The sequence below is a fragment of the Bos mutus genome, chromosome 22 (genome assembly GCF_027580195.1).
Source record: "Bos mutus isolate GX-2022 chromosome 22, NWIPB_WYAK_1.1, whole genome shotgun sequence".
Taxonomy (NCBI): domain Eukaryota; kingdom Metazoa; phylum Chordata; class Mammalia; order Artiodactyla; family Bovidae; genus Bos; species Bos mutus.
Genome location: NC_091638.1, coordinates 59,706,370 through 59,848,692, shown reverse-complemented (window position 1 = coordinate 59,848,692; position 142,323 = coordinate 59,706,370). Strand labels below are relative to the sequence as shown.

The 142,323-nt window shown below is 50.4% G+C and overlaps 1 protein-coding gene across 3 annotated transcripts; it reads left to right on the top strand.

The window, feature by feature from the left end:
• Nucleotides 1-80,783: 80,783 nt before the first annotated feature.
• On the top strand, nucleotides 80,784-132,494 carry KBTBD12 (kelch repeat and BTB domain containing 12). Of its 3 annotated transcripts, none has more exons than XM_070360222.1 (6): nucleotides 80,784-80,912; nucleotides 91,475-92,656; nucleotides 97,337-97,607; nucleotides 100,455-100,605; nucleotides 119,318-119,515; nucleotides 131,270-132,494. In XM_070360222.1, exons 2-6 carry the CDS (start codon nucleotides 91,587-91,589, stop codon nucleotides 131,449-131,451), a joined length of 1,872 nt encoding a protein of 623 aa, XP_070216323.1. In that variant the 5' UTR covers nucleotides 80,784-80,912; nucleotides 91,475-91,586; the 3' UTR covers nucleotides 131,452-132,494. The 3 variants fall into 3 exon arrangements, with proteins under 3 accessions (XP_070216323.1, XP_070216325.1, XP_070216324.1); XM_070360223.1 differs by lacking the exon at nucleotides 80,784-80,912 and adding an exon at nucleotides 80,992-81,467; XM_070360224.1 differs by lacking the exon at nucleotides 119,318-119,515.
• The last annotated feature ends 9,829 nt before the right edge of the window (nucleotides 132,495-142,323 follow it).

The window sequence follows — 142,323 nt, the reverse complement described above, 5'->3', positions numbered from 1 at the left end:
ATCATGGGATCCAGTTCCATCACTTCATGGTAAATAGATGGAGAAACAATGGAAATAGTGACAGATTTTATTTTCTTGGACTCCAAAATCACTGCAGATGGTGAGTGCAGCCATGAAATGAAAAGATGCTTGCTCCTTGGAAGAAAAGCTATGACCAACCTAGACAGCACATTAAAAACCAGAGACATTACTTTGTCAACAAAGGTCTGTCTAGTCAAAGCTATGTTTTTCCAGTAGTCATGTTATGGCTGTGAGATCTGGATCATAAAAAAAGCTGAGTGCCAAAGAATTGATGCTTTTGAACTGTGGTGTTAAAGAAAACTCTTGAGAGTCCCTTGGACTTCAAGGAGATCCAACCAGTCCATCCTAAAGAAAATCAGTCATGAATATTCATTGGAAGGACTGATGTTGAAGCTCCAATCCTTTGGCCACCTGATGCGAAGAACTGACTCACTGGAAAAGACCCTGATGCTGGGAAAGACTGAAGGCAGGAGGAGAAGGGGATGTCAGAGGATGAGCTGGTTGGATGGTATCACCGACTCAATGAACATGAACTTGGGCAAACTCCAGGAGATGATGAGGGACAGGGAGACCAGGCACGCTGCGGTCCACGGGTCCACGAAGAGCTGTACACAAGTTAGGAACTGAACAAGAGCAAATAATGTTACGACTTCACAAGGTAAGGATATTTAAAATAAATCTCTTCACAAATAAAAGCCAGGCAAGATCTTCAGGACACTGTGGCAGGAGAATTTATCGCTGGCTGAGTGTCACTCATACAGGACAGCTCAAGACTGTCACACGTTGAAGCCTAGAAAATGCTAAAGCTACATTTCTAAAGAGGGAAAAATCATTTTCGTACCAGGATTAGCGTTAGTGCAAAAGTAGTACCAGATGCACCTGCAGACTTGGTAGTGCGGCTGCGCCGCTCGGCACAGAGTGAAAGCAAAGCGGACCAGCCATTGGCACTGAGCCGCTCGCCTGAAAAAACCCTGAGCTCCACTGCGCTCCAGGGCAGGAAAGAGCTCCGAGCACGCCCCAGCACCTTCTGGAAGCTGCTAGTACTGCAGCCCGGAAAACCCAGCTCTGAGCTGAGAGGAGGCAGGGTGCTGATTTAACATTCTGCAGCCACCCCAGCCCCAGGGCGGGGAGCCCATTTGCAGAGTTGCTCAGCAAAGGAGGCCTGATGAATCGGTGATGTCGGCTTTCAGGCAGCGGCGTTCGGGCCCCGGTTTATGAATTATGTGCTGAAGCTCAATGAATTTCTGTAGGAGGGACGGGTGCGCTATTCACAAGCGATGTCTTAGTCAGAGAGGAAACAAGTCTTTTAAGATGAGGATTTATGGGCCTATATGTAATTACCTCATCTGAGTTCATTCATCCTTTCACCAAAGATCTTGAAGTGCCTCTTGCAAATTTGGTTTGGGGACATAAAAATGAATAAAATATGGCCCCTGACTTCAAGAAAACCACAATCTAGGTTCAAGAGATCCACGTGTGAGCAGATAATTAGGGTTCCACGAGGTGAGTGCAACAGAGCTTTGAACACGTTCTCATGGGCTTGAAGAAGAGAGATGACGGCCCCTGCCTGGAGGAAGACAGGGTCTGGGGTCTCGTGGAGGAGAAGGCATCTGAGCGGAGCTTCGTAGGGTGAGGAGGAGGGTGCCAGGCGGATGAGAGCTGAGGAAGCAGCACAATGCAAAGGCCAAAGCACGCCTGCGGGAGTCTGAGGGTCCTTAGGGCCTGCCGCGCTGACGGGGCAAGGAGAGCGGGGGCGGAGCTGGCTGCGGCCTGCGGGTCGGTGTGGATGTGCGTTCAGCTGTCGTCATAAAAACGTCCCTAAATAACAATGGCTTTAAAAAGAAAGCTTGTTTTTTTTAGAACTTTCTGGTGATCCAGTGGTTAAGAACCATGGGTTCCGTCCCTGGTCTGGGAAGAGTCCACGTGTGGAGAGACTTAGCCTGTGCCCCACAGCTCCTGAAGCCCTTGGGCCCTAGAGACCACGCTCCAGAAGAAGAGAAGCCGCCCCCTGAGAAGCCTTCGCACCCCAACTAGGGAGGGCCCCCTGCTTGCCACAGCTAGAGACGGCAATGCAGACCCAGTACCGCCGAAAATAAATAAAGACATACATTTTAAAACCAAATGAAGGTTTTGTTCAAGGGCAGTCTGAGGAACTGTCACACGGGGAGCTGACTGAACGTGCTGTGGTCCAGAAGAAGAACACTGGAGAGACACCAAGACCAGAAGAATCAAGGACGCGCTTGAGTTAGCGGAGCATCACTGGTACATCGGCTATTTCTAGTGTGAGATGTTAGTAAGAGGGCGAACAGTGTGGAGCGTATGGGAACTCTCTCAACTACCTTCCCAAACTTGCTGTAAGTAGAAACCTTTGCAAAATGAAAACTCAGTGGCCCCCGTCCACATGGTCCAGCAAGCCTCACCCCCACCCTGCACCACGTCTATCCACGGCTGAAGCGATAGCTCGCGCTCCATGCCGCCCTATCCACCCCCACCGCTCGGATGGCCACAGCACACCCTAAAGTCACCCGCATCGCTTTTATATGCTCCCCTTCTACATGCTGGCTGGAAGCGGGAGGGAGAAAGCAAACCACTTCCCTCTTTGGGCAGCTTGGAAACTGCACTTGGCCCTCACTTGGAGAACGCTGTGGAAGCCAGGGAAACGCAGTCCTTGCCCTGGGCGGCCGTGGGCCAGGCTAATTGTGGGACACCTGTTTCCAGGGGAACCAAGGGGGAGTGGAGCCTGCCGGGGCCCAGTCAACAGGTTCTGCTTTGCAAGCGGTACCAGTGATCTCTGCAGTAAGCTGCCCAGAGAAACGGATGCAACAGCCTTGCATTTTCTGCTTGATTTATTCTGACACGCTGGCTCAGTCGTGATCTTTCAAGTCATCAAAACTAGATCTGTCAGGATGTGAGCGGTAATTAACACCAGAAAGTAACGAATGAGTCCTGACCCACAGACACGTGCTGAGCAGGCACGAATTCAGACACTGCTTCCGAGCACACTTCTGAACCTCGGGTGTGGGTCCACTGCCTGGGTTTACAGGAACGAGTCAAGACCGTGAGTCCCCAGACTAAGGGCACAGGGCCGGGAAGTGAGGCGGAAGTCAGCTGTAACGTCTTGGGTCAGAATCCCAGCGTATCTCTCGAGGTGCTGCTTGAGACAAATCATTTACCTTTCTTGGCCTCGACGACCTCATCTGCAAAATGGGGTCAATGACGAGGTCAATGACGACTCTCTCTGACCAAACCAAACGAGGTGTTACATGACCCTCAGGGGCAGCTCAGCGAACAACCACTTCCATCTGACTCAGGCCATCAGCTGTGTGCAGAGTGCGGGGTGGACAGGAGACCCTGGGAGCTCCTGTGTCGTGGTCTTCTGGAATAAAAGGCTGGCTCGAGAGCTAGTGATTGGGAAATGAGAAAATGTAGAAACAAAGAAGAAAGCTGTGACAGACCTAGATGGGATTAGAAAGCAGAGACATCACCCCACCAACCAAGGTCGTCAAAGCTATGGTTTTCCCAGTGGTCGTGTATGGATGTGAGAGTTGGACCATAGAGAAAGCTGAGTGCTGAAGAATTGATGCTTTTGAACTATGGTGTTGGAGAAGACTCTTGAGAGTTCCTTGGAGAGCAAGCAGATCCAACCAGTCCATCCTAAAGGAAATCAGTCCTGAATATTCATTGGAAGGACTGATGCTGAAGCTGAGGCTCTAATACTTTGGTCACCTGATGCAGAGAGCCGACTCATTGGAAAGGACCCTGATGCTGGGAAAGATTGAGGGCTAAAGGAGAAGCGGGCAGCAGAGAATGAGATGGTTAGACAGCATCACTGACTCGATGGACATGAGTTTGAGCAAACTCTGGGAGACAGTGGCGGACAGAGGAGCCTGGCGTGCTGCGGTCCACAGGGCCGCTAAGAGTCAGACACAACTCAGCGACTTAACAACAACAATAAGCAAAGATCAGCTGTTGGGCTGAGAAACTCGTGACAATTTAGACTATAATTCTGCCACATAGCAGAATCATCAAACTCCTGGTTCCCTAAAGGACGCAGATAAAGCCCGGACGCATGTTCTTAAGCTGGGTTTCAGGAAGCAGACCCCCCTCCAGATGAAAGCCGCTGATGGCAAGCATGCGGACCCCAGACATTAAAACCAGAACGTTAAGGTGCTCAGAATGTCATCTTGATGACAACCAATCCAAGAACTGTCCACAAGCTGACCACACCCTGCTCCTTGAACCCCATAAGACTCCTCGCTACGCCCTCCAGGTGGGACCCACAGTCCGAGGGCTCGAGCCCACTGTGGCTCCTGCGCCTGGCAAAGCAATAAAGGCTCCTGCTTGCATTTCACCCAAATCTGTCTCTGCTTCTATTCGGCACCGGTGAACCGAGGCCGCGCTGCAGCACCGGAAACCGCACTCCAAGAAAGGATTTACAAACCTGGCTCCTTGTGAAAGTCAAGGACGCGTTTTTAGTGATGCGTTAGCCAGGTGATGAGTCCTAATAGCCACGACAGAGGGACAGAGTGACATCCTGTGGCATCATGTCCTTCTGCGTCACACCAGGGACAGCAGCATCAGCTCTACCACGTTCCAAAACGTGTGGTCTGAGGTTAGTCATAAAGAAATGCAGACAAAGCTAGATCAAGGAATATTTGAAAAAGCAATCGGCCTGCACGCAGAAGTATCAGTGTCACAGAGTGCATACTCGTGTGCTCACGCAGGACAGGGAATTATTCCTGCTTAAAGGAGGTGAAGAAGTGCAACGAAGGAACACAAACGTCTGAATGAATCTTAGTAAATAAATCACAAAACCCCGTAAAAGATACTGTGGGAGCGATTGGGGAACATTGAACATAAAGTACATAATAAGTAATAATGCGTCTCAATGTAAAATTCATTGACCAAGAGACTGTTGTGTTGGTTAAGTAGGGGAATGCGCTTTCTCTTAGAAAATAAATGTAGACTTATTTAAAGGTGCAGTATCATGGTGACTGAAATCTACTTTCAAATGACTTTTACAATGTGAGTGTGGGTCTGTAAGTATATGTGGAGAGACAGAAAATGTAAGGCAAACCCTGGCAGAATGTCAGCAGTCGGCGGGTTGGGACAGGCTGTGTAATTTTGCACTCTGCTATTCTTTTATCGTTGTGGGTGGCTTTGAAATTTTTCAAGTAGAAGTTGGAGAAGAAAAACAGGGTGCTGTGAAGGAATCAAATCTGAATCATATAAAAAAAAGGTGAAGAGAAATTCTGATTCTACTGACCTATACGAGGGACAGTATACCAGGGACAAGGTAAAAAATAATAAAATATTTACATTAAAAAAAAAGCAAGTTGTGTCAGTCCATTAAGGCCACCACAACAGAGTAACTACAGGCTAGGTGGCTTAGAAGCAACAGAAACTTATTTCTTGCGTCTCTGGAGGCTGCCGGAGAAGGCGATGGCACCCCACTCCAGTACTCTCGCCTGGAAAATCCCATGGATGGAGAAGCCTGGTGGGCTGCAGTCCATGGGGTCGCTAAGAGTCAGACACGACTGGGCGACTTCACTTTCCCTTTTCACTTTCCCTTTTCACTTTCATGCATTGGAGAAGGAAATGGCAACCCACTCCAGTGTGCTTGCCTGGAGAATCCCAGGGACGAGGGAGCCTGGTGGGCTGCCGTCTATGGGGTCGCACAGAATCGGACACGACTGCAGCGACGCAGCAGCAGCAGCAGCTGGAGGCTGTGAGGCTGAGGTCAGGAGGGGAGTGCCCCTTTCTGGGTTGCAGACACCAAGTCATGTGCTGCCAGAGGTGGAAAGAGGCAGACTCGCCTCTGGGTCCCCCGGGCACTAGCCCCACCCATGGCGCCCCACCCTCATCAGCTAATCACCTCCCAAAGGCCCCACCTCCTCGCCCGTCGCCCCGGCAGTTAGGTTCTAAGACACGGATCTGGGGAGACACAGCATTCGGCCCCTAACACCCGGGTCCCTGGCACAGGGCAGGCCCAGGGTGGTCAGTAGACAGTGGGTGAAGCCGGATGGACACGGGGCTTCTCCACACCCTCTGGGGCTTCATCGGGTTGCCACTGATAACAGCACATGAAATCATGTCACCAGCTGGGGCAGGAAAGGGGATGACTGTCTTCTGAAATATATTCATACAGACATGAATTCCACACAAGATCAAAGCCCGTCAAGCGGCAGCTGACACATTAAGCCTGAGAACAGAAGCTCATTAACAAGTCAGGGATTCTGGCTGCGGGGGGATGGGGTAGAACCGAGGAATGCAGAGGCGTCCGGGGACATTTGGAATCCCTCCCCCATTTTCCCAGGCGTTTGTAGAAATGGTTTGCTCTCAAGCAGCTGGAAGGTGGAGTGACTCAGTTTCCTTAGAGCAGGACTTGCCACGTCAGTGGTTCAGGAGCACCGCTGAAAGGGAACTGCCTAGCCGGGCAGCAGGGAACATGGCCTGGACGACCTGGAAGAGGGCTTGGTTAAGGATGTGCATCGGGACAAACGAATTTACAAGACAGAAGGAGACTCACAGACCTAGAGATGGAACTTATGGTCGGTGGGGCCTGGGCTCGGGGGACGGGAGAGGGCAGGGAGAGTTAGGGAGTCTGGGACGGACGTGTGCACTCTGCTGCACATAAAATGGTCAACCTACAGGGACCTATGCACAGCACACGGAACTCTGCTCAGCGTTACGTGGCAGCCTGGGTGGGAGGGGGGCTCTGGGGAGCATCAGTTCAGTTCAAGTCAGTCGCTCAGTCGTGTCCGACTCTTTGTGACCCCATGAATTACAGCATGCCAGGCCTCCCTGAATCTCCCAGAGTTCACGCAAACTCACGTCCATAGAGTCGATGATGCCATCCAGCCATCTCATCCTCTGTCGTCCCCCTCTCCTCATGCCCCCAATCCCTCCCAGCATCAGAGTCTTTTCCAATGAGTCAACTCTTCACATGAAATGACCAAAGTACTGGAGTTTCAACTTTAGCATCATTCCTTCCAAAGAAGTCCCAGGGCTGATCTAATTTAGGATGGACTGGTTGGATCTCCTTGCAGTCCAAGAGACTCTCAAGAGTCTTCTCCAACACCACAGTTCAAAAGCATCAATTCTTTGGTGCTCAGCCTTCTTCACAGTCCAACTCTCACATCCATATATGACCACAGGAAAAACCATAGCCTTGACTAGATGGACCTTTGTTGGCAAAGTGATGTCTCTGCTTTTCAATATGCTGTCTAGTTTGGTCGTAACTTTTATTCCAAGGAGTAAGCGTCTTTTAATTTCATGGCTGCAGTCACCATCTGCAGTGATTTTGGAGCCCAAAAAATAAAGTCTGACACTGTTTCCACTGTTTCCCCATCTATTTCCCATGGAGTGATGGGGCCAGATTCCATGATCTTAGTTTTCTGAATGTTGAGCTTTAAGCCAACCTTTTCACTCTCCTCTTTCACTTTCATCAAGAGGCTTTTGAGTTCCTCTTCACTTTCTGCCATACGGGTGGTGTCGTCTGCATATCTGAGGTTATTGATATTTTCCTGGCAATCTTGATTCCAGCTTGTGTTTCTTCCAGTCCAGCGTTTCTCATGATGTACTCTGCATATAAGTTAAATAAACAGGGTGACAATATACAGCCTTGATGTACTCCTTTTCCTATTTGGAACCAGTCTGTTGTTCCATGTCCAGTTCTAACTGTTGCTTCCTGACCTGCATATAGGTTTCTCAAGAGGCAGGTCAGTGGTCTGGTATTTCCATCTCTTTCAGGATTTTCCACAGTTTATTGTGATCCACACAGTCAAAGGCTTTGGCATAGTCAATAAAGCAGAAATAGATGTTTTTCTGGAACTCTCTTGCTTTTTCGATGATCCAGCAGATGTTGGCAATTTGATCTCTGGTTCCTCTGCCTTTTCTAAAACCAGCTTGAACATCTGGAAGTTCACAGTTCACATATTGCTGAAGCCTGGCCTGGAGAATTTTGAGCGTGACTTTGGCAGCGTCTGGGGAGCAGGGACACATGTCTGTGTGTGGCTGAGCCCCTCCGCTGCTCACCTGAAACTGCCACCACGCTGTGAGCTGGTTACATCCCAACACAAAATAAAAGTTTTTAAAAAAGAATGTGTATCAGGAGAAAAGAAATGAACGCCCGCAGCTGTCCCTGGCGTGCAGTAGGCATCCAATAAACTTCACGTTAAAAATAATTTAGAAACTTCCAGAGTGGAGCACACATCTGAAGGGCACCGTGGGGGCCTCAATTTGCCCAGGTACCATGGAGAATCCCCGGACGCCAGCTGGCTCCCGGCGCAGGAGGCCCATCAGGTGCACGCGTGGGGCTTGTGCTCGTCTTTGCTCTCTTTGGGCTCCTGTCTCCAGCCTGCGTCCGGCAGGGACACTGCATGTTCCCGTTTTCAAATAGCAGATTCAACATAAAAAAATAACGGCACACTGATTCACAGAGGAAGACAGGGAACTTGAATTACTTCAGATCTGTTCATTCTTTTTTTTTTTAATTTCTGTTGATTTATGTGAAGACTTGGGGTTTCTACTTCTGTTGAAAATTTAAAACTGTGAAATCAAATGTGAATGCAGGATAGATCCCCCTCTTGGAAATTAGCATAATTAAAATTGTAATCCATTGCCTGTTCCTTTCCAGACATGGGTGCACATCTGCGTGTTTTATTCACTCACATGATTATATGTACAAAGCTCAGTAGAAGAGGATCAGTCTGTCTCCTCCAGACGTTCTCCTTCTTCATCATTATTATTTCACGATTATCATTGTACAGACTTTTGTTGTGTAAGAGACAAGATGTTTAATCAAGTGTCCTCTTGTGGTGCCAAACATGTTAGGTGTCCCAGGTGGGCATGGCAGAGCGAGCCCACGCGTCTCTTTCGCCCCCAAAACCCTTTTAGATAAACACAAGGGTTGCTTTAAAGACATAATCTGCCCTCAGAGGTGGCGGGAGGGGAGGGGAGTGCACTGTGGGTTGGAAGCTGGAACGCCAACCAGACTCGCCCTGCAGAGCCCCAGGCATGCAGACTTGGGGTCCCTTGAGGTCCCCTTCCCACTCTGCATCACTGATGGCCACCTCTCCCCCAGCCTAGCAGAAGATGAGAGATTTATTCAGGGGGATATGAAAGTGAGTCTCTGGACTGGGGGACTTGAGGCACAATTGAGGTCAGTGTTGTGATACTGAAAAAGCAAGAAGATATGTGTATTCTGGATGGTGAAAACCCCAGACCTCTCCCCAACTCAGTCTCCAGAAGCCTTCCCCTTGAGGCAGGAGACTGGAGGATTTTTCCAGTGGAATTTAAGGAATCCCATCAGGACGTCCCAACTAAATGAGCTGGCCACACCACCCTGCAGCAAAGTTCAAACTCACCCCTTCGGTTTCCAGTCGACATTTAGCATCCCATTCTTGAATATTAAGAGACCAAGGGTCAGCAGACATCAGAGGAAAGGTTCTGACCAGAAAGATGGGGACCAAAATGAAGATGTACCAAGATGGAGACAGAACAGCAACTTGGAGAAAATGGGGATTTTGCAAGAGAAGAAAGCTTAAAAAAGATTATTCAGTTCAGTTCAGTCCAGTCATGTCCAACTCTTTGAGACCCCAAGGATTATTAATATCCTCAAAAAGATGATATTGTGATCATGAAACAGACAGGCTGCAATAAAAATTAGCATTCAGAGAACAAAAAAATAATTTTGGTGATTAAGATCATGACAGTGGAAATGGAAAGCTCATAGAAGGTTTAGAAGATGAAAGTAAGAACAGAAAGTTGACAATGAGATAAAGAGAGAAAATTAAGAAAATTTAAGGGCTGGTCCACAAAGTTCAGGATTCAAGTAAGAAGAGTTTCAGAGAAAAAAGAATCAAATAAAGGGTGGGTGGGGACAGACCCTCCCCAGAAGATGGGTTGCCCTGCTGCGAAGACCCACCAAGTGCTCACCGGGGCACACAATCACGGACCCTCAAGACACTGGAGACAGAAAAGACGCCACAGGCTTTCAGAGAAAGAGAATGACCGAGAAGAAAAGACCAGGAATCAGATGGCTAGGCTGGCCTTGTGATCGTTTCTCATCACCGCTGTAAACCATAACCACAAATCCAGCAGCTAACAACAGCACAGTCAGTATTCATGATCAGAAATACCACGTGGATCTTGCAGAGCTGGAGTCAAGGTGCAGGCTCAGCTGTCTCTTTTTTGGAGACTATGATGGGACAGTCTGCTTCCCTGCCTTTTCCAGCTTCTGGGGATCACCACGCTCTTTGACTTGTGGCTCCTGTAGCATCAAAGCCAGCATTTTCAAGTCTCTCTTTTCCCCTTCCCCTGCCAACCACCCACCAACTCTACTTAAATTCTCACAGCTCCTACAACTCTGACCCTGCTGCCTCCCTCTAAGGACCCCTGTGATTCCATTCAACCCACAGGAGAGCCCCCCTATTCCAACATCCTTAATACCCCACCTGCAGAGCCCCTTTGCCGTGTGCAGCACTGCGCACACAGGCTCCAGGGTTATGACTGCGTCTCTGGGGGCAGAGGCATCATTCAGTGCCCCAGCCAGTGCTGGACGTCCAAAGAGCAGCCTGGAACACAGCTGGCAGCCGGCACCCCACTCCGTTTGGCACAGAAATCACTTTCTGCCTGGAAGCTTTCTCTCCTCCACCAAACTATCAATCAAGTGGGAGGGTAAAATGAAGACATTTTCAAAAGTAAACTCTCAAAAGATTCACGTCCCACACATCCTCTCTCAAGAAACTCCTGGAGGATGTTCTCAAACAAATGACTCAACCAAGAATGAGAAGGCTGGGCTTACAGGAAAGCGTAGGTGTGGGGGCTGGAGGGGTGGAAAGAAACGGTACTGGCAACAGTGTTGAAGACCCACTGCAGGAGGACAGGGCTGCCATCCAGATGCGAGGGGCTCAGAAAGGCCCATCGATGCTCCCTGGGTAAGACGAGCCGACCAATGCATGTGACCTTACTGTGCGTGTGTACAGATAGTGGGTAAAGAGTGTGCAACTGAATTAACTGTAAGTTCATGGAAAGCCAGGCATATGAATATAAAAACAATGATTTACTCCAAGGAAAACAAAAGTTGTGCAGGAAAAGAAAACTGAATCATCGATTACTACTTTTGGCAGTTTCATAGATGCAAACAGTACTTCCTAGCCCCGAAAATGTGGATATTAATCATCTGTTTTGCCAAAACCAACCTAAAACAACCATGAGGGCGTGAGTGAGCAGGGCTGGGGTGGGAAGCAGAGCTAGCCTCAAGTTTGAGTGACGATCAGAGAGATGGAGAAAAACTGAAAAACCAGGAAGGAGTGCTGTGAGAATGCTATTTAGGGGCCCGAGCCACAAGCTGTAATAACCAACTAGAAGAGGCCATTGCTGCTGTTGTTTAGTCGCTCAGCCGTGTCTGACTCTTTGCAACCTCGTGGACTATAGCCCGCCTGGCTCCTCTGTCCATGAGATTTTGCAGGCAAGAATGCTAGATGAGTTGCCATTTCCTTCTCTAGAAGATCTTCCCGACCCAGGAATTGAACCCATGTCTCCTGCATTGGCAGGCGAATTCTTTACCACTGAGCCAGCAGGGAAGCCAGAAGTGAAGGTGAAGAGAAATTTGGGTGAGAAAGAGAAACGGGGACTGCCGGCTACTGGGCCAGCAAACCTTTCCTGCAAAGAGCCAGCCACACAGGTCTCCTCTGAGTTCATTTTCTGGCTGAATAACAGACAATCAGAAATGAGGTGACTCAACACCACTTCTTAGCCGTCAGCTCTGTGGGTCAGAACTTGGCACAGGTTGGCTGAACTCTCTGCTTGCTGCTCACGTGCAGAAATCAAGGTGCCAGGGGGCTCCTCTTGCCTGGAGACCCTGGGGAAGAAGCTGCCCCCCCAAGCTGGCAGCTTCTGGGTCCTGGCACTTGTAGGACCAAGGACCCCTTTCCTGCTCTGGGGCTCCTCTAAGCTCAAGGTCTCATGTGCTTCCAATCTCTCTGCCTCCCTCTTCTGCTCTTAAGGACCCACCCAGACGACCCCAGGAGAACATCCTTATTTTAAGGTCCACTGATTAGCAACCTTAATCCCATCTGCAAAGCCCCTTTGTCAAGCAAAGTACCACGGGAACAGGTCACAGTGACGTGGAAGGTCACACCGCCTCTGTCACCGGGACTGGGTTCTGTCCTCCAGCACAAGAGCTGTCAACAGAGCGAAACGAGCATACCCAACCACAGGACACCCAGGGAAAGAGCCAGAAGACCCCGAGTCCCCACAGTTACCGCTCTGGGGAGGGGGCTGAGGCTGGGCACAGAAGGAGTCCGCAGCTTGCTCTGCAGCCTCGCCTTCTGCGGTGACTTCAGTGCTCTGATTAAGCATCAAGATCATAAAGGTGCCTGTGTGCATTCTGCTATGTTTAAAACAGGTGGCCAACAGGGGCCTCCTGCAGAGCACAGGGAACGCTGCTCAGTGTTATGTGGGAGCTGATGGGAGGGGAGTCTGCGGGGGAATGGATACCAGTATATGTGTGGCTGAGTCCCTGCGCTGTTCAGCTATCACAGCATTGTTAATCGGCTGTACTCCAAAAAAAATAAAAAGGTTTTAAAATTGCATGTGTATGTAAATAAGCAAAGGTTAACACAGGCACAGAAAACACGGAGGGTGACCGAGTGCAGCTGAGGACAGGGGCTTAGGGAGCTTTTTCTCTCCAGGTCACACCTTCCTGTCCCCTCTGATTGCTTTGTTACAGTTAGCTGTGGTTATGAAAAACAGTGTTGCTCAGTCATGTCTGACTCTTTGCAACCACATGGACCATAGCTCTCCAGGCTCCTCTGTCCATGGAATTCTCCAGGCAAGAGTACTGGAGTGGGTTTCCATTTCCTTCCCCAGGGGATCCTTCCGACCCAGGTCGAGCCCGGGTCTCCTGCATGGCAGGCGGACTCTTTATTGTCTGAGCCACCAAGGAAGCCCTGAGTTATGGCTGTGGTCAACAGAAAAATGCATACACATTTAATGTTACTGACATTTATAAAGAGCTCAAGAGCTAGGCAGTAAATAGCTTCAATACGGATCTATAACAGAGAAACACTCATGTTGCAACTCTAAGTTAAAAGTGCAAGAGAAAACAGCATACCCAGAAAATGAATCCTGCTGCATAAACACTCATGGGAAACGACTGGAGGAAATCCACTAGGATGCTAGCAGCGGGGCTTCCAGGCAGGGAGATCGTGGACAATTATTTCCTCCTTTCTAGTTGTTTAATACTTCCCAATTTTCTGTTATAAGAGTGCATCATTTTTATAATTGAAAAAATAAGCACTCTTAAAAAAAAAACAACGAAGTGTAAGCGCCACATGCATGGCAGGGCTCATGTCAGTGGGTTGCCAAGTTTTCCTCCCAGCAAAGGCAGCTTGAGAAACAGTCAAAGGCAGAGCTACTCCCGGTGAACCTGAGTTCTCAGGAAAGCGAGCCCCGGTGGGAAGGTGAGAGGGGGCCGTGTTACGGTTTCGGTGCGGCCACTCCTGCCCAGACCAGGCCCTCGGGGTCCCGGAAAGGCCCAGCACCCTGGTGCACGGCTGGCACGTGCTGAGGAGCTGCTGTTTTCCATACAGACCAGATTTCTGATCTGCGTCCTCACGTCCTGTATAATAAAATGATGTTATAATATCCCATAGACAGCAAGGAGATCAAGCTTGTTGGTCCTAAAGGAAATCAGTCCTGAATGTCCATTGGAAGGACTGGTGCTGAAGCTGAAACTCCAGTACCTCGGCCACCTGATGTGAAGAAATGACTCACTGGAAAAGACCCTGGTGCTGGGCAAGATTGAAGGCGGGAGAAGGGGACGACAGAGGATGAGATGGTTGGATGGCATCACCAACTCAATGGACATGAGTTTCAGCGAGCTCCGGGAGACAGTGGAGGCTGGTGTGCTGCAGTCCATGGGGTCACAAGGAGTCGAACACGACAGAGCAACTGAACACCACCACCGCCGCCGCCTCATGCGCAATGTTCCAGCAGGTTGATGACGTTCTTTTTAGTGCATATTCACACAGCTCAGGGAACATGCAGGCCCCTGAAATGCGGCTCTCTCTGGGCAGGCCCTTCCCCAGACAACCTGCATCTGTGACCTGTCAGCCCCTGTCCGGCTGGCAGGGAGCCCCTGCTGCCCTTCCCCCGGATGCTGTGGGAGGCTCGAGCATGCCAGAGCAGGACACACGGGCTCCTGGAACTCGTGAGCGATGAGACACAGACATGGCCGAGAAGCGGGTACAGAGGGACAATGCGGAGTGCCCTGAAAGGTGCCTTGTCAGGGGAGATGGATGCAGCTTAAAGAGGGGATCACAGCTGAGCTGGGACTTAGGGCACATGGAGGACTTGTTCACAGGGAGATGAGAAGACAAAGCGAAAAGTCTCCAGCCCGTTCCCCAAAAGGCAGCAGGAACACAGCCGTAATAGGCTCCCTGTGAAGCTGGGACAGGATGAGTTGGAAGGGACAGGAAGGGAAGTTAGACACACAGAGGGTTTTGAGATTTGAGTTAGAAACAGTCATCTGCACCCCCAGCAAGAGGCGCTCTAAAGACCAAAGAAGTGCAAGCAAATCTTAGAGTGTTTTTAATAATCAGTACAGTGATTACTGACGCTGTAATTCTGAAACACACACACACAGTAAATAAGAAGTAGGCAACACGTATCACTAGGAACCGAGCTTTTTGCTGTTATTGCTGAAAAAATATAAAATCTAACAACTTAAGGAAAAACTCTGTAAGACTTCAACTGAATGAAAAATACCAGCTTGTGGTTTTTAAGTGCCTTTCCTGCTAAGAGGCTACCAAGGGTCCACGGAATACAGGTAATTCCAGATATGGGGCAGGAAACACAGAAGATAAGCCTGAAACACCTGTCTTTCCCAGGGTCACGTCAAAAGGACTCAAGAGGAAACTGAAAGGGGTCAAACGAGCCAAAAATTAGGCGATTTGATCATCAGAGAGAGTAACTTCGGGGAATTGGAGCTCATCACCCACAGGTTCAAAGTGAAACTAAAATTAAAAATCTTTGTCATCTCTGGAGGATGTTTAGAAACTAATTATTATTCTGAAAACTGGTAAATATGAAGGAAAAAATCAGACATCTAAGGCACTCTGCCCTAGAATAATCATAAATCAAAGAAAGAAAAATCTTCTTTTGGGAAAAAAAAAATCCAGCAAATAACAAGAAGGACAGAATCAGAGCTTTGCCGTTTTGCCTGCTTGTCACACGATGGATCTGGGCAGAGGTCATCGCTGCTCCTGAACCCAGAAGGCCACAGGCCAGCGGTGGACAGAATGGGCCAGGCTGACCATCCGAGTCCTCTTGGCCAAAACACCGGCTGACCAGACATGAAGGTGATGAAGGAACGTGGTGGACTCAGCAAAGCACACGGTGCGGGAAGCTGCAGGACAAGAGAGCTGACTTCTCACTGAGTAAACTCCAGGAAAAAGATGAAAAAGGCAGAGGGAGAGTCCATACACTAAGATTTAAGGGCCTGTCAACCAAGTGCAGAGTGGGGGTCTGGACCCTGAGGCACATGCACTAGCCGTGAAAAGCACGTACGAGTCAATGAGGGGGAAGGTGCTGATGCTGATGGATTCAATGACTGACGCTCGAGACTCACTTTAAAAAGATTACTGCACCACCTCACATGGTCAGAATGGCCACCACTAAAAAGTCTCCAAGTGTCAGACGCTGGAGAGGGTGTGCAGAAAGGGGGAACCCTCCTACACTGCTGGTGGGAATGTAAATTGGTGCAGCCACTATGGAGAACAGTGTGGTTCCCCAAAAACTAAAAATAGAGCTGCCATGTGACTGAGCAACCTCACGCCTGGGCATCTATCCCGAGAAAAACATGGTCCAACAAGATACAGACGCCAGTGTCCATTACAGCCCCAGTTACAATATCCAAGACGTGGAAGCAGCCTAAGCGGCCCTCAACAGAGCGACGGATAAAGATACGATGCCTCTACACAACGGAATACTACTCAGCCACGGAAAGGAGCTCAGTAATGCCACCGCAGCAACGTGGACGGACCTGGAGATGATTATACTAAGCAGGACAGAGAAAGGCAAACCCCACGCGATGTCGCTTGCATGTGGACCCTAAAACATGGCACAAACAAACCTAACAACAAAAGAGACACAGATCAGACTGCAGGTGCCCCGGGCGGAGGGGAGGCTGGGAACGTGGGATGAGCAGGTGCAAAGCACCACATCCAGGACGGGAGATGACAAGGACCTACTGCACAGCACAGGGAGCCACGTCCAATCCCTGGGATAAACCGCAACGGAAATGAATACTCTAAAGAAGGCATATACGTGTATAGCTGAGTCACCTCGCTGCACAGCAGAGATTGGAACAGCATTGTAATTCGACTATCCTTCAATTAAAGTAATAAAATTAAAGTTATTACTGCAAAATGGAGGAGGAACAGGTAAAACAAAATAGACCATTAATTAACAATTCATGAAGCCAGTCATTATTTATTCTCTGTTCTTTTATGTATGTTCAAAATCTCCCCAAATAGAAGTTTCTAAAACGTTTGAAGGTGTTCTAGTCTCTGCTCGCTGCATGTACTCAGGAAGAGCGATCCACACAGCCTATAAAAGACCACACGTTTCTGGAGATCTGCTTTGGGTGACTTAAGAAGCTACTCTAGAGCAAAGATGAAGTCAGCGGTGCATGTGAAAAGTTTGAAAAAAAACTGTTTTCATAAAATGAGAGAGTAGGAAAATAGAACCATTTTAAATTACTATATCGTACAATATGTAATTTTAAATGTGCAACTGAAGTCATAATAGTATAATTAGGTCACTGATTATTTATTCTATGATTCCTGCCTGAAAGTTTGCATATTCAAAGTAGCAAAAATGAAGCTTCTTATTTTTATCCTTTCATTAGGAAAAGAGAAGCTTGCCTAATATGTAGGTTGTCTACATCCCCTGGAGAAGGAAATGGCAACCCCCTCCAGTATTCTTGCCTGGGAAATCCCACAGACAGAGTAGCCTGGCAGACTATCGCTGGGTTTGCAAAGAGAAAACAACAAAATCTGTAAAGCGATTGTCCTTCAATAAAAAAATAAATTAAAAAGAAAAAAAAGAGTTGGACACGACTTAGCAACTAAAACAACAACAAGAAAAACAGTAAATAAAATCAATGCTAACTGGTGAATTAAAAGCAAAATGTCCCCCATAAAGTCCAACAACACGCTTCGTAGTTTGCTCCTTGTAAGGTGTAAGTGTCCAGATTTGCAACTTCAATAATATAAGAAGTGCTGGTACCAAAGATCTGCATTCAATAGTGTTCATTCAACACTCGGTCAGAGAGACGTGATCCACGCCAGGTGACCACGAGTGTCCGTGGAGGTGGGTGGGGCACCTGGACGTGCGCCCCCCAGAATCCTGCTGAGTGGCAAGTCTGCACCCCACCACCTCTGACTTCATCTCATGGAAGTTAAAAGCAGAGGGGAACCTTGGCAAGCGTCTATCTCCTCATGTGTCAGGAGGAAGTCTCAAGGTGGCACCCCAAGTTAGTGGCAGGGCCAGGATGATCTAGGGGTCCCTCGACTCAGATGGAGCTGATCTGAAGCTGGGGCGGACCCCCGGGTATGGGCACCCCGAGGTTGTTAGAAGGTCAGTCCTACCACGTCGGTTAGCAAACAGCTGTTTCCTTGAGCCGCCCAAGAGCGCGTGCCCATCCCAGCTGCCTCGTCTTCTCCCCCTAGAACCTTCCAGACATTGTCACGTCCCATACCCACAGGCCTGTCCACCAGAATGCCTGAGATGTTAAGGACCGACGGCACCGGTGCTGGTCAGGGCACGGGATGAACGGGGCTCTCCCTGAGTGTGGGTCAGAGTGTAAACGGTGCAACTGCTCAAATGGCTAAGAATCTGCCTGCAGTGTGGGAGGCCCAGGTTCCACCCCTGCGTCGGGACGATCCCCTGGGAGGAGGAATGGCAACCCACTCCAGTATTCTTGCCTGGAGAATCCCATGGACAGAGGAGCCCTGGCGGGCTATACAGTCCATGGGGTCTCAAAGAGTCGGACACGACTGAGCGACTAACGCTTTCACCTTTCACTTGGAAAAAGCATCTGACGGCTCTGAGACAGACTGGAATCTGGGACACTTCGCTGCAGTGCTTGCACCCGGACAAAGGTCTCTCCCAGCAGCAAAATATAAAGAAACCACAGGGGGCTGAAGACAACCGAGGGCACACTCGGCAGATTCTGGGGAAAAGACCCCGAGAAGTCCCACTGCCACTCCTGAAGAGCCAAAAGCAAAAGCAGTATGTTGGGGGCTGCCCTGAAGCTCAGTGGTGAAGAATCCGCCTGCTGCCGCAGGGGACTCGGGTTCGATCCCTGGTCCGGGAAGATCCCACGTGCCGCAGCGCAACTAAGCCCGTGCGCCAGCACTACTGAGGCCCGAGCGCCCGACCCCGAGCGCCACAGAAGAGACGCCACTGCGATGAGAAGCCAGCACACCGCGCCCAGAGAGCAGCCCCACTGGCCGCAACCGAGAAGAGCCCACACGGCAGTGAAGACCCAGCACAGCCAAAAGTAAATAATAAAATGAAGGAGTTAAAAACATAATTTAAAACACAGGATATCAGGAGCAAAAGCAGGGTACTGTGCACGGCCCCTGCCCACAAAACCACCAGAGAGGTGGGCAGACAACTGAAGCCGCCCCTCTGCCCACCCCTGGACACGCCCCTACCCTCAGTCCACGTGAGGGACAAGCTCTCCCGTCTCAGGAAGCTGGCGGGAAGGGGACCTGTTCCTTGCACTCCCGTCAGTGCCAGGGGCGCCCCAGGGAAGCCTTTCCCGGATTTCTTGTCTGGCCTCTGGTCAATTCCTACTGACTGGGGAAGGCCAGGAATCCTGGTCAGTATCAGATCCTTACAAACAAAATACACACTTCACCTACGACCTGGAAACACCACGCCGGAGTCTTTGCTCAAGAGAAATGAAAACATGTCCACACAACGGCTTGTGCAAGAACGTTCACAGCAGCTCCATGCTTACTTGCCCTAAACTGGAAACACCCACGTGTCTCTGAGCCAACGACTGGGTACACACACCTGGGCTGCCCCTTGTGCAAGGCGGTACCGCGTGGCGACAACCAGGAACGGACTGCCAACACACACAAAGGTTCGGGCGAGTCATGCGTGATGGTCAGAGAGCCAAGCCTTGAACAAAACAGCAGTGTGAGTCTGTCTACAAGCTGTTCTAGGACAGGCAAAACTAAACCACGGTGGGGAAATCAGAACATTGCCTGCCTCTGGACTGTGAGGAGAGGGCAAGGAAGCTCTGGGGTGACAGTACCTTTCTCTCTACAGAGGTATCAGTTCAGTGCAGCTCAGTCGCTCAGTCGCTCAGTCGTGTCCGACTCTTTGCGACCCCGTGGATTGCGGCACGCCAGGCCTCCCTGTCCATCACCAACTCCCGGAGTTCACTCAGACTCACGTCCATCGAGTCGGTGATGCCATCCAGCCATCTCATCCTCTGTCGTCCCCTTCTCCTCCCGCCTTCAATCTTTCCCAGCATCAGGGTCTTTTCCAATGAGTCAGTTCTTCCCATCAGGTGGCCCAAGTATTGGAGTTTCAGCTTCAGCATCAGTCCTTCCAATGAACATTCAGGACTGATTTTCTTTAGGATGGACTGGTTGGATCTCCTTGCAGTCCAAGGGACTCTCAAGAGTCTTCAACACCACAGTTCAAAAGCAGCAATTCTTTGGCCCTCAGCTTTCTTTATAGTCCAGCTCTCACATCCATACATGACTACTGGAACATCCATAGCTTTGACTAGACAGACCTTTGTTGGCAAAGTAACATCTCACTTTTTAATACGCTGTCTGGGTTGGTCAAAACCACAGAGATATATTTGGCATAAAACATCGTGTTAGTCTCTGGTGTACACCGCCATGACCGGATATTTGTATACACTGTGAAATGTCACCATAATAAGGCTAGTTAATGCGTGTCATTGTCCAGCTACAGAAGTTTCTTCTTGTGATGAGAGCTTTCAAGACCCACTCTCAGCAGCGTCCAGACACACAGTGAGGGACGTCCCTGGTGATCCAGTGCTTAAGCATCTGCCTTGCAATGCGGGGACATGGGTTCCATCCCTGGTCGGTGAACTAAGAACCCACGTGCCGTGGAGCAAGTAAGCCCTTGCATCCCAACTAGAGTCTGTGACCACAACGGTCCCACACGACGCAGCAAAGATCCTTAGTGCCGCGGCTACGAGCTGATACGGCCAAATGCCTAGATAAATATTTAAACGTGTATGCACACAGTACGGAATCATTAACCTCTGCCGCCATGCTCTAACTTCCATTCCCAGGACTTATTTGTTTTATAACTGAAAGGTTGTGCCTCTTGACTCTCCAGGTGAGGGAATCTTGGAAAGGGCCTGGGTTACATGGGTCTGCGTACTTGTCAGAAACGACACGTCATGAGCTTGAAATTGGGACATGTCATTGTAAGTAAATGTTGTTGATGTTTAGTTGCTAAGTTGTGTATGATTCTTTGCAACCCCACGGACTGTAACCCATCAGGTTCCTCTGTCCATGGGACTTTCCAGGCAAGAATACCAGAGCAGGTTGCCATTTCCTTCTCCAGGGGAACTTCCCCACCCAGGGATCAAACCTGCGTCTCCTGCAGTGCGGGTGGATTCTTGACCTCTGAGCCACCAGGAAAGCCCAAGTAAATGTTACCTCCACAGAAAAAAGTAAGTAAACATGGAACTCTACTTAACGACATTCATGCTGAAGTGTTTAGGGGTGAAGCCTGGATGTCTGTGACCCACTTTGAAAGACATCCTTATAAACTGGACTTGGTTACAGGAATGGAAAGATAGACAGATGGGTGAGAAGCAAGCATGCAGCAGTTACAGGATCCAGGTGACAGGTAAATAGGAGTTGGCTGCAACGTTCATCTCTTCAGTAAACCTCTTCATAATGACACACAGAGGAGAGACTTGCCGATAAAACCCTCAGAGGTGTGGGCAGGAGTTCCCGGGAGCTCAGCCCAGGCCTGCTGCCCCCGCTCCTGGCCGGGTGCTAATGGCTGGGCCCTCCCACCTCACCCAGTCAGACACGCGTCCCTCCTCCCGGGTCACGCTGCCCCCGTGCAGCCCGGGGCATCTCTCCCTGAAGCCACCCGCCCAGGCCAAGGTGCCTGGCAGCCCTTGGTGACACCTACATCTTATTAAGCCCTCTCTCCTGTGAAGACACCTCTCTCTGGGAACATCTGTTTATTCAAGTCACAGCAAAGTTGAAACGTACATTAACAGACATCGCTGATACTGGGTGCCAGACAGTGGGGCGCGGAGGACATAAGAAAGGGTCCTTAGGGATGCCTTAGGGGCCGGATGGGAGGTCCTGGAGGTGGGGGAGGGGTGGGGAGGGGTAGGGATGGAGAACAGAGGCTGGGTCCAGATCTCATCTCTTACAGCTGCTAAGAGGTTTGCTTTCTGTTCTCAAAGCCGCAGAGCTCTCTAAGCCTCCTGAAAAGCTGGTTGTAAGTCCTATCCCACTTCAAACATTTTACCAAAATGCCCAAAGGTTTTGAAACTTAAAAAATGATGCGTGAAACATCTAAAGCAGGCAAAGCGACAGAAAGTAGACGAGGAAGAGCCAAGAGCCGGGGCGGGCGCGGGGCGGTGGCCGGCGGGCGGGCGGGGAGCGATGGCCGGGGGGTGGGCAGGGGAGCGATGGCCGGCGGGCACGAGCCAGGAGCTGGGGCAGGCAGGGGAAGCGGTGGCCGGCGGGCACGAGGTTTCTTGCAAGGCGATACAAATGTTCTGAAATGCACAGGTGATGGCAGTGACCGTACAGGCGTGCGAACGCACTAGAGCCGCTGAACCGCACACTTCACACATGTGGACTGCAGGGCACGCGAATTGCGTCTCAATGAGGCTGTCGCTAAAAAACATCTTCAATATAAATTTTGGTCAATTTATGAAGTAAAAGATAGGGAAAGATAGATCCAACTGAATGCAGAGTTTCAGAGACTAGCAAGGAGAGATAAGAAAACCTTCTTAAATGAACAATGCAAAGAAATAGAGGAAAACAGCAGAACAGGAAACACTAGAGATCCTGTCAAGAAAATTGGAGTTATCAAGGGAACCTTTCATGCAAGGATGGCGCTGATAAAGGATAGGAACAGTATGGACCTCACAGAAGCAGAAGAGACTAAGAAGAGATAGCAAGAATACACGGAACAACTGTACAGAAAAGATCTTAATGACCCGAATAACCATGATGGTATGGTCACTCACCTAGAGCCAGACTTCCTGGAGTGTGACGTCAAGGGCGTTAGGAAGTATTACTATGAGCAAAGCTAGTGGAGGTGATGGAATTCTAGCTGAGCTATTTAAAATCCTAAAAGATGAGGCTGTGAAAGCGCTGCACTCAACGTGTCAGCAAATTTGGAAAACTCAGCAGTGGCCACAGGACTGGAAAAGGTCAGTTTTCATTCCAATCCCAAAGAAGGGCAGTGCCAAAGAATGCTCCAACTACGGCACGATTGTGTTCATTTCACATGTTACAAGGCAATGCTCAAAATCCTTCACACCAGGCGCAACAGTACATGAGCCAAGAGCGTCCAGACGTGCAAGCTGGGTTTAGAAGAGGCAGAGGAACCAGAGATCAAATTGCCAGCACCTACTGGATCATAGAGAAATCAAGGGAATTCCAGAGAAACATCCACTTCTGCTTCACTGACGACACTAATGCCTTTCACTGTGTGGATCACAGGCACAAACTGGGAGATTCTTAAAGAGGTGGGAATACCAGACCCCCTGACCTGCCTCCTGAGAAACGTGTATTCAGGTCAAGAAGCAACAGTTAGAACCAGACATGGAACAACTAACTGGTTCAACATTGGGAAAGGAGTATGTCAAGGCTGTATATTGTCACCCTGCTTGTTTAGCTTATATGCAGACTACATCATGAGAAATGCCAGGCTGGATGAATCACAGCCTGGAATCAAGATTGTCAGGAGAAAGAGCAACAACCTCAGATATGAAGATGATACCACTCTAATGGCAGAAAGTTAAGAGGAACTAAAGAGCCTCTTGATGAGTGTGAAAGAGGAGAGTAAAGAGCTGGCTTAAACCTCAACATTCACAAAACTAAGACCATGGCATCCAGTCCCATCACTTCATGGCAAATAGAAGGGGAAAAGGTGGAAATAGTGACAGATTTTATTTTCTTGGGCTCCAAAATGACTATGAACGGTGACTGCGGCAATGAAAATAAAAGACATTTGCTCCTTGGAAGGAAAGCTATGACCAACCGAGACAGCACATTAAAAAGCAGAGCCATCACTTTGCTGACAAAGGCCCTTATAGTCAAAGCCTTGGTGTTTCCAACAGTCATGTACAGTTGTGAGAGCTGGATCTCAAATACGACTGAGCACTGAAGAGCTGGAGAAGTCAGTGGCACCCACTCCAGTACTGTGAATGAGCCCATTATCTCCCTGGTAATGCTCTGTCACCTCCACGCCAAGCACTGCACCAGGTTTAGGGCAGCCGAGAGTGAAGAAGAGACCTGTGTGATACTGTATGATATCACTCAGGTGCCGTTTACAAGCAATATGAATGAACGCAGATGCGGAATAGAGACAAACTCAGGTTTAGGGGCTTCACTGGAGGCTCGCTGGTGAAGAACCTGGCAACGCAGATGTGGGCACGGTCCTGGGTCAGGAAGATCCTCTGGAGGAGGAAGTGGCAACCCACTCCAGTGTTCTTGCCTGGAGGATCCCATGGACAGGGGAGCCTGGCAGGCGTCAGTCCATGGGGTCACAAAGAGCTGGACTCGACTTAGCAGCTACAGAGAAGGTATTGATTGTTCTGTGTAAGTGTCCCCCAAAACACTATGTGTTCCTTTGAGCCAAAGATTTAATGGTTTCTTCATTACAGGGTTCCTTGACTCTTATATTCACGACCATTCTTTCTGTCCAGTGTCTTGGGTTCTGTTTTTGAGCTACTCCGGTTATCCTCGTGTTGGTTCATTCTGTCATCCGTTCAAATCCATCACCTCAACTGCTACCGCGTCTTCGTATTTTCCTTCTGAAATAACTGTGTTATCTCAAACTCCATGTTCTAGATCAGGAATTTGATGTCTTGCTCTTTTCAGATTACGTATTAGGTCTGTGATAGTGCTGGAGTCTCGTTTGTCATCTGTGTTGTTGCCTCAGCATCGAGCTAGGTTTTACTGCATTCGTATCCTCTCCAGTTGCTCCGTATCATGAAGCGTGCCTGGAAGTTTTCTTCTGTTCCTTAGACTACGTCTTCCTCCAGACTGGGTTCTTGGATGTTCTGTGCAGTATTCTATGCATTTTGCCTGTTATAAACTTGCACAGCTGCGAGCCACTTCCTTCATCTTGCACACTCTTATGACGGTGGCCATCTGCCCAGAGCTTCTATTTGCTCTGCTGTTGTGTGGATAAGTTCTCCTTGATATTCTTCCCAAGACTGAGTTTATGTTACGTTTTGTGTGACTTGAGGGCACGTGGCGCGGATGGGGTCGGTGTGGAGTCAGCTGGAGCTGTTAGCAGCCCTTGAGGGCACCGGCTCTCTCCTGAGCACTCATCTGGGGTCTTGATTCTGAAACAGCCTCCCTCCCTCCTGGGGGCTCTGAGCTGTTTCTCTGAAACAGCGGCCTCTCTGTAGCCTGGGGCTGACGCGTAACATTTCCATCGTCTCCTCCCCAGGGCTTCCTAGCTACCACTCCATCCATTTTTCTTCCAATTGGAGGATGTTTGTGAAATTTTCTATGCTTCTTTCTGTGGGAGGAGGTGAAGCGGAGGATATTCATCAGTTTCAAGTACCTCTGGGGGGATTTCAGTAAGACATTTTACTAAACCATTTGACACGTCAGAAGTTGGACCTCACAATCAAGCGTAGATTGATGAGAAGAAAGACTCTGCAGTGGGGAGCTGGGGACTGCAGCCAGCTAAGGACAAGATGACAAAATACTAACAGTGGAAAGGAGAGAGCCTGGCTATACGGCCAGATACTGGACACAAAATGTAAAAAAGTGACCAGTGAAAGATCCAGCGGAGTCTATTGACCATTTGATGTGCTATTGAACTACTTACTCTAAGGCTTCAAAATTCCGGTCTATGGGCTTGACATGCCGGAGAAGGCAATGGCACCCCACTCCAGTACTCTTGCCTGGAAAATCCCAGGGACGGGGGAGCCTGGTGGGCTGCAGTCCAAGAGGTCACTACAAGTTGGACATGACTGAGCAACTTCCCTTTCACTTTTCAGTTTCATGCATTGGAGAAAGCAATGGCACCCCGCTCCAGTGTTCTTGCCTGGAGAATCCCAGGGACAGGGGAGCCTGGTGGGCTGCTGTCTATGGGGTCGCACAGAGTTGGACACGAATGAAGCGACCTAGCAGCAGCAGCAGCAGCAGGCTTGACAGGCAACCTTGAATCAGGGGTACTTAGAAGAATCACAATATTCTGCTGATGTTATGAAAGTGAAAGTCGCTCAGTCGTGTCCGACCCTTTGCGACCCCATGGACTATACAGTCCATGGAATTCTCCAGGCCAGATACTGGAGTGGGGAGCCATTTCCTTCTCCAGGGGATCTTCCCAACCCAGGGATTGAACCCAGTCTCCCACATTGCCAGGGGATTCTTTGCCAGCTGAGCCACAAGGGAAGCCCAAGAATACTGGAGTGGGTAGCCTATCCCTTCTCCAGTGGATCTTCCTGACCCAGGAATTGAACTGGGTCTCCTGCATTGTAGGCACATTCATTACCAGCTGGGATATCAGGGAAGCTGTGGTGTTCTGGGTGGTGTCCAAGAAAAAGAAACCAGCAGTCAAAAAAAGGAAGCAAAGTCTAGAACACAGATCAGAAATTCGGTGGACGTCTCAAAGGCAGGCATGATCAAGAGTCAGTCCCCCTATTAAACCATGAAAATGTCGGCCGGGGAAAGCAGGTTTCCAGCTTCCTTACTAGCCACAGGAAGACGGGGTGACATTCACTGGCCATACAGTACCGACAGCTGTACTGGCTGTACAGACACAGCCAGCTGTCAACTGAACGGACACAGAGCCACCAACGTTCCGTAACAAAAGCTACAGGTTTTCCTTGAAACAGTTTGCACCACACCTGTGTTTTCTTTGTCTTGATGTGTGGAATTGTTATTATAGGGGCTTGCAAAATTATTCATGTAGAACGTACATCAGAGGACTTCTAAAGACCTTTCATATGCAAATATTCGATGAAACTATTATTCACTGGGGATTTTTGCATTTTTTAATTGAAGTAAAATTTACATACAGTGAACTGCACAGATCTTAGAACGCAATTCAATACACATCAAAAAATATCTCCACCCACGTAGCCAACATTCGAGCTTCAGAACCTCTCTAGAAGCCCCAGAAAGTTCCCTCGTGCCCTCTCTGCTCCTCTCTCCCATTCCGAGCAGCTACTGCTCGAGTTTTTCTGTAGGTCGTTTTGCCTGGTTTGGCGCTTCCCGTGACGGGACTCACACAGCGCAGGCCCTTTGGCTCCTCGGCTCGTCGCTCTCCGAGCTGCTGGATCGTCACTACTCTGTGCCTTTCCGTCACCGATCAGTGTTCTCCTGCACGGATGCGTTGCGGCTTGTCTGTCCTCTTATTGCTAGACAGCTACACTATTTCCGGGTTTGAACCATTTTTTTCTGTGTCTTCTTGTGAACAAACATTTTTGTTTCATTTGGGTAGAACTCAGAGGTGGAATTTCTGGCAGGTGTGTGTACTCAACTTCGTAGGAAAACACCAGTTTTCCAGTTTTCCGCCGTGGCTGTGCAGCTGTGCACTCCCGCCAGTGATCGGGGTGGTCTGGCTGCTCCTCGCCTCTGCCTACGCTTGGCGCTGTCCTAATCTTCCCTGTTCTGTTGGTAGGCAACAGGGTCTCGTTTGGTTTGCACAGCACTTCTCGGCTGACGAAGATGTGAGCATCTCCTCACATGCTTGTTGGCTGTTTGAATTCTTCTTTTTGAAGGATCGCCAGCAACATTTGGTGAAAAAGCAACTGACTATGTACGAGTCGACTTCTGGACCCCTGTTCTCTTCCAGTGACCCGCTGGTCTGGGCTTACGGCCGTGGAACGCTGTCTTTTGATCTCTTTAGCTCTATGGTAAGCTATGAAATCATCCTGCGTGAGTCCTCAGCTTTGCTGAGTTTTTTCAAGATTGTTTTGACTCCTCTATAATCTCTGCGCTTCATATAAGCTTAAGAATTTATCAATTTTTGCCAAGGGTCTGCTGTACTTTTGATTAGAATCACATTAAATCTGTAGATTAACTGGGAGGAGATTCTACATTTTAGTTAAATCAAGTCTTCCTGTTTCTAAGTTGCGTATATTTCTCCATTTAGATCTTTAATTTCTCCTTGCAATGTTTTATATGCAAAAACATTTCACATACATATAGAATGTGAATGCTTTTATGCAAATAGTCAAGGAAACTATATTTGTATGATTTTTAAAACTTCTGGCGTTCTCAATGAACTGGTAAAAGATTGATCACCGCGTGGGAAAAGCGTGCAGTAAACGCTGAATGGATAAGAGCAACTGCACACTCAGGAGCTCCCAGTTCTATGGAATCGGTGATTTGACTTTTAAGCGCAGTAGCAGTACTCTTGCCAGGAGAATCCCACGGACAGAGGAGCCTGGCGGGTTACAGTCCAGGGGGTCGCCAAGAGCTGGACACGACTGCACTCACATGCATCACACAGCAATTTTCAGTGGAAAATAAAACGATCCTGGAAACAAGATTTTAGTCTGACTGCCGTCCTGGGTAAAGCATGCTGTCCACCCCCCGCTCCAGGGCTTGTTCCGACGCTCACCGCCCGCTCTACTCAGGAGTCTGTCCTTTCTGTCCATCAGAGTGGTGCCCTGGCCCCTGACCGGCCACTACTTCCTGGAGCCGGGTGCTGCTCACCTCCTCGCTGGACCACTGTAATAATATCCTAACTGGTCTTTGCACACCCAGGTCTTCAGCTGCTAATTCAACACACATGCTGGACTCCAAAATTACTTTTAAAAGCATACACCTGCGTGTGTAATATATACTTGTTATTTCTGCTACACAAAATGTTTCTTACACACTGCTTTTCTTTCATATGGTATGGCAGAATATATTCGCCATATATCCATGGTAGTTCTGTTAAGTTAGAGGTTATTAATTTCCCAGTAAATAAAAGAATATGCTTTGAATAGTTTGCTTGAGACGTCTGAATCACCACTCATTTTTCTCAGCTATAAAATTATCAAATTTGAAAGAAAATATGGCAGGAAGACAGAATACACCTCCTGCCTCTGTGAAGAACATTAACTTCCCAACAGACCAAGCCTCTGGACTGCAGAAGAAGCCAACAGCAAATTGAGTCTCCTTGATGGATGATCTGAGTCGAATCTTCCTGCCTGTGACATAAATCCTGATTTAAAATGTGATTAGCAGCGATGTAAATAAAATCCACACTTCCTGGAAGCCATGTTGGCAAAGACGGATAGTTGGTCCTCATGTCAACAACCCCAGGAGAAGATTCCAATGTGATTTGCCAAGTGTAAATCAGCAAGAGGAAATCTCTCCTGGATAGAAGCACAGCTTTGTGCCTCCAAGGGGTTCATCCACTTTACTTCCAAGCCGTTCTACAAACCTGACATAATTATGTCAAGGGAAAAAAAAAAAAAATGCAAAACCAAAGGCATGGTGTGCTGCCGCGTCTCTGCTTGCCAAACTGGAAGGGAGAAAGCAAGCCGAGAAAGCAAGCCATTGTGCGGCTCCACCGTCCAGCGCATTCCAGCAGCTCCAACGGACAGAACAGCATCCGTCATGCTCTGCATTGCAATTGCTCCTCGCCACCCTCTCCCAGCTCATCATAACATCATTACGTTCCATTTTTTTCCCAGCCAGGGGCATCTATTTTCTCTCATCCAGGACAACAGCTGCCGGGCCTGGCCTCGATTCCTCCTCAAAACGGTGAAATGTGTTTGCTTTTTGTTTCGGGCTTGGCGATCCCCATTTTCACACTCCTGCTTGACAGGTTTTCTTGCTGCCAAAAAAACAAATGCATTCAGCCCCGAAACTTCCATGGGGCTGAGCAAAGGAGCTCCCAGGGTACTCAGTGCTCATCTGTGCTGTAACTTACCCCCGAGCCGAGTTGTTCTGGGCATGTGTTGAGGAGACGCACTGCTTTCTTTCTTTTTATAGCCTCATAATTGCCCAAGGAGGGCTGCCTTTGTGTCCAACCCATGGGAACATTTTTATTTCTCTTTCTATTTGTGTCTACTCATGTATACACGCGTCGACGTTTTCTGGGCCAAAATCTTGTCAATAAAAATGCTCTGCTTCATGGCAAACATTCTAACATCTCGTGTGAGTGGTAAGACTAGCTAACGGCTTTTCTGAGCATTACTCAGGGACAGACCAGTTTCTCAGGGATTTTGCTAAAAAAAAAAAAAAAAGGCTAATCTCATCTTCATGCCAGTCACAAGGTGGTGCCACTAGGGTGCTCCCTTTCCAGAGGACGGTGAGGAGGTCAGAGGGCTTGAGGAAGTTGCCGCCGCGGACATGGTGGAGCTGGAGTTAAGTTCAGGCTGCCGGAGCCCAGGTCTCTGCCTTGCCCTCCTGCCTCCCACGGGGGTCACCACCAGCTCCCAGCACCCAGGGGGTTCAGACCCTCCTTCAGATCCTCCTTCCAGCCCTGCCAGGAGGCAGCGTGGGCTCCTGGGTCACAAAGCCTGACACACAGTCGGGACTGGCTGCATCTGACACACAGGGGGCCTTGTTGAAATTTCTCTTCCTGACTATATAGATTTTTAAACTGCTATGGCCTTGATCAAAGACCATATGTGTATCTGAGCATCAGCAGTTCTTTATCCCCGAGGTTCAAGTGGAACAGGAAATGCAGAGGCTTGCAAGCCGCTAGTCAAAGGAGGCCACATAAGAAGCCTGGCCACACTGGAGAGACATTCGTGGAAAGATGACAGACGGAGGTGGAGATGCCCACGGGCCCGGCTGTTCAACCGTCCATGTGCCAGACACGTGACAAGTGAGACTTTCAGGTAGCCCAGCCAGTCACCTTCCACCTGCGACCTCACAAGAGACCCCAAGCAAGGACTGCCCAGCTGACTCAGTCAGAGCCCAGACTCATGGGCACAACGGACGGGGCTCCTTTCCAGACTGCTGCCTCGGGGTGGCCTGTCACCACATGAAACAGCGTCAGAGAGCAGCGGGGGCATCCTGGTGGCTCATGTCCGCACCACATGATTGCAGGCGGACCCACCATCGGGACGAGCTCGCTGCTTCTCCGGTGCATGCTGGCACCTGTTGGACTTGCATCCCTCGGGCCGGGTCTTACATGAGGACCGCCATGATTACTGAAGTTTTACATGCCACCCAGGGCCCGAGACAAGTCTGTCCCCAGACAAGAGCTACATGGACCCAACTGAGAGGTGGATAAAGCAGGATCACTGTCCTGGCCAGGCGACGGGCAGCACAACCCATGTGTGAGAGTGAGTCGTGGGCTGTGGGCAGTGGCTTCTGCAGGGACACGGGTCCGTCTGGTGGAGCCAGACCCTGGGGGCCTGGAGGGAAGCAGGAGCCACACAGGACCTGTGTCCCCATCAAGGTCACCAAGGTCTCGTGGGAGCTGAACCCGTCTCTTGCTTCTCATATGTCCATGGTTTTCTCTTCTGTTCTCCTTGATATTTCATGAGGTCTTTTTGAAAGCTCCAGCCTACTTTTGGATATGCTGAAAGAAAGGGGAGCTTTGAAAGGGGAGTGCTGGGTTTCTGCGGGGATAGGTATCTGCTCCCATGTACACTGGTCACAAGAGCCGAAGTGTAGAAACGAGTTTCCATCCACAGACCACTGGAAACGAGAATGTAGTCTGTACTGCAGACTGTGTGTGTATCCAACACAGCCTCAAACAGTAACAGAGCTCCGACCCCTTCGACGGCGTGGATGACACAGAGGACACTGTGCTTAAGCGGTAAGCCAGATGCCAGAGGACAAAGGCTGCAGGATTCCACTCGCAGGGACAACTCAGAACAGGTGACTTCACGGAGGTTAGAGGGTGCGGGAGGGGAGTCAGCGTCTGATGGAACGAGTTGCCGTCTGGGAAGACGAGAAGGTTCTGGAGATGATGGAGGGGATGGAAGAAGTGACTTCACAGACAGGAAGTAGACAAGAGGTTACAGGGTCGGGGAGGGGAGTCAGTGTCTGACGGAATGAGATGCCGTCCGGGAAGATGAGAAGGTTCTGGAGATGATGGAGGTGATGACTAGACAATGTTGTGAATGTATGTAATGCCACTGAACTGGAGACTTTAAAATGGTTAAAAGGGTAATTTCTGTTATGTGTATTTAGCACAGTAAAAAAAAGAGAAATACGAGGAAGAATTTTACGGGGGCCAGAAAGAGGGTCATGTGCCCCAGCCCCCATTCTCCACACAGTTCCCCAACCACTGCTAAAACCAGACGTCTTGGTCTCATAGGCAAAGAATCCCTTCATAATTATGATAAAAGAACAATGAGAAAAACAGCAGACACGTCAGGAGCACTCGCTAACGCCACTCACTGTTCCGCACACAGATATTAACACACTTGGTCACAACCCCGACCTTATGAAGAAGGGGCTAATTTTTACTTGTGTGTGTACATGACTCTATACTAGACACACACAGACACAACAGAGGCCGAACGCCTCGCCCAGAGTCACAGAGCCGGTAGGCTGGGGGGCTACTCAGCACCCGCAGCTGGTCCCAGCTGAGTGGGGGCCGCTGTGGCTGGGAGCCTCCCACAAATGGGGGCACAGTCCAAGCGGCTGCTGGCACAGGGAGCTGCTGCCCCACAGAAGCCAGGGCCCCGGGGGCGCAAGCCAGAGACCAGCACAGTCGGGCTCAGCAAAGGAACAGATGATGATGCAGCGATCATCTCAATCGGAAATGGACGGCAAAACCTCAAAACTTGTTCATTTTTATCTTTGCTACAATTCACAAGAAAAGACGTGCTGACCATTTTCCAGCAGCTTGAAGCAGAGAGTCTCTCTAGGTGCTGCTCCCTGCAGGCACCTGACTTCCGCCAGGACCCTCGACTGGGGAGGACGCGGTGGGCTCCAAGCACCCCTCCCCGCCCTGCCTCGCAGGCCTGGCCTCTCTCAGAAGCCTGCCTCCAGCTTCATCCGGGTCCCACAGGGGCTGCTGCCCCCAGGAGGTGGCCAGGCGCACCCTGTGCCCCCTGCCCGAGCCAGTCGGGGCCTGGCATTCCCGGGTTGCAGCAAGGGCACAGGAAGGGCCAGGCGACTGGTCTGTCTCCTCGCCACCCCTCCCCCACGGGGTGCAGGGACGGAGCCAGACCCACAGCACAGGGGGTGGTGGTTGCCGTGGACCAGTGGGAAGAATCCCAGATGAGACGTCCGCTCTTCCTCTGAATGTTGGCAGGAACCAGCACGTGCAGTGAGGCCCGACAGTGATGCCAGGGTGGAGCCACAGGGACCCCTCCAGCTGCTGTCTGCTGCTGCTCAGTCGCTTCAGTTGTGGCCAATTCTGCGCAACCCCATGGACAGCAGGCCACCAGGCTCCCCCGTTCCTGGGATTCTCCAGGCAAGAACACTGGAGTGGATTGCCATTTCCTTCTCCAATGCATGAAAGTGAAAAGTGAAAGTGAAGTCGCTCAGTCATGTCTGACTCTTGGCAACCCCATGGACTGCAGCCCACCAGGCTCCTCCACCCATGGGATTTTCCAGGCAAGAGTACTGGAGTGGGGTGCCATCACCTTCTCCAGATATGTCACCATAAGTACACACAAATTTAGGCTTTGACGTTTTACATGTGGTGTGTAAAGAAAATTCTCAGAAAGTTAATACAAACACTTGAGACTGGAGCAATTGATTACAAGCATCACGGTGTGGAACTAACAGAGCAGAAGATATTAAGAAGAGGTAGCAAGAATACACAGAAGAACTGTACATAAAAGATCTCAATGACCCAGATAACCTCGATGGTGTGATCACTCACCCAGAGCCAGACATCTTGGAGTGTGAAGTCAAGTGGGCCTCGGGAAGCATCACGACAAACAAAGCTAGTGGAGATGTTCCAGCTGATCTATTTCAAATCCTGGAAGATGATGCTGTGAAAGTGCTGCACTCAATATGCCAGCAAATTTGGAAAACTCAGCAGTGGCCACAGGACTGGAAAAGGTCAGTTTTCATTCCAATCCCAAAGAAAGGCAATGCCAAAGAACGCTCAAACTACCTCACAATTGTACTCATTTCTCATGCTAGCAAAATAATCCTCAAAATTCTCCAAGGCAGGCTTCAACAGTATATGAACTGTGAACTTCCAGATGTTCAAGCTGGATTTAGGAAAGGCAGAGGAACCAGAGGTCAAATTGCCAACATCCACTGGATCATAGAAAAAACAAGAGAGTTCCAGAAAAACATCTACTTCTGCTTCATTGACTACACTAACGCCTTGACTGTGTGGATCACAACAAACTGTGGAAAATTCTGAAAGAGATGGGACTACCAGACCACCTGCCCTGCCTCCTGAGAAGCCTGTATGCAGGTCAAGAGGCATCAGTTAGAACCGGACATGGAACAACAGACTGGCTCCAAATTGGGAAAGGAGTACGTCAAGGCTGTATATGTCACTACCTATTTAACTTATATGCAGAGTACATCATGTGAAATGGTTGGAGGAAGCACAAGCTCAAATCTAGATTGCCAGGAGAAATATCAATAACCTTAGATACTCAGATGACACCGCTCTTATGGCACAAAGTGAAGAGGAACTAAAGAGCCTCTTGATGAAAGCGAAAGAGGAGAGTGAAAAAGCTGGTTTAAAATCCAACATTCAAAAAGCAAGATCATAGCATCTGGTCCCATCACTTCATGGCAAATAGATGGGGGAACAGTGGAAACAGTGGCTGATTTTATTTTCTTGGGCTCCAAAATCACTGCAGATGGTGACTGCAGCCATGAAATTCAAAGACGCTTGCTCCTTGGAGAAAAGCTATGAGCAACCTAGACAGCATATTAAAAAGCAGAGACATTACTTTGCCAACAAAGGTCCGTCTAGTCAAGGCATGGTTTTTCCAGTGGTCATGTACGGATGTGAGAGTTGGACTATAAAGAAAGCTGAGCACCAAAGAATTGATGCTTTTGATTTGTGGTGTTGGAGAAGAGTCTTGAGAGTCCCTTGGACTGTAAGGAGATCCAACCAGTCCATCCTAAAGGAGATCAGCCCTGAATATTCACTGGAAGGACTAATGCTGAGGCTCCAATACTTTGGCCACCAGATGTAAAGAACTGACTTACTAGAAAAGACCCCAAAGCTAGGAAAGATTGAATGCAGGAAGAGAAGGGGACGACAGAAGATGAGATAGTTGGATGGCATCACCAACTCGATGGACATGAGTCTGAGCAAGCTCCACGAGTTGGTGATGGACAGGGAGGCCTGGTGTGCTGCAGTCCATGGGGTCACAGAGTCAGCCATGACAGCAGCTGAACTGAACTGATCCTTAATGAGCATGGACTTCCTTTAAAACTGATTCCTAGCCCTTTGGGAGTCAGAACCGCCACTCTCCTCCTGGGCCCACAAGACTCTCCCTTCTGCCTCCAGAGAAGGAGTCCTCTGCACAGATCTTTTGCAATCAGGCCCTATTACCCTAAATTGGAGAGAGAAGGAGGGACTCTGGGGAAAGGTCCCCGGGATTGTAAGAGCCTAGTTTCCCAAGAAGTTGGAGCCAGAACCATTTATCAGATGTGCTAAGTCTCAGGTCAATGGCTTTAAGTCCTGGATCGTAAATAAAACAGCTACTCTACCAGAGTCCAGAGCTTCTGAAGGAAAAACAGTTCTGAAGTGCCTTCTGAAGGAGGGCACCTGGAGCACTGGAAACTGAGCATTTTAGTGAAATAGAGACAAGATCCACTGTCTAGCATGACACATTAATTACAATTTATGATTGCACATGAACTCTAGCCCATCAGAGAAGGCAATGGCGCCCCACTCCAGCACTCTTGCCTGGAAAATCCCATGGGCGGAGGAGCCTGGTGGGCTGCAGTCCATGGGGTCTCTAAGAATCGCACATGACTGAGCACCTTAATTTTGACTTTTCACTTTCATGCATTGGAGAAGGCAATGGCAACCCCCTCCAGTGTTCTTGCCTGGAGAATCCCAGGGACGGGGGAGCCTGGTGGGCTGCCGTCTATGGGGTCGCACAGAGTCGGACATGACTGAAGTGACTTAGCAGTAGTAGCAGCTAGCCCATGCCCCAGATAATTTCTCTCTTCCACAAGACCGATGTCTTTACTAGTAATGAGCTCTTTGAGGCAACTTGGTGTCGGAATTGCTTCATTTTGTGCCAGGGACACCGAGGCACAGAGGGCTGCCTGGCTCGTGTGTGCATGGTGCCAAGTCACGTCAGTCATTGTGAAGTGGAGCCCTTGCAACCCCACGGACCGCAGCCCGCCAGGCTCCTCTGTCCAGGGGATTCCCCCGGCAAGAATCCTGGCGTGGGCAGCCATGTCTTTCTCCAGGGGCTCTTCCCGACCCTGGGACTGGACCCACATCTCTTACGTCTCCCGCACTGGCATGTGGCTTCTTCACCACTAGCGCCAGATGAGCGACCTTAGCATGAGAAGCCATAGCTCCCAGCCTGGTAACCTGCCCAGTGGCCCATGCTGTATAACTTAGCACGTTTCCTCCTGTGTCTCCATGTTCCTGAGCTGGCTGCTTGGAGCCACATGCACTGAAGATGTCCAAGTTACATTAAATGAAAACACAAGCGGCTGAATACATGCAGAGAACAAGTCCAGTCATGAGTGTTTGGGGGATCGCCATCTTAGCTGGTCCATTCTGAGCAATCTCTGGGCTTCTACTTGAAACACGAGACAAAGAGCAGGCCCCCTCTCTCCTGCTGGGTGTGAATAAGGCGTCATGGGGTCTTAGCAGTAGCCAGACAAGACAGAAGGAGACCCCCTCCAAAGCAGAAAGAAACGGGGAGAGAAGGCGGGTCTTGGCGAGAGTCCCGAGCTCCCCAATCCGGCCTCTCACAAACGAGCCCCAGCTCCAGTTTCTCCAGCCACCAGACTAGACTTAGCTCCCTGCCTTTTGCTCTCCAGAAGGAGCCCGCCCGAGTCCCAGAGCTGACACTGCTCACACAGCGGCAACTGTCTGGACGGGTCCGGAAGAGACTGTCACACGCTCCTGGTGATTCTTCGGATGTGAAAACTGCAGGGGCCCACGGGACTTTTGCTTTCTACTTCTCAGCCTTCTGCACAGTGTAAATTTTTATTTCTATAATACTGAGTAAATAAATGCCCCTGCCAGTGCAGGAGATGCAATAGGCAGGTTCGATCCCCAGTTGGGAAGATCTCCTGGAGAAGGAAATGGCAACCCACTCCAGTATTCTTGCCTGAGAATTCTACGCACAGAGAAGCCTGGCGGGCTACAGTCCATGGAGTTACAAAGAGTGGACGTGACTGAGTGTAAACGCACCCCTAAATGAATGAGAAGAATACTTCTAAGGAAAATTCACGCTTGAGGGTCAGGTCCCCTATAATCATCATGAGAGTGACGAGCGCAGCTTCTCAGGGAAAGTGGCCTCCTTCTGAGGTCAGCTTGGACCTTTCCTGCATGTTTAGGATGAGATTGTATGAAGGGTACTTAAGGAATACTCATAAATCATAATCTAAGTCACAAGTTATAACATACTCGTGGACAATAGAATATACTACATACGACACATAATGACAACTCCCCCGATGACTGAAACCTCGTTGAATTCAGAGAACAGCTTCGATGGCTAATTTCAAACTGCATTGAAGTTCTCAAAGTTCTGGACTTGACTCTCAGCTATGACACTCAGGCAAATATCTAACTAGATCAATGAAACACGGATGAGAAAAAGGATAGCGTTTTATTCATATTTCAACAGAACGCTGAACTATGAAAAATAATTCATATTTTAGCCAAATGCATTCTAAGAAAGACCTCAGGAAGTTGGCAGACTAGTTGGAATAGAGTTCTGAATTCACAGAGGAAAAATATGACTGAGAAAAACATGGAACGGTGGGGGGACTTCACTACAACAGCACAGATCTTGTCTCTCCACGTGAACATGAAGCACTCCCCCTAAGTAGGACGCGTGGGATTCCCAGACCAGGTGCTCCTGCTCACGACGGAGCTGAACTTGCCTCCCCGGTCTGGCTCTGAGATTTCAGCACGGAACGTCCTGTGCAACCTCGGTGTTCTCAGCCACGCCCATGCAGAGGAGAGCCGGCCTCACCACGTTTTGCAACTCTGCTTTTGATGTACAGACACATTTGGGATGGTTCTTTCTTCTTGATGAGTTATGTAATGTCCTTGTCTGTCTCTGGTGACCTTGCATTGTTGTTGTTCTAAAGTCTGCTTTATCTGATATTGGTACATCCACTCTTGCTTTCTTTTGATTAATATTTGCGTGGCATGCTTTTCCAGGCTTTAATTACTTTTAACCTACATACATCCTTATAGTCAAAGTGAAGTTCTTATATACAATATAGAGTTGGGTGTATATCTACTCTGTCAGCCTCTCTTAATTTCTGCATTTAGACCATTTCCATTTGGTATAATTTGGGTACATCATGGATTAAGTCTGGAATTGGGGTGTAGAAATGTCTTCTGTTGGTTTCCTCTCCATTTTTGTCTTCTTTTTCCTGACTTACTGATGTTTTCCAGAATTCCATTTAAATGTACCAGTACTGCTTTTTTTTGACCACACCACCTATGGGATCCGAGTTCCCCACCCAGGGACTGAACCCAGGCCCTCAGCAGTGAAGCACCGAGTCCTGCCCAGTGGACTCCAGGGAGCTCCCTACCTAAAGTATTCTAAGTGTATCACCTGACATCAATTTTTTTAGTGGTTGTATTAAATTATATACAGAAGCCGTCACACTCTATAGTGTTGACATGTGACTTGTTCGAGCGACCTGTAGAAACCTAACCTTGCTTACATTCTCCATTCACGACCGTTTCACATATTTTGTATATCTACAAAACTGGAGAATCACATCAAACATGGTTTCAATTTTTCTCCCAGTCATCACACGTGATTTGGAAAACTAAAAAGGAGCAGAGAGGGTGGGAGGCAGGCTCAAGAAGAAGGGATGTGTACACACGGCTGGCTCATGCTGTGTTTACAGCAGAAACTAACGCAACATCGTGAAGCAATCATACTCCAATTAAAACGAATAAATAAAATGGAAAAAAGCTAGAAGGAAAGGAGAAGGAAACTCTGTCGCATTCACCCCTATTTTGACCCTTCTGTTGTTTCCTCTTCCTTCCTGATCCTCCCCAGTTTCCTTCTTTTATCCTTTCCTTTCTGTTTCAAGAAGTCTCTCTAGTTATTTTTTAGCTGGCGACATATTCTCTTAGTTTTCCTTCATCTGAACGTGTCGTAACTTCCCTGAAAGATGTTTGCTGGATATAGAATTCAGTATTGATGGCTTTTTTTTCGTTTTTTGGACCATCATGGATTTTCGAGAAATTCACTTTCAGATTATTTTTCCCACATAGATCAGGTGTCATTTATCTCTCATTGCTTTCAAGATTTTTAATTTTTAGTTTTCAGGGTTTTATTTCAGACACACACAGACCATGCATCTTGGAATGGATTTCTCTGGGTTTATTCTGTTAGGGGTTTCCTCAGCCTCTTGAATCTGTAGGTTGGTGCATTTTGCCAGAATAGGAAATGTTTGAGCCATGTCTCCTTGAGTACTTCTTCAGGCCCGTCTTCTTCCTCCTTTCCTTCTGGAACTTCAAAGGCACAGCTGTTAGACCTTCCAGGATCACCTTCCGGGGGTCCCAGGGCCCTGCACGTTCTTTCGGTCCATTCTGTCTACTTTCCAGACTGAGGAATCTGTCTCCTTCTAGCTCCAAGTTTACAGACTCTTTTCTTGGTCTTCTCCATTCCTACTCGGCCCATCCGCTGATTTTTTATCATTACATTCTGCAGTTCTAAGCTTCTCACTTGGTTCTGTGTGCCTTCTACGTTTTGCTGAGACCGTCTATGCTCTCAGTTGTTTCGAGCGCGTTTCCGCTGCTTACGGAACCACTGTATGGCGGCTGAGTCACCCCCACCGCAGACGATGGCGACGTTTGCGTTATTTCGGTCGTGCCGATTGTCCTTTGTCATTCAAGTTGATGTTTTCCTGGTTCTTGGCATGATTCATGATTTTTTACTGTGTCCTGGACATTTTGCGTGTTATGTTGTGAGTGTCTGGATCTTTCTTCACTCCTCTGTTTGCAGGAAGCCTCCCCTGCTGCTGGTGAGGGACTGAGGATGTACCCTTCTTACACCAGGTGCCACACTCAGCCTCCACTGGCCCCTCCAGTGTAGGGGAGACCTCGTCACCGCTGAGCCGGGGTGGGGGTGGAGGCTCCCAGCTAGACCTCCATGGGGGGCTTCCCCAGTGGCTCATGGTATAGAAGCTATCTGCAATGCAGGAGATGTGGGTTCAATTTCTGGGTCGGGAGAAGAATCTTGGATCTGGAAATGGCAACCCACTCCAGTATTCTTGCCTGGAGAATTCCATGGACAGAGGAGCCTGGTGGACTACAGTCCACAGGGTCCCAGAGAGTCAGACATGACTGAGCACTCACTCATTCAGACCCCCACGGATCCTCCCTGGCCAGACAGAGGGGGACACCCTAGTACTGATTCTTGTGTGGCTCCTGTTAATGCTGCAGGGAGACAGGCTTATTACCACTGGGTGTAGGTCCTGGCTCCCCACTCAGCCTTCTCTGACTCCCCCAATTGGGAAGGATGCCATCTCGTAACAACTGAGCCAGAGTGAAAGCCCAGGCTGTCTAGTGAGCCTTTGTTACAGGATAGAAGTGGAACCATGGTTTCTCTAGGGTATTTGGTAGGAGAATGATTATTACCTGAAAGTTTTCTGTCTAGCTAAGCTGTGCTTTTCTTGGTCGTTTGCCTAAAGAGGATTTTATCAAGGTTTGTTTTTGGACAGGTATCTGTTCTCATTGGTATCCCCAGGTCGTCATCTTCTCCAGCACCCATTCCAGGGCATATGAGGCAAAAGGAAAACCCAGAGAACTCACTGCCATGTCACTTCCCAGCCCCCAGGGTCCCTGCATGGTCTGCTTTTTCCCCTCCACCTTTCACACTCGTCCCACCTGTTTTATAAATAACATTCAGGGCTTTTAGTTATACTTATTGGGAGGAACAGAGAAAAGTGTAACTACTCCATCTTGTCCACATCCACTGTTCATTTCCTCACTTAAAAAAAATTGTTTTATCGTTTATACGTTATCTCCCTAAACTTTATGTCATATAATTTTCCTGTCTTTCCAAGAGTTATCATATTGTGACTTGCCTTTTCAACTCAATATAATGATTCTAAGATTCATCCATGCTGCTGCATTTGGCAATGGTCCCCTCATTTCCTGCTCTGTAATGTTCCATCCTGTAATATTACAGTAATATTACTGCTGTGTAATGTTCCATCCTGAAAAGCATACAGTTTACTATGCATTTCCTGTTGATGGACATTTGGGTTACTTATGGGTTTTTGTGGTTGTGAGCAATGCCACCATCTACTTTCTTATACAAGGTTTCTGCTGCACAGAGGCAAGAATGTCTCAGGAGTGGAATTGCTATGGATAATGAAATTCAATATTTTTCACAGTTCAGTTCAGTTCAGTCGCTCAGTCATGTCCGACTCTTTGCGACCCCGTGGACTGCAGCACGCCACGCTTCCCTGTGTATCACCAACTCCTGGACCTTACTCAAACTCATGTCCATTGAGCTGGTGATGCCATCCAACTATCTCATCCTCTGTCGTCCCCTTCTCCTCCTACCCCCAATCCCTCCCAGCATCAGGGTCTTTTCCAGTGAGTCAACTCTTCGAATGAGGTGGCCAAAGTATTGGAGTTTCAGCTTCAGCATCAGTCCTTCCAGTAAATATTCAGGACTGATTTTCTTTAGGATGGATGGGTTGGATCTCCTTGCAGTCCAAGGGACTCTCAAGAGTCTTCTCCAACACCACAGTTCAAAAGCATCCATTCTTTGGCACTCAGCTTTCTTTATAGTCCAACTCTCACATCCATACATGACTACTGGAAAATGCATAGCTTTGACTAGATGGACCTTTGTTGGCAAAGTAATGTCTCGCTTTTTAATATGCTGTCTGGGTTGGTCGTTTGTAAAGAAAATGTTATTTAAAGCTTTCCTCTGGCCATTAAGTATCGCTCACTTGGACTCTGGCATCTACTCTAGAGCTCTTTCATCTCTCTGCTCTGTCTTCCATGGTACCAACTATTTCCTAAGGCAAACTATTTTCCTCCAGGGCCCCAAGGCAACAGCCAAAACCTTCCCAGGGCTAAACGGCCTTCCTCATTCCGATCCAGAAGAAAAGGGAGAGGTTCAGCTCCAGCGCCCCCAGGACTGTGGACGTCACAAACATTTAACTTCAGTAACTCACCATGTGGGCGGCTTTGGGACGAGGCCCAGGGAGGAGCAAAGCTGCAGCAAGCTTGTGGCTGCTGGATAGCCACCTGGCTCCACGCACCAGGCAGGGGGCTTTGCAGTCTGGCCACCCGAGCCCAGTGGTTCGAACTCACCCTCGGTCAGTACTCGCAGACTTCGGAAACAAACTTACGGTTGCCAGGGCAAGGGGTGGTTGGGGAGTTTGGGAAGGTCATGCACACTGTGCTGTGCTCAGAATGGGTAACCAACAAGGCCCTACTGAACAGCACACGGAACTCTGCTCCAGGCTATGTGCCTGCCCGGAAGGGAGGGGAGTTTAGGGGAGAATGGATACATGCGTATGTCTGGCTGTTCACTAACTACTACAATAGTGTTAACTGGCTGTATCCCAATACAAAATAAAATAAAAAGTTTAAAGTCTGAAAAAAAAAACACCCTGCAGACAGTGTTGATAGGGACAAAGTTTGTAATTAAACAGTTAATCCCACTAGCAGATTGTAAGCAGAAATAACACAGGAGAGCCCTGTAAGTTACTGATTACTCGAAAAAGCAGGCTTGTTAAACCACAGAAACAGGCAGGCCGCTTAGTAACAAAACCACGGGACAGAAGCATGAAACACGCCCCCAGACAACAACACGGTCCTGGCGTGAGACCTACTTCCTGCCCCGGGAGCTCAGTAGGTTCATGATCCCTAGGACACGCCCTCTGAACACATCAAAGAAACAGTAATTTATGGAAAGGTCACATTTCCAAGTAAAGACCCTCATTGTACTGAGACCTGAAATAATATTTCCACTGTTCCGTGATGGTCCTGGCTTGACCGAGTAGGGACTAGAAAACTCCGCCACCCAACCTGGAGGAGGAGCTGAGGATGGAGATGTGACTTTCTTCCGAAAATGAGGAAGAAAGTGGACCCCTCCCTCTCCCCGCTTTCCCTCTGATTATAAAACCGTGGCCCACTAAGTTCTCGGGGTGGCATCCTCTGGCCCCTGCTTGCAAGCCTCGAGTGTGCCTGTGCGTTCAGTCGCTCTGTCGTGTCCAGCTCTTTGCAACCTCATGGACTGCAGCCCACCAGGCTCCTCTGTCTGTGGGATTTCCCAGGCAAGAGTACTAGAGTGGGTTTGCCATTTGCTTCTCCAGGGGATCTTCCTGACCCGGGGATGGGACCTGCATTGGCAGGTGGATTCTTTACCATTATGCGGTGGGCCAGGAGTCAAAATCTGGCCCACACCCAACACTCGAGGGATGACCAAAGTCAGACCTCACCATGCAGGGAGTTTAGGCACAAGCCGGGTAACAGAAAGGTCCTTTAGCAAGGGAAGCGAGGATGAGCGTTTTACTGAGTCACAGCAAGGAGAGAGGAGCACGGGCACCTGCCTTTTCTCTGGAAACACCTGAGTCGCACTTACTGGAACCACCAAGGCTGCTGGTTGAGGATGCAGGTTCCTGAGTATGGTGACCGTGGGGTGTGTCCCTTCATGCATCCCCTCTTCCTTTCTCATTGCAATGCACACTCCATCTCTCAGCACAAGACTGCCCAGGACAGAAAACTAATTTTCCTATCCTTCAGACAGAAAGATACAGCTGCATATCAAAATAGGTGCCTCTATTTTGGCAATCAGATGTAAATGGAGGTGTCATGCTGCAGCTTCCAGGAAACTTTCTCATATGTGACTCATGTTTGCCCTTTGCCTCTTTTTCCCTTCCTCCTGGCTGGAAAGCCAACATAATGGCTGGAGCTCCAGCAGCCATCGTAGACCATGAGGTGATCTTGCAAACGGAAGCCTATCACAGCTGAACTAGGTTAAACATAACAGGGCCCTTGGTGCAGAATATTCTACCAGCTCTGCACTGCCCACATTCAAACTTCTTGCACATGAAACACATTTCTATCTTACATAAACCACTGCTACTTCTGCTGCTTAATCAAACCTCATCCTAATACAACAGGTGTTTACTGAACCTACATGTCTTGGTGGGGCCAAGGAAGTGGCATTTTAAGCTGCATGCTGCCAGCCTGAATGAACCACCATAATCAATACTGACCTTCCACTCCCTCATTTGTTAAAAAGACATTGGACGATGATCCAGCAATCCCACTACTGGGCGCTTACTCTGAGAAAACTGTAATTCAAAAGGACACATGGACCCTCAATGTCCATCGCAGCACTGTTCACAGCAGCCAGGACTTGGAAGCAACCTAAATGTCCACAACAGATGAATGGGTAAAGAAGGTGTGGCACACACACACGCACACACACACACACACACACACTGGACTATTACTCAGCCATGAAAAGGGAATGGAACTGACTCACTTGCAGAGACGCAGATGGACCTAGAGTCTGTCATAGAGTGAAGTAAAGTCAGAAAGAAAAAGACAAATCCTGCTTATTTATGCATACATTTGGAATCTAGAAAACTGGTACCAGTAAACCCATTTTCAGGGCAGGAATAGAGATGCAGACGTAGAGAAGAGACGTGGGCCCAGCTGGGGGAGGAGAGAGTGGGATGGGCTGAGAGAGTGGCGGTGACGTATGAAAACCACTGCGGGTAAAAATAGCAGCTAGTGGGGAGCTGCTGGCAGCACCGGAAGCCCAGCTCGGCGCCCGGTGCCGGCCTAGAAGCGGGGACAGGGATGGGGTGGGGGAGACCCAGAAGGAGGGGGCACACACGCAGCTGATCCCTCTCGACGCAGCAGGAACCAACACAGTGCTGTCAGACACTTACACTCCAAGAAAGACAATGCACTGGACGAGCACCTCTGATACACCGGGCAGGCTTCAGGCTTCCAGGTATCAGACTGAATGAAAGCAACTCTCAGCCTCAGGAGGCAATTCACCTCTACTTTCTCTGACTCCCAGCTTGCCAGACAGCTCTGGGTGCCTAGTTCCGTTTTCTCAGGGGTCTTGAGACCAGAAACAGGGTGTCACTCACTGGGAAGGCGTAGACCCCGTTGGAGATTACTGAGGTACACACCAGCCTCTGAGGAATTCGATTCCTGCAGATTGACCCAGGCAACCATGAGCACCTTGATAAACATGCGTTCACAGAGCCTTCAGAGCTGAAGGGCAGCCCCACCAGGGCGTCGAAACATGTCCATCACACGCTGACCTCGATCCAACTTCAGGGGACACGACGATGAACACTCAAACTGCAGGGAAAATTGACCAGTACTGGGCCCCTGCCTTAGAAAGCTCGTTTATTGATGCTTATGTTAAATGTTCAGGTTATTGCTTTCTTTTCTTGTGATTTGAACAGGTCTTTTACTTTTAGTTTTTTAAAACTTTTTACTTTGTATTGGGATATAGCTGATTAACAAGCAATATTGTGACAGTTCCAGGTGAACAGCAAATGGGTGCAACTATATATATATAATTAATTAATAATATACCAATATATTAAATATATATAAGTATTAAATATATTTATATTTTATATAAACATAGAGTTGTATACATAATATAATATAATATGTATAATATAATAAACAATATAATATAAATTATATTATAATATAATATAAATATATAATTTATTTATATGTATATAATAATTTATTTATATATAATAATATTTAAGTATATATTTATATAAATATAAATATATAAGTATGTAATAGTATATAATGTATAAATTATATAATTATTAATATATTAATAAATATATTATTAATATATTGATATATAAATATAAACAATAATTTATAAAACATTATATATAAATCATATAATTATATATAATAATAATTAATATGCTAATATATAAGATACTAATTATATAATGTATTGGTATAATATGTTATATGTTAATAATACATTATGAATATATGATTATATATAATTTATTTATATAAATAATAATTTATAAAATGTAAATATATATCTATACATAAATATATAAATATAAATATATATAAACACATATATGTAACCCCAGGGATGGAACCCAGATCTCCTGCATTCCAGGCAGATTCTTTGCTGTCTGGGCTGCCAGGGAAGCCCACATGTGTCCGTTCTCACCTAAACCTCCCTCCCGTCCAGACTGCCACACACCATAACCAGAGTCTCCTGTGCTACACACTAGGCCCTTGTAGGCTGTCCGTTTTAAATACGGCAGTGTGTACATGTCCATCCGGACACCCCCCGCAACGATCGCTCTCCCCTCCTTCGCCCCAGCAACAGGAAGGTCGCTGGCTAAGTCTGGGAGTCTGTTTCTTCAGGTTTTCGCTTTCACTGCCCCGGTTCAGTACTGACCTGAATGCGGCCACTGTAAGGACAGGGGGGACGGTCTCAGAGGAAGCAGGGCTAGCGGCTTCCTTTGGGATTGGGGGCAGCAGATCTTCCATGGCTCATGTCAGCTGCAGCGCCTGTCCTAGGAGCTTTTAGGGCATTTGCCTCATAACAGCTCCAAGAGACGGAACCTACTGTCTGTATCCTACCTTAAACCTACCTCTTTATCCACGTCGCAGATAAAGAGATTAGATTGTACGGTTTGTAGCCCCTGGTCTTTTTCTACCTCTTTCTAAACGATTTATACCACACGTCAAGGAGAAATCCCGTGTTAACAGTTGGCCGTTAATTTTTAGACTAAACTACTCTGTAGCATGCTTTTGTGAAAAAGGAAGAGGAAATCAAAAAGTGCCTAGAGATAAATGAAAACACAATTCAAGGCCTTTCAGACGTAGCAAAAGCAGTTCTAGGAGGGAAGTTTTTAGCAATACAAATTTACTTCAGGAAACAAGAGAAATTTCAAAGGAACAGCCTAACCTTACACCTAAAGCAGCTAGAGAATGCAGAACAAACAAAACTCAAAGTTAGTAGAAGGAAAAAAGTCATGAAGACGAGAGCAGAAATAAATGAACTAGAGATGAAGAAAACGCTAGAAAAGATCAATGAAACTAAAAGCTGGTTCTTTGAAAGGCAAACAAATTGATAAACCTTTAGCCAGACTCATCAAGAAAAGGGGAAGTGGCTCAAATAATAAAAATTAGAAATCGAAAAGGAGAACTGATGAGGGACAGCTCAGAAATACAAAGGATCAGAGGCTGCTACAGGCAACTATGTGCCCATAGAACGGACAGCCTGGAGGAAATGACTGAACCAGGAGGAAACAGAAAATATGAACACACCAGTTACAAGTACTGAAATTAAAACTACAGTTTAAGAACCTCCGACAAACAAAAGTCCAAGGCCGGATGGCCTCACAGGTGAATTCTATCAAGCACTTAGAGAAGAGAGAACACCTATCCTTCTGAAACTCTTCAGAAGTTGCCGAGGAAGGAAAACTCCCAAACTCATTCTTTCAGACCACCATCACCCGGATACAAAAACCATACAAAGATACCACAAAAAAGAAAATTACAGGCCAATATATCACTGATGAACACAGATGCAAAAATCCTCAACAAAATACTAACAATTCGTACTCAACAGTACGGTCAAAGGATCGTACACCAGGACTGAGTGGGATTTATCCTGGCACGCAAGGATTTTTCCATATACGTAAATCAACCAGTGTGATATGGCACACCACACCAGCGAGTGGAAGATAAAGCCTGTACGATTATCTCGATAGACGCAGAAAAACTTTTGACAAAATGCAATACCCATCTATGACAAAATCTCCAGAAATTTGGCATAGGGTAACCTACCTCAGGAGAAGGCAGTGGCACCCACTCCAGTACTCTTGCCTGGAAAATCCCGTGGACGGAGGAGCCTGGTGGGCTGCAGTCCGTGGGGTCGATAAGAGTCGGACACGACTGAGCGACTTCACTTTCACTTTTCACTTTCATGCATCGGAGAAGGAGATGGCAACCCACTCCAGTGTTCTTGCCTGGAGAATCCCAGGGATGGGGGAGCCTGGTGGCTGCCGTCTATGGGGTCGCACAGAGTCGGACACGACTGAAGCGACTTAGCAGCAACCTACCTCAACATAATAAACATCGTATATGACAAACACACAGCAAATATTATCCGCAATTAGAAAACTGGACAGCCACATGTAAAAAAAAAAAAAGAAAGTAGAACTTGTTTTTTGGCTTGGCCATGCCACGTGTAGTCCCCTGATCAGGGGTGGAGTCTGTGCCTCTGCAGTGCGAGTGTGGTGTCCTGAACGCTGGACAGCTGTCAGCCTCCCCAGATTAGAACGTTCTCTAACACCGTACACGAAAATGAACTCAACATGGATTAGAGGCCTAACACAAGACGGACACTACAAAGTCTTGGAGGAAGACACAGGCAGAGTGGTCTTTCACTGAGTCACAGCAGCATCTTTCTGGATGCATTCCCTTGTGGCTCAGCTGGTAAAGAATCCGCCTGCAGTGAGGGAGGCCTGGGTTCAGTCCTTGGGTCGGGAAGACTCCCCTGGAGAAGGGCAAGGCCACCCACTCCAGCATTCTGGCCTGGAGCACCCACGGGGTCGCAGGGCTGGACACGACGGAGCGACTTTGACTTCACTTCTACAGTAACGAAAATAAAAACAAAAGGAAACAAATGCGGGCTGCTGCTGCTAAGTCGCTTCAGTCGTGTCTGACTCTGTGTGACCCCATAGACCGCAGCCCACCAGGCCCCGCTGTCCCTGGGATTCTCCAGGCAAGAACACTGGAGTGGGTTGCCATCTCCTTCTCCGATGCATGAAAGTGAAAAAATAAAGTGAAGTCGATCAGTAGTGTCCGACTCTTCTCGACCCCATGGACTGCAGCCCACCAGGCCCCTCCGTCCATGGGATTTTCCAGGAAAGAGTACTGGAGTGGGGTGCCATTGCCTTCTCCTAATTAAACTTAAAAGCCTTTGCAAGCAAAGGACACCATAAATAAAAAGGTAACCCCACAAAATGGGAGAAATTACTTGCAAAGTAACCAACAAGGGATTGATTTCCAAAATATAAAACAGCTCAAGTGGCTCAGTATCAAAGCAAACAAAGAAAACCCACAAACAACCCAATCAAGACTGGGTGGAAGATCTAAATAGACTTTTCTCCAAAGAAGACACGCAGATGGCCGAAAAGCACATGAAAAGATGCTATACTTTACTAATTACCAGAGAAATTAAACTTAAATTAATTGCAAATTAAAACTGCAATAAGGTATCACCTCACACTGGTCAGAATGGCCATCATTAAAAAGTCTAGAAGCAATAAATGCTGGAGAGGGTTTGGAGAAAAGGGAACCCTCCTAGACTGTTGGTGGGAATAGAAATTGATTTAGCCACTATGGAGAACAGTATGCAGCTTCCTTAAAACAAGAAAAAAAAACTAAGTGAAAATAGAGCTACCGTACAATCCAGCAATCCTGCTCCTGGACATACATCCAGAGGAAACCATAGTTCAAAACAGACACACGCACCCCAGTGCTCGCTGCAGCTCTTCTTACAGCACCCAGGACATGGAAGCCACCTAAGTGCCCAGCAACAGAGGAACAGATAAGGCAGACGCGGTGTGTACACACACACGCACACACACACACACCACACACAGTGGAACATCGCTCTGCCATAAACAAGAATGAAATCGTGCCATTTGCAGCAACACGGGGGTACCTAGAGATTATCATACTAAGGGAAGGAAGTCAGAGACAAATACATGCCATCACATGTGTGTGGGATCTAAAAGTATGACACAAGGAGCGAGTTTGAGTCAGTGCTAATGAGGTGCATCAGCCTACAGCCTATTATACACAGTGGAGTGAATCAGAAAGGGAAACAAATGCCGTATCCTAATGCATACATGTGGAATCCAGAAAGATGGTCCTGATGAAGTCTCTGCAGGCAGCAGCGGAGACACAGAGAACAGACTTACGGACACGGAAGGGAGGCGGTAAGAAGGAGAGGGTGGGATGGATGGAGAGAGTAACGGAAACTTATGCGATTCATGTGTACACCAGACAGGCGGTGGGAATCTGCTGTGTGGCTCAGGGAACCCCAGCGGGGGCTCTGCAGCAACTCAGAGCGCTGGGATGGGGTGGGAGGCGGGAGGGACGCTCAAGAGGGCGAGCTTGTATGCATACCTGTGGCCAATCCATGTTGACGTATGGCGGAAACCAACACAGTATTGTAATCATCCTTCAACTAAAAATAAATTTTTTTTAAAAGATGATACAAATGAGCTTATTTATAAAACAGAGACAGACTCACAGACTTAGAAAATAAAGTTATGGTGACCAAAGGGGAAAGGTGGTGGGGAAGAATAAATTAGGAGGTCGGGATTAACACACACACACTGTCATATATGAACTGGTTAATCAACAAGGACCTGTGACATAGCACAGGGAACTCTACTCAATATTCTGTAATAACCAAATGGGAAAAAAAATCGGAAAAAGAGAAGACATGTGTATACGTGTGACCGAACGTTCTATATGCACCTGCCACTAACACAGCATTGTAAATCAGCTACGAAAAAAAGTGTCAGTCGCTTAGTCATGTCGACTCTCTGCAACTTCATGGACTGTAGCTCAGCAGGCTCCTCTGTCCATGGGATTCTCCAGGCAAGAATACTGGAGTGTGTTGCCATGCCCTTCTCCAGGGGATCTCCCTCACCTAGGGATCAAATTCAGGTCTCCTGAATTGCTGGCAGACTCTTTACCATCTGAGCCACTAGGGAAGCCCAAATGAACTATCAGTTCAGTTCAGTCGCTCAGTCGTGTCCGACTCTTTGCGACCCCATGAATCGCAGCACGCCAGGCCTCCCTGTCCATCACCAACTCCCGGACTTCACTCAGACTCACGTTCATCGAGTTGGTGATGCCATCCAGCCATCTCGTCCTCTGTCGTCCCCTTCTCCTCCTGCCCCAAGTCCCTCCCAGCATCAGAGTCTTTTCCAATGAGTCAACTCTTTGCATGAGGTGGTCAAAGGACTGGAATTTCAGCTTTAGCGTCATTCCTTCCAATGAACACCCAGGACTGATCTCCTTTAGAATGGACTGGTTGGATCTCCTTGAAGTCCAAATGAACTATACCCCAATATAAAATAAAAAATAAAAACAATTACAAGCAAAACAATTTTCTTATTTTTTAATTAAAACATTAAAGAAAAAGAGCTAAGTGTGTGAAATTGAGGCTGTCTTTGGGGACTGAGCTAACTGGGATCCAGGCCCTTGTTTCGTAGTTTCTATATCCCTTTCAGAGTCTGGGCTAGGGCTCTAGCAACTTGAGTTTTCAGGAGAACTTAGGAAAACAGGATCCCAGTCATCTAAATGGTCTGAGGCAGCCCTCCTTCTGGGGATCTGGCCTGTTTTATGTTTATAAACTATGGACATTCTCCCACCCACCCACCCACAGGCCTTTAACTAAGTCGGCCAAACAAACTAAAGGTAATCCAGGATTACAAGGGCCATCGTGGGGAACTTTTGATCTTCCCAGACTTGCTTTTCTTAAGATTAAATTGAAGGACTCAAAAATTAAATAATGTGAATGGCGTATTTTTCTTCACTGGTATCTGGAGGCTTCCAAATGTGCACAAAACTCTAAAATGGCCTCTTTGCAAGATTCTGTTACTAAATTGGCCCAAATAACTGAAAAACTAGAAGAGAGGGCTTCCCTGGTGGCTTCGTGGTAAAGAACCTGCCTGCAGTACAGGAGACGCAGGTTCGATCCCTGGTCCGGGAAGACCCACGTGCCGCGGAGCAGCTAAGCCCAAGCGCCACGACTGAGCCTGCGCCCTGCAGCCCGTGTTTTGCAACAAGAAGTCCGCACCCCACAACTGAAGCATAGCTCCCACTTACTGCAACTAGAGCAAAGCCCACACAGCAGTGAAGACCCAGCACAGCCAGTAATAAACACACACATGGACAAAATTATTAAAAAACTAGAAAAGAGAAAGATGGCTTTTGAGCCCCCATGCCCCTTGTGTTCCCTTCCCCCCAGTTCTTTGTCCCGGGCGCCAGCCTCTGTGTCTTCCTCTTGTCCCAGACTCCACCAGACGGCCACCAGTCCAGCCCGACACCAGCCTCCTGCGCCCCCTGCCCTGCACCCCGTCTGAGCCCACCCTCGCTCTCTGCCCTTCTGAACGCATAGAACCTGCCGTTTTAGGGTTAGACCATCTGAATTCCCAAATGAACCTCTGTTCTCTATATTTGCACTAAGACTGCATTGCAAGCTGTTGTTAGTTTGTTTTCTTTAAAGTTTTAAGGTCACGTTTATTGAAGTAGAATTTACATTCCCTAAAAGTCTCCGTGAAGTTTGACAAACGCAATCATCACCATAATCTCAGTGTAGAACAGCTCTGTAGTTCAGTTCAGTCGCTCAGTTGTGTCTGACTGTTTGTGACCCCATGGACCACACCACGTCAGGCCTCCCTGTCCATCACCAACTCCCAGAGCTTACTCAAACTCATGCCCATCGAGTTGGTGATGCCATCCAACCCTCTCATCCTCTGTCATCCCCTTCTCCTCCTGCCCTCAATCTTTCCCATCCCCTTCTCCTCCTGCCCTCAATCTTTCCCAGCATCAGGGTCTTTTCCAGTGAGTCAGTTCTTCCTATCAGGTGGCCAAAGTATTGGAGTTTCAGCTTCAGCATCAGTCCTTCCAGTGAATATGCAGGACTGATTTCCTCTGTAGCCCCCGTACCTAAAACCCTATGCAAAAAACTCCCCCCCGAACCTTAGGAATTCACTGATGTGTTTTCTGTCAGAGGGGACAAACTTAATCACCAAAACGATCTATTATAGAAAAAAAACTGTAAGCATCACAACGGAAGTTTTTCAAAGGATTCTTGGAAACGTACAATCTTTAGTCAAAAGAACGGGATTTAAAAATAACCTTTTTAAAGTAAATCAGCTGACAAAGTTGTCTTAAAGGTGGTTGTACAATAGCTAGTCTAGTTACTGTGTCGAGCTTCAGGCTGGGGTGGTTGGCAGAAAGACTACTTTACATAACGGAATGGAACTCTGCAGGGGCAGATACATGCTCTTACAGTGAGTGGTACCCCTCCTGCCGCCATGAAAAGGACAAAGAAAGCAAAAGCCTCTGTTCTGTGCATATCAACCCTCACGTGTTCAACTCCACTTTATCTCCCTGAAAAGCTTCTTTCAAGCATCAGCCCTGAAGTCTCTCAGCCTCTTGAACTGGACCGAGCCGAGCCACACGCTGTGGCCAGAAGCGCGAGCTGTGGTTCAGGATTTTCCAAAAGCACCAGAAGACCCCACAGATGCGCTGATGAATTTAAGGGGGTCACTGAGACCCACTCGTCGGGCTTTTCAGATTTGTATCAGTTGATTCACGCGCTTGTGGGTGAAAGTCAGGCTCAGCGATGGATGGAGTTGGCTCAGTGGCAACACCCCAAAAGGGATTTAGAGACACAAGCCTTGTCTGGGGGGAGGTGTGGAAACCCCGGCAGAGAGCTCCACCGGCAGTCACAACAGCCTTTCCCGAGCCTGTGGCCTGGGACAAAATTCCAGCTTGTGTGCAGAGGTGTGATGAGTCAGTCCGTGACGATCACAATTGGCTTCGAATCTTGCAAACCCCAGTCTCTCTATGGAGGCTTTGAATTCTGTGTTTACACGCCGAACAGGCACCTTCTCCTCCTGGTGAAAAGGACGAAAAGGGAACAGGAGGCTCGTCCACCCCACGTGGCAGCTCAGCTCACTCGCACCTTCGATGGTTCAGCATTAACCAAGAAGAGTCATAAAAATCCCAATTTTCAGGACTTCCCTGGTGATCCGGTAGCTAAGACTTTGCACTCCCGATGTGAGGGGCCTGGGTTTGACCCCCGGTCAGGGAACTAGATCCCGCAGGACATAACAAAGACCGGGACGGCCAAACAAAGAAATGGATTTTTTGTGTGTGTGTCAAATCCTCAGTTTTCAGCTGCAACAAGTGGAGGCCCCTGAACAAAATCAAAGCCTCTTTGGTCTCTGCCATTACGTGCAAGAGGCCAGGATGTTGGAGGAGAAAGTGTTATAAGCCTCAGGGCTCCAGGCTGCCTGAACCCCAGGGAGCCGTAGGGGCTGGTCCAAGCCCTCTCCTGAATCAGCCCTGGAAGCCCCTCTCCAGGGCAGGAGAAAGAAACCCAACGGCCAGACTTCCGTGGAGGCAGCGTGGATAAGAATCCAGCTGCTAATGCAGGGGACGTGGGTTTGATCCCTGGTCCTGGAAGATGCAACGTGCCTTGGAGCAACCAAGCCTGTGCGTCCTAGGGCCCCGGCTCTTCGACAAGGAGGAGCCCCCACTCACCACAACCAGAGAAAGCCCGCAGGCAGCAACAGAGACCCAGGGCGGCCGGAAATTAACTCATTAAAGGAAAGAAACCCAGTGGCTGAGCGTGGCGACTCGTCCAGAACCTCCAGGTGGTGAGTAACGCTGCCCTCGCTCAGCACCCAGGTGGTCCTGGTCCTCTGGCGTTTCGGGCATCCACCCCAGGAGGAAGCAAATCCTGCTGAGTCACCAATGCAGGCACTGCCTTCTCTTGTGCTCTGGGTAACGAGCTGGCCAGCACCGCTTGCCGCCTCTTGGGAGGGAACACGGTCCCCCTGGGAAGTGTTTCTGTCTTTTCCTGAAATCCCGTCTTACTTGTCACAGGTCCTGAAGGCTGATCCGGATGATAAAACGTTTCCTAGAGCTTCTACTTAACCCGCTCCAGTGCTCTTGCCTGGAGAATCCCAGGGACGGGGGAGCTTGGTGGGCTGTCATCTAAGGGGTCACACGGAGTCGGACACGACTGAAGTGACTTAGCAGCAGCAGAGCTTCTACTTAGATAGCTCACTTTTCATTCCCTCTCCCAGGTCCCCTCACAGGAAGGCGGCATCCATTGACCAAGACGCTAGCCCTAAAAGAGTGCAAGGCCACCAAGGAGACACTTCAGCCTGTCCAAAGCCAGGCTCAGTGTTTGGGTCACCTCATACTGGGATAAGGGCTGGTATAAGGCTTCCCTGGTGGCTCAGAGGGTAAAGCATCTGCCTGCAATGCGGGAGACCCGCCTTTGATCCCTGGGTCGGGAAGATCCCCTGGAGAAGGAAACGGCAACCCACTCCAGTATTCTTGCCTGGAGAATCCCATGGACAGAGGAGCCTGGTAGGCTATACAGTTCATGGGGTAGCAAAGAATCAGACACGACTGAGTGACTTCACTTTATACCAGGATAAGAGCTCCACCTAGATCAGAAAGACTTCATGGCACCCTGGGGTTTCTGAAACCTCCAAATAAACCTCATAGTTAGGAAGTTTGCTGGGCGGGGCATGGGGGGCGCGGAGGCGGGCTATTGTTGGAACTGGATTCCAGATTTTTCTCTCATGGCCAAGGCCCCTCATGTTTCACTAAAAAAAATGACCAACTCAATTCTATGGGGAGAACAGGAGGACATAGTCTTTAAAGCCTTGAAGGAAAGTGTAATGAGCCCTTCTGCCCTTGGGCCTCCCAGGGATCAATGTCTTTTTTTCCTTTCTGTGAGTAGGAAAGAAGGGAGTGCTCTTGGGGTTCTCCCTCCAAAGCGCAGGTCTCCCCATCAGCCCACGGGGTACCGAAACCAGACCTTGTCACCCAAGAGTGCCCTTCCTGCCTTAAAGCCATCCCCCCCGCCAGCTGCCCCTTTGGTCAAGGCCACCGAGGAAACAGTTATGGGATTGCCTGTGACCACATTCACGTCTCACGTGGTGGGAGCCCCTCTAAAATCTCACCACGCACATCTCTTTGCCAGCTGTCTCCCCTCTTACGAAATTCTTCTATTAACCACTTCTTGTATAACTTTCTCTCCTTTTTATAACCTCGATCCCACTCCCCTCCCCTCCTACAGTCCCCCCACAGCTGTTAACACTGACAGATGCCTCCTGACACCCACCCCCAACGACCTTTAAGAAGCTTCTGAGTAACGCTGACATCTCAGGGCTTACTGACGGTTCTTCAGGAGAATAAGGAAAACGCTGCGCTGGTTCTTCGGTGCTGTGCCTTTTGGTCTACGTAAAGCAACGCCCTTGGTTCGGTTACTCCAGCCCAGTGGGAATCCCATGCGGTATAGCTGGCAGAGAACCCTCCTGCCAATGCAGAAGTCTCAAGGGATGCAGGCTCAGTCCCTGGGTCGGGAAGATCCCCTGGAGGAGGGCATGGCAACCCACTCCAGTGTTCTTGCCTGGAGAATCCCATGGACAGAGGAGCCTGGCGGGCTACAGTCCATGGGGTCACACAGAGTCGGACACGACCGAGCGACTGAGCATACACGCACACTTGTACTGTTCCAGGACACTTCAAGGCTTGGCAGCTGATTTTATCCAGCCTCCCCCACCTCGTGGACATAAATTCGCTCTGGCTGTGCTGGGTATGTTTTCTCATGGACTGAAAGCTTCCTTTAGGGATAAGCTACTGCTTCTGCTGTGGCCCAAGTCCAGGTGGAGACCACTCCCGCCCAGGGAACCTCTCTTGAAACTCAGTGGCCGGGGAACTCACTTTACCAGCAAATACTACAGTGCGTCTGTGCTGTGTGACTGGTTCTGCAGTGGTTTCACTGTGCGTCTCATCCTCAATCCTCTGAGTTGGTCGAATCCAGTAACAACATCAGTTCAGTTCAGTTGCTCAGTTGTGTCCGACTCTTTGCGACCCCATGAACTGCAGCACACCAGGCTTCCCTGTCCATCACCAACTCTCAGAGCTTACTCAAACTCAGGTCCATTGAGTCGGTGATGCCATCCAGCCATCTCATCCTCTGTTGTCCCCTTCTCCTGCCCTCAATCTTTCCCAGCATCAGGGTCTTTTCCAATCAGTCAGATCTTCCCATCAGGTAGCCAAAGTACTGGAGTTTCAGCTTCAGCATCAGTCCTTCCAATGAACACCCAGGACTGATCTCCTTTAGGATGGACTGGTTGGATCTCCTTGCAGTCCAAGGGATTCAAGAGTCTTCTTGAACACCACAGTTCAAAACATCAATTCTTTGGCACTCAGCTTTCTTTATAGTCCAACTCTCACATCCATACATGACTACTGGAAAAACCATAGCTTTGACTAGACGGACCTTGGTTGGCAAAGTAATGTCTCTGCTTTTCAATATGCTGTCTAGGTTGGACGTCTGTAGAGTGTGTGGCTAACAGCACAGTTGCTGGTCCTCCTGAATCCTAGGCCTTCCCCCTTTACGGATCACAAACCCTTACCCTTTGGCATCATCTCAAGATGCTCAAGGCACTTGCCTCCCGCTTCATCCACAACTGATAAATGGAGACACATATCTGTGTTGCAGAGGCTTCTGTTAGAAATACCTGTGTGAGACGTGCCTGGTGGACAGTGGATGAGAACCCACCTGCCGGTGAAGGGGACATGGGTTCAACCCCTGGTCAGGGAAGACTCCACGTGCCACAGAGGAGCTGAGCCTATGCGCCACAGCTACTGAAACCTGCAGCTCCTGGGCCGGCGAGCCACAGCCACGGAGCCCACGGGCTGCAGGTACTGAAGCCCACGGGCCGAGCGCCTGCGCTCCACAAGAGAGAAGCCACCGCAACGAGAAGCCCGCTCACCGCAACTAGAGAGGGCTCGCACGCAGCCAAAGACCCGGCACAGCCTTAGATAAATTAAAAAAATACCTACATATAGTAGTGCGTACAAACATAAAACAGGTTTTTAAAGTAAAAAGTAGCAAAAAATAACCACGTGGAGCACTCTTTGCACAGTGAAATGAAAACCAATATCAACATCACACCTAGAACCTACGTCCCAAAGGACTGTGTCTAGCCCCGCCGGAAGGGCCCCACCAGCTGCCGTTGACTGACGTCTGTGCCGCCCCTCCAGGGAGGGGACTCCCGGGTGCACGAGCTGCACCTACGGCAGGATGTGAGCCTCACGTGGACCTGCTCAACGCCCAGCAGCCTGAGGACAGAGCCCTCGAGACCTGGGGAGTGGGCGTCAGAGGCCAACACCTTTCCAAGACATCCGAAGAGGCCTAAGACCATTCTTCCCACACTGCATCTCACCTGTGTCCTCCTCACCTGCACAGAGGGACAAGGTTCCCGTCCACACTGCCCAACCCCTTGCAAAAACCTCTCTGATGGCTAGATTAGCCGTCAGAAACCTCAGTCCGTCCAGGACACCAATGGCCCTTTGGTTCACCCTGTAAGTGACCTCACAGGGGTTTTAGTGCTGTGGGCAGTCCGGGTTATCCCACAGGTCCACTTTATAGAGCCAGGGAGCTAAGCCCACCTAAACTTATTACTTACTTCAATTTGACCCTGCCCTGAGATGGGAAAATAAGATCTTGACTATCTGACGAAAGTCGGGGTCTGGCTAAGTAATGCTCAGCCTCTGTGCCAGAAATCCGTAGACAGTATCATTTGTGGGAGGGGCTGGTGCATTTCCCTGGTTACGCCTTCATCGGTGGAAGTTTGGAGATGCCCCTCATGCTTGGAAAACTTATTGCCTTGACAGCTGGAGAGCACAGCGCACTGAGTCCTGCGGTGCCCTTTTCTCCCTGCACAGCCAGACCCTGCACGGAGCACTGCCTTGTCGTGGGGAAGGGGCTCGCGCAACTCACTGACGCTGTGAGCCATGCCTCTTCGGAAGGACTGATGCTGAAGCTGAAACTCCAATCCTTTGGCCACTTGATGCGAAGAGCTGACTCATTGGAAAAGACCCCGATGCTGGGAAAGACTGAAGGCAAAAGGAGAAGGGGGCCACAGAGGATGAGATGGCTGGATGGCATCACTGAAGAAAGCCTTCCTCGGCCATCAATGCAAAGAAATAGAGGAAAACAACAGAATGGGAAAGACTAGAGATCTCTGCAAGAAAATTAGATACCAAGGGAACATTTCATGCAAAGATGGGCTCGATAAAGGACAGAAATGGTATGGACCTAACAGAAGCAGAAGATATTAAGAAGAGGTGGCAAGAATACACAGAAGAACTGTACAAAAAAGGTCTTCACAACCCAGATAATCACGATGCTGTGATCACTCACCTAGAGCCAGACATCCTGGAATGTGAAGTCAAGTGGGCCTTAGAAAGCATCACTATGAACAAAGCTAGTGGAGGTGATGGAATTCCAGTTGAGCTATTTCAAATCCTGGAAGATGACGCTGTGAAAGTTCTGCTCTCAATATGCCAGCAAATTTGGAAAACTCAGCAGTGGCCACAGGACTGGAAAAGGTCAGTTTTCATTCCAATCCCAAAGAAAGGTAATGCCAAAGAATGCTCAAACTACCGCATAATTGCACTCATTTCACACGCTAGTAAAGTACTGCTCAAAATCCTCCAAGCCAGGCTTTAGCAATATGTGAACCGTGAACTTCCTGATGTTCAAGCCGGTTTTAGAAAAGGCAGAGGAACCACAGATCAAATTGCCAACATCTGCTGGATCATCAAAAAAGCAAGAGAGTTCCAGAAAAACATCTATTTCTACTTTATTGACTATGCCAAAGCCTTTGACTGTGTGGATCACAATAAACTGTGGAAAATCCTGAAAGAGATGGGAATCCCAGACCACCTGACCTGCCTCTTGAGAAACCTGTATGCAGGTCAGGAAGCAAGAGTTAGAACTGGACATGGAACAACAGACTGGTTCCAAATAGGAAAAGGAGTAAGTCAAGGCTGTATATTTTCACCCTGCTTATTTAACTTATATGCAGAGTACATCATGAGAAAGGCGGGGCTGGAAGAAGCACAAGCTGGAATCAAGATTGCCGGGAGAAATATCAATAACCTCAGATATGCAGATGACACCACCCTTATGGCAGAAAGTGAAGAGGAACTCAAAAGCCTCTTGATGAAGGTTAAAGAGGAGAGTGAAAAAGTTGGCTTAAAGTTCAACGTTCAGAAAACTAAGATCATAGCATCCGGTCCCATCACTTCATGGGAATTAGATGGGGAAACAGTGGAAACAGTGGCTGTTATTTTTCTGGCCTCCAAAATCACTGCAGATGGTGATTGCAGCCATGAAATTAAAAGATGCTTACTCCTTGGAAGGAAAGTTATGACCAACCTAGACAGCATATTAAAAAGCAGAGACATTACTTTGCCAAAAAAGGTCCATCTAGTTAAGGCTATGGTTTTTCCAGTGGTCACATATGAACGTGAGAGTTGGACTATAAAGAAAGCTGAGCACCAAAGAATAGATGCTTTTGAACTGTGGTGTTGGAGAAGACTCTTGAGAGTCCCTTGGACTGCAAGGAGATCCAACCAGTCCATCCTAAAGGAGATCAGTCCTAGGTGTTCATTGGAAGGACTGATGTTGAAGCTGAAACTCCAATACTTTGGCCACCTGATGGGAAGAGCTGACTCACTTGAAAAGACCCTGATTCTGGGAAAGATTGAGGGCAGGAGGAGAAGGGGACGACAGAGGATGAGATGGTTGGATGGCATCACTGACTCAATGGACATGGGTTTCGGTGGACTCCAGTTGGTGATGGACAGGGAAGCCTGGCGTGCTGCAGTCCGCGGGGTTGCGAAGCGTTGGACACGACTGAGCGACTGAACTGAACTGAACTGACTCAGTGGACATGAACTTGAGCAAACTCTGGGAAATGGTGAGGGACAGGGAAGCCTGGCGTGCTGCAGTCCACGGGGTTGCGAAGAGTCGGACACAACTGAGCGACTGAACAGCAACCAAACAGACCAGCTCACAGGTCATTCCTATTGAGCCTCTGTAACCACCTTCTCAAGAACTTCCAGGAGTTCTTCCAGAAACAGCCACTTTGTTCACCAGCCAGGGTGGTATCACTATTTTGCAATAGCTGCATGTTCATAGATGCCTTCGGGGAAGCAGATACCCAATTGCATAAAAGTAAAGAGTAGGCACCCTGGTTACAGCAAATATGTCCTGACGACCTGTGGTCTTTTCACTTACAGTGAGTTCCCTACACACAAACTGCCAAGTTGCAAACATTCAAAGATGTGAACGTGTATCTGATTCCAGCAAGGAGCTGGAACCTGTGCCATCAACCTCAGGCGCCGCAGCCTGCCCGGCCCTGTCCCCTACTGCCGACGAGCCTTCAGCTCCACCATCCTCCACCTCCTGTCCCTCCGCCAGGCGGTAAGTCTTCTCGCCTGTTCACCCGAGGCCAGCCCCCGTCCAGCTGCTGGGCTGCACTGCTGTACTTTCCAGGGTTCGGTCCTGTGAGACTGAAAATGCCGTTCTTTCTTATGTTTGCTATGTATTACGTGTGTGAAAAGTATTATAAACCTGTTACAGGGCAGTACTATATAGCTGATTGTGTTACGGGGTACCTAGGCTAGCCCCTCCCAACTCCCCCCCTTTTCCCTATAAAAGCAAGTTCCCTTCCTTATTCTCTGGATTTGCCTGCGGTTCACCCTGGTTCACATATCCTGAATAGTAATCTCTCTGCTCTTCCCAGATAAACTTGCTTCTGCTGGTGAAATAGCTGCCTATCGGATTGTTAAAGTTGACAAGTTACATCAGCTATATTAAAAAAATAGCAATGTATTGATACGGCTGAGTCAGCTTTCTTAAATTTCTCTTTACATTCTTTTACTTTTAACCTCCCTATATTTGTATTTATATTTAAAGAGTGTTTTGTTAACAAAGGCTTCCCTGGTGGCTCAGACGGTAAAAGCCTCTGCCTACAATGCGGGAGACCCAGGTTCGATCCCTGGGTGGGAAAGATCCCTGGAGAAGGAAATGGCAACCCACTCCAGTATTCTTGCCTGGAAAATCCCATGGACACAGGAGCCTGATAGGCTGCAGTCCATGGGGTCACAAAGAGTCGGACATGACTGAGCCACTTCATTTCACTTCACTTCACTTGTTAACAAAGAGTTGAGTCTTTGTTTGCTATCAAATCTAACAATCTCGGCCCTTTTCACTGGGGTTTGTTCCACGTACGTGTAAGTTTCCCACATGACTGAATTTAAGTGTCCCACCTTGCTATTTGTTTTCCATGAGTCCTTTCTGATCCTCTATTCCTCCTTTCCAGACTCTTCAAGCTTTTCTGTGTTCCTTTTTATCTCCTCTATTGGATTTTAAAAATGAATTAATTTATTTGACTGCAGTGGGTCTTTGTTGCCGCATGCAAGACCTTTGTTGCGGTCCACGAGCTTCTCTCTGGTGAAAGTGAAAGTCGCTCCGTTGTGTCCGACTCTTTGAGACCCCATAGATTATATGGTCCATGGGATTCTCCAGGCCAGAATACTGGAGTGGGTAGCCTTTCCCTTCTCCAGGGGATCTTCCCAACCCAGGGACTGAACCGGGGTCTCTGCACTGCAGGCGGATTCTTCACCAGCGGAGCCACATGGTGGCTCATGAACTCAGTTGTCCCACAGCTTGTGGGGTCTTAGTTCCCCAACCAGGGATCAAACTCACATCCCCCACATGGGAAGGGCAACTCTTCACCCTGGACCACCAGGAAGGTGCCTCCGCTCTTGGATTTAGTTATAACTCTTGATGTTACACTGTCATATCTACTCTGGAGATGATGGCGTGCATCCTGAGTTCATCACACTCCACCTCAGATGTTTGAATTCTACCTATGACATAAATCCCACCACATTCTTACTATTTGTCTTTAAACAGTCAGTAATTTTCCAATGTGTTTTTTAAAATCGTCTTTTGTGTTTATATGGCCATTGATTTTTCCAGTGGTCCTGATTCCTTCGTGAATGTATGGACTTCTAACTGGGGTCTTTTCTCTTTGTCCTGGAGAACTTTGGTAATTCTTACAGTGCAGCCCTTCTAGCCAGAATTTATTTTAGCTTTAATTTTTGGGAAAACGTCTTTATTTCACCTGCATCTTTGAAAGGCGTTTGACTGGATTTAGCACCCTGCATCTTCTCCTTTCATCACTCTGCGGATGCCATTCGCTTGCTGTCTCCTCCGCCAGCGCTGGGGGAGCCAACGTTCTACCGTTCCCCTCACAGGTGTCTGTTTTCTGTTCCTCTGGATGCAGTTTCTTGGTTTTCTGCCTGCTTTCAAGACCCCTCTCTCCACGTTCGGTTTCCATCACCTCGACGGCAACGTGCTCATGTGTGCCTTCTTGCTCTCTGTGAGTTTTCTGAGCGCACTGGCCTCTTGGGATCCCTGGGCTAACTCATCAGCTTCAGGAAATACTCGCCATGGTTTCCTCAGCCGTTTCTCTGCTCTGTCCCTCTTCTCCCTCCGGAATGTCACCTGTGCATACTTCAGATAACCTGATACTGTCCTACGGGCCCTCTGTTCCCGTGGCGTGATGGCTGGTCTTCATGAGGATGTTCAGGATACGTGAACTAGGCTTTTTGGGGTTTTAAGCGAATGCCCAGAAGGGATGTCCACCGAGGCCGCTGGCTAGGCTGGCTGGAGTCCTCCAGCACCGTGTGACCCCTGAACTCTGCTCCCTGGGAGGGGCTGTCTCCTGGGCCTCGTGGTGTCTCGCTCTAAATGTGTCCAGTTGAGGGTCTGGCCAGGTACCTGACAGGGAACCTTCTCTAGCATTAAGGAACTCCCCTTCCACCTGGTACCGATCCACGGATTGCAGCCGTCTCAGCAGCCATGCTCTCTGCTCTGTTTCCTCTGCCCAGGAAGCTGGTCGTCTCCACTGGACTGGACTTCCCTGGGCTGTGTTTGCACACCACCCCTCCAACAAGAAGCCAAGATAAACACGGAGGTCACCCTGAGGGCACCCCTTGGCTCAAGGCCCCATGGCCCCAAACTACATTGCTGGGACTTCCCTGGTGGCCCAGTGGTTAAGACTCCATGTTCCCAACACAGGGGGCCTGGGTTCAATCCCCAGTCAGGGAACTAAGATCCCACATGCTGCAACCGAGAGCCTGCGTGCCACCCCAAGGACCCCACATGTGCAATGAAGGCTCGGCGTAGCCGGATAAACCATAACAAAGCAAAGCACCACGAGCTGCCCACTTCCCGCTGGGCCCGCCCTGAGCACAGGTCCCAGCCTCCCCTTCTTTCCCCAGGCCAGTGACAGTCAGTCCCATTCAGGCTGACGTTCCATCTGACGCCCCTTCTCCTTTCATTCTGAGCCCTCCCCAAGACTCAGGAATTACACAATGGCCTTTGTTTGGAGGAAAGCGACATTCAGCGAAAAGTCTCCAGAAAGGTCTCAAAATACGAAGATTATATAATATAACAACAGGACAAAAGCTTCTAAGCAGAGGAACGTATCCTGTTGAAGGCCTGATGCAACGTGAGAAATAGAAACCGGGAGAGCTGTTGGATTGCATTGCATTTTAACAAGGCAGAAACCCTCCAGACAACTGCGCCCTAGCGGAGGAATGGCAATAAGAAATGGCAATTCAAAGCAACTCTGCAATTCATAACAGAAAAACAGAAAATATAGATCTGTTTCAGCTGGAGACTGAGAGAGAGAGAGAGTGTGTGTGTGTGTGTGTGTGTGTGTATAATATTCCCAATCTACAGCTCAAGTTAAGGTTGGGATTGAAAGTTTATCACAAAGAATCTCTAACACGGAAAGCAGTGACCATTTCGCAGCTTTAGCAATTCGTCGTATGCGATTCTGGGGTTTCCCAGGTGGCTCCGTGGCTCACCAGCTCCACGTGCCAGTGCAGGAGACCTGGGCTCGCTCCCTGGGTCGGGAAGATCCCCTGGAGAAGGGAGTGGCAATCCAGAGCAGTATCGTGCCTGGAGAATCCCTTGGACGGAGGAGCCTGGCGGCCACAGTCCTTGGGTCACAACGAGTCAGACAGGACGGAGCACTCCCGCAGGCATGCACATGCAACCTTAGACTCACTCTAGGTGCTTCCAGATACTTCTGAATGAGTGTGTATAACACAAATCTTTAGGCAGGGCTCACAGCAGGCTTCCCTTCAGGCACCACACACAGACTCTTCCCCGGTTCCCTGTTGACCTGAGTTCTTATCCCGCCACTGTGCTGACTGTCTTCACAAATCTTGTTTAACTTGGAAAATGTGTCTCTAAGCAGCATTTTATCGTCACATCTGGCTCTAGGGACCATCAGCTTACCAAGTCCACTCACGCCTGCCAATGTTTCCACAAGCTTTATTTCAGAAATTCGGTAATCTTTGGCTTCGAAACACGTGTACAGAAGATTTTTAACATGAGAAGCCCTGCCCGCATTGTTATGTTTAAATAAATGTATGCAACTGTTAAATTCTGTGCTTCTGGGGTTTTTGTTTTCCACAGCTGCCTGGGCAGACTCCCAGTCAGGAAATCAGGTCAGTGAAACAGCTGCAACCATGAAAAGGGGACCAAGAGCCACGAGCGAGAACCAAAGGAAAGGTTTGATGCTGTCCTAGTGCGATCTCGCGGAGGAAGCAACTCGATGTAAGATGTCCAGTGTGAGACTCCATGCAATGCTATTTTTTTTAAGATTTTTTATGTGGACCATTTTTAAAGTCTTTAACTTGTTACAATAATGTTTCTGTGTAATGTTTTGTTTTTTTCCCCCCCGCACTGAGGCATCTGGGATCTTAGCCCCTCTACCGGGGACTGAACGCCACCCCCTGCACTGGGAGGAGAAATCTTAACCACTGGGCCACCAGGGAAGTCCCCGGTGTTCCTTAAAGGCTCAGAAAATCACAAATATGTTGGCAATGCTTCATGGATATGTGTACACATGTAAAATGAATCATGTGTAATGTAACATTTATCTGAAAACATGCTAAGTTCTGAGGCTAATAAACACTCAGGTGGTGGAGTGGAAGAAATTTAACATTTTCTTCTTGGAAAGCAGCCAAAGTGTTTATGCAACCCCATTGACAGCAGCCCACCAGGCTCCTCTGTCCATGGAATTCTCCAGATAAGGACACTGGAGTGGGTTGCCATTTCCTTCTCCAAGGTATCTTCCCAACCCAAGGATCAAACCCAGGTCTCTCCTGCATTGTAGGCAGATTCTTTACTATCTGAGCCACCAGGGAAGCCCTGATTTTGTTCTAATCTTAACCCTGCTCCTATCTCGTTGTGTAAACATAAGTAAATCGTTGAAATAACCCTCTGTGCTCCCAGCACAGGGGGCCCGGTTTCCAACCCTGGTCAGAGATCTAGGTACCACATGTGACACCTAAGACCCAGCACAGCCACACACACACACACACACACACACACACACACAATTAAAAAAGAAAAAAGAAATAACATGACTCGTCTTAGTTTCCTTGTTGGAAACCAAACGACTTCTCAGATTTCTGCTATTTTATCCAGCCCCAGCCCTACAAGTCTGTAATTCTCTGGGAACTTGATGTATTTCTTTCAGATAATTACATTCTTTTAGCTGAGTGCTATAGACTACAATTGGAGAAGGCAATGACAACCCACTCCAGTACTCTTGCCTGGAAAATCCCATGGATGGAGGAGCCTGGTGGGCTGCAGTCCAGGGGGTCATGAAGAGTCGGACACGACAGAAGCGACTCAGCAGCAGCAGCAGCAGCAGCATAGACTACAATGAAAGACTGGTTGGTAGGAAACACTCTTCCCATGTCAAGGCTCATGTTTAGAGAAGACAAAACAGGAAGCCGATGTCTGACTCAGTGTCCCGGTTACATTCTTACTGTCAAATCCAACGTTTTAAATTTTAAGTCAGATGCTCTGAGGTTAGTCATATGATGACCTAATTTATAAATGACTTTATTTCATGCTTAAACGTTCCTACGCAGACCCTCACACGGGCAAGTATCGGCCTTGCTCATTCAGTCGTGTCTGACTCTTTGCGACCCCATGGACTGCAGCCCGCCAAGGCTCCTCTGTCCGTGGGATTCTCCGGGCAAAGAGTACTGGAGTGGGCTGCCATGTCTTCCTCCAGGGGATCTTCCTGCCCCAGGGATCACACCCACATCTCTACGTATTGCCAGCTGGGTTCTTTACCCCTGAGCCACAAGGGAAGCCCGGCGTACTCTTCATTTAGAACCATATAATCTTCATTTATGACGGCTACCCAATAGGCTAGTCAGAAACACCGTGCACCTTCATGCTTATCTTTTCATTCTTAAATCTTATTAAATGTGGACGGCACGACTTCTCAGCACTGAAGGCAAGGCAACGCCCACGCTTGCCCTATTTCCCACTGCCTGGCATAAGCATTTATACCCGGCAGCGCTGTGGAGCAAAGCGCCTCTAAGCGTGGAGGCTTTCAACAGTGAGCAGTCACCACTCGCCACGGCTGAGCAGCAGTGAGGGGCCGGCTGCCCGACTCATCTAGTTACGAGCTTGGCAGTGGGCTTGGCCCCTAGAGGCCCCACTGGCGGGTCCAGTGTAAACCTGGCATCAGCGAGGCTCCGGCCTTGCCCGGATCACCTAGCTGGCCAGCCTGGGCTTGTCCAGGTGTAAGCGGAAGGCTGCTTGGCAGCAAGAGAGGGCAAGCCCAGCTCCGGGCGCCCTCCCTGTCCCTCTGCCGGCATCACACGACTGTGTTCCCCCGACCAAAGGGGAGCGCGGCCAAGCCCACAGTCCGCGCAGGACAAGGGCCGTCTTGCAGAGTCTGCCCCATGCTCCCTTCCATTTTCGCTCTGGCCTAATGTCTCCTGCAGACATGTTCAACATTCCATCCCGTTCTGACGGTTCCTCCGTCATCTTGCGGTTGGATGGAGTTTGTTCTCCAGAGTGTGGGGTGGGGAGACAAGTCTTCTTCTGACCTGACCAGCGTGTGCTGGCTGCAGCCCTGACCTCCAGCTCTTCGGAAGGCAGGCCCCGAGTCTGTGGACGAGGAGGATGCGGCCAGAACGCCCAGGCCGGGGCTCCACCCACTCACCCGGCCAAGCTCCACCCCTGGACTGCCGTGTCTTACACAGACTCGGCTGCCAGGGGCTTCCCTGGCAGTGGCTGAGACTCTGCGCTCCCAGCGCAGGGGGCCTGGGTTCAATCCCTGGTCAGGAAACTAGATCCTTCAGGCCACACCTAAAGGTCCCACACACTGCAGATAAGACCTGGCACAGCCAAAGAAAAACATTCAAAACCAAAGGTCAGCCGCCAGCCCCCAGTCTCACTGGATGGGAACAGAACCTCGCGTCCAGGAGCGCCCAGGTGCGAGGGCAGAATCTGCACCTCCTGACGGGAGCCAGCCTCAGCACTCCGTGTCTCCCGCAGAGATGGACTGCAGCATCGCTCCGACTTGTCCCGGGCTGCCTGGGTACAGCAGGAGCTGTCCACCTGTAACAGCGAGGTATTTCCTCGCCTCTGACGTGCTTTAGCCGACGAGATGTCAGCGGAGGAGACGCAAGCAGAGGCTTGGAGGTGCTCACGTGGCTGGACTGCCGACTGCCTCTGAACGGAGGAGAACGCTCCTGGCCAGGCTGTTGGTCCAGGGAAGCCACGGGGCCTGCGAACAGAGCTGCCCTTAAAGGGGGCCTTCAGCTCAGTCAGCCGGGCCGGGAGAGCCACCCTGCCACGCTGGGCATTGTCTTAAGCCGCTGAGTCGTGAGGCAGTTTGTTGAACAGCAGTGTTATGGTCATTAAAAATGGAGTTTGTGAGTGCTGGCAACACCCTCAGGGGCCCCAGTGAAAAGATGACCTACTTTCTGGCTTGGAACACGCCCCTCTCAGCCCAGGCTGGAGCCTCTGGGGTCACAGCTGACCGCAGGGTTCCGCCTGGGAGCAGCCAGGAGCCCCAGAAGGCTGTGGGCTTCCTTTATCCCCTCCACTCTCTCAGTCTCCATCACTCCCAGACTCTAATAAATCACCCCCGCTTGGCACAGCGCTAAAGACACAGGAGTCCCTTCGTACCTATAGTTTGAATAAATTAGTCAGCGAACGCATTGCAAGGCCATTTTCTGAAAGTGTCACATGAGCTAGAAGGTCCACCATTGATTGCATGTCATGCAGCTAAATATACCCCTGACATTGTGGAAAAGAAACAAAATTATACTTTCGGGGAATCTGATTGTGACTGCATCTCATTTAACATCTAGCTCTCAGAGGCCAGCACTGACGCCAGCTGTAGGGGTGGCTGGACTGCGACACTCACTGCCCTCCGGCCCTTCTGAAGTCAGTACTAAGAGAAACCTGCTCTGCCTAAAAGAATTTTGTGAGTGCTGTGTGCTCAGTGTGTCTGACTCTTAGCCACCCCGTGGACTGTAGCCCACCAGGCTCCTCTGTCCATGGGAGTCTCCGGGCAAGAGTACTGGAGTGGGTAGCCCTGCCTCCTCCAGGGGACCTTCCCGACCCAGGGATGGAACCTGAGTCTCCAGCACTGGCAGGGATTCTTTACCACTGAGCCACCTGGGGAGCCCAGAAGAACTCTGTTCCTGCACTAACACACTTGCTGAATCACTCAGCAGAGTTGAAGCTGCTTGCTTCACTGCGGCAGCCCTCGGAACTTTTAAGATGCTAACTGACACAGCACATCGTAAAGCTCTGAGAGGCGGAACCAGTGTACCGCCTGTCCTGGGCCAACTTGGCCTCGGGACACTGAGAACCTCTTGTGCTTAGGGCGTTGGTATGATTGACACCAGCCCACGGAACGGCTGGAGAGTTTCTGCTCATTCTCAGTGACCTCCCCGGCACTGAATCATCCCAGCAGTTACATTTCTATTCCACCTTCCTGGCCCTGAACTGACCACCCTGGCAGCCCTTTTTTTATGGCTGCGGCACACAGGAAGGGCTGGAAAGGATGGGGGAGGAATCGGTAAGAAGCCACAAAACAGGTCAGAAATAATTACAGTGAAAACACTTCTCAAGCCGAACAGATCTCACAGGCCTATGAGGAAACAATCTGATATCCATGCCGTGACACTGGGTCTTGGACCAGGGGCTGGAGCCACACTAACAAGGAAAGCTCTGAAGTGCTCGGGGGGTTCGAGGGCTGGCACAGGCTAAGGTTACAAGATACCCTTTCACTCACGGTGGTGACAAGCCGTATCCTGCATTTCACAGCCTGGTTGCTGCTGCACAGACTTAGGGCAAGATGGGCGTGCACAGGTTCAACAGAGCACAGAACACCTGTCCCCAGAAGCCACAGAGTTGCAGTGAGTTTCCTGTGAACCAGAGGGCGCCATGGAGCCAATGGTGGTAAATTACAGCTCCCCCTAAAACTGCTACACGCGAACACCAGTGAGTAAATGGTATCCAGGCAGGTCCCTGTTTTTCTCAGCTGTGCTCTGCTTAGAGTCGTTTTAAAACAAACACAAAGATTAAAAACAAGAATGAAAACACCTGTAGCCCCCCTCTGGTCATCCAGAGGTCACTGGAATGGTGGGCGCGATCGTGGACCCAGGCGGGTTGGGTGCTGAGCTTGCGTGTGTGGAAAAAGTCAGGCAGTCCAAACACACAGAAAACACCTTGTCTGTGTGTGCGTGCTTAGGTGTGTCCAACCCTCTGCGGCCCCATGGACTGTGGCCCGCCAGGCTCTCTGTCCATGGAATTTTCCAGGCAAGAACACTGTAGTGGGTTGCCATTTCCTCCTCCAAGGGATCTTCCCAACCCAGAGATCGAACCAGTATCTCTTGCCTCTCCTGCATTGGCAGGTGGATTCTTTAGCACGGAGCCAGCTGGAAGGCACATTTCTTCCAAAGAGCATGACCTAGCTTATGCCTGCAGTGCCTGCCCCCAGTGACAACACCCAGGCATTTTCCACCAAAAGGAAAGTACGCCTGCCCAGTGACACACCAGGTAACTCACCCAGATGGAAAGGCACGTCTGGATCTTAGAATACTCAGGACTGCAGAATTACTTGGTTTTCCCAAAATAGCAGGTTGGGGCTTTTTGCAATTCTAAATAAAATTACAAAGAGATTATCTTAGAAACCTGTCAAAATGACTCTAAAATTGAAGTAAAATAGTTATATAACGGTAATCAAGAGATATTGAAAAACAAGAGACACTTATCCCAACATGAGCTTGAAAAGCGAGAGCAGTCTTCAGTGAGATCGCTTAAACTATAACCTACTATTATTTCTCAATAAACCATCTCCTGTAGCCTGCCTTGACTACCTGCTCACCCTCCAAGGTTCACGTAGCTTAGAGGAGGCATGGCAGGACTCCCGAAAGGTAACACCTTGAACATATGGTCACTATAGCAACAGTTGCTGCTGTGGTTTCTCAGGAACAGGGAACTGGCCTTTCCCAGTTCGAATGGGTCAAGGTCACACCACTCAACTGGGCCTGTGCGACTGTTCGACAGATGATGTCTGACATCAAAACTCCACCCTCGGATCATGCTGACGCTGCTGCTTTCTGAACCAATTCCCATGGAGAAGCCTGAAACCCAGCTGCACCTGCAGGGACCACTGACGACCCCTCCATTCCCTGCCTCTCCCAGTGCTCCCTGCACCTCCAATCACCCTAGATTCTCCACTCTAAGTGTCCTGAACCCCTCACCTGCAGGGACTCGTATCTGAGACTGGTTCTCCCGTCTTCCCAATTACTGCCTTCCAAATAATCCATTTCTCTGCAGCAAAACTCAGTATCTCAGCATCTGACCTGCTGCCTGTCGAGCCAACAAAAAACCAGGTTCCGTGACAAGTTAAAGAGCGACACGGGGACTTCCTTGGTGGCCCGGTGGCTACGACTCCACGCTCCCAATGCAGGGGGCCTGGGTTCAGTCCCCGGTCAGGGAACGAGATCCCACATGCCGCATTAAGAGTTCACAGACTGCAAGGGCAAGCTCATGTGATGCAGTGAAGATCAAAGGTCCCGCGTCACGACTGAGACCCAGGACAGCCAAATGAATAGGAGGAGAGAGGGGGAGGGGACGGGGGAGGGGACACGGCAGTAAGGGCTACAAAGTCGCATGAGGTAAAGCAGAATGTTGCTGAGACAGGATCAACAGATCTCTGGGTAGGAAGAAAAAGAGAGCGTAGAAATGCACAGAAGTAAGCAAGGAGAGGTGGTACGGGAAAAAGTCAGAATTTCCAAGCAGACACTGCAGAGGGAGCGTTCAGGACAGGACTGAGACAGCCAGCTCAACACTGAGTAAACAACGAGATAAACACGATGCCACATCGCTCGTTTCAGCAAAGCAAACCCCGAGCAGGTTAGCACATAAAGATGTTTAAAACAGACAACCCCATAAACACACAAGAAACCCTGATGCAATTTTAAATGATCTTGCAACAGAAAAACATTTCTAACCACGTTGCAAAGCCCGGTAAAGAACAAAAAGCTCTTTTTAAAAGTCCATAACACTGAAAGACAACAGGAGACGGAGCAGGGATGTTTGTAAAGCATATTTGTAACATGCTTTTCCTACAGGAAAAGTAATTTAATAGCATTTATATCTGAAACCTCAAATAAACCAATAATAAAGCAAACTTACAAAAGGAAAACAAAGAAGTTGAACAAGAAAAAGGCCTACAAACGGGCAACAGGAAAAGATGTTCAATTTTGTTAACGATCCCAGAAAATAAAAACAGGGTAGGATTTCCTGCCTAACAAAACCGCACAGACGAGCATGTCTGTCTCCAAGAGCACACGATCCTGGGCTCAGGACAAGGCTTGTCCAAAGGGTGCTGTGCTTATCTGTTTGGCATACCTTGATTTAGTTCACTACGCACGCATACACATTTTCCATAAACAACATTTTCGAAAGAGAAAACAGGTATGAGCCGGTAAGAAAAGCCAGGCCAGGCTGTGGACTGAGGCTCGCTGTGGAGCGAACAGGGAGCCCAGAGAGTGACGTAGCGGCAGGCGGGCAGCCCGCGTGGGATCAGGGCGGCCTTTCTAACAGCGGCGGGAGAACCTCCGCCCGGCAGGGAAGAGAAGGTAGTGCTCCTCTCACTGCAACTGATTATTGGTGTTAAACTTCCTGACTTTCATAATCACGGTGTGGATGGTAAATAAAATCCTGTCCTTCGGATCCCATGAGCAAATGTTTAGGGTCAAAGGATATCTGGAATTTCCTTCCAAATACTCAGAAAAAAATAAACTATATGTGAAATTAAAAATATAAAATATATATTTATATATGCCTGTGTGCTAAGTTGCTCAGTCGTGTCTGACTCTTTGCAACCCCGTGGACTGTAGTCCGCCAGGCTCCACTGTCCGTGGGATTCCCCAGGCAAGAATACTGGAGTGGGTTGCCATGCCCTCCTCCAGGGCATCCTCCTGACCTAGAGACTGAACCCAAGTCTCCTGCGGCTCCTGTATTGCAGGCGGATTCTTACCACTGAGTCACCGGGAAAGCCCCAAGTTGTATGTATATAAATATATAATTGTATTTATTTGGGGCTTCCCTGGTGACTCAGTGATGAAGAACACGTGTGAGTGTGTGTGTGTGTGTGTGTGTGTGTATAAATCTTGACAGAAAGAAAGTAAACAGGAAAAGGTGACAGGTAAATGAGAGTGCAATGCAGTGTTCTCGTGACTGTTTTGCATGCTTGAAGTTCTCTCAAAATAAAAGGAAAAACAGAAACAGTCCCCCAGGTAGAAAGCCAGTGGGATGAGACCACCAGCCCTGCTCAGGAGTTCAGGTCTGATACAGCTCCTGAGGACTCACAGAAAGTGGGCTGTCATCAGCACAGACTGTCATCTTGAAGTGATCCTGGCCAAACCTCTGGACTGTGTTTCCCAGCTGCATAGATTACAAGTGCTTTTTAAGGGTGGTGAGGCTCTCTAGTGGCCAACTTGCGCTTCCCTCTCCAAGTAAATAAATAAATGCAAATTCGATCAAACCAGTTTCGTTTTCTTTTCTAAAATAAATGACAGAAATGGTCCGAAGTATCGATGCTGTCTGTGCTCTCCACAGTCTGTGCTGTGGAGAGGCTCCTGAGAGCCCCTTGGACTGCAAGGAGATCCAGCCAGCACATCCCGAAGGAGACCAGCCTGACTGTTCATTGGAAGGACTGAGGCTGCAATGCTTAGGCTACTTAGGCTACTAAGCACCTGTTAAGCTACTAAAGCGCCCATACTTTGGCCACCTGATGCGAAGAGCCGACTCATTGGAAAAGACCCTGATTTGGGGAAAGATTGAAGGCGGGAGAAGAAGGGGCCACCTGATGCGAGACTCAAAAGACCCTGATGAAAAGACCCAATGATTTGGGGAAAGATTGAAGATTGAAGGGAGGAGAAGAAGGGGCCACCTGATGCGAAGAGCCGACTCATTGGAAAAGACCCTGATTTGGGGAAAGATTGAAGGCGGGAGAAGAAGGGGCCAATGATGCGAAGAGCCGACTCATTGGAAAAGACCCTGATTTGGGGAAAGATTGAAGGCGGGAGAAGAAGGGCCAACTGAGGACAAGATGGATGGATGGCATCACCGATCCAATGGACATGCGTTGGGACAAGCTCCGGGAGGTGGTGAAGGACAGGGAAGCTGGCGTGCTGCAGTCCATGGTCTCGAGGAGTCGGACATGACTTAGTGAGGGAACAGCAACAAGCTTCATCTCCTCTTCTAAAGTAAGTTAGAGACATGGTCCTCAGCCCAGTGTGTCTTGATTTTGGCAAAGTTTTGGAGAAAGCTGTTCATGACACAAGGGCTTCCCAGGTAGCTCAGTGGTAAAGAATCCACCTGCCGATGCAGGAAAGGTAGGAGACACAGGTTCGATTCCTGGAAGAGGGCATGGCAACCCACTCCAGTATTCTTACCTGGAGAATCCCATGGACAGAGGAGCCTGGTGGGCTACAGTCCACAGGGATCACAGAGTCGGAACAGGACTGGGCGACTAACACTGCCTTTTATACGAAAAGGGGAGGGAGTAAAGTCCTGCTTCCAGCCCTTAGAGAGAGGGAAGGGTTCATGTCGCCCTTCCTGTAGCCATTCACTGGTCAGTCAGCTGGCGAGGATGTTTTCTAGGCTAAACTACATAATTTTAGCCAAATGCTCATTTCCTGGCCAGGCAGGGTTCCCAGAGATGGGCCATGATGCATCATTTAAGCTTCCAGGCAACATCCCTTCAGCGATTACCTTTTAGCCAAAGAGATAGAAAACAAAGGTTAAAAGAAACAGACCCAACACGGAGTCAGATTAGTCCTTCCCCATTACAGACGCTGTCTTCATATTCACGTGGTGTCTCCTGCGTGTGTCTGTCTCCAAATTCCTCCTCCTTAAAAGGATGCCAGTCGTGTTGGATGGGAGCCCACGCTAATGACCTCACCCTAACCGGATTAGCCCCGCACTGACCCTATCTCAGCGTTTGATGAGGCAGCTGGTAAAGCAGTCGTGGACCGGGGGCGGGGGTGTCCAAGGCCAGCTCCCTCAAATGTCCACATGCCCCTCCGGCGTTCACCACCGGCCAGCCTGAGACTCAGTGCCCTCTGGTGGCGTGAGCGTTAGATGGGGAAACGGGCAAAGGCTTCGTGCAAACGGCAAGCCCACGTCAGCCCCCTGACCTCAGGCAGCACCAGGCAAATCCCACGACTTTTTTCTTTTTATTAAACTTTCTATTTTAAATCAGAGTATAGTCGATTAACAATGTTTTAACAGTTTCAGGTGGACAGCAAAGGGACTCAGCCATACATGCATCCATTCTCCCCAGAACTGTTCGTTTTGATATAATTTCAAACTTACAGGAAAGTTCTAATAGAAGTACAAAAACTCTCATAGACCCTCTACCAGATTCACTGTTTGCATTTACTTTGTCATGACACACCCTCTTCATTTACCCTATTAGAATATATAATACTGTTTTGCATATTTTAAACAAGACACGGCCCATGAGCTGGAGCTGGTGGGGTGGAGACAGGGTCTGCAGGCAAGATCCAACGTGACTTCTTCACAGGCATCTTAATCACTTTTGGAGACAGGGGGCTACTCATTTACAAATCCAACTGTGTGCTAATTTAGTAAACATACTTAGGAGGTTTCCACCGACTTCCAGAGAAGTGGAGCCATGCAGTCTTTGAAGAGGTTCTCCACGGCCTCCTTCTAGAGCGTGTCTTCGCAGACCCCCAGCTACCCTTCAGTCAGCAGAAGGGCCTCACACTTACTTTCCAGGAAGAGCCACTTTCTCTGCACCCGGCAAAGACAGCCAGGCTCCTGTCTCCACGTTGGCTTCTGTTCCTCCCCGCTTCTCCAGCCTTGATCCTGCAGGCCTCTCTCCCTTCTAACACGTGGATCCTCCCCTTTGCAAGGGTGTCTTGGCTTGTACCTTTATACAGACATAAAGCTTCTATCCTAACACATCCTCATTTACCCTGAGGTCTCCTTCTGCCCATCAGCATTTCCCAGGTGTGTGTCACAGGGACCATAGTCACATCACAGGCCCAGGGTCGCAAAGTCAAGTACGGTTAGGAAATGCTTCCTCTCTTTCCTGCAGGAATCATCAGAGCCTTTAATTCTAAAAAAAAAAATGGGTCTGCAACGCAGCGCTCCCCACACTGTTCTAACACAGGCTCAGAACTCCATCTTTTGGAATGTCTCGAGGGACTAACGTCAGCTTTCAGGAGTGCTGGTCAGCACACAGTGTCTCTGGGTCCAGCTGGTCTGGGACGGACACGGCCGTCTGTCCAGCAAATCCTCTTCCCTTCCTCTTGGTCACAGCACCGGACTCGGTTTCCCAGCCTCCCTCTCAGCGAGCTGTGACCACGTGGCCTCCATCTTCCCAGCATGAGATGTGCCTTCTCCAGCCCCGACCCCCAAAACTGGCTGTGTGCTCGCTCCCACAGGCTGTCCCTCTGGCTGGAGATGGACCCCCAGCGGACGCGATTCAGCACTGCCGCCACAGGGCAGGTGTCTGAACGGCCAACGGGCGGAGGAGCCCCTGGATGATGCACATGCCTGCCGGGCCACCGCAGAAACAGGAGGTGCGCGTGCCCGTCCATGCCAAGCCCTGGGCTGCTGCGGCCGGTTCTCGCCGCCGCCCAGCCCCCACGCCGCGCATTCTCATCTTCCTGTTATCCGGCCTCCGCTCCCCACCTGCCATGAGATGACCACTACGCGCCCGTGATGTTTCCGCCAGGTCCTGGGGTCTGACTTGGGTTCTTAGTTCTTCCCATAACCCGACCCTCCTCCCAGCACTTCCTCAAGGCTGGCGTCCGCAGCCAGATTCCGTTTCCATCGCTTCGATTCTCAGAATATTTTCTCCTGTCCCTCCATCTCCACCCCCAGCTTGGGTGTGTTCCTGTCCTCGGCTTCTCTCCCGGACGCGGCTTCATCTCTGATCTCGTGGTGTCTACCATCTCATCCAAGGAAGCAGAGGCAGAAAGGAGAACTTAACTGTCACCTCACCAGGGCATATTCTTCCAGGGAAGAAGCTTGTTTTGTTCACAGCTGTTTATTAGCCTCTAGTTATGCCTGGCACAGAACAGATGCTCCATGAACATCATTCGTTTTTCTTTATGTACTTATTTTTCTTTATGGTGTGCAGGGTCTTCGTTGCTGCCCGGGGCTGCCTCTAGCCGCAGCGAGTGGGAGCTTCTCTTCATTGCGGCAGCCTCTCTTTGCAGAGCACAGGCTCTGGGCGTGTAGGCTTCAGCAGCTGTGGCCCCCGGGCTTAGCTGCTCTGCAGGTGGGATCTTCCAGGACCAGGGGTTGAACTCGCATCCTCTGCACTGGCAGGCAGGTCCTGCGGTTGCTGCAGCCCCAGGGAAGTCCAGTGTCTGTTAAATGACCAGACAAATGTCGGCCCTGTGGACTCCACCCCGCCGGTTTCCTCTGTCTTTGGGATTCCTCACGCAAGAATACTTAAGTGGGTTGCCATTCCCTGCTCGAGGGCGTCTTCCCGCCCCAGGGATCACAGCTGCATCCGTTAAGTCCCCTGCATGGCAGGCAGGTTCTTCACCACCAACACCAGCTGGGAAGCTCGACTAGACAAATGAACAGACGGAAAGGGAGGCGTTACTTTTCTGGCGTCAAAGCCCAGTTAGCCCCAGTGATGGGGGAGGACAAAATCCAGAGCTCAGCTGGGAGTTTAGAGAGGAATCGAGATCTCGGGGTGTCGCTGGGGAGGCAGGGTGCCGCCCGACACCCCTTCCTCCTGCAATGTGGCGTGCGGGCCTCTGCCGCCAGCGGGCGCCAGCAGGGGGGAGGAAAGGGTTGGGGCACAAGCATGGAAGACCGTTTCAGGAGAGGAGCCACGTGAGCGATGCGGGGAGGACACAGAACAGGAGAGCAGAAGCCCCGTTCTCTGCAGAAGCCGACTGCTTCTGAAAAATTCCACGTCTGGCCCTCCTCGCAGCGGAGGGTCTCCTACGTGCCAGCCACTGCGGTGCCCTGGGGACACACGGCTGAGAGCGGCCACTCTGTACCCGGAGAAGCCCACCACCCAGCAGCACGTCGGACCCAAACCACGGCCATGAGGCCACGTGCTAAGCGCTACCTGCCAACAGCAGGGCGGGACGGCCCTGGGCACACAGGGCGGTTTCGGTCACCCTGCCAGAGATGCGCCCTGGGACAGACGCACAGAATCGCTGACGCCTGGGCTCCTCCTGGGAGAAGATCCCCCTATTAAGGGCATCCGCTCACTCTGCAACTGGTACTCAGCTCTGACCCTGTGCCAGGCTCTGGGCCATAAGGGTGGGCAGAGACAGACACAGCCCTGCCCTCGCCTCCCCGGGGAGAAGTGCCATCAGCCTCACAAGCACGCCAACAAATGTACAACCTAAATCCGAAACCAAGGCAAAGACGGAGCGGTGCCAGGCTTTCCCGGAGGAGAAGTAAACCGTGCGGGCACTGATGGATCTATGGAGAATATGGAGGGCAGAGACTGCGGGCTGGACCAGAGTGTAAATAACAGAGCTGCCGGCCGCCCAAGGGAGACCAGACTGCCCGGGTCCACCCTCGGGGGCAAGGTTTGACCACGTGACCAAGTCACGGCCAACAGTATCTGGGGTGTGATTCCTGAGTGCGTCCCTGAAGGAGGGACTTCTTTCCCTCCCTTTTTTCACCTTCCTCCCCCGCTGGAGGTGGTGGTGAGTCGTCTTGTAGCCAATGGACCACGGCGATGCTCCAGGGAAGCTGGAGGCGAGGGGCCCCAGGTCACTGATGCTGGAGCTGCCTTCGGAGCCCAGGAACCCTCCCCAGGTAGGCGTGTGAACGAGAAGCGGACTTCTCCCCTCTTAGGGAACTACCACTGCAGCGCTTTGTGGGAGCAACTGCACTCACCTTTTTTTTTAGAATGAGCCTTATTTATGTGTCTGGGTCAAGTCTTAGTTGCAGCACACAGAATCCTCACTGCATCACGCGAGATTTTCTTCGTGCTACACAAACTCTAGCTGTGGCATGCGGACTCAGTAACTGTGATGTGTGGGCTCAGTTGTCCCTCCGTGTATGGTAAAGAACCCGCCAGCCAATGCAGGAGACACAAGAGACATGGATTCGATGCCTGGGTCAGGAAGATCCCCTGCAGGAGGGCATGGCAACCCACTCCAGTGTTCTTGCCTAGAGGAGTCTGACGGGCTACAGTCCACGGGGTCGCACAGAGTCAGACACGACTGAAGTGACTTAGTACACATGTGGGATTTCAGTTCCCCGACCAAGGATCAAACCCATGTCTCCAGATTCTTAACCCAGAGCACCCAGGAAGTCCCCAAACTGATACTTCTTAATGCACACATCTGGAAGATAATAACAGTCGCTTAGCTTTCTTTTGCCAAAGAATTGAATGCTTTTGAACTGTGGTGTTGGAGAAGACTCTTAAGTCCCTTGGACTGCAAGGAGATCCAACCAGTCCATCCTAAAGGAGATCAGTCCTGGGTGTTCATTGGAAGGACTGATGCTGAAGCTGAGGCTCCAATACTTAGGCCACCTGATGCAAAGAACTGACTGATTGGAAAAGACCCTGATGCTGGGAAAGATTGAGGGCAGGAGGAGAAGGGGACGACAGAGGATAAGATGGTTGGATGGCATCACCGACTCAACGGACATCAGTTTGAGTGAACTCCAGGAGTTGGTGATGGACAGGAAGGCCTGGCGTGCTGCAGTTCCTGTGGTTGCAAAGAGACACGACTGAGCGACGGAACTGAACTGAACGGTCGCTTAATAATCCCACAGACTGTAACAATTAGTTAGGCCTGTTGAGAAACAAGTTGGACTCTGCCTCAAAAGAGATTTGATTATTTGTGTACTCAGGATCTGAGGAACTCATTGCTGGGGAAATGAAATCATCTTGGGATGTGGAGAGAAGTTTGGCTTCTAGAAGGTTCGTGACCTTTCCAAACCCCCTCACATCTATTAGATTAAGCTGTGTGCAGCCCCGGACGCCCCCAGGCCAGGCTGTCTAAGGGGCTCATCACCCCAGGAGTGGGAAGGCAAAGCTTAGCAGAGAGACGGCACTCCCTTCTCCACATGACAGGTTCTTGCAGCGGGAGAGCCTCCAAAAGACATGTGGTTCCTGCCTCTGGCTTAGGACACGACACGGTCAGTATCAGCAGTGAGAGGTGACTGTGGCCCGATTTCAAGACCTGTGGGGAGAGGAGTCTGCATTTTTTTTAATGTTTAATTAATGTATTAATTTTAATTGGAGGATAATTACATTGTGATGGTTTTTGCCATACACCAACATGAATCGGCCACAGATATACATGGGTCGCCCCCCCATCCTCAACCCCCTCTGACTTCCCTCCCCAGCCCGCCCCTCTAGGTGTCCCAGAGCACCGACTCCGGGTGCCTCGCTTCATGCTTCTTTGAGGTCACACTGGTCATCTGTTTATCACATGGTCCTGCATACATTTCAGTGATTCTCTCAAATCCTCCACCCTCCCCTTTAAGGACACCTGCCTCCTCAGGAGAAGGCTGCTCGGGGAACAGGGTGGCTATCACAGCATCTGCAAGCATCAGCTCTCTAGTAACGAGGGTGTGAGCTGGACGCCTTAACGGCAGGTCTGCTGTCCTCGGGGCGTCCCTAGGGCTTTCCTGGTGGCTCAGACCATAAAAAATCTCCCCGCGATGCAGGAGACTGCAGGTTCGATCCCTGGGTCGGGAAGATCCCCTGGAGGAGGGCATGGTGACCCCACTCCAGTAGTCTTGCCTGGAAAAATCCCATAGACAGAGAAGCCTGGCGGGCTGCAGTCAAGGAGGTCGCAAAGAGTCGGAGAGGACTGAGCGACTGAACTGCAACGACTGCTGTCCCCCAAGAGTCTGAGCTCTCACAGAAGGTCAAGGGGCCTCCAGGAGCAGAGGCCAGCTAGGACGCCTGCTTCCTGCCTCTCCCCAGCTCTGCCCACCATCACCCCCGTCAGTGCCCACTCCCTGACCATGAGGTCTCTGCAGGGCCAGCATGCCAAGGCAGACAGGGCAGAGCTCGTGGCCTCTGGGGAGGTGTTGACACCTGGCTGCAGTGTGGCTCTAGGGTGAGCACCGTGTGCCCAGACGGACCGCAGGGCTCCCAGCGTGTCAGGCCGGAACAGCCACAAAGGAAGGACAGGAAACGACTGTGTGGCGACGGCTGGGACCTCCCGTGCTCACCGTGAGGCTCCACGAGGCCCCCGCGCGCCTGCAACACGCGTGTGCGCACGCACGCACGCACGACGGCGCTTGGTGCCTGCTCCCGGGTCGGGCGCGGAGGGCGAGCAGCTGTCCGTGCGGAGCTGCCAGGTCGGTTCCCTGCCCGCGGACCCCGCGCGCCCTCCCCGCGGCGTCTATTTATAGGACCCCCGGCTCGGCCCATATTGGTTAGGCGCCCGGCCGGTCAGGCGCCATCGCGGCGGCCCCAGCGGAGCGAGTGCGGCCGCGCCTCCAGCCGGGCAGCCCCGTAAGTAGCGGCGACCCTCCTGGGGGCGGGGAACCACCTGCGCGTCCCGGGTCCCTCCGGCCCTGCGCCTCCGCCGCGCGCGCGGCAGCCCCGCGCAGCCCCGCCCGGCCCTGGGGCGCCCTCCTCGCCGGCCCGAGAGCGCTGGGGCGGGGGCGCCTGCCGGTCTCCTTGGAACCCGAGGAGGTGCCCGGCACAGCACACGGCCAGAGTCCTCACTGCAAATTGAATATTCTAATCCCCCTGCGTCTCCCTCCCGCCTGGACCCCGGGGGGATTCTTGAGGAGCTCTGTGCCAGCTAAAGGCTCCGGGGAGAAAGCAAAGAGGCCGCAAAGGAAGGAGCAAAGGAGACGCGTCTTTAGCTTATCTCCCTCCTGGTCGGCCTTGCGGCCCTGGTGTGGTTCATTACCATGCAGTAAATCCAGGGTTGTCAGTACCCCTGGGAGTCTCCGTGCACTCAGGCCGGTCCGGAGCCATTTCTGCCAGGCTCTGAACAAGACGGTGATGCCCAAAAGCAATAAGGTTGGAGACTAGTTGGGAAAGCCAGGGGCCACCAAGGTAAGGCTGTAGGGGCGAGAAAAGCAACAGCCTCGGAGGAGTTAGAAATGAGGGCGGGGTCAGGTCCGGATGGGGGCGTGGGGAATGGGGGAGGCAAGTCCCCTCTGAGGAGGGGGCTACTCAAGGCCTGCTAGTGGTCTCCGTGGTGTGCCTGTGTGTGTCAGTCGTTCAGTCGTGTCCGACTCTTTGCAACCTGTGGACTGTAGCCCACCAGGCTCCTCTGTCCATGGGATTCTCCAGGCAAGAACACTGGAGTGGGTCACCATTCCCTTCTCCAGGGGATTTTCCCGACCCAGGGATCGAACCTGGGTCTCATGCATTGTAGGCAGATTCTTCACCACTGAGCCACCAGGGAAGCCGGGTCTAAGAGGTGGGGTTGCCAAGGCCTGCCGGTGGGCCTCGCCATGCAAATTAAGAAGCCCCCGTTGCTGTCTTCCTTTTTTTTTTCAATGGATGCTGGAATATGTCAGCTTTGCATGTTGACAAGTTACCAAAAAAAGTCTGTGAGCTGCCAATGTGCTATCTCTGGCTTCAGGTCCCTAAGAAGAGGGGCCGGGGCCAAATTCCTGAGCACACGGTGACTGGGGGCTGATTTTGAGGGCCGGAGACCTGGATGTCAGAGTGTGTCAAGCTGTAGGCAAGGAAATCAAGGTAATGATTCTGCAACATTTACTTGCCTTGGACAAAGGGATAGCAACTTAGAGAATCAAGCGCCACTTTTATACGTAGAAAGAAAACATCTTCAAGATATTGGTTAATAACATGCATAAAAGCTATGAACTTGTCATTTAGGGCTAAGCAAAGCATTCATTTAATTGCACAAACCATGTTGAGCAGCTCCTCTGTGCCAGGCAATGTCACAGACAGATGTTAATAATACAAAAGTAGAGACTTCCCAGGTGGCCCGGTAGCTGTGAGTTTGCTCTCCCAATGCAGGGGGCCCAGGTTTGATCCCTGGACAGGGAACTAGATCCCACATGGCTCAGCGAAGACCCAGCACAGCCAAATAAGTAAATAATGTTTTTAAAAAAGAATACAGAAGGGTTAAGATCGGAGTCCTACCGTCACTGTGATCTCCAGTGAAAAGGGAAGAGGGTGGATACGTAAATAAATTGCAGTAACAGCAGTGCTTTTGAACTGTGATGGAGAAGACTCCTGAGAGTCCCTTGGACTGCAAGGAGATCCAACCAGTCCATCCTAAAGGAGATCAGTCCTGGGTGTTCATTGGAAGGACTGATGCTGAAGCTGAAACTCCAATCCTTTGGCCACCTGATGGGAAGAGCTGACTCATTTGAAAAGACCCTGATGCTGGGAAAGATTGAAGGCAGGAGGAGAAGGGGACGACAGGATGAGATGGTTGGATGGCATCACCGACTCAATGGACATGAGTTTGAGAAAACTCTGGGAGTTGGTGATGGACAGGGAGGCCTGGCGTGCTGCAGTCCATAGGGTCACAGAGTCGGGCATGACTGAGCAACTGACCTGAACTGAACAACAGCCCGGTCACTGCTGTGCTCAAGGTAAAAAGCAAGGAAGAGCCTCGAAGGCTTCACTGAGAGAGTGATGACTGGGCTGAATTTTGAAGAGCCGGTCCACTTTTTGAGGCGGAAGTGGATGAAGGGCACTGCAGACACAGAGAAGAACATGTGAGGCTGACCGCCCTGGAGCAGCCAGGGGTTCACCGTCACGAAGAGCCTGGTAATACAAGGAGGCAAGTCAGCCGTGAGGCAGGCAGGGCTGGGAGGGCCCTCTCAGAGAGGGCCTTCTGATGCCTGGCTGGCGCTGGTGCTGGGGAAAATAGGCTCGAGATAACTTCTGTGAATGTGGGGAGACTGATCTCATGCACAGAGTCACCAGCTCCCAGAAGGGCTGTGTGGTAACTCTGGAACTCAGGCATCACTTTCTGAGGTCACGTTGACCTTCCTGGGCTTGCCAACCAAAATTTGTTCAAAGGGGTTTTAGGCTGGAATCTGGGAGCCTAACCATGTGATTTCTTAGGTCGTCAGTCTTTTTCATCAATAAAATTCAAGGCTTTGCTGTTGACCAACTCTATCATTTCAGATTAGAACCTCCTCACATACTGAACATGTCTATGGGGAAAAAATATATATACACTAATTTGGGAATCCAGTAACTTCTTTTCCCACCAAAGCAGATGTAGGAAGACATTGTTCCTGCCTTTCTCTCAAGGCAGTTCTCATTCAGACTGGAGAAGTAAGGTGTAAGCTTTTGGATTTTCTAGTGACTCGTAAGTTAGGTTGCCTACAGCGTGACAGGTTTGAAAGGAGATTCATGATGTATGTATATATCCTGTCTGTCTGTCTGTATATACGCACTAATGTGGTTTACAATGTAGGTTACTTCTTCAAAGTTTGTAAGTTTCTCTAATGTTAATACAAATTTTAATTTTAAACTTAGTTTATGCAATATTTAAGACATGCAAAAAGGCATAACGAAAAATACACGTAGCCCTAGCTCATTCTTTTCTTCAGCTTCTACAAGCTCTTTTTAAATACTGTACAATATTCTCTTGAGTGAATATGCTATAGTCTATCTGTTCTCCCGTTATTGGCTATTTAGGCTCTTTCCAAAGTTTTGCTAATTCAAACAGTACTGCTATGAATTTAAACTACTTTTGACTTCAGCAAAATATAGAGGCATGGTCACGTATGAATCATTATTCAGAGAGGGTTGGATGGCATCACCAACTCAATGGACATGAGTCTGAGTAAACTCCTGGAGTTGGTGACAGACAGGGAGGCCTGGCGTGCTGCGGTCCATGAGGTCGCAAAGAGTAGGACACGACTGAGCAACTGAACCAAACTGAGCAACTTTAAAGCTGATATAAAGATTATGAAACTAAACATAAAAGCACAACACTGGCAGTTTAAGTAAATTAACATCTTTATGTCCCGTTAAACGTTATAGCAATGCACTTCTTAAAACTAAGTAATCTGGACGTGGTGAAACTGCATGTTGGATTTGCAGAGTAATTAGGCTTTATTCTTGTGACACGTTTATCTTTGCTACTCATTTCTCCCCATTGTTATGGGCACTATTAATATGAGCGCACCAATTCAGTCTTCTATAAATCGGAGCAGAGAATAACTTCTCATTGATATCATTGAGAACATTTGTACAGTTTTGTTTTGCTGATGAAGGGAGAATGCCCTCTGTGCCCCAGCCCCAGGCACACTCGCTGTCCGTTCTTTCACTTGAGACCTGTGGTCACTGCCGTCTGTGCCCACAAGCAGTGTGTCTAGGAGCCCAAACATTTTTATTGTTCAAAAATTATTTGCACAGGTGTATTCAGCTTCACCAAGCAAATTACATATGGGAGATGCATGGCCTTATTTATTTCTCCCAACTATTCTTATATAATTCTCAACACTAGTCTCAGGTCAGGAATCAGAAAGAGGCTAAGAAACTTGCTCATGTTGTAAATGGCACAGCAAGGTCGCAGAACCCAGGTCTCAGGAACCCAAGAGAAAGCCCGAGTTCCTCACCTCTGAGGCACACTGCTACCCTGCCACGAGCACCTTGGCCCAAAGGACTGATCCAGCTGTGAATACTTTATTTATATACAGCGCCCGCATCTTCCTGATGCAGAAACTGACGTGCAGAAAGGTTCCATCATTCTAGGATGACAGCAGTGGCTCAACTCAGACCCAGGATTGTGGGGGGTGTGTGTGAATCCCTCAGTCATGCCTGACACTTTTCGACCCCATGGACTGTAGCCTGCCAGGCTCCTCTGTCCATGGAATTGTCCAGGCATGAATATTGGAGGGGGTTGCCATTCCCTTCTCCAGGGGCTCTTCCCGACCCAAGGATCGAACCCAGGTCTCCCACACTGCATGCAGATGCTTTACCGTCTGAGCCACCAGGGAATCCCAGACCCAGGACTGCCTCACTTTAAAGCCCCCGTCTGCAATACCAGTGTCTTCTATGCAGATTATGCATACAAGAAACAACTCTGGGAACGCTTACTGAAGCATTTAACTGCCCAAGTGTTTTCCAGGGTCTCACCAGGAAAGTCATTTGGTCTGTAAATCCATCCCAATTAGAGTAGCTTTCAGGAGTGAAATAAAAGGTGTTTGGAAGGAAAGTGAACCAGTGAAGTGGCTCAGCCGTGTTTGACTCTTTGTGACCCCATGGACCGTAGCACACCAGGCTCCTCCATCCATGGGATTCTCCAGGCCAGAACACTGGAGTGGGTTGCCACTTCCTTCTCCAGGGGATCTTCCCAACCCAGGGATTGAACCCAGGTCTTCCATATTGCAGGCAGACGCTTTACTGCCTGAGCCACCAAGGAAGCCCCTCAGTTAGAAGGAACAGATACTTAAATATATGTGCTCATCTGAAAAAGTCATAAATGCTTCTTCCAAATGTGAAAAGTATTATTTGTTGTTGTTGAAGCCAGTGTATGGGGCAGAGAAACTGTATGCAAACATTTATTTAGAAAATTGATTTATCTTCAGGAATCTCGGGGAGACAACCAGATGATCTTTTTAAAATAGGACTCTGAGCCTTGCCCGTCTCAAACTCTCCAGCTGGACTGAAGCAGAGGCTTGCAGACCGGGCGCCAGGCAGGGTCTGGGCGGCGGGTTTCCTCCGACAGCAGCACAGGCTTGTTGTCCTGCTGCCTGTTTTGTGTCGCCCACGAGCTCAGAATGAATGTCATCATTTTAAATGGCTTTTTAGAACCAAAAGAAGAAGAATACTTCATGATGTGAAAATGTACGAAATGTAAGTTTCCGTGTCTGTAAAACATTTATTTCTGGCACAGAGCGGTGCCCATCTGTTACACACTGTCTGTGGCTGCGCCTGCAGCAGCCCCAGGTGTGCAGACGACCCCTCCCTTATGGCAGAAAAGGAAGAGGAACTAGAGAGCCTCCTGATGAAGGTGAGAGAGGAGAGTGAAGAAGCTGAGGAACTAGAGAGCCTCCTGATGAAGGTGAGAGAGGAGAGTGAAGAAGCTGGCCTGAAGTTCAACATTCAGAAAACTAAGATCATGGCGTCTGGTCCCATCTGCTACTGCTACTGCTAAGTGGCTTCAGTCGTGTCCAGCTCTGTGCAGCCCCATAGACGGCAGCCCACCAGGCTCCCCTGTCCCTGGGATTCTCCAGGCAAGAACACTGGAGTGGGTTGCCATTGCCTTCTCCAATTCGTGAAAGTGAAAAGTGAAAGTGAAGTCACTCAGTCGTGTCCGACTCTCCACGACCCCATGGACTGCAGCCCACCAGGCTCCTCCACCCATAGGATTTTCCAGGCTTGAGTACTGGAGTGGGGTGCCATCGCCTTCTCCGTCCGGTCCCATCACTTCATGGCAAATAGATGGGGAAACAGTGGAAACAATGGCTGACTTTATTTTTCTGGGCTCCAAAATCACTGCAGATGGTGATTGCAGCCATGAAATTAAAAGAGGCTTACTCCTTAGAAGGAAAGGTATGACCAGCCTAGACAGCATATTAAAAAGCAGAGAGACTATTTTGTCAACAAAGGTCTGTCTAATCAAGGCTACGGTTTTTCCAGTGGTCATGTATGGATGTGAGAGTTGGACCATAAAGAAAGCTGAGGGCCGAAGAATTAATGCTTTTGAACTGTGTTGTTGGAGAAGACTCTTGAGAATCCCTTGGACTGCAAGGAGGTCCAACCAGTCCATTCTAAAGGAGATCAGTCCTGGGTGTTCATTGGAAGGACTGATGGTGAAGCTGAAACTCCAATACTTCGGCCACCTCATGCGAAGAGTTGACTCATTGGAAAAGACTCTGATGCTGGGAGGGATTGGGGGCAGGAGGAGAAGAGGACGACAGAGGATGACATGGCTAGATGGCATCACTGACTCCATGGACATGGGTTTGAGTGAACTCCAGGAGCTGGTGATGGACAGGGAGGCCTAGTGTGCAGCGGTTCATGGGGTCCCAAAGAGTCAGACACGACTGAGTGACTGAACTGAACTGAACTGAACCCCTGCATTGCACGGCAGCGCTGAACTCAGACAGAAATCCCACGAAGCCTGAGCCTTCCTCTCCGGCGCTAGTCGGGTGCTTACGTTAGAGGGCTGATTAAGAGGGCAGGCTCTGGAGTCTGGGTTCAAGACTCAGTTCCTCTGGTTATAAGATGCTGTGGTCACTGAATGTGAAGAGGTAAATTCAAAAGAGTTGACTTAGTGCTTTCCGCCTTCTATCAAGGAGAAATGAGCAACATTGGAAATTTCTCCAGTTCTTTTGCTCCAGTGAAACTGAAAAATATGTACTTGCAATTCCTTATGCAACATTGTCTCATGCTCACGCATATGCCACTTGTGATAGTGAGGCCTTCTGAGTGCCAACAACAGCACCCACCAACTCAAGCCTGCTCAGACATGGAAGGGAGCAGCATCTCCCTCTGAACTGAAACGTCCAGACACGAGGCATGTCTGAAGCACCGCCGCCTTTCCTGTCCTGGCTCTGTCCTCATGCCGGCTGTGGGCACAGCGTGCAGAGGGTCAGACCCCTGATCTGTGTAGCACGCGGACGCTCCCCCGAACACTGCACCAGAGGCTGAGCGTCACTGCAGTCAGGCCAGGCTCAGGGTCCCGCCAGCCCCTGAAGCAGCCTCAGGGCGAGGGCCGTTGCGGGGAGTCCACCTGCCCTGCCCCAAGGGAGGCAGGCTGGGTGCTGAGGGAACGCTGGCACTGTGCGGACAGAGCTGCGTGTAAGACGTTACCCATGACGTGTTTATCAAGAAGACTGGTCTGATGGTGAGACTCAGCGGTCCCAGTGCAGGGGGTCCCGGTTCCACCCCCAGGCCACGAACTGGACCCCACACGTCGCAACTAAGGGTTCGCATGCCACCTGAAGGTCAAAGCACCCACGTTCCGCAGTGACACAGCCAAATGCATAAATAAACAAGATAGAGGTTTAAAAACAGGAAACCCGTCCATCAGGGACCAAGGAATCTGTTTTTAAGCTCTTTGAAACGAATGCCACTTCTGTTTTTATGAAACTAGTCCTAAGCCAAAAGGTTCAACAAGGGTGGCTTGGTTCCTGCCTGAAAGATACGAAATCCTAGGCTGCAGTCGTAACACTCCGGCCCCCAGTGCCTCGTTCCCTCCAGCGTCATCCAGATAAGCTTTAGGAGTTACCAAGGCTGAAGTGCCTGCATCGCGTTAGATCCTGTGATGCCTCCGGGAAGCTTGCTCGTGGCCTGCTAGCACTGTGGGGGTAGGTGCCCTCTGAAAGTCTTATATATCAGCACATGGCATGGAAATCTTCAAACATTTATTTCCTTATAAGACCGGTTTTACACTTTTTAGGTTGAGGCAACAGCTGTCATCTGTAAAGCTGACTGATGTGTTTATGTATAAAGAAGCCTACATAATATGGTTCAGACCACTCAAAATGTGTTGCAGCAGAGCTCAGAAAGATAATGACTGCCTGCTGCTGCTAAGTCGCTTCAGTCGTGTCCGACTCTGTGCGACCCCATAGACGGCAGCCCACCAGGCTCCCCCGTCCCTAGGATTCTCCAGGAAAGAACACTGGAGTGGGTTGCCATTTCCTTCTCCAATGCATGAAAGTGAAAAGTGAAAGTGAAGTTGCTCAGCGTGTCCGACTTCTAGTGACCCCATGGGCTGCTGCCCACCAGACTCCTCCGTCCATGGGATTTTCCAGGCAAGAGTACTGGAGTGGGGTGCCATCGCCTTCTCCGAATGACTGCCTAATTACCCGTAATTGGATTCTCTGTAAAAATCTACAACAAAGCAAAAAGCAAAGGTTCACTTTTAGCCTGAAAACTCTTACATAAGAAGTTTAACTTATTGAAATATAGCTGAGCCATTGTTCCATCCTTTTTGCTGTTTAATCGCTAAGTCATAGCTGACTCTTTGTGACCCCATGGGCTGTAACCCGCCAGGCTCCTCTGGCCGTGGGGTTTCCCAGGCAAGAAGACCGGAGTGGGGTGCCGTTTTCTCCTCCAGGGGATCTTCCAGACCCAGGGATCGAACCCGTGTCTTATGCGTTTGCAGGGAGGCTCTTCACCACCGAGCCATCAGGGAATCCAGCTGAGCCATCAGCTGCCAGAAGATCCGTCGAGGAGGGCTGTATTCTCACCTCGAGTGTACGGATTCTAGGACTGGCTAGTCACTATGATTCCACACCCTTGAGCAGTCATTTTTCAGGTCTTACAGTTGCTATTATATCATTAAACATTCCTTTCATGCTTAACACTTGTTTCCTGAAATGAACTTTAATTCAACATCGAAAACGTGCCATGTCTCATTGAGACAGATGAGATTTCTAGCGCTTTACTGGATTACAGAAATTTAGAAAGTTTATAACCTTTACAGCTGACAGATTCTGCTTTCGCGGTGTTGAAATTGTCACCGCCCCTTCTTTCTCAGCTCCTCGCTGACTTTTCTGCCATCGATGTTAATTCTTGCTGTGTGCAACGCTGGCCACGATACACCTGGACGGGGTGACGGAGGCTGGAGATCCACTTCTCCCATCCAGGGCTTCCGACTCTGGGAATGTCCTTTAGAGCAAAATGGCTAATCAGCTTCCGTTCCCCAGGGGAAGGTGAAGCTGAGACAAGCTTAAAGAAATTTTTAATTAGACTTGTGCCTTTTCAGGCAAGAAGTAATTCCACCTCTGCCTCTGGGAGATAGGGAAGAGCCAAGGGAGGGTCAGAGAAAGGGGGTGACTCTTGTGGGTTTTGTAAGTTTAGGACGATTTAGTCGTAAGTTTCAAGTGCTCTGAGTTCTCACATCGACAGACGCTTGGCTGTGCTCTGCTTTCCCAAGCCCTGTTGTGAAGTATTTACTCCATGGCAAAGTCAGAGTCAGAGAAAGGGGGTGACTCTTGTGCGTTTTGTAAGTTTAGGACGATTTAGTCGTAAGTTTCAAGTGCTATGAGTTCTCACATTTACAGACGCTTGGCTGTGCTTTGCTTTCCCAAGCCCTGTTGTGAAGTATTTACTCCATGGCAAAGTCTGAGCAGAATTTTAGTGGACTGCTTTTCCAGCCAGCCTGCATGCCCCCTTGTGGTTTTGCAGACTGGCCGTGATCGCATCTGGGTGCGTTTTGGGGGACGGCGCGTGTAACCTTTGGGGTGGTGGGGTTGCATCTCCACAGAGAGACTGTCTCCTGATGAGGCCGGTCCTCCCCCTGAGGGTCAGCTGAATTTGGTAACAGGAAGTGGACACACGAAAGGTGCCCATCTTGACTCCCTGCTGGTCCGGTGGTTGAGTCTGCCTGCCAATGCGGGGGACACAGGTTTGATCCCCGGTCTGGGAAGATTCCACGCGCCTCGGTGCGGGGGCGGGGGGGAACAAAGCCCATGTGCCACAGTCCCTGAAGCCCGCACGCCCTAGAGCCTGTGCAGCACGGGAGACCCCCGGACTGGGAGGCCTGCACCCCGCGGCCGGAGAGCGAGCGGCCCTGCCCCGCGGCCGGAGAGAGCCGCCCAGCAACTGAGACCCAGCACCACAGATAGACAAGTAAAATTAGTTTTTTTTAAAGGTGTCCATCTGTTCTCTCTTCATTCACCTTGGCAGGAAGGTCTTTCCAGCCCTCCTAGAAAAATCTCTGCCATTAGTTAGAGAAATAATTGTTCATGGTTAATAATTTATTGGTTTTTCTTTTTCTTTTTTTACAATCAATGCCATGATTTTAGATACCACGGTAGTTGTCTTTTTTGGTGGTGTTTGGTCACTAAGTCGTGTCTGACTCTTTGCGACCCTGTGGACTATAGCCCTCCAGGCTCCTCTGTCTGTGGGATTTCCTGGTAAAGAACCCTGGAGTGGGTTGCCATTTCCTTCTCCAGGGGATCTTCCCGACCCAGGGACTGAGCCTGCGTCTCCTGCTTGGCAGCTGGGTTCTTCACTGCTGACCCACCAGGGAGGCCCCCAGTGGTGGGCTTAATATAAAAAGTCTCTGCTTGGAATGAGTGTTTGCTTATAAGTAATGCTGCATGTTTAAATGTCAGAGAATCTCTTTCTTAGAAGAAACCTGCCTCTTTCCTTCCCCTCAGGAATGTTTCATGACATCCCTGTTGCTTGGTGAGTAATCAGACATGAAAACAGGCCCTCGAGAATCAAGCTACATTTAAAGAAGACCTACTCGGAGACATTGGAGAGGGCACCATGGAGTACAAGTCTGAGGGGAAAGAAAAATACCAACACAGCTTGAATTTACTGAATAAAATTAAGAGCATGAAAGATTTAGCGGAGATGATTGATGTCGTGATCATCGCAGAAGGCGAGGCGTTCCCCTGCCACAGGCTGGTCCTGGCTGCCTTTAGTCCGTATTTCAAAGCCATGTTTACGTGTGGGCTCCTCGAGTGCACCCAGAGGGAGGTGGTGCTTCATGACATCACGGCGGAAAGCGTGGCGGTGTTGCTGCGCTACATGTACCACGCGGCTCTGGAGGTCAGCAACGCCAACGTGCAGACCGTGGCCATGGCCGCCTACTTCATGCAGATGGAGGACGTCTTCCAGGCGTGCCAGAAGCACATGACGGCCCACATGGACGCCTCGAACTGTGTCGGCATCTATTATTTCGCAAAGCAGATTGGAGCCGAAGACTTGGCCGATCAGTCGAGGAAGTACTTGTACCGGCACTTTGCCGAGGTGAGCTTACACGAAGAGATCCTGGAGGTGGAGGTGCACCAGCTCCTGACGCTCATCCAGTCGGACGACCTGAACGTGTCCAGAGAGGAGAGCATTCTGGACCTCGTCCTGAGGTGGGTCAATCATCGCCCGGACCGACGCACGGAGCACCTCGTGGAGCTTTTGAAGCAGGTTAGGTTGCAACTGGTCAGCCCTTCCTTTCTGAGACAAGCCCTGAGGAGGAACACGGTGCTCCTGTGTGACGCGAACTGCATCGACCTCATTCAGAACGCGTTCAAAGCCATCAAGACGCCCCAGCCGCACGCCCTGAGTCTTCGTTACGGCATGGAGACCACCAGTCTCCTGCTGTGCATTGGCACCAACGCTTCGGGGATCAGGTCAAGACACAGGAACTACGGGGACGCCAGCTTTTGCTATGACCCTGTGTCGCGGAAGACCTGTTTCATCTCGTCTCCCAAGTACGGGGAGGGTTTGGGCACCGTGTGTACCGGTGTCGTCATGGAAGACAACAGTGTCATCGTGGCTGGGGAAGCCAGCGCCTCTAAGCTCTCCAGACAGAAGAGCAAGAGCATTGAAATCTACAGGTTTGTACCCAGCGTTTGTTTCCATTTCTGGCTTTGACACCGGCAGCAGGAGTTACTGCTGGGAGAGCATGTTTTAAATCACATGTGTTCTGAATTACCTCACGATCATGTATTTGACATAGAGGTAACATTCATAATGAAAGCATCCACATTATTTTCCCTCTCCTGTTCATTGTTAAGAATCCACCTGTGGTGCGGGAGACCTGGGTTCGATCCCCGGGTTGGGAAGATCCCCTGGAGAAGGGAAAGGCTCCCCACTCCAGTACTGTGGCCTGGAGAGTCCCACGGACTGTATGGTCCATGGGGTCACCAAGAGTCAGACACAACTGAGCGACTTTCACTTCACTTTCATTGTTGAGAAGGTACAGATGAAGCTGCGTGAGTTAAGTGTTTATATGTGACAATTCCTGTCTGTTTACATCCAGGTTTCACTGTTTATCCATATGCTGTAATCGCTTTGCTTTTGAAGAGCTGCATATAACTTTTAACAAGAAGAAAATTTACTAACAGTGACTCCTTTGTGCTGACACTCTCCAGTTCACAATTCAGAGTAAGAAGTGATTTGTTTCTTGGCCAAAATGTACTGTGCGTCCTGTCAGCTTTCATTCTGTGCCCTTAATGAGCAGGTCTCTCCTAAACCTCCTGGAGAAGGAAGTGGCAGCCCACTCCAGTATTCTTGCCTGGAGAATCCCATGGGCAGAGGAGCCTAAGGGGCTACAGTTCACCGGGTCGGAAAGAGTCGGACACGCCTGAGCGGCTGACACCCGCTTCCTAAACCTCTAATACTGTCCAACGTTGGCTGCCAAAGAGCGCTTCGCCCTGGGACTGCGGGGGGAGAGGAATGTCTGCTTAGCAGTCGCGTCTGTCCAGGGCCTGTGAGTGGAGACAGCAGGAGCTCAGCCCTGAGATGGGCCTGGGTGAATGAGAACTGTGCAGGCAGCTCCTCGAGCTCTCCTTACACACCGTCCCCTCTCGGGGCCCTCGAGCCAGACGTTCTCAGACTTCACTCGGGAAGTGCTTCTCAACAGCAGAGTGGGGACAGAGAGAGAAGGAGAGGTCTCTCTTTAGCTGTCATCTCCTCGCGTCGCAGGACCGCTTCAGGCTCCAGCGGGCGCCCCTCACGTGCACGCGTTGAAGGCGTGTCGCTTCTGCCCAGCAGTGGGGGCAGGCATGGAAACCCCAGGCAGTGACTGCCCCTCTGGCCTCTGCCCACGGGGACAGAGTGGGGGCAGGTTCGGACCCGAGGTCCCTGGGGAAAGGGGACCTGGGTCTCCTGGGGGAGTCTCTGGGTCCCTGACACTCGCTTCCTGTTGCTTCTCCCCTTGGAGCCTCAGGTTCTTTTGGTCTCTGCTTTCTTCCTCAAAGAGCTGCAGTTCTGCCATCAGAGTTCATTCTTTACCATCTCAGATCCTCTCAAAGTCTGTGTTTTGATCCTTAAATGTCTCGCCTCGTAACTGTCTTCAAAACCCCACTCTCTCTTCGTCTAACTACGCACCCTGCGTTCCTTTTCCTCTCTGTCTTGAACTCACCCTGTTTCGTGTGACCCACAGGCTCTCCCACGTTGGGCAGAAGTGAAGCATCAGTTTCGAAAAGCGAAGTGAAGTTTCGACAAGTGAAGCATCAGTTTCTTCCCCCAGGGATGAAACTGTCAGCAAGGCGAATAGAGAGATAATCAGAAGCGTTTGCTGGTATTGCTGCTCCGTTGCTGCATCGTGTCTCCTTGTGACCCCGTGGACTGCAGCACACCAGGCTCCCCTGTCCTTCACCAACTCCCAGAGCTTGCTCACACTCGTGTCCATTGAGTCACTGATGGTATCCAACCGTCTCATCCTCTCCTGCCTCTTTCTCCTCCTGCCTTCAATCTTTCCCAGCAACAGGGTCTTTTCTAATGAGTCAGCTCTTCGCATCAGGTGGCCAAAGTATTTGAGCTTCAGCTTCAGCATCAGTCCCTCAACGGCATATTCAGGGTTGATTTCTTTTACGATTGACTGGGTGGATCCCCTTGCAGTCCAGGGACTCCCAAGAGTCTTCTCTAACACCACAGTTTGAAAGCATTGATTCTTTGGTGCTTAGCTTTCTTTACGGTCCAACTCTCACATCCGTGCATGCCTACTGGAAAAACCATAGCTTTGACTAGATGGACCCTTGTCATTGTCAGAAGTGTTGCTTGGGGATTGAATGAGGTTCCCAGTGCTGTGTGCATCGTTAGGGTCTTACAGTGCTCCCTAAGGGCACGTCAGCGCCAGGTTTGCGATTTGTTGTTTTTGTTTAGTCAATCAGTGGTGTCCAAATCTGCAGCCCCATGGACTGCAGCATGACAGGTCTCCCGGTCCGTTGCCAACTCCTGGAGCTTGCTCAAACTCATGTCCATTGAGCCAGTGATGCCATCCAACCGTCTCAACCTACATCATCCCCTTCTCCTTTGCCTTTAACCTTTCCCAGCATCAGGGTCTTTTCCAGTGGGTCAGTTCTTTGCATCAGGTGGCCAAAGTACTGGAGCTTCAGCATCAGTCCTTCCAATGAATATTCAGGACTGATTTCCTTTAGGATGGACTGGTTAAATCGCCTTGCAGTCCAAGGGACTCTCAAGAGTCTTCTCCACACCACAGTTCAAAAGCATCAGTTCTTTGGTGCTCAGCCTTCTTTATAGTCCAACTCTCACATCCATACATGACCACTGGAAAAACCATAGCCTTGACTATATGGATGTTTGTTGGCAAAGTAACTGTCTCTGCCTTTTAATACACTGTCTATGTTGATCATAGCTTTTCTTCTAAGGAGCAAGTGTCTTTTAATTTCATGGCTGCAGTCACTGTTCACAGTGATTTTGAGGCCAAGAAAATAAAGTCTGTCACTGTTTCCATTGTTTCCCCACCTATTTCCCATGAAGTGATAGGACCGGATGCCTTGATCTTTGTTTTTTGAATGTTGAGCTTTAAGCCAACTTTTTCACTCTCCTCTTTCACTTTCATCAAGAGGCTGTTTAGTTCCTCTTCACTTTCTGCCATAAGGGTGGTGTCATCTGCATATCTGAGGTGATTGATATTTCTCCCGGCAATCTTGATTCCAGCTTGTGCTTCTTCCAGCCCAGCATTTCTCATGATGTACTCTGCATAGAAGTTAGATAAGCAGGGAGACGATATACAGCCTTGACGTACTTCTTTCCCTATTTGGAACCAGTCTGTTGTTCCATGTCCAGTTCTAACTGTTGCTTCCTGACCTGCATGCAGGTTTCTCAGGAGGCAGGTCAGGTGGTCTGGTGTTCCCATCTCACCAAGGGAACATTTCATGCAAAGATAGGCACAACAAAGGGCAGAAACGGTGTGGGCCTCGCAGAGGCTTGTGATGCGCGTGAGCGTGTCTGCATCTCTGCTGTGTCGCGCCCTCGTCCTGAGTGTTCGTCTTAAGACGCTCTTCAGTTCGCCTCCACTCTGTAGTTCACAGACCTCCACGCAGACACCCTTCTTCTCGACTTAAGAGAGGGAGTGGATTATTCGCACTGTGGTCGGTTGTTTCTGTTTTAAAAGTACACCTCCCATCTCTTTCGTCTCTCACGCTTTGGTAGACAAGCAGCTGAGGACAGTCGTCTCCCGACCGACAGCCTCTGCAAGGACGGCGCGTGCTTCCCCGCTGCCGTTGCCCTCTTTGGGACACGTCCGAAACAGTGAGCTCTACGGCTTCATCCGGGCGTTTCAGCTCCTCAAAATGCTTAATCAATTACCAAGTCGCCCGGCAAACATGTACTTCCCAACCTTCAAGGCATATATTTTTGTTCTTGGCCTCTTAAACCGTGTCTCAGAAAAACGAAAACTCAGCTTTTGAAGATTTTTTTTTAATGTGGACTGTTCTTAAGGTCTTTATTGAGTTTGGTATGATGTTGCTTCTGTTTTCTGTTTTGGTTTAAGGCGTGTGGGGTCTTAGCTCCCCCACCAGGGATGGAACCCCCACTCCCCGCGTTGGAAGGTGAAACCCTAACCACTGGGCCACCAGGGCGGTCCCCCAGACTCCAAAACCCATTTTCCATCCTATTGACACGTTCACCATCTGTTTCCAGAGCCCCCGCCTGTAGACACGCGATCCTCCCTTCTCTGAAATCCCCTACAGTTCAAAGCAGTGGTGAAAATATTGTCTGTGATGCTAGGAACTCTGGTTTCCTGCCTAAAATCACTGAGAAGACAGCTGTCCTGAGGGTTGATAAATGTCGGCATTCAGTTTGTGACCAGCCAGACAAACCTGAAGGGAAAGAGCAGTCTTTGGGTTGAAAAGAACAATCTTCCAACTTCCCTGCCCAACCTGAAGTTAAACGTCCTCCTGGGGAAGAATGTACGAGTTGGTCTAGAACAGCTGGGGGAGATGCCTGTAACAGGTTCAGTTGTCAAATGTTTGATGCGCAGTGAGTACGCTATCCGCAGAAGCTGTTCTCAGTGCAGAACACACGTAAGTTTTTCACCTGTTTCCAAACAGAACCTTTGTTTTTCTTATTTCCCATATTTTTCCTGGGGTTTTCCAGGCACGACTTAGCGATCAAACGCCAGCACGTATCACTGTCTTATATTGATGTTTCTTTCTCTCCAATTAGAAGAACCAAATCATGTTGTTTTCGGAGAAGAAACTTGTGTTTCTTTGGCAGCTCGTTTTTACGTTGAATCTAATCCCGGTTCTCTCTCTGCTAATTCACAGGTACCACGACAGAGGAAACCAGTTTTGGGAGAAGTTATGCACGGCAGAATTTCGAGAGCTCTATGCCCTGGGCGCCGTCCATAACGACCTCTATGTGATAGGAGGGCAGATGAAAGTTAAAAACCAGTATCTTATCACAAACTGTGTTGACAAGTACTCTGTGGAACGGGACACCTGGAAAAGGGTGTCTCCACTTCCTCTGCAGCTGGCATGCCATGCGGTTGCCACAGTGAACAATAAACTCTACGTGATTGGAGGCTGGACCCCTCAGGTTAAGAGAGCTCCCGTGTGCCCACGTGGCATGGCTGCGCTGAGCTTGGCCGCTCTGTTGAAAAACGTTGCAGTCGTTGAGTACTAAAAGAGGGTGGCTCGCGTTTCTGGTAACACGCTCTTTATGTTGTAGAATATTAAACAGAAGATTGTACAGTGTGACCGCGGCTCTGTCGTTGTTTAGTCACTGAGTCGTGTCCGACTCTTTGTGACCCCGTGGACCGTAGCCCACCAGGCTCCTCTGTCCATGGGATTTCCCAGGTGAGAACGCTGGAGTGGGTTGCCATTCCCTCCTCCAGGGGGGTCTTCCTGGATCAGGATTCAAATCACATCTCCTGCATTAGCAGGCGGGTTCTTTACCACTGAGCTGCCTGGGAAGCCTGATAAAGCAGTTTAGGGGAATGAATTTTATTTTTTTAGGGGAATGAATTTTAAAGTGCGTTATTCTACACCTGACTTCACTCAGTATTTGTGCTGCGTCCCTCAAAACCCACCCATTCTCGTGGACGATGAACGAGGCCTGTGCTGAGGGCTTATGTGTGGGAAACATCTCAGCTCGAGGCAGAGAAGTGGACCCCCAGCCCGGTTCTGTCTGCGCTGCAGCTGTGTGACCGGGGGCGCGTAACTCTTTGGTCCTTTTTCATATAAAGCTTCTCACTCTAAGCAGGAAATTGAAATACTTATCTGCGATGTCACAGCCATTTTCACAAGAGGGCACAGTGATTTTAAGCCCCTCTGTCTCTGCTGGGCGTCAGCAGAGGGAGAGACAGAGGCCAGACTGGAGTTCGGCGAGGCAGGGCTGCAGGATGGAGGAGCCCGGGGGCTGGGACCAGAGTGGCCGCTTCTCTGTGCTTTGGTGGCCCTGCCAGCGCTTGGGGCTGTCACAGAAGCCTCACCCAGCTGCCTTCTGCCCCGGCCATCCAGCGTTCGTAAAAAGATTAACCTCACTGCTCACTGCCTGTCCCCACGGCGTTGTCGTTTAGTCGCTGAGTCGTGTCTGAGTCTTTGCGACCCCAAGGGCTGCAGCACGCTAGGCTTCCCTGTCCTACACCGTCTCCCAGAGCTTGCTCAAACTCGTGTCCATTGAGTCGGTGACGCCACCCAACCATCTCATCCTCTGCCTCCTTCTTCTCCTCCTGCCCTCAGTCTTTCCCAGCATCAGGGTCTTTTCCAATGAGTTAGCTCTTTGCATCAAGTGGCCAAAGGACTGGAGCTTCACACGACATAGACTAGTTTTATTTTTGCCTGTATGAGTCCTCCTTTCTCTGGATTTGCTTCATGACACCTCAGTTGTCTGATGCGTCTCTTTGCTCGTTTCATGAGCTTCCATTCTGCCTTGTAGGATGTATCACACTTGTTCTTAAAATTTTAAACCACATTTAATACATGTTGTAAATTCATGCTACGCATTGAAAATTAACTTAGATTTAATCACAGCTAGTAGCTGAAACCTGACAGAGTATTTGTAATTAAGCTTTTTCAGAGCTATTCATTACGTAGTTAATTTTGCATGAACATGCTCCAAAGAAAAGCTTTCCTTCGATTTTTTAACACTAAAGTAGAGATTAAATACTTAAATTATAAGGAAAATTAGAACAATAAAGTCAGTATTTCCTAATTTATAATGTCTTTGAACATATGACTATTTCCTGGATAATGAAAGCCTTTGCTAATCTGTACAGAATACAATACATTAAATTGCAAGACAGCCTGGGGCTGTGATGGCAGTATAGTGATTATTACCCTGAGCAAAAGCTAATTGCGTGACTTTCATAAGCAAGGAAATTATTTCTGTGTTGGACACCTGCACGGAAACAAAAGCAAAAGCTGCTCCGTCATCTCTAGCTTTGGGCGCCTTAGGGGCTCCTAACGGGCTGCAGACGGAAATATCACTTTACCTGAGGTTTGTCACCGTGTTGCTGGGAATTTAGGAGTAGGGAAAGCCACGCACATCTACGTGTATTTAGCTTCTAATGCTTCTACTCATTATATATATACACACACATTTATTATATATATTTTATATACATTTATTATATACATATATAATAAATGGGGCCTCCCTGGTGGCTCAGTGGTAAAGAACCCACCTGCCAATGCAGGGCACATGGGTTTGATCCCTGATCCAGGAAGATCCCCCGGAGAAGGAAATGGCAACCCATTGCAGTATTCTTGCTGGAAAATCCCATGGGCAGAGGAGCCTGGTGGGCTACAGTCCATGGGATCGCAAAGCACTGGACATGACTCAGCGACTGAACAACAAATATAAAATAAATACATAAAAATAACTGCAAATAATTTCTATTAATCCATGTATCTTTAAAATTAAATTCAAACCACTCCTATACTATGGTATAAAAATACTCTCATTACTAAAACACTCAATTGTTTTTTTAGCTTTGCTCTATTTCGATTATAAAAATGTTCTAAAGAAAAACGCTTTATAAATTATTAAAGTTAGTTTCTCACAAGTATTATTTAACCAACCACTATAAAGCTTGGTAAAATAAAATTACACTTTAAATAGTGTTCAATAAACCTTGGCTTGATTTTTTAAGGCTTTGCAATGCTTCATTTTTAAAAAAACGCTATACTGTCTCCCTGCTGAAATCACAGGTTCTTTGCTAAAACCAACACCTTAGCCCCATTAGCACAGAATATAAATCCTTCCGCTATTGACACGGTACTTATAATCCCAAGCCTTGGGATTTGGTGTGTCTGTGAATAGAAGTCACTGTAGTTAACCTCTACTTATCTTGTTGGCTGTCTGCTTTGATTAATTGCACTCATGTGCTCACAACGATCTCTAAATGGGCTGTTATTATATTGGCTGTCATATTTCATATAGATGGATCTTCCTGACGAAGAACCTGATCGATTGAGCAACAAGCTGTTGAGATACGACCCCAGCCAAGACCAATGGACGGAGCGGGCGCCCATGAAGTACTCGAAGTACCGGTTCAGCACAGCCGTGGTCAACAGTGAGATTTATGTTCTGGGTGAGGAGAAGCTAAATACCTCCTTTTATTTTTCTCCCCAGTTTGCCTCCATGACAATGAAATGTTCTTTCTTCTCGCATCCCAGTTCAGCCACACACAGCACTAGCCTCCAATTTTCTTTTATTTTCTAGAGCACAGTCAGATAAGATTACAGGAAAGTCCACTGACGTGTTGAAAGCAAGGTTACTTTTATCAAATTTTTCCGTCGTCTGGAATCCAGTAGTGATACCTCATTATATGCCCACCAGGTAAAATGCTGGGAAAAGGCAAGAAGCCTTTGGCCACCTTACGTGGATCAAAACACAGGCTTTAACAACCACCTGGTTCTCGGCACTAATTAAAGAAACAGGTAGAGGGTTAAAAAAATGCCACAGGTTATGCCAGCCCTCTTCACTTTGCCTCACTCACCAGAATTCCACTAAGGTTCATCAAATGATGTCTTCTCTGAATGCATTTGTTTTATCTCTGAAATGAGTGTGTGTGGTCTTGCGCTGGCCAATAGGGGTTGGTGAGAGGCTGGTTCCTTCCCACTGAGGTGGGTCCGAGTGACTCCAGAGCATCCTTGGTGCCTCCCCATCCTTCCCAGCCCTCGTCTAAGCTGCTTCCCTCCTCCTAACATCATGCCAGCCTGCCTTCCCATGAGCATGGGCAGACGGGCTGAGACAGGCTGAGTGCGCTGGTGAAATGATGCCGAGTCTTTATTTCAACCCCTTCTGCAGTGCTGGCCAACTGGCAAAAATAATGGGTAACAGAGAAATGGCAAAAAAAAAGAAAGAAATATGGGCTGAAAGCAGACCAAGGCTTTGAGTAGTTTCTTTTTTTTTAATCTAAATGGGAGCCATTATCTCTTGGCTGCGAGCACAGCATGAAGGAAAATAATTAAAGCACTGCAACGTTAATAGTTGTGTGATTTTAAGCACAAGAACATTATGTCACATGCTTTACGACTGCCTCAGTTAGGAGACTCACTTGAGATCATAATTAAGTTTTTCCTCTGGGTATACATTTGTTGCTTTTGTTCTAACCACATGCAGTGCCATCACCCAGTAGAGATAACATCAATGCTAGGACCAGTCTCCTGGGATTGATGTCTATGGAACTCAAGGAGCACAGGGCCGATCTACTGATTATATTGCAGCTGGAGGCAGTCGAAAGTGGGAGAGAAGTGATTGTCGATGGAAGCGCAATGAGATCCCCAGCCCCTCCCCAGCGTGAAAACACGACTAAGCTAAATGTGAAGTAAAACCAACAGGGTCGTTTTTGTAAATTGTATGGAAAGGACCAGATGGTCAATACAGAAATCAGGTTGATTATATTCTTCGCAGCTAAAGAATATATACAGTCAGCAAAAACAAGACCTGGAGCTGACTGTGGCTCAGATCATGAACTCCTTATTGCAAAATTCAGACTTAAACTGAAGAAAGTAGGGAAAACCACTAGGCAATTCAAGTAGGACCTAAATCACATCCCTTACGATTATACAGTGAAAGTGATTAATAGATTCTAGGGATTAGATCTGATAGACAGAGGGCCTGAAGAACTATGGACAGAGGCTCCTAACACTGTACAGGAGGCGGTGACCAAAACTATCCCAAAGAAAAAGAAATGCAAGAAGGCAAAATGAATCTGAAGAGTTTTTACAAACAGCTGAGGAAAGAAGAGAAGCAAAAGGCAGAGGAGAAAGGGAAAGATACACCCAACTGACTGCAGAGTTCCAGAGAAGAGCAAGGAGGGATAAGAAAGCCTTCCTCAGTGATCAGTGCAAAGAAATAGAGGAAAAGAATAGAATGGGAAAGACTAGAGATCTCTTCAAGAAAAGCGGAAATGCCAAGAGAACATTCCACGCAAAGATGGGCACAAGAAATGACAGAAATGGCAAGGACCTAAAGAAACAGATAAGATTAAGAAGAGATGACAAGAATACACAGAAGAACTGTACAAAAAAGGTCTTAATGACCTGAATAACCACGATGGTGTGATCACTCACCTAGAGCCAGACATCCTGGAATGTGAAATCAAGTGGGCCTTAGGAAGCATCATTACGAACAAAGCTAGTGGAGGTGATGGGATTCCACCTGAGCTACTTCAAATCCTAAAAGAAGATGCTGTTAAAGCGCTGCACTCAATATGCCAGCAAATTTGGAAAACTCAGCAGTGGCCACAGGACTGGAAAAGGGCAGTTTTCATTCCAAACCCAAAGAAAGGCAATGCTAAAGAATGTTCAAACTACCGCACAATTGCGCTCATTTCACATGCTAGCAAGGAAATCCTTAACATCCTTCAAACTAGGCTTCAACAGTACACGAAGCAAGAACTTTCACATGTACAAACTGGATTTTGAAAAGGCAGAGGAACCAGAGATCAAATTGCCAACATCCATTGGATCATAGGAAAAGCAAGGGAATTCCAGAAAAACATCTACTTCTGCTTCGTTGACTGTGCTAAAGCTTTTGACCATGTGGATCACAACAAACTGTGGAAAACTCTTAAAGAGATGGAAATACCAGACCTCTTTACCTGCCTCCTGAGAAACCTGTATGCAACAGTTAGAAAAAAAAGCGACAGTTAGAACCAGATGTGGAACAACAGACTCGTTCAAAATTGGGAAAGGAGTACGTCTTCTGTATATTGTCACCCTGCTTATTTAACTTCTGTGCAGAGTACATCATGTGAAATGCCAGGCCAGATGAATCACAAGCTGGAATCAAGATTGCTGGGAGAAATATCAACAATCTCAGATATGCAGATACCACTCTAATGGCAGAAAGAGAAGAGGAACTAAAGAGCCTTTTGATGAAGGTGAAAGAAGAGAGTGAAAAAGCTGGCTTAAAACTCAACATTTAAAAAACTTAAGATCATGGCATCCAGTCCCATCCGTTCAGTTCAGTTCAGTCGCTCAGTCGTGTCCGACTCTTTGCGACCCCATGAGTTGCAGCACGCCAGGCCTCCCTGTCCATCACCAACTCCCGGAGTTCACCCAGACTCACGTCCATCGAGTCAGTGATGCCATCCAGCCATCTCATCCTCTGTCGTCCCCTTCTCCTCCAGCCCTCAATCCCTCCCAGCATCAGAGTCTTTTCCAGTGAGTCAACTCTTCACATGAGGTGGCCAGAGTACTGGAGTTTCAGCTTTAGCATCAGTCCTTCCAAAGAAATCCCAGGGCTGATCTCCTTCAGAATGGACTGGTTGGATCTCCTTGCAGTCCCATCACTTCATAGCAAATAGATGAGGGAAAAAACAGAAACAGTGACAGACTTTATTTTCTGGCCTCCAAAATCACTGCAGATGGTGACTGCAGCCATGAAATTAAAAGACGTTTGCTCCTTGGAAGAAAAGCTATGACAAACCTAGATAGCGTATAACAAAGCGGAGATATCACCTTGCCAACAAAGGTCCATCTAGTCAAAGCTATGGTTTTTCCAGTAATCATGTATGGACCTGAGAGTTGAACCATAAAGAAGGCTGAGCGCCAAAGAATTGTTGCTTTCGAACTGTGGTGCTGAAGAAGACTCTTGAGACTCCCTTGGACAACAAGGAGATCCAATCAGTCAATCCTAAAGGAAATCAACCCTGAATATCCAGTGGAAGGATGGATGCTGAAGTTCCAATTCTTTGGCCACCTGATGCGAAGAACTGACTCATTGGAAAAGACCCTGATGCTGGGAAAGATTGAAGGCGGGAGGAGAAGGGGACGACAGAGGATGAGATGGTTGGATGGCATCACCAACTCAATGGACATGAGTTTGAGCAAGCTCCAGGAGATAGTGAAGGACAGGGAAGCCTGATGTGCAGTAGTCCATGGTGTCTCAAAGAGTCAGACATGACTTAGCAACTGAACACACACTTCTTAGTTCAAGGATTGTCCGTGGACCAGACGCTTCTGGGGGTCATCTGGAGAACCTCGGTTTAAGATCCCTAATGGGTGTGTGTCCAGTTCTGTTTACTTTCTGAAATTCTTTGAAAATGTTCATCCCATGTTAGATCTAAGTCAGCAATCTTCCATTCCAGTGCATTTTTTCTGAGACTCGTTTTTCAGATTAGAGTCCATTTACAAAAAGAATTGTTGTTTGTTGTTCAGTCGCTAAGTCGTGTCTGACTCTTTGCAGTTCCATGGACTGTAGTCCGCCAGGCTCCTCTGTCCATGGTATTTTCCCAGCAAGAATATTGGAGTGGGTTGCCATTTCCTTCTCCAGGGGATCTTCCTGACCCAAGGATCGAACCCAGGTCTCTTGTGTTGGCAGGCAGATTCTTTGCCGCCGAGCCACCAGGGTGTGGTACAAAAAAAGACAAGGTTTTCTGTGCCGTAACTCCTGGGTGCACCCAGGAAAGCGCAAAGCTCCCTCGAGTCTGTGTTTAAAGTCTCCTGCTGGCTCACCTCAATGGGCGTTTGCATTTTGAATCTTTGTGTTATTGTTACTTGTCCAGCAGCACGTAGATGATCACATGGACAAGGCCTTTGTCTGCAAAAGGTTCATCGTCTTACTTACAGGAACACTGCCTTTAAGTGGGTGGACTGTCCAGCTTTGCAGTCTGAGTTCGCGGTAGTGCAGAAACTTTTCCTGGCGTTGGAAATTGAGAGTCTGTATAGCTACATTTTCCAGATAATTGACGCCAGCATCTGGACCATTTTGCTTCTTTGGCCGTGTTGGGTCTTAGCTTCGTCGTTTGGGATCTTTCGTTGAGGTGCGCGGGCTCTCTAGTTGTGGCAGTGGGGCTCAGTACTTACAACGCGTGGGCTTAGCTGTCCCACGACAGGCGGGATCCTAGTTCCCCGACCAGGGATGGAACCTGCATTCCCCTGCAATGCACGGTGGATTCTGTTTTTCAGCGTTTTCGAGATTATTTTCTTTCATGTGTGTTTCCGTGGTATTTATGTAAGTTTTCCATTTCATTTTTCAGATGATACTTATGCAAAACTTGGTAAGATTCTCTGAGAAATCTTGGTTCCTTTCTTTTTAAAAAATTAATCAACTTTAATGGAGGGTGATTACTTTACAATACTGTGGTGGGTTTTGCCACACGGGAGCACGTGCGGCCACTGGAGCGCCAGGGAAGTCCCCGTGCCAGCACCTTTAAGTGTCAAATTTTGGCCAACATTTTTAACTAGAAAAAAACAATGTTAAGTTATCACATTCTTCTCTATCTCGTGAGAAATCACTTGGAGGGAAAGTAATAGTTACCGAAGAATCACTGAACGCCAGGTGCTGTTCCCACGCACGGTCAGTTTCCACAACAGCCTGGAAGCGAAGGCCTCTGTCTCCTTTTATCACCCAGTGTGATTAAATCCGGGATTCAGACCCAAATCTGTCCCACTTCAAAGCTAAAGTAACTTTAAAAGTGACTCGGTCATCATGAGCACCAAAGTCGCACTCCCTGCGTGTGCGTGCCGTCCCCTGGGTTCGAAGGACGGCTTCTGCTGGCTGCCGCGTCTCGACGGCCCTTCCTTTGCCCTTCTCTGCCGTTACGCTTTCTTCACTTCCCACTGCTGTCGCGCCCCGTCCAGACGAGACTGTGCAGACGACCTACCTGCATTGCCCGTGTCCGCCATTGTGCAGACGCACAGACCGTACTGATACGTCCTCTGGGGCCAGTAGGCCAGGTGTCTTCAGCACAGACTCCAGGTTTTGCAGAGTCAAGTTTCGATGCCCATCACGGCCCCGCTGCTGCCTCTGTTCGGGGTTTGCACCCGTGTGCTGGGCGTGCAGTCTGGCCTCTGTCATGTGAGGGGGACCGTTACAGAGCTGGAGCCACAGGGACTGGGAAACCTCGGATCTAACTATCGCAGGGAGGGAGGTAGTCACAGGGGCAGTCTGGGCTGTGTGACAAACGGCTTCACCTTCACCGTGTTATGGCTTTATAAGTCTTCTGAGTTAATCCCATCTGTACAAAGACTCCCCAAGTGTCTTCTTGGCTGAAACAAAGTTCCTCCTGCAGACAGACCCTACCGTGTGAGTTACGAATACCCTGTGATTTCCCTGGTGGTCAGACGGTAAAGCGTCTGCCTGCAACGCAGGAGACCTGGGTTCCATCCCTGGGTCGGGAAGATCCCCTGGAGAAGGAAATGGCCACCCGCTCCAGCATTCTTGCCTGGAGAGTCCCACGGACAGAGGAGCCTGGTGGGCTGCAGTCCACGGGGTTGCAAAGAGTCGACCACAACTAAGCGACTTCATTTTATGATTTCCAGCAAGTGGGTTCACTTCTCTGAGTCTGTTTTCTTCGTTCATAAAACGAGGCACTTAAGAGAGATGAACGCTGTGCTGTGTGTTCAGGAGCCCAGGAAACAGTAGAGATGGTGATTATTACCTTGTGAAATAAGCTGGGGAGGGAGGGCTCCCTCTGCGGTCCGATGGTTAAGGCTTCTCACTTCCCATGCAGGGGGCGTGGGTTTGGTCCCGGCTCGAGGAACTAACATCCATGTGCCTCACAAAGCAACCAAAAACAAACACAACAAAACAGCAACAAAACAGGTGTGTGTGTCAGTGCGTTACTCGCTCAGTCGTGTCTGACTCTTGGCGACCCCGTGGACTGTAGCCCACCAGGCTCCTCGTCCGTGGGACTCTCCAGGCAAGAATGCTGGAGCGGGTGGCCATTTCCTTCTCCAGGGGATCTTCCCGACCCAGGGATGGAACCCAGGTCTCCTGCGTTGCAGGCGGATTCTTGACTCTCTGAGCCACCAATTAAAAACGTGTTTTTAAAAAAGTGGCAGGGGGTGCCCTTACACTGTAGTGTCCTAACATGGCCCCAGATTCTTTCCCATCCTCAGAAGCATGAGGTATTCCAGCTCCTGCCCCGGCAGGTCTCCGCGCTGGCCTCGCGGCCCGGAGGGGGCGTCCTGGTGCTGGAATTGCCCGTCCCCAGGCCTTTGGAGTCAAAGGACCCGTCTTTCTACTCTCCTCCCGCCCTCCCCTCGCGGACACGCGCAGTGGCCCGGTGTCCATTCACACAGCCTGCCCCTGCGTGGGGAATACTGACCAGGACGTATCCCTCCTGTAGGAGCTAAAGCTGCGCACGTCAGACTGCCGGGCGCTCTCTCTGGCTAATGCTGCCCCTGGAGGTTTGATTCGTGTTGTAAAGATTTAAGTTAAAATCTGCACTAAATGTTTATTGTGAAAATGCCCATATTGGAAAATCACATCATGACAGACACCATGAATAATTTGAATTTAGATGAAAATGACCCCAGAAGTTACGACAGACTAGAAAGAGTGCATTAGTAAGCTATTGGGAGGTTGTTCCTGGAGAACTATACGTTTCCTTCTTAACATACAGATACAGGCACTTCCCTGGTGGGCCAGTGGCTAAGACTCTGCACCTCCAATGCAGGGGGTCTGGGTTCGATCCCTGGTCAGGGAACTAGATCCCGTATGCTGCAACTAAGACCTGACATAACGAAATAAAAAATAAATGTTTAAAAATAAAATAACAATTCAGGAAAGCGTCTGTCTAGGTTGTTGCTAAAGTGACTCCACTGCTCATGCATTTACATGTGTATTTTAGTAGGGAAGTCTTCTGGTGGTGACTTTCTGGAGCACTTAAAGTAATTTAAATAGTCTCCAGGAAGCCTTATGAGTAAAGTGCATGCACACTCAGTCGTGTGCAACTCTTTGCGACCCCAAGGATGGTAGCCCTCCAGGCTCCTCTGTCCATGGGATTCTCCAGGCAAGAATATTGGAGTGGGTTGCCTTTTCCTCCTCCAGGGAATCTTCCCAACCCAGGGATCAAACCCGAATCTCCTGCATTGCAGGCAGATTCTTTACCACTGAGCCACTGATGCCCTTATTAAAAAGTCCAGGTATTTTAACTGAGCTGATTTCCACGCTGACTTTTTCCTGAGAGCTCCCTTGGGCAGCCGGTTCTCAGGAAGAGCAGGGAAGAGGGGCTGTGTCTTAACAGAACCCTGTCCATCACCAACTCCCGGAGCTCACTCAAACTCATGTCCATCGAGTCGGTGATGCCATCCAGCCATCTCATCCTCTGTCGTCCCCTTCTCCTCCTGCCTTCAATCTTTCCCAGCATCAGGGTCTTTTCCAATGAGTCAGTTCTTCGCATCAGGTGGCCAAAGGATTGGAGTTTCAGCTTCAGCATCAGTCCTTCCAACGAATATTCAGGACTGATCTCCTTTAGGATGGACTGGTTGGATCTCCTTGCAGTCCAAGGGACTCTCAAGAGTCTTCTCCAACACCACAGTTCAAAAGCATCAATTCTTTGGCGCTCAGCTTTCTTTATGGTCCAACTCTCACATCCATACATGAATACTGGGAAAACCACAGCTTTGACTAGACGGACCTTTGTCAGCAGAATAATATGCTCTCTGGGTTGGTCATGGCTTTCCTTCCAAGGAGCAAGCATCTTTTAATTTCATGGCTGCAGTCACCATCCACAGTGATTTTGGAGCCCAAGAAAATAAAATCTGTCACTGTCTCCACTTTTTACCCTTATGCTTCCATGCATCGATGGGACCGGATGCCATGATCTTGGCCCCCGACCAGGGATCACAGCTGCACCCCCTGCATTGGAAGGTGGCGTCTTAGCCCCGGGACTGCCGGAGCAGTCCTCTGTACACTCTTTGTGGTAAAGTTCTGAGAAAGAAAACCTTCTGGGCTCCACCTCATTAAACCCAACTCTGGATGCTCTGCTATAAAATACTGACAGAATGTGATACCAAGGGTTCTCTCTCTGAAAACAGTTTTTGTGAGACAGAATTCGGATTTCATAGTATCAGTTGCAGCTTTGGGCACAGTATGCTTCTTCTGCAATGGCAGTGCACTCATAAATATGCCTGGGGTTTTCCTCAAGTGTTTTTAAAAAGCCAAATTGGATGCAAGTTCCTTTAACTTGATGGGTCAGGCGAAGTCAAATATAGAAAGTGAGCCGGGAGAGCTATTTGTGGAAACGCTGAGACCTGTCCTGGGCCGGCCCCGGCAGCCACTCGGCCACATCCCTGTCCGCCACACCGCAGGCCCTGGGGGTCACCCCCGAATAAGCCTCCCTTCTGCGGCTGGCTTTCCTCTCTCCCCTCTGCTTTTAAGCCTCTGCGTCTAGACCAGTGCACCCTCAGGGTCTGGCAGGACGCCACCCCTCGAGGTGCTTTGTGTGAATCGGCGGTGCTGCTCTCAGCAGGACTCTGGCCAGGCTCCCTGGACACCCAGGGGCAGAGAGCTGACCCGCTCGTCTGGGTGTGTCTGTTCTGGCCGCCGGCCTGGCTGCCCCTCGTGACCGGCGCTCACAAACATCAGTTGATGGAACTGACCTTTCTCTCCTGCTCCTCCACCAGGGCAAAAAGCCTCAAACAGCGTCAGAGTTCCAGGCGTTGTAGGGAATTTTGCAAAGCACAGATTTTTCACTTTCCTGTCCAGGCAGCCAGCTAATATCAAGTCTCCCCACGGGGCCATGGGGTCGTTTTCACTGGGTGATGGCACCCCTCGATGGGGGTGGTTACGTGGAAGGTTCCAGTTGCTGCAATAAATGCGTGTCAGTGAGCAGTCCAGAGGTGAATTACGAGAGGACCAAGATTCATCATTGTTCTGATTTTGCCTGTTTATGTCTTTTGATAAAATTTGAAGCAGTATTTTTTTAATGTTTTGCAAAGTAAGCTTTAAAAAATTTTTTTTTTAATTTATTTTTACTTTTTTTTTGCTGCAGCAAGCGGCATGTGAAATCTTAGTTTCTGCACCAGGGTTTGAACCTGTGCCCCCTGCATTGGAGGCACAGAGTCTTAACCACTGGGCCACCAGGGAAGTCCCCTTGAAGCAGGTTTTAAAAAATATAAATATGTGTCACATCATCCAAGCTATTCATTAATGGCAGATTCCTGGCCCCGACCTGTGGCGAATTCTGGGCTGGCAGGTCTGAAGTGGGGCCTGGGGTCTGGTCTGTGGGAAACGCTGGGCGACTCTGGTATGAATGCCCGCAGAGATGCATGTGGCAAAGTTCAGATGCTGGGTGAGGAAGGGAAGAGGAGACACCGTGTTCAGGGAGGGTGTTTTCATATGCTCACCACACTGACTAAGCTCTGGTGCATGAGCCGCCCCGGCTGGTGTTTAGGAAAGACCAGAGGTGAAGGGACAGGGGACCCCCCTGCACAGCGCGTGTCCCAGGAACACAGGTCAGGCGCTGCTCGGAGCTCCCTGTGTCTGCACGTCCTCAGGGCGGGCTCTGGGTGTGCTCTGATCTCATCCTGAGAGTCTTCTGGGCCTAGAGATACGCTTCTTAGGCTCATGCTGGACAAGGAAAGAAGGTGCCTTTTCAACGGCCAAAGCAGTTCAGTGGGGAGTCCCAGTGCCCCCTTTATTCTGAGAGCAGACTTGAGTTTAGAGACGCAACAGCTGAAGTGGCTTTGAACCAGAGAGAATGGCTCGCCGTGTTTTTGCGGTCAGTACCCATGAGAGGTCTTTCCAGGGAACCCTGTGAAGGGCTTTCGCCTTGATTACCTGGCGCCCTCACTGGGGAGCCCAGAATCAAGGGCTCCCAGAGGCCAGAGTTTGCCTGGGATTCTCACTGGCGTGCTGCAGTCCACGGGGCTGCAGAGAGTCCACGGGGCCGCAGAGAGTCCACGTGACTGAGCGACTGAACTGAACTCACGTCACAACTCAGCTCTAGTCACTTTCATCACTGATCTCCTACAGACCCAGAGTCGGCAGTTCCACATTTCAGTGTGGCGGTTAGTGCGAACTTGCAGTCTGTTGGATCGATATATAATTGTAATGCTGTATTTCTTATTTGCCTTCAATTTCCCAAGACTGAGGTTTATGCACAAAAAAAAACCACAAACCACACACACAAAGGCTTAGACTTGCTCTCTAGCACCTCGGAGAGACAGGAAGTCAACGTCCAAAATATACGTACAGATTGCTTAAAGGTCACTGGAGGGGCTTCCCCGGTGGCCCAGAGGTGAAGAGTCTGCCTGCCCGTGCAGGAGACACAGCTCTGATCCCGGTCTGGGGAGACCCCACAGGCCTCGGAGCAACTGAGCCGGTGAGCCACAACTGCTGAAGCTCACACGCCCTGGAGCCCGCGCTCACCAACAAAAGACACCGCAGTGAGAAATCGCAACTAGAGAAAAGCTGCCCCGCAACCAAGACCAGCACAGCCAAAAATAAATACATGAAATTATATATACACATAAAACCAACCAGACGTGCACAGCGATTTTGACGCTGAAAGCAGAGAATGTCAGAAGCTGCTCCGGTGTGAAAGCCCGGGTGGACAGGGATGAGGCCGCTACCAAGAACAGATGAGAGACGTCTGGCGGACGCTGTCTGGGTCTCTGACTTGTTTGTGTTTGCAGAGTGAGCGTAAGGGTGCAGCCGAAACCCTGGGCAGTACACTTTCTATGCTTTGCTTTCATGAAAAGAGGTAAATTGCTCAAAGCCACACCAAAAGCAAGGATTCGTTCAGCAAAGCAAATCCAGGTCTGTTTTCACGCGGCCTGGTGTACAGAACCGTCTATGTCTGGGGCATGCTGTGGAAACAGAGTGTATAGTTACTTCTCAGTCCTCAAGAAAACCTTGACTCTGGTATCATCAGTTCACTAAGGCAGGGATAATGTAATATATGTTTTAAAACAGCATGAAGAGTTGAAATGGAAAATTTTTAATGCTTTAAAGAAGAAGATATCGATTTTAAAATCCTGTCGTTTTTGAGTACAATGCATTATCTTCAAGTAGTTTATCCTGATTCATGTGTGTGATAATTTTTTAGATACTCCCTTCCTTTCCCCTTTCTTGGGTAGATATAGGAATGAGCACAAATTATCACTTTCTATAAATGCTTTTATTTACACATGAGGTCAATATGCTGTATTTATTAAGACTTTTTTATTTTGCTGTTCTGTGTAGCTTGTGGGATCTTAGTTCAGTGACCAGGGATCAAACCTGGGCCCAGCTATGAAAGCGCTGGAGTGCTAACCACTGGGCCACCAGGGAAGCCCTGAGGTCTTTTCTCTACAGTAACTATTCACCACACACTATCAAGCCCCCTTTAGAAGAACCTCAGGGAACAGAATGATGCATACTCTGCCTTCACACTTTCCGTCTGTGCGTCTACGTTCGCAAGCTGAGGAGTACACCTGATTAAAGCACCTTTTCTCGGTCACAGACAGAGTTGTTGGTATAAACTCAGCCTGTGTCCTGCAGGGTACATCCAGCCCGAGTTAGGGAGGTCAGTGACTCTTCAGGCAGGCAGACCTGGGGGCAAAGGTGAGCCCACGACAGACACCGACAAGCTCCATATCTGCCCCGGGAGTCCTGTATCCTTACGCAGACCGTGTTTATAATCTGACAGGAAGTGAGTGTTCAGCTGTTTGGACTTAGGGCTTGACCAGTTCCAGAAAGCTAGTCGTCACTTTGTGTTTTGACAGAAGAGTAGAAGAAGAAAATGGTACCCGCGATGTGGGGAAGGGGCTGGACCACGCACGCGCTCAGTTAAGTTTTGTTTCCCGACTGTCTGCCCCAGTGAGGAGCGTGGGGTGCACGGGTGTGAACGAGACACCCTTCTGCTGTCCACCCTGCAGCTCAGAAAGACACACAGGACCAGCATCTTTATAGGAACCTTGATCTCTGTTCAGAGAGCAGCAGGCACCTGCAGGAGGGAATGGCCGCCTGCAGAGACACAATGCCTTTCTTCGGGGTGATGGCTGAGCTGAGCCTTGAAGTAGGGATTTGTCCTCCTGGGGAGGAGAGACCCGTCCAGGCAGAGACCAGCCTCCACAGAGGCCTAGAGGGGAACTACCTCACTGTTCGGGGCCCAGGCTGAGCCAGCCTGGAGCACAGGGTGCCGCAAACAGGGCGGCCAGGGAGACAGGCAGGGAGGGGAGGAGTGGGCAGAGGGATGGCTGAAAGCCAGGCACACCTCCGGGAGACGGACAGACCCGAGACGTCTGGGGGCTCCGGCCTGAGGGTGGCGAGGTGCCGGGAGGCCAGTTCCGAGGTTCTGACCTTGGCAGGCATTCCCTTCACCCCCCTGCGGGCTCAGCTCCTGGACCTGCTGGGACCTGCAGGACGAGCTGGGGAGGACGGTCAGGGCAGAAACGATGCAGAGATGGGTCAGTGTCTGGAAGAGCAGAGGGGCAAGGCACGCTGAGTCCCACAGACACCCAGGACTGGGCCGGAGGGAAGCCCAGCGGTTGTCCAGAATCAGCCACAGATAAGGCTGCAGCTTCTTTGGTGCCCGGGACTTGGAGCCAGAACTCCTGTCAACTGTCTGCATTCCCACTTGGTAACTGTCAGACACTTCACACACTCGAATTTCCCTCCAAAGTCAAGCAGAGTCGAGCACTAACCAGTGGAACTTGGTCTTTCAGCTCTTTTATTCGATTTTGCCCGATCATCTGTTTGGAAGAGCAAGCAGGCTGCTGATGGACGGGCAGGGTCAGAGGGTGAGCAGGGCGCCGCACAGAGAGCAACGCTGCCCGGGTGGTGAGCCGGACACTCCTGGGCGTGGCCGGGGAGTTTGTGCAGGCAGGTGGCCCTGCCTTTCACCGTGTGCTGAAGGGCTTTTTTTCTTTTCTGAAAATACCCATTAGAGCCCTGAGTTAACTAACAAGGGACAAGAAGTGAAGTTGTGTCTTCTGGGGTTCAGGCTTCACATCTGGAACTCCTAAATGAGAGCAGAAGAAAAGCAGAGCTCTTCCCTGGTGGCTCAGTGGCCACCAGGGAACGAATCTGTATGCCAATGCGGCACAGGGGACACGGGTTTGATTCCTGACCCGGGAAGATGCCAAAAACCACGGGGCAACTAAGCCAACGGGCCACAGCTATTGAAGCCCGCACGCCCTAGAGCCTGTGCCCTGCACCGAGAGATGCCACCACGATGAGAAGCCCATGGACACAACTAGAGAAAAACCCATGCACAGCAATGAAGACCCAGCACAGCCATACATAAATAAATATGAATAAAAAAAGAGAGCAGGCAGCCTGAGTGAGAATGACGCCGCCCGGGCATTATATTGTCAGGAAGAGACTGCACCCACATGTGAGTCAGAGCAGCCCCTCCCCCCCGACCCGAGGCGGCCTCACTCCCGGACGCACCCCCCAAAACAGGACCCTCCCGCCTGCCTCCTGTGGGGCACCTGACAGTTCCCACCCCCGAAACGCTCGACCTGATGCGCTGTCAGGGAACCCGTCTCCCTGCCCGGAGGCTCAGCTTATCGCTCAGCCCTTCAGCCTCTGATCACCTCCATCCAACCTCGAAGGAAGCGTTTAAGACATTCGCCCCTTCAGTCAGCAAGCCCTTAATTACAGACACGCAGATAATTAAGTTGAGAGCAAGCAAACCAAAGACCTCAGTGGCTCCCGTGAACACCGGCTTTCTAACACAGCGTCCTGGAACATGGAGGAGGGATGGTCATCCCCTTGGACCTGCTGCATGCCGGCCGCTTGCTGTCGCGGGTGTGTGGGAAGAAATCAAACTCCTGTCCTAGAGGTGATACTTGGGTTTGCAACACACTTCTGCTCCTCCTCACCACTCTCCTCCTTCATGTGTAAGTTAATCTTTGCAACGCTTTACGAAACTGAAATTATTATCCAAAACTTACAGATGAGACATTTGAGACTTAGAGAAATTATATTGCCCAAAGCTGTCCTGGTGGCTCAGACAGTAAACAATCTGTCTGCCATGGGGGTGACCTGGGTTCGGTTCCTGGGTGGGGAAGATGCCCTGGAAGAGGGCGTGGCAGCCCACTCCAGGATTCCTGCCTGGAGACTCCCATGGACAGAGCAGCCTGGCGGGCTACGGTCGCAAAGAGTCAGACACGACTGAGCAACCAACACCTCCACTTTCATCTTCTGTTTTCAAAAGCCCACAGGTTTTTTCCAAGGCCCATGGGAGCCGGCAGCAGTGAATATATTTATTAAAGCTTGCTAAGGGACTTCCCTGGAAGTCCAGGGGCTAAGGCTCCTAGCTCCCAATGCAGGAGACATGGGTTCAGTGCTTGATCAGGGAACATGGTCTCACATGCTGCAACTGAGACCTACAACAACCAAATAAATATTTCTTTTAAACGAAAAAAAAAAGAGCTTGTTGAGCCATGGAAGCAACTCTGGGAGCTTGTCAGAAGTGCTCCAGAATCACCCTTCCTTTGGGGTCCAGCCCAGAGCAGGGCAGAATAAGCTCCTGATGGCAGCCTGCGGGGGAGGGACACAGGAGCAACCCCCGCACTGCAGCCAAGGCCCGGTGGACAGCAGGTCCTAGCGGACGTCAGGGAAGGACCACGCCCTGCCGTCCCCAACACCTGGCCAAGACTCTGTGCGGGGACACATTTCATCTCCGAACAGGGAAAGACCATGATGACCAAACACACAAAGAGCAGATCTTCATCTTGGTAGAAATAAAAGAGGAGAGAGAGGCACCCTCTTCTGTAATCTACCCCCTCCCACCCCAAGAAAACTACGGTTTGTATTTTGCCCCGGAGGTCCACTGACGTAGGGCTTGTGAAGAGAACTTCCGTGCGCCTGTTTCTGAATACAGGCAAGTCGGGCTCTGGTGGCACAGAAGTGAGAGATCCGGGGCGGCTCATTGAAATTCTAAAGATGCTCTGATCCCATTGCAGGATCAAAAGCCTTCTCTCTTAGTGCCGGCGCTGACTTATTAATAAAGACATGCTTTCGTGGGATGGTTTATATAATCAGCCTCCACTTTCAGGTTAAGCTCAGTAAGTCGCTGGGACTAGAGGGCCACCGAGAATGTGCTTGGTGGTGGAATCACATCCAGGGGAGACGGGGTGCGTTCGGGGGCCGACGGTCATAAGCAAAGGCAAAGCCCGTGTCGCGCGAGTGGAGCCTGTGAGCTCTGCCAGCCAAGCAGCAGGCACAGCTACGTGAAGGGCTGAACGGCACCATTAAAGGCACTTAGCCACATGGAGACGGAAGTGACAAGCACTCCAATTATCCCAGCAACCTCCAGCACAAGCCCCCTGCTTCTTGTACATTATGCTGGGAGAGCTTCCCTGACGGGCTTTATGTGAACTTCTGATCTCATCCAGGGCGCTGGCTGCCGGCTGTGCCGGCCTGATGACCAGCGACTCGCATGCCCTCTGCTCGCCTCCACTGACCGATCATCACAAGCACTCGTATTAACAACAGAAACCAGCCCGGCAACCGCTCTCCCTATCTCAGGGAGCGGGAGCTAAGCAGTCTCGTTCTTACCTGACGGGTGGTTGCCAGGGTCAGCGGCTACGGACAAAGCCTCTTCCTTAAAGCCGTCCTGCCCCTCGGACAGAGACTCCCTGATCTGTTGCACGAAGCAGCTTCTGGCCACCCCAGCGCCAGGGGGAAAGTGGGTCTGTGAGCGTCAGAGAGCGCAGCTGACTGAGGCTCGCGTGGCCCCTCCTTGGAAGTGCAGTCACTCAGACTTGGCACAGTAATGGGCTAAATTATTTATCCAGGCGGAGAAGAGAGAAAGCGCTAAGAGCTTCCTGTGCTTACAGCCTTCACCCCTGGATGTGTCCTGAGACAGGAAACGGGCCAGACTCCATCAGCAAAATGGGGGAAGAAAAGGCTTCCTCCCGCACTCTCCTCCATCGCTTCTACTCTGGGTGGGCCCAACCCGGGTGAGAACAAGCCATTCCCATCAGTCCTCTCGCATTCACTCAGGGCCGAGCGACACGCACTGTAACATGAGTACGGACGTGAGAGCTGGACCCTGAGGAAGGCTGAGCGCCGAAGAATTGGTGTTTTCACACTGTGGTGCTGGAGAAGACTCTTGAGAGTCCCTTGGACTGCAAGGAGATCCAACAAGTCCATCCTAAAGGAAATCAACCCTGAATAGTCATTGGAAGGACTGATACGGAAGCTCCAATCCTTTGGCCGCCTGATGCAAAGAGCTGACTCATTGGAAAAGACCCCAATGGTGGGCAAGATTGAAGGCGGGAGGAGAAGGGGGTGACAGAGGATGAGATGGTTGGATGGCATCACTGACTTGATGGACATGAGTTTGAGCAAACGTCAGGAGATGGTGAAGGACAGGGAGGCCTGGTGTGTTGCAGTCCATGGGGTCGCAGAGAGTTGGACACGACTGAGCGACTGAGCGACAGCGAAGGAAGGAAGACTGAAAACCGCACGGTGGTGGGCGGGAGGGCCGCACACGGCGGGGAGGGCCGCCGGCCACACATTGAGGCGAGGGCCGCTGGCCGCACATGGGCGGGCACGGGGTTAAATGGCAGAAGAGACGCCACCAGGCGTCCTGGGATTAGTCTCTAAGTGGCACGACGCTCTGGGCAGAGGCTGTGAGAGCCGAGAGGTCTCGACGCTGGTCTCGGTGTTGCTGTAGACACCAGAGCCAAGTGCCCCCACCGCCGCGACCCTTCCGGGACCCTCCGGGGTAGCGGAGGCTGGCACCGTCCCGACTCTGATGGGCCATGCAGAGCAGGTCGTCCGATGGGGTCTGTGTGCAGTGAGGTCACCGATGAGAGGACTGCCTTCCCCTCCAGGGACCTCACCTGCTTCCCGGGAGCTGCACTTCAGACAGGCAGAGACAGCCTGACGTTTACAGCCTCTCCTTGTGGGGCAAGCTCCTGTTTCTTATTACGGTGGCTTGGAAATCCTTGTGCCATCACTGCCCCGCTGGAGGGTGGGACTTAGAGCCATAGTTATGTACATGGTGTTTCTGTTAGCTTGTTGCAGCCTCTGGACTTCCGAGTGTAACCGTGTCTCCTGTGAGGTGCCTGTCATGATGCCTGCTCTCTGTTTATTTGTCCGTGTGGCTTTCCAGCCCTTAGCTTCCTAACGGCAGGAAATACGCCTCAGTCCTTTCCCAGCTCATCCCGAGCGCGCTGCAGACAGCACCTGTTGAATGCACCGTGTTGCCGAAAACGGAAGACACAGTGGGCATTCGGGTTTGGGGCCTCCCTTTGAACCCTAAAGCTAAAATTTACCAAAGGCTGGCCCTGCCCTGAGGGGGGAAGATTCCTGCCCCTTGAGAAGAGAGGGAGGGGGACCCGGTGGTCAGGACTCTGCCCTTGCATTGCACCGGGTAGTTTCGATCCCTCATCAGGGAGGTAAGATCCCACAAGCTAGGAGTCGGTGCTGCCAGAAATAAAACAAAAACAGGAGGAGAGGGAGAAACGTACTGGCGACCAGGGGGAGGGGAAAGGATGTTTGCTCGACAGCCAGGTCCCTGGAATCCTAACGACCACAGGACGGTAGATGTCGGAACTGGGCCACCCTCACACTCAGACGGCAAAGTCTTCCTCTCAAGGGAGGGTCCCTGAGAGCCAGTGTGCACCTGCCCCGCGCGTGAGCACAGACCAACAGGCACCAGGGGTCAACGGGGTTGGGCTTGGCGGTGTGCACAGCGGGCCTCACCACTGCTTAGCAAGCATCTCAGGATAGATGTATGGAGAGAGTAACGTGGAGACTTCCATCACCATATGTAAACTAGAGAGCCAACGGGAATTTGCTGTATGTCCCAGGGAATCCCAACAGGGGCTCTGTATCAACCTGGGGGGGTGGGATGGGAGGGAGGCTCAACAGGGAGGGGACGTGTGTAGATCTATGGCTGATTCAGGTTGAGGTTTGACAGAAAACAGCAAAATTCTGCAAAGCAATTATCCTTCCATTAAAATAATTAATTTTAAAAAAGAAAGAAAGCACTCCGGGAGAAGTGCCAGTGAATGAGAACGCCCAGGCTATGAGCCTGGGGTGCGGGCCACGCAGGCAGGGGGCATGCCCACGGGGACGCCCCACCCAGGTCACTCTGTCCTGTGTCCGCTCCGCAGGTGGGATCGGCTGCGTCGGCCGGGACAAGGGCCAGGTCCGGAAGTGCCTGGACGCGGTGGAGATCTACAACCCAGACGGGGACTTCTGGAGAGAGGGGCCCCCGATGCCCGTGCCCCTGCTCGCGCTGCGCTCCAACTCCAGCAGCGCGGGCGCCGTGGATGGGAAGCTCTATGTCTGCGGGGGCTTCCACGGAGCAGGTACCCACGGGGCTGGAAATGCCGCGGCACTGCCCTTAACCGACCCTACAGACAATCCCAAGACGGGGGTGGGCTGAAAGGCTGCTGCTGAGCGGCCAAAGACGGCGGGATTCTTGGCCGCGGGAGGAAAGGAATTCAATCCGGGGCCAGTGACGCGGGTTGATCGCTCAGAGCTTTTGTGTATTAAAGTTTTATTACAGTATAATAGAGATAGAGAAAGCTTCTGACACAGACATCAGAAGAGGGCAGAAAGAGTGCCCCGCTGCTAGTCTTAGCTGGATGTTATATAGCTGCTGCTGCTGCTGCTGCTAAGTCGCTTCAGTCGTGTCCGACTCTGTGCGACCCCAGAGACGGCAGCCCACCAGGCTCCCCGGTCCCTGGGATTCTCCAGGCAAGAACACTGGAGTGGGCTGCCATTTCCTTCTCCAATGCATGAAAGTGAACGCTAATTAGAGAAAGGGAGTGTCTCAAACTCAGAGACTGGCACCAGGCCCCTCACCCGCAACACGCACCGAGATAACCTTGGCACCAGGTGAGTCTTCCTGGGCCACCAAATGATCGGCGTGAAATCTTTAAGGCAGACTTCTAAGCAAATATACAGTTTCATTAGCACAGATTAGGAGCACAATGCATGACTGAAACATCCTGGTTGGTCGAGTGGGTTCTGAGTCTTGGGCGGAACCGACTTGCAGGCAGAGTCTGGGGTAAATGCATAGGTACCTTGACACGGCTTAAGACGAACATTTCCATAAGGAAACTGCATTGCTCAGCTCAAGGCTCAAGAACAGTGCATGTGGAGCCAGGTGTTGTCATGACGACACAGAATTTTAAGAGAAACCTTTGTAAATTTGTATCAAGAAGGGAAAAATCGTAACCCTTGTAGTTCCTTTGCTCCTGCCGCTTTAGAGAGAGAGAAAAAGAGAAAAAGTGTCTGACACTTGCAGCCTGTTTCCCCCGTGTGGAGACCCCCGGCCTTCCTGCCTGTGACCCTCTCAGGAGACTGACTCAAAGTCGGTGACCTCTGACCTTAGGCCTTCCACCCTCGGGGTGGGGGCTGCCCCCTCCTCGGTGGGTGGGGTCGGGTCTGTAACGTGCCTGGCACACGGCGGCCCCGAAATGAGAAGGAGTTGAACACGAGGGGAGGAGGACTGATGCCTGACTGTAGAGCTTAAACACACGAGGAGCCCACGGAACAGGAGTAAGCGGAAGTGCTGGTGCCAGCGATGCCTGTCCCTGAAGGAAAGTCTTACTCTTGCACCGCAGCCACTCGAGACAGATTGCTTGAAAGCACTTCTAAGATAATACCTAACCCATGCATTCATCACCAGACTCGGTCTCCATAAATCTCACTGTTTCCGTTGTTGCAATCTGCGGTATGGATTTATAACCTTTAATGCAACAGGGAGAATCTTAAATATGCATAAATCTAATAAGCGGCTGTCTCCAGAGTTTGATTAGTTGCCCTGGTAACTAAGGTGGAAAGCACTTACAGTAAAAATGACGAGAAGTCCCACTCTAACCTCCCTAATGGATGCTCGAGGCCAGGACAGGTCTAGGAAAAACATGCCTCGGGAGCACTCCCAACTTTGGACGCACGCCAGATAAAAATGGCAGAGCCCCTGAAGAAAGCCGAGCCCGTGGCACGCCTGCCCTCGTGCTGAAAGCGCATAAATATGTTTAAGTTAAAATTTCCATTAGCAACTAAGAGGCTTTGGAGATCCGTGAGCCTGACATGAGTGTGCCTTATTAGGCTCTTGATTCAAACAAGCCTTCTGCAGAAAGATATTTTTTTCAGATAATCTGGGGCATTTGAATGTGGACTGGAGTGTTAGATGGACTGGAGTATTAATACCATAAAGAACTGGTAGTTTTGTTAGGTCGTGATGATAACGGTGTGGTAGGGGCTTCCCTGGTGGTTCAGACAGTAAAGAATCTGCCCGCGATGCGGGAGACCCAACTTTGGTCCCCAGGAGGAAGGCATGGCAACGCACTCCAGTATTCTTGCCTGGGAAATCCCATGAACAGAGAAGCCTGGTGGGACATAGTCCGGGGGTTCGCAGAGAGTTGGACACAACCAGGGCACTAAGGGTTTCACTTTTTTCGCTGTAGCTTTTCATAAGAGAGGAAGAAAAAGGAAAAACGTTATGAACGAGTGAGACTGTTTTATAGATGGTTTTATAGATGAAGGTTTTATAGATGAAAATGATATGCTCTCTGAAATGTGTGTTAATCTACCCTAGCAGATGTTTTTTTTTAATTGAATGGGGACTGGGTGCTGGGAATGGCAAGAATAGATTTTACAACACTGGTGGTGTGCGGGTCATTTTTACAGCTGGACAATGGCTACAGGGCTTTACTTATGACTTTTTTGCTTTTGTCTTGGCCACGTGGGCTGTGGGATCTTAGTTCCCCAACCAGGGATCAAACCTGGGCCCCTGGTGGTGAGAGCACGGAACTCTAACCAAGTCCGCCAAAAGCACATGCTTACTAGTTTTTTATGCGTGAAAGGCCCCATAACAAGAAGCTTCCAATTTCCTCTCTCTATTTGTTCTTCACAGAATTTTCCAAAATGTATTTTTAATGGTTCTAATAGCTTTTATTATTATACTTTGGCCACCTGATGCGAAGAGCTGACTCATTGGAAAAGACCCTGATGCTGGGAAAGATTGAGGGCAAGAGGAGAAGGGGACGACAGAGGACGAGATGGTTGGATGGCATCACCGACTCAACAGACATGAGTTTGAGCAAACTCTGGGAGATGGTGATGGACAGGGAAGCCTAGTGTGCTGCACTCCATGGGGTCGCAGAGTCAGACAAGACTTACCGGCTGAACAACAAAATATCTTTTATATTAACCATCAGACGCTCACATAAAGGCGGTTCCTGTCACAGTAGCGAGAACCCTGGCAGGACAAGGAGATCTTGTCAGGGTCCTCGCTGGAGCCACGAGTGTGGGGAGGCCTGGGGGGGGCAGGAGAGAGCCCACGTGCCCGACCTCCCCCCACCCCCACCTCTAGGGCTCCCCTCAGCAGTGACGGAGCTCAGCACCAACCGGGCAACAGGAAAAGGAAGAACAAACCACAGAGCCCCTGCCCTCTGTCCTCTGGCTGTGGGCTCTCTCTGGAGCAGAAGGCAAGACGCAGGGCAGGCTCGGGACCTCCGGAGCAGTGGCCGGTAATCAGTGTCTAAGGACCCAGAAGATACACTGCTTCATCTCGTTCCTTGTCTTACCTTCCTTTGTATCATATTGAGTTAGAGAGCTGACATCCTGTCTTCAAGACTGCCTGAGCCAACCTCTTCTCCTGGAGCAGTAATGGGTCCATAGTGCTTCTAGCCAGAGGGGGGATGGGTTTACCAGGCAAGCTCTCAAAGTCCATTTTAATTATTTGCTTGGAAGACAGTAGACTGTCCGGGACTGGATGACTGAGTTGTCACAGGGGTGCTCGTGATGAAATAGGGATCTCAGGACCTGAACACAGGCACTGAATATTCTCTTCTTACTCAGCACAAGCCTGCGCGTCCCATGTATTTACTCAGAAAACCACAGTCAAGAAATTTCTCTGGCTTCTTTGGTGGCTCCGTGGTACACAACCCGCCTGCCATTGCAGGAGACACGGACAGGGAAGCGCGGCGGCCGCAGTCTACGGGGTCGCGAGGGGCGGACGTGCCTGAGCAACTGAGCTCAGCTCGATGGACACCAGAGCACATCATAAATACAGTGATAGGGTTTTGGTTAAAATGGTGGGTGGGACACCTCTGTTTTCTCCCACACTCCCTGAAAAGGACAGTACGTGGGATGAACACAGTCAGACAGAGAGAAGGGGACAGGGGACAATGGCAACACAGAGTTGGAAGCACTTACGTGGGTGGATGAGTAGCTGCCCAGACACAGGAGCTCAGCGCTCACCTGGCAACAGGAAAAGGAAGCAGAAACCACAGAGCCCGGGAGCGGACACGCGACTGCGGGAGGGGAGTGGGCTGACGCTGACCACATGGGGACAGAGGCAGGAAGGAGACCCCCGCCATGCCCTCCCTCACCCCAACAAAGACAGAAGCCGAGGACGGGGCGGGGTGGGGGAGGTGATCAGTGATAAAAACAGGGAACTTAAGAGAACAGCTACATCCCGAACCTCGAGAGCATCAGCTTTCTTCCTTCTCTGGCTCCCAGACGTGGGCTGTACCTTCTAGTCAGGAGACTGGATGATTCTCCCCTGGGGATTGACCAGCAACCCCCGTCCCCGGAAAGGGAAAGCAACTCACCCGCTAAGGAACCGCACAGAAAAGGCTTCCGTGGTGTCCCTCTGTTACAGATAGCAAACAGCTGGGAATCATCAGACCTCTGCGGAAAGCGTGTACATAACAGAGAGAAATCAAAACACAGAAACGAAGAAACAGGCTGGAGCAAACAGGCTATGCCAGGAGGAGACGCGTCCTTGGAGAGAAGAGAGAGCGTGCGTCGGTGCCAGAGGGCTCCTGGAGGTTACGAGCACGATAGGAGAGAAATCTACGGCAGAGAACCTGGGGTGCAGGGTGGAAGGGACATCTCAGCACCTGGAGAGGAAATGAGGGGAAGGCAGGGTATGTCTGCAATGTCCAATATTTCAATAATAGGCATTTTAGTAAAGAAAAAAAAAAGAGAGAGAAAAGAAATAGAGACAATGGCTGGATGAAACACCCCTGCAGTAAATGAGGAGAGTTTCCTGGAGCTGAAGTCCCCCGATGAAAGGAAACAGCCATCCCAGCAGAGTGGGAGGAAACGGACATGAAGTGAAGCGCGGGATGCCGGGGACACAGGAGGGTCCCGAGAGTCCCGGAGAGAAAGGGCTCGTCTCGTAGAAAGGGTCGGGAATCAGAGGAGCCACCCTTAGGAAACAGGACGCCAGAAGCCAGAAGAAAGGGAGGCCAATGCTTTCAAACGCCTACGGGAATCACCTTCTCCCCGCACCGCCATACCTGCCGAATCGCCAAGTAGGGGGCGCGTTTTCAGACGTGAGACACACTGTGTCTCCCAAAATCTGTCTCCCCCATTCCGTTTCGTTAGGTTTTGCTTCACTAAAAACAGGCGTCCAAGCCAAGTAGGAGTAGGAAGTGGGGCTTCCCTGGGTGGCGAAGACTCTGAGCGCCCAGTGCAGGGGGGCCAGGTTCCACCCCTTGTCAGGGAACTAGACCCTGCAGGCTGCAAGGGGGGCCAGGTTCCACCCCTTGTCAGGGAACTAGACCCTGCAGGCTGCAATGGAGACTGATGATGCTGCGTGCCACACACAGCTAAGGCCCAGCGCAGGCAAACAAACACATAGAAATAAAATACTTTAAAAAGAAGCATAGCTGGGGGCCAGGAGACAGAGTTAAACACTGCAAGGGCCGTCAGTCACGCTTACGGGCCATTATAAAAGCTCCCAGTGGCTGCACTTGGGGCTCCCCTCCTGCAGTGCAGCCCACTGACTGTTCGGGTGGCACTCTCCGCACTGCCGTGGGGCTTGGGGCTCAAGTTACTGGCAGCTTTAAAATGCGGGTGCACTGGGTCCTTCCTCCAGACCCGGGAGTTTCGGGCCATCTGCCGGTATCCATGGAGCTGCAGCAAGCTCGCTAGCAGAGTCCCAGACTCTTCACAGTTCTTGCCTGGAGTCCTGGGACTCACCCGGGTAACAGACAGACTCACAGCCTCTGTTGTCCACCTCCAGCACAGGCTGAGGAGGCCAAGGTTACAATTCAGAAAGATCCGCGCTCACGGCACCAGTGCGTCACAGACTCACAGGATACAGGAGAGGAAGGAGCGTTTCCAGCTCTTCTGATGAGGCCAGTATTTCCCTGACACCAAAACTGCACAGACATTGCAAGAAAACTGCAGGCCACTATCCCTGAGTGAATACGGAGCCAAAGTTCTCAATGAAAACTGGCAGACTGCACACAGCAATGTGGAGAGAGTCACGCACTGCGAGCAAGCAGGAGTTACCCAGGCCCGAAGTCGGCCCACAGAGATTCACCAACGTGACACTCCGTCAGTGCATCTGTAGAAGAAAGGACAAAATCAGGTTGATCATCTCCAGAGAGGCAGAAAAGAATTTGACAAAATCCAACACCTTCCGTGGTATAAAAAACCCAAAACACGGGGACAGAAGGGGACTTGCACAACCCAATGAAGGGCATCTATGAAACTCCACAGATAGCACCAGACATACGGCCAGACTGAAAGCTCTCCCCCAAGATCAGTAACAAGACCGACGCCCCCCCACCCCCGTCACTTCTAGTCAACATTGTACTAATCAAGGCAGTTAGGAAAGAAAACAAACAAATAAAAGGCATCCAGATTGGAGAGGAATAGGTAACTGCCTAGGACATGGTATCTTATTTGGAAAGCCTGAAGGACCCACCAGAAAAGCTCCGAGAGGGACCTGGCTGGTGCTCCATTGCTTGGGGACTCACCTTGTGGTGCAGGAGAGGCGGGTTCGATCCCTGATCGTTGGGGGAACCAAGATCCCACAAGCTGCGGGGCCACTAGGCCCACACGCCCACCACAGAGAAGCCAGCCTGCTGCAGAGAGGATCCACGTGCTGCAACTGAGAACAGACGCAGGAAAGCAGGTAAATATCCACAAAAGAAGAAAGCCACCAGAGCTAACACGAGTTCATCAAGGTTGTAGGACAGGAGACGAATGTACACAAATCAGCTGTATCTCCATACGCTCACAGCGACCACTCCAAAAATAACGTCGAGAGAGCAACTCCAGGACTGCCCTGCTGGTCCGGTAGCTAACTCTGCTCCCAGCGCAGGAGGCCTGGGTTCGATCGCTGGTCAGGGAACTCGATCCCACGTGCCGCAACTAAAGGTCCTGAGTGCTGTAACTAAGCACAGCCAAATAATTACTAAAAAAAGAAAAAATTCCATTTATAATAGTATCAGAATAATAAGGGGCTTCTCTAGTGGCTCAGACAGTAGCAAATCTGCCTGCAGTGTAGGAGACAAGGCTTTGACCCCTGGGTTGGGATGATCCCCTGGAGAAGTGAAGGGCAACCCACTCCAGTATTCTTGCCTGGAAAATCCCATGGACAGATGAGCCTGGCGGGCCTCAGTCCACAGGGCTGCAAAAGTAACATCCACACACACAATGTGACTGCAAAAAGCTCAGCACTTGTGCAATGAAAACTGCACATCATTACAGACATTGGAAAGCCAAATAAATGGTAAGACAGCACACACAAAAATCGACAAACTGATCCTAAAATTTACAGGGAAATGCAAAAGACTCAGAATACTCAAAACAATCTTGTAAAAGAAGAAGATTCATACTTCCTAATCTCGAAACTTCCTTCACACATATAGTAATAATCGACGGTGTGGCAGGGGCACCATGATAGACACGGAGATCGATGGGATACATCTGAGAGTCCAGAAATGATCCCTTATTTTAATGGCCAGTTTATTTCCAATGACAGTGCTGGGCAGTTCAATGGGGAAACGACCCCCTTTTCAGCAAATGGTGCGGGAATAACTGGCGATCCACGTGCAATAACTGCATATTCATTCATGTGCAAATGAATGAAGTTTGGACCTCACACAGACACAGAAATGAACTCAAAATGGATCAAAAACCTAATCCCAAGAGGAAAAAACTATACACTTTCAGAAGAAAACATAGGCATAAATCTCTGTGATCCTCCTGAATTAGGCAATGGTTTCTTATATAAACTTAAAGCATGACTAAGAAAAAATAGATGCATTGTGCATCAAATTTTAACTTCTGTGCTCCAAAGGGCCATGTCAAGAGAGAGAAAGTGCAACCCACAGGATGGGAGAAAATATCACACATCTAATAAGCAACTTGTATCGTGAATCTGTTAAAAGTCTTACAACTTAATAATACAAAGAAAACTATTAGTAACACTCTTTTAAAAAAACTGACAAAGGATCTGAATAGATATGTATCCAATGAAAATAAAGAAATGGCCAAGGAGTCACATGACCAGCCACCAGTCATGCAGGGAAATGCAAATCAAAGCCACAGTGAGATCATCCTTTACACCCACCAGAGTGATTGTGAGGAAAAGAAACAGATAATAACAAGTATTGACAAGGACTGGAGACATTGGAGCCTCATACAGGGCTGGTGGGAATGTGAAATGGAGCAGCTTCTGTGGAATTTGAAACCTGAGGTTTCTGTAGTCACATCGCACGTGTGTGTGTGTGTGTGTGTGTGTGTGTGCGTGTGTGTGTGTGTGTGTGTGTGTGTGTGTTTTACTCTTTGTAGCACCATGGACAGCAGCAATTCCCCTCCAAAGCACATACACCGGAGAAATGAAAACATCTGTCCACACAAAAACAGGCACCAATGTTCAGAGCTGCAGGGTTTGTAGCAGGCAAAACCCGACCAACCTGAGTGTCTATCAACTGACAAACTAACAAATGGCCAAATAAAACACGGGCCATCCATACAGCGTTCCTTGGCGATAGAGGAATGAAGCTGACACAGGTTACAGCGTAAATGAACCTTGAAAGCGTTGTGCTCGGGGAAAGACGGCAGTCACAGAAGACCCCAGATGAGTCCATTCATACGAAATGCCCAGAAAAGGCAAGTGTGTGCAGATCGGATGTCAGGGGCTGGGGGAGGCGTGAACAGGAACCTACAGCTAGTGGGGACAGGGTTGCTTTCTGGGGGTGATGAAAATGCTCTTCAACCAGATGGTGCTGGTGAGACAGTGCTGTGAGCACATGGCAACCACTGAGTCACTCCCTTAAAAGAGACAACAACAGTGTGAGAGCTGGAGTGTGAAGAAGGCTGAGCACCGAAGAACGGATGCTTTTGGACTGTGGTGTCGGAGAAGACTCCTGAAGGTCCCCTGGACTGCAAAGAGATCCAACCAGTCCATCCTAAAGGAGATCAGTCCTGAATATTCATTGGAAGGACTGCTGCTTAAGCTGAAACTCCAATACTTTGGCCACCTCACGCAAAGAGCTGACTCATTTGAAAAGACCCTGATGCTGGGAAAGATTGAAGGCAGGAGGAGAAGGGGACGACAGAAGATGAGATGGCTGGATGGCATCACCGACTTGATGGACGTGAGTTTGAGTGAGCTCCGGGAGTTGGTGATGGACAGGGAGGCCTGGCGTGCTGCGGTTCGTGGGGTCGCAAAGAGTCGGACACGACTGAGTGACTGAACTGAACTGAATGTTTAAGAGCCAGAGAAAAATAAGAGAACATATGAGGAAAAATTATTAGAATGACTGTAGGTTTCTCCAACCAAAGAGACCAGAAGCCAATGGAGCAAAATCTAAGCACAAAACACACACACACACACACACTGCCAGCTCTCTGGAATTACAAATCCAGCACAAACATCCTCCAGAACTGAAGGCAAAATGACGATCAAACTGTCTCAGGAGGAGGAAAGCTAAGAGAATGCATTGCCAGCAAGCCTGCTTTAAAGAGAGAGAGACAGAGAGAGGAGGAGAATCCTCTGAGCGAAGGGCAGCGGGATCGCTGAGAAGACGTCCTGGAGGAGAGAGATGCAGAGGAGCCCGGGGGAGGCTGGGCTAAACGCGATGGGCGACGCGTCCTCCTCTTCAGTTCTTGCGCACGAGAATGGCAGCTGACTGGAAAACTTAGCATTGTCTGGTCGTGTTCTCAGTGTGGTTACTGTTACACAGAGAGGGCCGTCTCCCTGTCGTGACAATTAAGTGGAAAGGGGTGGAGAGCCTGAGAGTCTAGATGCGGTGAGGGGAGCTCCCTGCTCCACTTACGTGATGAGGTATAAATGCAAACAGTCCGTTCAAAGGCACTGCAATCCTTAGAACAACTACTGAAAAATAGCTGTAGAAAAAACATGCTTAATAAAAAAAAATTTTTTTAAACAAAGAAAAATAAGGAGGCTTAAAATCTCAAGATAAATTAAAATGGGATATTTAAAATATTCAAGCAATCCAGGGACTTCCTGGTGGTCCAGTGGCTGAGAAACTGCCTTGCAGTTCAGGGGACGCCAGTTTGATCCCTGATCGGGGAACTGAGATCCCATATGCCTCAGAGCAACTAAGCCCATGAGCTGCAGCTGCTGAGCCCCCTGGTCTGGAGCCTGTGCCAAAAAAGAAGCCTCATGCAACAAGAGAGACCTAGGAAGCAAAAAGAGAGAAATTCAAATAATCCAAAAGAGAGACAGAAGATCAGGGAAGCAAAAAAGAGAGAGAAATTCAAATAATCCAAAAGTAAGAAGGGGAGACAGAAGATCAGAAATATACAAGAGAGACCCAGGGAGGCAAAAAAGAGAGAGAAATTCAAATAATCCAAAAGTAAGAAGGGGAGACAGAAGATCAGAAATATACAAGAGAGACCCAGGGAGGCAAAAAGAGAGACAGAAATTCAAATAATCCAAAAGTAAGAAGGGGAGACAGAAGATCAGAAATATACAAGAGAGACCCAGGGAGGCAAAAAAGAGAGACAGAAATTCAAATAATCCAAAAGTAAGAAGGGGAGACAGAGAAGATCAGAAATATACAAGAGAGACCCAGGGAAGCAAAAAAGAGAGAGAAATTCAAATAATCCAAAAGTAAGAAGGGGAGACAGAGAAGATCAGAAATATACAAGAGAGACCCAGGGAAGCAAAAAAGAGAGAGAGAAATTCAAATAATCCAAAAGTAAGAAGGGGAGACAGAGAAGATCAGAAATATACAAGAGAGACCCAGGGAAGCAAAAAAGAGAGAGAGAAATTCAAATAATCCAAAAGTAAGAAGGGGAGACAGAGAAGATCAGAAATATACAAGAGAGACCCAGGGAAGCAAAAAAGAGAGAGAGAAATTCAAATAATCCAAAAGTAAGAAGGGGAGACAGAGAAGATCAGAAATATACAAGAGAGACCCAGGGAAGCAAAAAAGAGAGACAGAAATTCAAATAATCCAAAAGTAAGAAGGGGAGACAGAGAAGATCAGAAATATGAGTTCAGTGCCTCAGGAAGATCCCCTGAAGGAAGAAACAGCAGCCAGTACTCTTGCCTGGAGAATCCCATGGACAGAGGAGCCTGGCGGCTACAGTCGCTGGGTCACAAAGAGCCGGTCGTGACTCCACACAAGGGTGAACCTGGGGACGTGGTGCTAAGCGGGACAATCCAGACCGAAACACCATCCCCGTGTGGTCTCAGTGAGACGCGGACTCCAGAATAACCAAACTCACAGAAGCAGACAGTGGAGACGGGAGTGCCGGGGACTCAGGGAGGGTGGGCAGGGCAGACGAGGAGATGCTGGTCGGAAGGTCCGGACCTCCAGCTCCAAGCTGAGGGCGTTCTGGGATCTAAGGCCTGGCGGGGGACTGCAGCTGACGGTACTGGGAGCCCCCTGGCTGTCCAGTGGTCAGGACTTGGGCTATCCCAGCTGCGGCCCAGGTTCAATCTCTGGTCAGGGAACTAAGATCCTAGAAGCTGTCTGGCAGAAAAAAAACAACCAGAAAACAACACTGCATTGTGTACCTGAGATTTGCTAAGTGTTCTCAACACACAGGGGGATCATGTGGGGTGAGGGGTGTGTGAAAAGCTTAACTGTGGGGACCATTCCACAGTGCGTGTACAACTCAGTCATGGCCTGTCTGAGGAACACCTGAATGTGAGGTGTCACGCGGCCTTTCTTCATTCCTGAAATGTCAGAAGCACCGTGTCTGCCGCGGTGAGATGTTCACGCTGTTAGCCGACTTCTGGAGCGCAGCGCCTTCTAGCGGAAGCTGCGAAACGGCGACGACGGCCTCTGGGTTCAGTGCCGCCCTTCTCTGTTGCTTTTCAGATCGCCACGAGGTTATCTGCAAGGAGATCCTGGAGCTGGACCCCTGGGAGAACCAGTGGAACGTCGTGGCCGTCGACGTCCTCATGCACGACAGCTACGACGTCTGCCTGGTGGCCAGGATGAACCCCCGCGACCTCATCCCCCCGCCATCGGATCTGGTGGAGGAGGGCGGGGGGCGCTGAGGTCAGCGTCACGGGGGGGGCCTCCCGTGGTGTCTGCGGAGGAGGCACTGGGCATGGGGGTCCACACGTACATCCCTCACCTGGGACATGTGCGTTTGCATGTGTAGTGGCCCCCAAGCAGAGCAGCGCGTGCTGGGCGCTGCAGGGGATGTGGGTTATGCAGACAGAGGGGACCCAGCCTTTGCAATGCTTCCCCAAGGTCAGAGGGTAAGGACGGAGCTGCCCACTTGAGTCACAGTTGAGCAGCGTCAGGAAACAGCCTTCTCTCAAAATATAATTTAGGAATGTTGTTTGAACAGCCCTCGGACACCCATCTATTTCACTCGTCATCTCTGCTTCTGGAAGCCCACTGCGTGCAAAGAGTGCATTCTGGTTGCTATCCTTCACCAATTTCCCAAGAGTTTCACGTGCACAAGACTCTTACTTAAGCAGGGACAGCCAGTGGATGCTCTCTAACTTCCCCAGGGGAGACCAGTGTAGACAGAGGCAGCTTTGGCGTAGAGCCGTGTGCCTGTGGTGTTGGTGGTCAGTCACTCAGCCGTGTTCGACTCTTTTCGAGCCTGTGCCTGCAACACACCAGGCCTCCCTGTCCATCACCAACTCCTGGAGTTTGCTCAGGCTCACGTCCATCGAGCCGGTAATGCCATCCAACCATCTCATCCTCTGTCGTCCCCTTGCCCTCCCACCTTCCATCTTTCCCAGCATCAGAGTCCTTTCCAATGAGTCGGTTCTTCACATCAGGTGTCCAAAGGATTGGAGCTTCAGCTTCAGCATCAGTCCTTCCAAGGAATATTCACAGTCGATTTCCTTTAGGATGGAGTGGTGGGATCTAGACGTGACTGTGAACTCTGGGAGACAGTGGAGGATGGAGGAGCCTGGAGCGCTGCACTCCCTGGGGCGCAGAGAGCAGGACCCGACCTAGAGGCTGAACAGCCGCGACAACCTCCCCTTGCTGATAGAGTTAGCAGCCCAGCCTCAAGTGTTTCCCTGTCTGCCCCGTTCTCACCTGAGTTGAAGGCTGTCCCAGTGCGTGTTGGTGGGGGGGGGGGGTGGAGTGGGGGGGCTCATAAAACCGGGACCGTTGCTGGTTCTCTTCCATGTGAGACAGGATGGTTTGGGGCTGAGCAGGGGGCACAGGGTGGGGCTGGGGCTGGTGATCCGGGCGCTGAAGCATCATCGTTCTCACTGACTGACTTTATGGTGAGCAAGTGCTGTAAAATGAGTCATTAAATAAGATCTCATGGATAAAACGCTGCGCTCATTTCGTTTCTCCTACTGCAATTTAGGGTAGCTTTCATTTGAAGAGGGGTGCTCAGCACTCCCCGGGCAGGAATCAGAGTCAGGGAGGACCATCTTCAGGGACATCAGGAGACAGGCCCAGAGCCCAGGACATGGGTAGGTGGCCAAGGACAGGATGTGGTCCCTTCCCCAGGGCAGCCAAAGCCCCAGAGGAGATGGAACCAATCACAGAAGACCCCCAGGGAGCAGAGGGAGAGACAGGAGCCACAGAGACTGAGCGTTCCTGAGATAAGCAGCTGCTGCGGCCGGTGCCCAGAGGGGGGCGGGGCGCAGCCTCGACCCTCGGAGTCTGGGAATGAGGTCCCCGGGACAGTGAGGGACAGGCCCCCTCGCCTGCGGGGCGACCTCCAGTTGGCTCTAACAAGGGCCCCCGGACTCAAAGAAGGAGGTTGGCACTACCTCCGAGCCGTCGTGTGAGTGACTCGCTTCCTGGAGCAAAGTGACCCTAACTGTGTGGGGAGTGGGGTGTGCAGCCCAGGGTTGGGGGTGGGGGGTGCAGCCCATGATAGGGGGTCCTGGGGGGCTCCTCCCACGGGCAGGTGGACAGAAAGGGCAGCCTGTGCCCAGGCCCCGCTCGGGAAGGGCGTGGCCGGGCTGGGCAAGCCGGCTCCACGTGCTCTCCCGGCGGCCGCTCCTGGGGCGCCCGCCCGCGCTGCGCCCTCCCGGGCCGGGCCGGCGGGTCCTGGAGCCCTGCGCGGCGGGGACGCGCAGTCAGTGGAGCAGCTGCTCCCCCTGGCGGCGTTCCCACAGCGAGGCCGCAGCCGGAGCCGGGGACGCCGGGACGCGGGGCCACCTCTGAGGACACCGCCTGGACGGCTGCGCTAAGGCGCAGCTCGGGCCCCCGGGGAGACAGCCCGCACGGGGGATGAGCAAAAAAAACAAAAAAAAAAAACTGGGAGAACAGGGAAAGGGATGAGCAGGCTTCACAGAAAGGGAGCCTGGAGGGGCCAGGAAACCAGGAAAAGGAGCTCATCCGCTTGGATTCAGCGGATGAATCCAAGGAGGATTCAAGGATGTTCCAAAGGAGCAGCGAGTCCACCCGGGAGGAGGGGCCGCTTCACGCCCGTGGGGCCGGAGCCAGGCAGCCCCCGGGGGCTCCGGGCTGGCCCCTCATGGTGGACGTGCAGGTGGGCCTGGGCAGCCGCCGTGGCCTGAGCTCACGCTGACAGCAGGGTTTCTGCGATGTGGGGTCAGAAGTGACCCAGCGCCCAGGACAGGAGAATGCACGAGCGTCCAGGCACGGTCCTGCTTGCAAACCCCACAGAAGTGAAGCAGATCAGAGCAGGCACGCGTCTGCGGGGGCGGGGAACCTGGGAAATACAGCGCCGAGGGCAGACAGGCAGCGAACCAGAAACCGCGCAACACCACGTGGTCGGGCTGGAAACACACAGGAGCGCCCTGCGCGACTCAGAGACAGGCCGCGTGAAGCGGAAGAGAAAGTCTGGTGGGGGGACTCTGGGACCTGGCTGGCGGCCGGGAGGGAGGGGTACACGACGCAGGGGCGGCTCTGCGGGCTCGGGGCCCTCCGAGCGTTCCCGGGCCTCAGTGGCTCTGATCCACGCCACGCACGACTAGGGGTAATATCTGTCTTGGGTGTTTCAGGTCAGTTCAGTCGCTCAGTCGTGTCTGACTCTTTGAGACCCATGGACTGCAGCACGCCAGGCCTCCCTGTCCATCACCAACTCCCGGAGTTCACCCAAACTCCTGTCCGTCCAGTCGGTGATGCCATCCAACCATCTCACCCTCTGTCGTCCCCGTCTCCTCCCGCCTTCGGTCTTCCCCAGCATCAGGGTTTCCATGGCACCTCTTACCCTGTTCTCTATACTTTTATGATACATTTTGTAATCGTTTGGTTACAGCATTTCTCGAACGTTGTTTGGAGTGAGACCCACGCAGTGAGAGCTCCCTAGACTAACCTGGCCTGGTGCCCACTGGTCAGCGTGTGGCCTGGTCACTCAACTTGCTGCGCTTGTTCATGTTGGTGTCGGGGAGACGCTCCGACTGACCCTGTCGAGAGAACTGAGGGAGTCAGTCCTCCAGGGAGTCGTCCGGGGCCTGCGATGAGCCAGGCAGGGGGCAAGGTGGACACAGAGGCTTCAAGGCTGGGGCCAGGGGGGCGAGTGCGGTAGCTGACCCGCACCCCCACCACGTGGGCCCCCTCCCAGGGCAGCCAGCAACGACAGGTGCGCCCCGACACAGAGGCTCCTTTTCAGCAACCTTACAACCTCCTGTCTGTGTCCAGGACAGGCCCCCACGGGGCACACGCGTCTTTCCTTCTCTCCAACCTGAGCTCACTTCCCTTTACACCTGGAAGACGAGCCTTTCTCGGACAATCGGGCAGAGGAGGCTGGAACCTAAGGAAGCACTCAGTGGGCGGGGTGGTCCCCACACTTCAGGATTTACAGCAGTAATGAGCAAACTTTCTGCGTCAAGAGCTGAAAGGCAAATATTTCAGGCTTTGTGGGCTAGATGGTCTGAGTTACACAGTCTTTGCTGATTTCTGTTGAGGGGGGGAGGTGTTTTCCACATCCTTTAAAAGTGCTATTCTTGCACTGAGGCCTGTAGGGTTACAGAGATCACTTGGGGTGTGCACCCTAGGGACCTAGGCTAGTGACCCCAGCCGAGACCCTCTGTGTCAGAAAGTCCAGAAGGCCCGAGACCACGTTTTCCAGGGCAGCCGCCTCCCTCTACCCCAGCCTCTGCCCTCCAGCTCACCCCACCCCTACCCAGACCCTCCTGCGGGGAGAGGGGGTCCCCCTGGCCCCTCCCGTCCATCCCCTGGGACCCCAGGAAGGCCCACCAGGCCTGAGCCACCCGGATACAGGCCTGGCGTCCCCTGCAGACCTGGCCTGGCCTACAGCCGGCAGCGGGACGGGATGTGTGGCCGTGGCTCTGCTGGCCAAAGCCCAGCCCTGCCCGGGACGGGCAACTGGCCTCCCCACTCGGCTCTCCACCACCCGCCTGCGGTTCCCTTTCCTCCTTCCACCCTCACCCTGCAGGTTTTATTCCGTTCCTACATCTCAGCCAAGCAAGCAGAGGGCCAAGACCTCGATCAGTCCGCTCCATGTCTTTCCATCACCCTTCAGCTTGGGGAGGAAGGCCGCAGGGACATGCAAACGGCTCCTGGGACGGCCAGCAGGGGGCACAGCTGAGCAGGGGCGGGATGGAGGAGTCGGAGTTGTTCAGGGTCCAGAGACGGAAGACACGGCTAGGCTGCGGCAGCCCGGAAACTGTACGCCCGGCTTCCAGAAACACCTTCCGCTGAGCCCAGGCCGGTGGGCATAAAGGAGGAATTTCCAGCAAAGAAAGAAAAAAAACAAGCCTCTGCGAAGGAGTCGAGCGGATCATCAGCAGAAGAGAGAAACAGGCCAGCGCAGCTTTGTAGCGGTTTTATTGAGATTAAATTCACACATCGCAACGCTCGCCTACTGAAAATGCACAGTGATTCAGTGTTCAGAGCTGTGCAACCATCACAACCACCAAGCGCAGGGCATTTTTTTATCACCCTGAAACGAAATCCCAAGGAGAGAAGGGAATAACGGGGAGAAGACACTTGGGACTGCGGGGCTGGGGTGGGCAGACCTCAGGCCGACCAGAGCTCTCTGCTCCGCCTGTGCGCTCTCACACAGACAGCAGCTGAAACCGGCCTACTTGGGCTCGTTAGGAAAAAGAGACCCCCACACTCTCCCGGTGCCCTTCACTCCCTGCATCCCCACCCTGCCCCCGGCAAACACTGACCTGACGTCCGCCTCCACGGCGGCCTGTTCTGGATGCTTCGCACAGCACGCCCTGGGCACTGGCTCCTTTCACTGAGCACCATGTTTCCGGGGCCCAGCTGCGCTGAGGAAGAGTCAGCACTTCACTTGTTTCTGCTGCAGCCAAAAGAACGGGCCACCTTTTATCTTCATCTTTTTCAGTCACACCAGGGCGTGTGGGTCAAACCCAAGCCCTCTGGAGTGGAAGCCCCGAACCCGGACCACTGGACCGCCAGGGAGCTTCCTGTTCGTGTTCTTATTGATCTCCTCCTTACTCGCGGGGCTACCGCCACTTTTTGACTATGGTGAACGTGGTGCTACGAACACTCCTGTGCAAGTTTTTGTTTGAACGTCTGTTTTTAATTCTTTGAGGCTTATATTTAAGCATGGACTTCCTGGGTCAGAGGATAAAGAATGTGCCTGCATTACAGAACACACAGGACATGCGGGTTCAATTCCTGGGTCAGCAAGTTTCCCCTGGAGGAGGGCACGGCAACCCAGTCCAGTATTCCTGTCTGGAGAATCCCACGGACAGAGGAACCTGGTGGGATACAGTCCATGGGGTCGCAGAGTCGGACTTGACTGAGTGATTAAGCACGCAGGACAGCTCACGTGAAGAACATTTGACGGTTAAGCCCTAAGTCATTCCTTTAATTTTGACATTTAATCGCTAGTCATCTGGTCACTGAGGAACAGCCAGACGTGTTTTCCAAAGTGCCGACAGTGTCTTACATTTCAACCAGGAGCTGCCTGTAGGCAGCCCTACATCTGGGGAAATGACCAGGAGGCCTGGACAGGGCACTGAGTAGGTTGCTCACAACTCTCCTTCCAAGGAGCAAGCATCGTTTAATTTCATGGCTGCAGTCACCATCTACAGCGACTTTGGAGCCCCCAAAATAATCTGCCACTGTTTCCATTGTTTCCTCATCTATTTGCCATGAAGCAATGGGCCCAGATGCCATGATCTTAGTTTTCTGAATGTTGAGTTTTAGAGCAACTTTTTCACTCTCCTCTTTCGCTTCATCAAGAAGCTCTTTAGTTCCTCTTCACTTTCTGCCATAAGGGTGGTGTCATCTGCATATCTGAGGTTATTGATATTTCTCCCAGCAATCTTGATTCCAGCTTATGTTTCTTCCAGTCCAGCGTTTCTCATGATGTACTCTGCATAGAAGTTAAATAAGCAGGGTGACAATATACAGCCTCGATGTACTCCTTTTCTTATTTGGAACCAGTCTGTTGTTCCACATCCAGTTCTAACTGTTGCTTCCTAACCTGCATACAGATTTCTCAGGAGACAGGTCAGGTGGTCCGATATTCCCATCTCTTGAAGAATTTTCCAATTTGTTGTGATCCATACCATCAAAGGCTTTGGTGTAGTGAATAAAGCAAAAGTAGATGATTTTCTGAAGTGTCTTGCTTTTTCTAATAAAGGATGTGTAGCTAGAACTTACAAAGAATTGTCAAAACTCAATAATAAGAAAATCCAAACAATCCATCTTGTTAACGGGCAAAATGCCTGAAAAGATGGTAACCCCCCCCCAAAAAAAAGATCTACAGATGCAAATATGCACACGAAGAGAGGCTCAATAGAATGCGTCAGTAGGAAAATACAATTTAGAACCACAGTAAGAACTTAGAGCCTGTTATACACAGTGAGGGGCTTCCCTGGGGGCTCAGACGGTAAGGAATCTGCCTGCAACGCGGAAGACCCAGGTTTGATCCCTGGGTCGGGAAGATCCCCTGGAGACGCAACTGGCAACCCACTCCAGTACTCTTGCCTGGAGAATCCCTTGGGCAGAGGAGCCTGGTGGGCTATAGTCCATGGGGTCATAAAGAGTTGGACACGACTGAGCGACTAATGCACACACACGTACGGAGTGAAGTGCGTCAGAGAGAGCAAAGCAAATACCATATAGTAACACATCTATGTGGGATCTAGACAAATGGGGCCAACGCACCTTGCTGCAGGGCAGGAACAGACACACAGACGTGGACGGTGGACTTGCGGACACAGGCAGGGAAGGGGGCGAACTGAGAGGCGCGCTGACATGTACACGCTATCGTGCGTGGGACGGACAGCTGGTGGGAGGCCTCCGGGCAGCGCAGGGCGCTCACCGCGGTGCTGTGATGACCTGGGCGGGGCGGGCAGGGAGGCCCACGAGGCAGGGGCATGTGGACACGTTCAGCCGCGTCATGCTGTCCTACAGCAGAAGCTAGCAGGACACCGTGCAGCAACGTCCTCCCGTGTAAGACACACACAGTGACTCTGCACGAGAGAGACAGACACTTTATTAAAAGCCCAACACGAGCAACTGCTGGTGAGGCTGCAGGGCAACTGGAATTCTTGGGCGCGGCTGGTGGGTCTGCAAAGCTGTGAAGAGGCAAGCTCTGCAGACAAGCTCCAACAACTCGGTGAATTGGGTATCAGCTGAGCCGGAGGAGCCAGCCGCCGAGCTGGAGGAGCCAGCCACAGAGCCCACACACTGCACGGCTGTGTTCATATGGAGGCGTGGAGGTAAAACCGCGGGGACAGAAAATCCGTCCGTGGTTGGCAGGAGCTGAGACTGGGGGCAGGAGGCGCTGCCCACGGGGCACGTGGACCTAGCTCTTCTGTGTCTTGACTACAGTGGTGGCTGAGGGGGTGCATGCTTCCGTCGCACGTTGCACAGCTGTCCAGGAAGAAAGGTGAGCTTTGGGGGCTCCCCTGGTGGCTCAGTGGCAAAAGAATCCACCTGCCAGTGCAGCGGGCACGAGCTCAACCCCTGGTCCGGGACAATCCCACAGGCGGCAGGGCAGCTCAGCCCGTGGGCCACAGCTGCTGAGCCTGTGCTCCAGGGCCTGGGACCCGAGACAAGCACAGCCACTGCAATGAGAGGCCGGCGTGCGACCACAATAACCCCCGCAGGCTGCGGCAATCCCTGCCGGCCGCGGTGAGAGGAAGCGCACACAGCAAAAGACCCAGCACAGCCAAAAATAAATACATTTTCTATAAAGAGCAAATCACTGCATGCACAGCAACGCAGACGGCTCTCACAGACGTGTTTGAGTGAAACGAGCCAGACACACAAGGGGCCACGCTGAGTGCTTCTGTGCACTCAGAGCTCCAGAACGTGCAGAAGTCATCGACGACAGCAGAGGCTAGAACAGTACGTACCTGGGGGACGTCTCAAAACTGGGACCACGCAAGGAGCCTGTGGAGGCACCGAGGTCCCCGCCTTGGTCCTGGACGCGGTGACCCGAGTCTCGATGCATGTGAGTGCTTTTCCTGCCGTGTATCTTACTTAGGCTCAGCGATGCAGGCCCCAGCCGCCCTTGTGTGACGAGGGACTGGAGTCCGGCCTGTGAGAGCTACCTGGAAGGTTTGTGCGTGCAGTTTCTGGAGAGGGTCTTTAAAAGGAGGACTGCAACTCTCCCTTCCTCCGTCATGCTGGCTGGCGGGAATGTAGATGCAAGACTGGCACTCGAGCAGCCATGCTGGATGATGGGATGTCGCAGGCGACGGGGCAGAAACAGAAGGGCCTGGGCTCTGAGACCACGGAGCCAGGCGGCCGTGCTAGGACAGCTCCCTCCAGACTCCTGGAAACTGACGAGAGAAACCAGGTGTGCGAGCTGCTGTTATTTGGGGTTTTCTGTAACAGGCAGCCAGACCTACTCCTAAGTGATACAGACGCCGGGAAGGACACGTGAGCTCTAGAAGCCTGTGGCGGGTGGGCTGCATGGGGCCACCTGGGAGTGCGGGAGGGCAGTTACTGGGCGTCCTGGCAGGGGACGCTGGGCCGGAAGGCACTCTGGAGGTCGCGGTGGATGCAGACGCGCAGACCACAACAGAGCAGTGAGGTGGGTTCAGATTTCCAGGAATTAGGAAAGTGAGGACTCTGTACGAACACGGCAGGAAGCAAGACGCGGAGGAGGTTTGTGAAGCAAGAGGGTGACCTTGATTCCCCTTTCCATCGACTCCTGAGCCAGCAGTTACTGACCAATGGACGCCTGAGGAAGCACCCGGCGTGCTTCACACGCCTCCCCTCCCTGAGTGCTTAGCGCCAGACACAGCTCAGATGAGCACGACTCAGGCTAGGCTACCGCCCTTGGTTCCAGGGCCCGTCAGAGACCTGGGCTGGAGGCTGTGCCTTCTGACTCCAAAGTCTGAGCTCAGAATCCTGACGACGGCGCTCTTCCAACACCGTGGGTTGAGCACTGAGACCCCGGCAGGTCTTGAAGATAGAAGGTGACCCCCTGCCCCACGGGCCTGGATCTACCCACTGGGAGCCGCTGGCACTTGGCGACCCTTTCACGCTGCGGGGCGCCTGGCGTCAGGCCCCCTTGTGTCAAAGTCCCTCCTGCACCCAAGAACAGACGCAGCCCCTCTGGTCTTCAGCCACTTCCCTCGGTGGCCCCCACCTCCTCCTGGGGGGAAACTGGGCTCGGGGAAGAGATGGGCAAGGCAGAGCAGCTGACACGGCCCCCGACCCGACCCCCGGAGCCCAGTCACTCTGGACGGTGGACTGCCCCAGCCCTACAGCCCCCGGGGGCCCGACTCCCTCAGCAGATGTGCCCCGAAGCCCCCGGTGCCTGTTGCTTGAAGCCAGCGCAGAAGGGCCAGGGCCACCCCACTTCTAGGAGTCCAAGGGCAGGGCAGTGCCCAGACCGGAGGCTCAGCCAGCCCGCACCTCGGGGCACCTCTCCCCTGCAACCCAGCCCCATGGGGAGGCCGGCAGAGCCCGACACCCCCTCCCGAGACGCCGGGCCAGTGTCCCCACAGAAGGTGCTGGAAGCAGCCCCTGCGCTCGGGGGTCAGCGGAGGGTCAGGGACTCCCTGGGCCTCAGCCCGCTGCAGCCGCCCAACTCCCAGGAAATACCAGTAGGATCTGGTAATAAAAAGCTCCAACTTCTTTTCTCCTTTGTGCTTAGCCCAGTTTCACCTGCCCGCATGCACGGCCCTCGCACCGTCACCTCAGAGGTCCTGGTGTAACGACCACGCGGACCCCGCGCCACCTCGGGCCACGAGAGATGCGGGGCGCGGACCCCCTCTCGTGAGAACGGCCGGCCACAGGGCGCGGGCTCCGGGCGCGCGAGCCGCCTCTCCCTTCTTCAGGCAAAGGCTTCCTCTGCCTCTGAACTGACTCACGTGCGTTCTGTGGGCCAGGACCCTGGCCGGGGACCAGCTTGAAAGTGTTGGGAACACTGATGGGCTTCAGTGGGCTGGAACCTGTTGGGAGCAACGTCCTCCAGGTAAGGAGGACACCCACCCGCAGAAAACCACAGGCGCCAGGGACGGGGGGGATATTCTAGAAGGTGTGGCTGGTCCTGCAGACCAGGTCAGCCTGCATCCCGAGAGGCCCGCACACAGCCCGCTTCCATTCCAGCTGAGAACACGGGCCTTTCGTGTTTAAAATTATCACCTGCTTCAGAGTCCAACCAGGTGCGGCTCATCCTCAAGAAACATCGCAACACACACCAAGGACTTGAGAAATGTTTCCTGCTGCTGACCCACCCAGAAACTCCCACCTTCGGAGTTCTATTCCAAAGAAATAATAAGAGGGTATGTAGGCAACATTTTGGTCATGAAGAGATTCATCCCAGTGTGATCTGTAACAGTGAAGACTCTAAACCCCTGACCTCAGGGAAATCGCGCGCGCGCGCGCTCTCTCTCTCTCTCTCTCTCTCTCTATATATATATATATATATATCACACCATGGATATAACACCACTATGTATCCCTAGCGGACAAGGCAGTGGCACCCCACTCCAGTACTCTTGCCTGGAAAATCCCATGGATGGAGGAGCCTGGTGGGCTGCAGTCCATGGGGTTGCTAAGAG

Bases quoted from the DNA above. Each gene is read 5' to 3' on its own strand.
- KBTBD12 (XM_070360222.1), top strand. From the start codon at position 91,587: ATGGAGTACAAGTCTGAGGGGAAAGAAAAATACCAACACAGCTTGAAT. The intron at 97,608-100,454 runs GTTAAGAGAGCT...TATTTCATATAG, and splicing joins TTGGAGGCTGGACCCCTCAG to ATGGATCTTCCTGACGAAGA. The intron at 119,516-131,269 runs GTACCCACGGGG...GTTGCTTTTCAG, and splicing joins CGGGGGCTTCCACGGAGCAG to ATCGCCACGAGGTTATCTGC.